Genomic DNA, 119,732 nt, shown 5'->3' on the forward strand with positions numbered 1-119,732 from the left:
CCACAGGAGCAGGCCTAGAAAGCACAGTCTCAGGCTGGCAGGAAGTGCTGTGGGGCCAGGTGCTGAGGAAGCCCAGAGGGAGAGCAGTAGAGATGGGGGAGGAGAGAGAGGGAGCAGCTGCAGGGAAGCAATGAGTACAGCATGCAAGTGTAAAGGGGGGGTCTGGTCCTGATGATGTGGCAAACTTTCCTGGCTTATACACGACACGGGTGGAATTGGTTAGTGAAAGGATCCAAGTCCTCACTCCCACTCCCTTACCCAGAGGCCTGCCTGACCTCGAGGACTCTCCTTCTAGTCTCCTGTGTGGCAGAGTCCTCGTAACCCCGACAAGGCTGGGCCCAGGATTCCTGGGAGGCTCGATCCCCAGTCTTGTCATGGTCACTTAGAACAGGGGTAGGGTGTACCCGCTCTTGACACTTCCCTGACCCACTCATCATTGCATGCGCTTCAAGCAAATACAATTTATTAACCAGCAATCAATTTAAACCATAAGGAAAGATGGGAAAGGTTAAAAGAAAACATGTCACCCCACTCTGTGGCACAGGGAGATCACCAACAGTGTCTCTGGAACGCAAGGGAAGTTCACAGTCTCTCCCTCATATGTCCAAGGCGTCCTTCCCAGGCCCTGGCTGTGCTGCAGGGATGCCACGGGCTGGACGCTTGCTCTGGCCGTGGTCACATGCCCTCAGGCTCTAGGTGGCAGGACCCTTCTTCCAAGCGTCAGCCCCCATGTTGGGGTTATGATCCCCCCACAAGTCCGGCCTGCAAGGCCTCTTGACTTGTGGCGTCTCCCTGCACTGGGCCTTCTACCCAGGGTCCCCCTTGCCCTTCCCAGCTGCTCACCACACCCACCTCCAGCCCCAGTGCCGCTGCTGCTCTGCCTCCATCTCCCTGGGCCATTCCTCCGGCCTCTCTGGCTCTGCTTGCTGCAGCTCGTCTCCCAGCATAGATCTGCTCCCTGGACTGCTTCTATGGCTCCTGCTGCTGCAGCTCGTCTCCCAGCACAGATCTGCTCCGGTTCTCTCTGGCTGGCGCAGCTCTGCTCCCCGGCTCCTGCTCTCTCCTTAGCTCGGCCCCACTCTGGCCCACGTAATTCCAGCTCATATGGAGGATGGGACCCCTTGGCCTGGTGACTCCCCCATTAGATTGCCTGCCCTGTCAGTCCAGCTAACTTGGAGCTTTGTCCTCTCCCCATTGCCCCTAGAACTGAAAGCCAAGGAAGCTGAACCCCACAGACTAGCCATGGAGAAGAAAGAAAGAAAGAGAGAAAAAAATGCTAATTGGATTGCTAGTAAAGCAGAACCAGAACCTTCCCACATCACTGATTCCCACCTTCCAAAAATCCACAAATGGGAACGATTGTGTCCTGCATGCAAAGTGACAGACGACATTACAGAATATTTCAGATTCCTGAGGACAAGAAAATTCCCACAAAGTTGCAAAGTTAACTAGTAAAGTTCTGAATACATTCAAGGAAGTGCCAATTCAGGATGGTTTAGATTGCTATAAACTCAAAGAAATGATTTTGAAATGATTTCAGATCTCCCCAGAAACATATTGGGTGAAATTTAGGAATCTTAAAAGAAATGCTGGTATGAATAATGGGGAATATGTAAACAAGATGAAAGATCTGATGGGAAAATGATGAGTGGAAGGGGAATTGCAAGCTTTGAAGAAATGTTTGAATTTGTTGCTCAGGAGCATTTCTTAAGCATATGTAAAGATGATGTGAAGCAGTGTCTATGGGACAAAAATGTGAAAACTGTGGATGAGGAGGTGTCTCTAGCTGATGCCTTTGAACAGACCCAGATATCTACTGAGTGTAAACCACAGAAAGGGAGTTTAAACCTGGTGGAAAGCAGGGTTCCCGTTTTACCCCTGGGAAAAAGGAGGGTGGCTGGGAGGCTGGGCACTCATCCCCAAAACCATTCCTCTAATCCCCATCCCAAACCTCCTGTGAAAACAAGAGCCAAAAAGGTGCTGTCACTGTAATTCCACTGATAACCTGAGGAATAAATGCCCTGTTCTGAGAGGAAGCAGGCAACAAATAGCCCATGTTAATTCTGCTGTCCTCAACACAGAAACCTTGCATGTGCCAGACACTTATTGTATTGGTTTTGTGGGATTACCATCTGCAGAACCAGACACGGAGCACATAAAGGTTGTCAAGATTAATGGCGAGGTTTGCCTATGATGGGAGGCTACAAGTGCAGAAATTTCTGTGGTTAAGCAGAGTGTAATTCAAGAAGGTAAGACTGCCAGGAGAAAGGGCAGAACTTTTATTAGTAGGAGGTTACAGGATTCTTGTGCCTTTGACGAAAATGCACATAGAAACTGTGAAACGAAACATAGAAACGAAAGCTCATGCTCAAATAAATTGGTTAGTCTCTAAGGTGCCACAAGTACTCCTTTTCTTTTTATAGAAACTGATGGTTTTAAAAACTATCCCCATTGACATGCTTATTGAAAATGATTTTTTTTAGTGTAGCTCAGACTGTTATGGTGCATAGTCGCAGCAAGAAGAAATATGATGCTGGGACCCCATAGGGAAAGAGTAAAGTTCCATGAACTGCTGAATGAATGGGAGAGAGTCTCTTTAACTGCTCTGCAGGAGGGGGAAGCAGCATTATTTCAGGTGTAGGGGAGGTTGAGACCAGTTCCTGCACTGCTGCTGAAGACTCCACCACGTCAGGAAGGGAAGGGGATAAAGTGCCTGTCAGTGAGAAAACTGTCCAGGCTGTTAGCTGTGAACCCTTTGCAGCTGAAGAGGGGTCATATCCTGCTGTAGAGAGCACAGAGAGGTATGGTCATAGAGGGGGGCCTAGAGAAGAAAACTGGGGAAATAATAGTGGAAGTACATGAAAGTCTCCTCACTGGTCATTTGGGAGAGGATGCCAAGGATAGAGTGGCTGATTCAGCATCTGTGCACCCAGGCACTCAGCCTGACTCAGGTTCAGAGAGGACTGACTGTGAAACTGACCTCCCAAAGGGGAGCAGTCACACAGCTCACTTCTCGGGGATAGAGAAAGGGGCAATGGAGGGTACCCCAATCCAGGTCCCAGTTTTTCAGGACACCGGTCCTGATATGCTTCTGGAAATAAACTGTCTCTCTTTAAGACAGGATGCAAATTCTACTGAAGAAATGCTTGTCTGTGAGAATGCAAATGACTCAGTTGGCAGAGGGGAGTAGGGCTTCCCCTGGGGTTGGTAAGACACAGAGAGCAGCTGAGTGAGAGCTCCTGGGAAAAGTTTTGTCAGACCAAACAGCAAACACTCTTAACCCAGACAGCTCATATCACAACCCTCTAGGAAAAGGGGGAAGGTCCCAGTGCTGGGAGTGAGGATCACATTGTAACACCAAGAGGGGAAATGGATTTTTTGCATGTGCATAACCCCAGGGTTGGGAGACAGCTCCACAAAAGGCCAGCCAGTATGCAGAATCCCCCTACATCCTTATCTCACCACACCATGGAGTACCAAAGCCCAAAATATATGATTGCATTGAGGACCCACACTGAAGGGGACACTGAAGGGAACACTGGAGGGAAATTAAAACCAGTAACTGAACACGTTCTAAGGTTCAGGAAGGAGTTGGAAGACACAATGTGGGTATTGAACAAACCAGACTGTCTAAATAGAAGATAAAGATACTTGGAAATGCCTACCTGTGATGAAGGATATGGTGTTACTATTAAATCTCATGATAAAAGGTTTGATACTAATGGTAAACCTTATGACAAAGAATTTGATATTGATGGTAAATTCTATAAAAAGGTGCAATATACACAATTTTTGGGAAAAGCTTTTGGGACATGCTAGGAGTGGTAAATAAGAGCACAGCCTTTGTTAGGAAGCTTTATGGTAATGCTGCTTCTCAGCTAATACCTGTAAATAGGCTTGAAGCTTGTCACAGCAGAGAAACCATAATAAACTTGGTCTGCTGAGAAAAAGGGGAAACTAAGGCACTCCACCTCATTGCATTGATGGCTAAATGCCAAGATACACTCTAGAAAACGTTAATATCTGTATTGAGCTAATACCAGTTGGAAAAGCAGAAGGGTTAACAATGCTGCACAGATACAAAGAGGTACTTTCTAGCAACCCAGAGAAGGCATACTGGCTACCTTTTGAGATCATCAGACTGATCCAGAAAGTGTTAAAAGGTACACAGAACTTTGCAAGAGCACATGTGGGAAACACTACCATGTTTAGCAACACTTGGGAGTTATATGGTCAAAACCTAAGACAGACGTTGGGCACACTGCCTCCGCATTAGACTGGCTAACACTCCTGTAGTAAGTAGGGAGGTGTGACACTCTGGGCCCAAAAGCAACACCCTGGCACCCCCGTATTTACCAGGGTGATATGATTATGATATGCTTTGTACAAAGTATGCCTTGGGAGGTTCATTTTGAACGTCTTAATCTGTTGAACATTAATATCCTGTTGGATTGTATGAAGTATTGTGAAATGAGTTACTAAAAACTGTTATGATGTTGGGAACACCCACATTACAGTTACAATAAAGAAGTAGCCATCTACAGCCAGAGAGCATTAATGGCTCATCAACCCACAATCCACTATCCCAGAGAATACTTGGAGAAGGCAAGCAGGCCATGGGGTGGACTACTACATGTCACAGTAAGGATCTTTCTAGCAAGCTGGAAGAAGGTATAAAGAGAGAGACAGTGACATCATCACTTAGCCTCTTGCCTCTACCCCATCTCAACATCTGGAGGAAGGCCTGGAAGACAGAGACTTTGAACTGGGGAGTTTGGTTCCAGGCTGGAAAAGGGGCCAGTCTGTGCACTGAGGAACTGTAACCTGCTCGCAACAGCTGTCAGGGTGAGAAAAGCTGTTTGAACCAACTCTTGCTTAGAATAAAAGTTTAGGATTTACAATGGGTGTTTCTATTTTTATTTCTTAAGATAAGTAACTTTGACCTTTATGCTTACCACTTATAATCACTTAAAATCTATCTTTCTATAGTTAATAAACTTATTTTAATGTTTTAGCCTTACCAGTGAATCTGTCTAAAGTGCTTGAGAAATCAGCCCAGGTCTGCATGTCCACTTTCCTTTGACAAAGTGGCAAACTAGGTAATGAACTTACACTGGCCAGGCTTCTGACCAGTGCAAAATGGGACTGTTCTGGGGTGCAAGGCTGGAGAGCTGGGGGGAATTGGCTGGAGCCTATTGATCATTCATGAGTGGCTGGGAGATCATCTGTGTTACACAGTTGGGTGTGTCCCTGCCTGTGGATGGCTGTGTAAGTGCAGTGCCTATCAGAGGCTTGGAGCTTAATATCAGCATCACAGTGTGAGAGGCAGCCCAGGCAGTGCAATCCACACTAAGGCAGTTGAATATTTTAACATCAAAACCAAAACATTGTTCATGGTTAAGCTACAACCCCAAAGCCAATTAAATCTTCCTCCTCAGATTTCACGATTGGCTAAATCCTTCTCCTTCCCCCTCCAACACAGATCAAAACCTTACAGGGGCTTTAATAAGCAGAAGTTTAACAGCTTGTCACTGAATAGTTTACAGCTAACAGTTTAGTTTCTTCAGACTTCACAGAATGGGGAGTACACATTCGAGCATTTCAGAGGGCAGAGTTTAAGGGATATTTAGATTTGGAGAACTATTCTATCTGGTGCGTTCCCTGTCTGGATTCCACTGGTGATCACTGGTGCACACACTGACACACTACTATGATAGGAAAGCCAGGACATCTACCAGTCAATAAAAATGAAAGAAAAAAACAGGACAAGGAATGCTAAAATGACAAGGGGTTGGAACTTGCCAGCTCTCGTAGTGTTCCGACTCACATAGAGTAGGAGCAGTAGCTGTAGTCAAGAAACAAAGTGATTGGGCAGCTGGCCAAGCACTCCCCACTGCTGGGTTTTCTCAAGTATAGAGAGATGGAAAAGGCTGCCAGAGCCTGTCATTGATTACATGACTTCCTTCCCTAGAGGGGATCAATCTTTCTTAGAGAGCTTGTTGACTGGAAAGGTAGAAGATTTCAGCCTTTCCTTGGTCTTTATGGTTGACAATTCCAGCTTACTCCACTTTAGGGTGTGTCCCCTGAGATCTCTGGGCAAATCAGGGTGAAGTATGCCTTGGACACCGACAACATGACCCAATGCAGTTGGAATGAGGCAAACTTTGGGTTAACATCATTTTGGAAAATTCTTCCCTAATCCAGCAGTTTTCTTAAAGTACCTGTTCATGAAAACCACATTCAGTGTAGATGTGTGAACCCCAAAGATAAAAACGAAAGAAAAAGCAAGGCCAGTTTTGAGGATGGCTCCATAGCCTGGCCTAAACGGTTCAATAGCTATGCTTTAATATCTAGTATTAGGATATAGATATTCAGGCCTGTCTGCAAAGGCCTGTACTTCAAGAATTTAGGTGTATTCTTATCACTTGGCTAGTTATAGAGGTATAAAAGAAAGAATCAAAATCACTGTCTGCTGGTGTAAGGTCCTTCTCTTACTGTGATAGTCTGAGGCCCTGTTCTTAGGCTAAGGCCTTTGGCTAAGCAACAGGCAGCCATAAACTGGGAAGCGACCGGTCACATCCTCACATTCCAAACTAGTCACATTGAAAGAAGGTGCTATTGGGCTGTTAGGAATACAATCCTGTCCTGATAGTGCCTATCACCTCCAGAGAAAGGAAAGTGCCTAGAAAATGTAAAAGGAAACTTAGTTTGATAGCATCCTGTCTGGCAAGAACTCACTTATCAATAGCTAGGATGTGAAATCCTCACTTCTGTATTGTTTTGTCATTATAGTTCCCACTTTGCTATTGTTTGTCTGTATAATCTCTGTCTGGTTCTGTGATTGTTCCTGTCTGCTGTATAATTAATTTTGCTGGGTGTAAACTATTTAAGGTGGTGGGATATAATGGTTACATAATCATGTTACAATATGTTAGGATTGGTTAGTTAAATTTCAGTAAAATGATTGGTTAAGGTATAGCTAAGCAGAACTTAAGTTTTACTATATAGTCTGCAGTCAATCAGGAAGTGAGGGGGTGGGTGTGTGGGTGGGGGTGGGGAAATGGGAACAGGGAATGGAGGTAAGGAAATTGGAATCATGTTTTGCTAAGGGCAGGAATGGGAACAGGGACACAGGTGTAAGGCTCTGTGGTGTCAGAGCTGGGAAGGAGGATACTAAGGAAGGAAACTGGAATCATGCTTGCTGGAAGTTCACCCCAATAAACATTGAATTGTTTGCACCTTTGGACTTCGGGTATTGTTGCTCTCTGTTCATGCGAGAAGGACCAGGGAAGTAAGTGGGTGAAAGAATAAGCCCCCTAACATCTAGCTTTTTCAAAAGGAAAGGAAAGGGGTCTGACTACCTATAAAAATAACTGGTTACAGACGTTTTTAACAAAAAGAACAAACCAAAAAACTAGTAATGGTCTCATGCTTTTTCCATCATCTTTCTTATAAATATATATTGACATCTCATCACAGAAGTTGTCTTTCCTTTGCTAACAAGAACTAGAGAAATTAGGTAACCCTAACAGTCTAACTGGGTAAAAGGTTACATAACTGTCTCCTTGAGTAGTTGTGCTCCTAACAGAAATTGACTTTAAAGCTTGTCAGAATAAATTCAGTTTGAAATAGAAATCATTAAAGTCTATACAGTTCTGTATTCTCATGCACATTATTACTCTCTCATATTCCATCACCACAACCTTTGGAGTATGGTTTTATTTCAAAATTCCTTAGTAAGAAGTGGTAAAATACCTCAAATAAGCTTTTAAGGATTAGCTACTGTTTGCTATATTAGTAATGAAAAGAGAAATATAATCAGAAATATATTGGAAAGATGAAAGTTATCACATAATTAGTCTCTTGTTCGTTAACAAATAATGAACCTCATGTTTAATTTCATTGTCACTGGTAACAATAACATAATCAAAGATTACAAAATCTTATAATATATGGTACTTTCCTTTAATTCCATTTAACACCCATTTCCACCAAATGAACCCTTCTGTAAACTTGTGGTTTACACCCATATAGGTGCCTTCCATTTCTGGAAGTTAATTTATCTGTGGCTTTTCTGACATAAGTGTTGGTGGAAAGGGTCTCACACTACGGGTGGGAAGGCTTGCAACATGAGTAAAACCATCTCTATTCTATTTTCACACTATTTATCTTTCAAAGTAGCTGGAGATGGAGACATGATGCAAAGGCATAAAACACAAGACCAAAACTAAGAGACTAAAGCATAGAATCAGGACTCAACATTCATGTATCTTGCAGTCTGAACCTGGAGCTTGACACAGTATATCCCTAATGGGTTACCACCACTTGCGCAGAAGGAAAGTCCTTATTGTCCAACAGTGCAGCCAGATTGGGATTCATGAGGAAGGAATGTCCTCAGAAAAAGAGTTGATCCTCCACTCTGCCTCGTGAAACTTTGGATTCAAATGGTAAAGGGCAATTTCAATCTAACCACTGCATCCTTTGGGACTCTAATCAATGCCACTGAACTAGGGAGTTGTGTTCTAAACACAGTTTTACTTTGACCATAGCTGTCAAGGTTCCTCCCCCACTCTGAACTCTAGGGTACAGATGTGGGGACCTGCACGAAAACCTCCTAAGCTTACTTTTACCAGCTTAGGTTAAAACTTCCCCAAGGTACAAGCTATTTTACCCTTGGACTTCCACTGCCACCACCAAACTTTATCTGGGTTCCTGGGAAAATGTAGTTTGGACACGTCTTTCCCCCCAAAATCCTCCCAACCCTTGCACCCCACTTCCTGGTGAAGATTTGGTAAAAATCCTCACCAATTTGCATAGGTGACCACAGACCCAGACCCTTGGATCTTAAGAACAATAAAAAAGAATTCAATTTCCTTACAAGAAGACTTTTAATAAAAGTAAAAAAAGAATCACCTCTGTAAAATCAGGATGGTGAATACCTTACAGGGTAATTAGAGTCAAAACATAGAGAATCCCTCTAGGCAAAACCTTAAGTTACAAAAAAGACACACAGACAGGAATATTCATTCTATTCAGCACAGTTATTTTCTCAGCCATTTAAAGAAATCGTAATCTAACACATAGCTAGCTAGATTACTTACTAAGTTCTAAGACTCCATTCCTGTTCTGTCCCCGGCAAAAGCATCATACAGACAGACACAGACCCTTTGTTTTTCTCCCTCCTCCCAGCTTTTGAAAGTCTCTTGTCTCCTCATTGGTCATTTTGGTCAGGTGCCAGCGAGGTTACCTTTAGCTTCTTAACCCTTTACAGGTGAGAGGATTTTTCCTCTGGCCAAGAGGGATTTTAAAGGGGTTTACCCTTCCCTTTATATTTATGACAATAGCTCACAACAGCTTTCATCTCTATGGTGAAAACCAACTACTGGGTGCCTGCTGTTTTTACCTGAGTTCTTGCCAAATCCTTGGTCTTGATGAGGGCAAATTTACATTTCTCTGGAGAAGAATCCTTTACCAAACCATCCAAAATCTCAGAAGTGCTAGTGAAGAATGACTTCCCCAAACATGCTCAGTTTATTTCTTTAATCTGATGGAACAAGTCTAAATTAGAAACTAAATAAAGGTCTGGATGAGAATCACTATACGGTACAAGACGTGGGGGGTTTATTCAAAAAGAGTAAACTTTCTGCAGCTGTCCCACATTAAACACTCATTTCATTTGATACACATTGGAAGCATTACAGAGGGTGAGTTCAACAACAACAACAAAACACTTCTATTTTCTCCACATTTGCATTGCTAGAGACAGCACTTCTCTCTGTTAGGATTAGCTAGGAGATATCTTCAGGAGTAACCACCTCTAGCGCCTGGGTAACAACTAGGGTTGCCAACCTTCCCAGATTGGCCGGGAGTCTCCCAGAATTGGCCTCAATCTCCCGGTGGCTATTACAAGCCATTTGTGAAATTTTAATAGGTCATTAAAAGTCCAGTGGGCAGTGCAGCAGGGCTAAGGCAGGCTCTCTGCCTGCCCTGGCTATGAGCGACTCCTGTAAGTGACCGGCAAGTCCCTCTGTCTCTTAGGCGCAGGGACGGCCAGGGATCTCTGCGCACTGCTCCCGTCCAGAGTGCTGACTCCACAGGTCCCATTGGCCCGGAACTACGGCCAATGGGAGTTGCAGGGGTGGTGCCTGCAGGCAGGGGCAGCACGCAGAGCCACTTGTCACCGTTCCTCAGTCATAACTGAGAATACCAAATTCAGGACAAACTCAGAAATAGGCCAGACACACCCCAAAACTGGTGGTTATTCTCCCATAAGATATACCAGACCAGCAACAAACGTAAACTTCTGTTTCACCACTCTGGCTAACAAGAAGTCAGAAAAGCAGTTTCCTTAGGTATTCCAGTCCTTGTACCACCACCAAAAACACTAAACTTAATGATGAGTAGTTATTTAAAACCAATTTAATCAACCAAAGGGTTCTTCTGATCTCAGAGGTCCAGCCACACACCCAGGTCAATACAGAACTCAGATCTTACCCAATAAACATGCTGTTGCCATTCCTTTAGTATCTAAAATCTAAAGGTTTATTTATAAAATGAAAGAAAGAGGTGAGAGTTAAAATTGGTTAAAAGAATGAAATACATACAGTAACTGCAAAGTTACTGGATCAGGCTTCTAGCAGTGATGGAATAAACTAATGGCTTGTTAAGTCTCTGGTTGCTGCCAAATCATTGGAAGGTCCTCAATCAATTGGTTAGAATGCTCCCATTAGTGTAAGTCCATATTCCAGTGGCGATGTTTCCAGGGCTTTTACAGCTTCTGCGAAGTGAAGGGAAACCCATTGTTCTAGTTTGTGGAAAATTACAGGTAACAAGATGGGGTTTGGAGTTACATGGGCAAGTCACATGTCAGTGCCTGCTTCGCTTAGTTATAGCGGAGGCCATTACCCATACTTTCTTTAGTTAGAACGTTCACAGGAAAATCCATCAGGCATGGATAGAAGTCTTCCAAGGTCCACTGTGAGTTCAGTGTTCTTTGATGGGCCATTCAACTTGAATAGTTCCTTCACAGTGTGCTGGCTAAATATCTTGTGGGTGTTACCACAGGAGCAAACGTGTAGTAATACAGGTACATAATTAATATTCGTAACTTCAGGTACCAAGACAATACATGCATAGAAATAGCATAAGCATATTCAGAAAATCATAACTTTTCCATTGACCCCTAACTTGACACACTTTGTACAAGATCTGTTGCAATTATATAACAGTACAATGATCTATATGATCATATTTTAATTATATAATGTCACAGCCTGGCTGCCCCTGAGCCTAGGAGCCGGACACGTCAGCCGCTTCTGGGAGCTACCTAAGGTAAGCACCGCCCAGCCGGAGCCCGCTCCCCACACCCCCTCCCGCCCCCAAACTCCCTTCCAGAGCCCTCTCCCCACACTCCAACTCCCCACCCCAGGCCTAAGCCCACTCCTGCACCCAAACTCCCTCCAAGAGCCCCCTCCCCCTGCCCCAGTGCTGAGTCCCCTCTCACACTCCGAACCCCTAGGCCCCAACTCCCAGGCCAGAGCCCACACCCTCTCCCCCTTCCCCAGCTCAGTGAGAGTGAGTGAGGGGTGGTGGACAGTGAGCGATGGAGGGAGGAGGATGGAGTGAGCGGGGGACGGGGACTCAGAGAAGGGGTGTGGCAGGAGCATGGCCTCGGGGAAGGGGCAGGGCAAGGATGCTTGGCTTTCTGCGATTAAATGTCAGCCTAGCCGTATTCAAGGTTATGTGAATATTTCTATTGGTGTAACTATATCAGGAGGTTGCACCAATGTAACTAGATTGATTTTTAGTTGCCAAGGTGCAGGCTGTCTCGTAGATAAGCCTTCGTCAGATGAACCTTGCAAGAGGATAGCTTAAAACCACTAAAAACCTTAGCAAAACCTTGATTTAAAATGTCAAGGAGAAGAGTCCTTGCAAGATTCATGTGAGCAATAATTTCCTCGATAGCATATCCCATAACTGTGAATATTCTCTCCAGTTGACTGAACTGCATTTGAACTTTCCCATTTCTTCACGGAGCGGAGAGGAAAAACAAAAAATAAGGAAAAAAATTACCATTGAAGCAAATGGGACTTTGAGACAATAAATCTGCCAGAGAAAACGAATATCCAGTTGTGTGACCAAACATCCTTTAAGAAAGAGAAAAATCTACCAGAGATATAAGACATTTTCTGTTTCCGACAGAATGAGATTCTAGAGCAGGTTTCATCTGATGACTCAAAATCAGGGCCACAGATTTTCCCACTGCATTGTCCTCTGATCCACTGAAACCTGCTTCACTCACTGCTGTCTCATTATTATTGAGTTGCATTATTTGCAAAAGTTTTAGCATCATGATAATGGTTTGTCTAGACTAGGAAATGTGGAGAACATTAGGACAGGTCAAGGGGAAATACACTGGCTAACCCACAATAGTATACTTGGGCCATGTCAGTATAGAAAACAGCTGTGATTTTACATCTGGGTAGCTCACTGGAGCTAGCTAACTACAAAAACATGCTAATGGAGAAAAGGCTCAGGTAGATTTGACCACAATCTGACTAACTGACGTCATTTGTATTTCACCAACCTGGGGCTGATGTGCATTCCTAATAAGAGGGACTCATAACTGCCATTACCCACAGAACAAAGATGATGATAGAAAGGGTCTTTGGGGATTCACCCAAAGAAGGGCAACCTGCAAAAAGCAAAACTGGACAACCCACCTGGGGGAGCAGAGGGACCACAATGAAGTAAATGGCACTAAGAGCCTAAATACCAAAAACATTAAAGAAAAAAAAACAACACATTTTATTGTTAGCCCTAGACAAGGTATTTATGGTGTTTATCTCCTTTGTGGCTTCACTGAAGATAAATAACGTGTGACTTCTGATAGAAGCTTTTTTCCCACTCTCAGAACATGTACAAGGTGTCAATCCTGTGTGGACCATTAATTATCTCCTGAGGTCTGAGTGGTAAATGAAAGTTTTCCCGCACTCACAACATTCACAGGGTCTCTGTCCTTTCTGGAATCTCTGATGATTAATAAGGGCTTATCGAACAGAAAAGTTTTTTCTATACTCACAGCATTCCTAGGGCCTCTCACAAGCATGGATTCTCTGATGTCTACTCAGGGTTGAGCTCTGAGAGAAGGTTTTCCCGCACTCACAGCATTGAAAGGGTCGCTCTTGGGTGTGGGTTCTCTGATGTCTGATAAGATGTGAGCGCCGAGTGAAGGCTTTCCTGCACTCACAGCATTCATAGGGCCTCTCTCCTGTGTGGATTCTTTGATGTACAATAAGCTGTGAGTGCCAAGGGAAGATTTTCCCACACTGGCAGCATTCATAGGGGCTAGTGCCTGTGTGGGTTCTCTGATGTCTGATAAGGTCTGAGCGCCGAGTGAAGGTTTTGCCACACTCACAGCATTCATAGGCTGTCTCTCTTGTGTGGATTTTCTGATGTAGAATAAGGTGTGAGCATCGAGGGAAGGTTTTACCATACTCAGGGCATATGCTTTTTCTCTCTCCCATAAGGATTCTCTGCTGGGCTGTGGTTTCCTTGAGGTCCTTGTGATTTTCCTCACAACTGATGGATTTACTCACTTTCTCCCCTAGTGGGGATACGTTTCGTTTAATTCCCTGTGATAATCCCCCACGCAGTTCCACGTGCTCATCATCTTCCAGCTGTGGATTCTGCTCCTTGTTCTCACTCACCATCCCATCACCTGCAAGAACAGAAAGAAACCTCAGAAGAAGAGATGGAAAAGGGGAGAGGAAACCAAAGGAAGTGCTGGAGAGATAGGGGAAAAATCAGGAAATTACTTCCCCCAAACTCGTTCCCAGAGGGAAAAGAGGAGGGGATCAACTGTTGTCTGAGATCCAATTCCAAAGCTCAGGATGAAGGCAGGTTAGGAATTGAACTATTGCCATGGGTCAGCCAGGATGGGTAGGAAGCCATGAGCGATATCTGCTCTGAGGATATGACACCTGCTCGGGGACAATCCCGAACTCAAAGAGCTCTCAAGGTCCTGGTAGGGAATCCCAGCTGTGTTCTTCAGGCCCAGATGGTATTTGAGTTGGTCTAATGATTCCTCACCTGTGCAGGTTTCTGTCAAGATCTCTTTTTCCTCTGAGCCCTGGAGATCTGAGACCCATAGCTCTTCCCCTGGTTCCAGCTGAGACATCACCTCAGGTCTGGAGACTGGAAACCCTGCTGAGATGAAAGAAAATAAGTGAGATCAGGTGAATTCATGGGACCTTAGTCACAAAGAATATGGCCTTTTTTTTTAAACCCCTGCTCATTTTAAAGCACTGAAAATCTCGAGCCAGCTCTCCAGGCGTTCAAAGGCACCAGACACTCTGCTTATAAGGGGATTTACTACTCACCTCTGCTGGTGCACACACAGCCAGACACTCCTCATCAAAGGGGCTCCTGAAACCTAGAGAAAGTAACTCCAAATTACAGAAAGCCAAGGGGAAGTCACCTTGGAACTGCTTCTTACTGACAGAGAGACCCCAAGGGAATGAGAAAGTCATAGGGAAACTGGGACTGGTGAGCATGGGCTTGTGGGGCTCAGCATAGTAACGAATGGGAAGGAGTGGAGAGATCACTGAATGAAGCATGTCAGGGGTGTTAGGGATCAGGAAAGCACATTCTGAGAAGTTAGGGAATATAGCGAGTCAGGTCAAATAGAAAGGAGCATGAAAATCTTATAATGTATGGGCAAGGTTATAGAATGACAGAATCATAGAAATGTGGGGCTAGAAGGGATTCCAAGAGGTCATTTAATCCAGCCCATGCACTGAGGCAGGAACAAAGAAACCTAGACCATCCTTGAGAGGTATTTGTTTAAGCTGTTCTTAAAAGCTTCCAAGATGTGGATTTCACAACTTCCTCTGGAATCTGATTCCAGAGCTTAATTACCCTTGTAGTCACAATTATCTTCCTAATATCTAACCTAAATCACCCTTGCTGCACATTAAGATACCAGCAGCAACGCAGAAGAAAGGGTGGCAAAGGGGCACTAAGTCTACTGTGAAAAGTGATATCGACAAAGTTTCTCCCCCACAACCCTATTATTGAACAGTAACTATTTAAAAGAATAACTTTTGGACTTACAACAATAATTCTATATAAATGTGTTTTAGTCTTTAATTAATTAAGACAATTAATTAATTTAAATTAATTTAAAACAATATGGTAATAAATTTAGCATTTAAAATAGTGTTAAATATAAAAAAATGTGTTTTAAATTTATAAGGGGGGAGGTCGCACTCAGAGGATTGCTGTCTGAAATTTTCCAATACAAAAAATTTGGAAACCACTGCTCTATGGGCATGCAGGGTATGGTTAGTGGTTTACATTTGAGATTATTTGAGCAAGCAGTTCCTGAGATTCATCCCCCAGAACTCCCCCTCTCAGGATCTTTTTACACAACCCTCTTGCTCTTACAACATTTTGCACACACCCAGGCGGAAACCGTGCTTCTAATGGTTCCCAGACTGATCTCATTTACTTGGCATTTATCTTAGCTAGTACAAGGTAACCTCCTGTAGGGCGTGGCTTACAACTGTTTTGGGAACCAAATACATGGACTTTTTGCCTAGTTCCAAGTAACTTACTGTGGAACTCTCTCCCCAGATATGTGAGATAATACTGACCTACATAACTGAACAACACCGTGATTATATCCAGTTACGTAGATTAGTTGCTCAGATTGGGGTGTGCTGTTGTTCACATTTCAGACTGGAGAGTTCAAACCACTCCTGTTTCCTTGGTAGCATATCCCATAACTAGGAGGATTCTCTCCAGTTGACTGAATTGCATTTGAACCTTCCCATTTCTTCACGGAGCAGTGGGGAAAAACAAAAAATAAGGGAAGAAATTACCATTGAGGCAAATGGGAATTTGTCTCAAAGTCCCCAATAAATCTGCCAGAGAAAACGAATATCCAGTTGTGTGACCAAACAGCCTTTAGGAAAGAGAAAAATCTACCAGAGATATAAAACATTTTTCCGTTTCAGATAGATTGAGATTCTAGAGCAGGTTTCATCTGATGACTCAGAATCAGGACCACAGATTTTCCCATTGCATTGTCCTCTGATCCACTGACACCTGCTTCACTCACTGCTGCCTCATTATTATTGAGTTGCATTATTTGCAAAAGTTTTAGCATCATGATAATGGTTTGTCTAGACTAGGAAATGTGGAATACATTAGGACAGGTCAAGGGAAAATATACTGGCTAATGCAGACTAATATACTTGGGCCATGCCAGTATAGCAAACATAGTGATTTTCCATCTGGATAGCTCACTGAAGCTAGCTCACTACAAAAACTAATGGAGACAAGGCCCAGGAGCTAATGGAGACAAGGCCCAGGTAGATTTTACCACAGTGAATCTAACTGACGTTACTTCTGTTTCCCCCACCTAGGGCTGACGTGCATTCCTAGTAACAGGGACTCATATGCCTCTGACTCAGAGCAAAGCAGTTGATAGAAAGGATCTTTGGGGATTCACCCCAAAGAAAGGCAAGCTACAAGAAGCAAAACTGGACCATTCACTTGGGGGAGCTGAGATAACAATGAAGTAAATGGCTCTAACAGCCTCAAGGGCCACATGTGCGAATTAGCAAAAATATTAAAGAACAAAACCTATTTTCTGTCAGCCCTAGCGAAGGTTTTTATGGTGTTCATCTCCCTTTGGCCTTCTCTGATGCTAAATAAGGTGTGACCTCTCATGGAAGCTTTTCCCACACTCAGAGTCTCTCTGGGGAGTCTATGCTGTCTCAATCATCTAATGTCTCCTAAGGTCTGAGTGGTAAATGAAAGTTTTCCCACACTCTGCCCTTTGTGGATTCTCTACTGATTAATAAAGGTTTCTCTATCAGACATGTTTTCTCTATACTCACAGAATTCACTCGGGTTCGCACCTGTGTGGATTCTCCGATGTCTAATGAGGTTTGGGCGTCGAGTAAAGGCTTTCCCGCATTCACAGCATTCATAGGGTCTCTCTCCTGTGTGGATTCTCTCATGCAAAATAAGATTTAAGCGCCGATGGAAGGTTTTCCCACATTCAGAGCATATGTTTTCTCTCTCTCCCTTGAAGAGTCTCTGCTGGGCAGTCGTTTCCTTGAGGTCCATGTGATTTTCCTCACAACTAATGGATTTACCCTCTTTCTCCCCTGAGTGGTTTCCCTGCTGCCTCTCTTCACAACTCTTGGACATGTTCCCTTTAGTTCCATGTGATAATCCCCTGCGCAGTCCCATGTGCTCAGCATCTTCCTTCTGTGGATTCTGCTCCATGTTTCCACTCACAATCCCATCACCTGCTAGGACCAAGAGGAACCTCAGAAGCAGGGACGGAAAGGGGGAGAGAAAGCCAAAGGAAGTGCTGGAGAAATGGGGGGAAAGATCAGGAAATGAATTCCCCCAAATTCTTCCCCAGAGGGGGTGGGGAGGGGAGGGGATCAACTCTTGTCTGAGATCCAAATCCAATGATCAGGATGAAGGTAGGTTAGGAATTGAGTTATTGGCAGATGTCAGCAATAGCTGCTCTGAGGACATGACACCTGCTAGGGGACAATCCAGAACTCAAAGAGCTCTCAAGGTCTTGGTAGGGAATCCCAGCTGTGTCCTCTAGGCACAGACAGTATTTGAGTTGGTCTAATGATTCCTCACCTGGGCAGGTTCCTCTCGGGATCTCTCTTTTCTCTGAGCCTTGGAGATCTGAGACCCACAGCTCTCCCCCTCCTTCCAGCATCACCTCAGGTCTGGAGACTGGAGATGAAAGAAAACAAGTGAGATCAGGTGAATTCATGGCCTTTTAAAAGCCCCTGCTCATTTTAAAGCACTGAAAATCTCGAGCCAGCTCTCCAGGTGTACAAAGATATCAGACACTCTGCTTATAAGGGGATTTACTACCCACCACTCTGCTGGCGCACACACAGCCAGACACTCCTCATCAATGGGGCTCCTAAAACCCAGAGAAGTAACTCAGAAGTATCACAGAAAGCCAAAGGGAAGTCACCTTGGAACTGCTTCTTACCAACAGAGACCGCCCCAAGGGAATGAGATGGTCATAGGGGAACTGGGACTGGTGAGCATGGGGTTGCGGGGCTTGGCATAGTAATAAATAGGGAGGAGTGGGGAGATCACTGAGTTCAGCAGGGCTCAGGATAGTAAAGAACAGGAAGGAGTGAGAAGATCACTGAGTGCAGCAGGGCTCAGCATAGTGAGGAATGGGAAGGAGTGGGGAGATCACTGAGTGCAGCATGTGTGGGAGGGGGAAGGATAGCTCAGTGGTTTGAGCACTGGCCTGCTAAACCCAGAATTGTGAGTTCAGTCCTTGAGGTGGGCCATTTAGGGATCTGGGGCAAAAATTGGGGATTGGTCCTGCTTTGATCAGGGTGGTGGACTAGATGACCTCCTGAGGTCCCTTCCTAACCTGATATTCTATGTCAGGGGTGTTAGGGATCAGGAAAACACATTTTGAGAAGTTAGGGAATATAGCGAGTCAGGTGTAATGGAAAGGAGCATGATAATCCCCCAGTGCATGGGGAAGGTTATAGAATGATAGAATCTCAGAAATGTGGGGCTGGAAGGGACTCCAAAAGGTCATTTAATCCAGCCCATTCACTGAGGCAGGAACAAAGAAACCTAGACCATCCCTGGGAGGTATTTGTCTAAGCAGTTCTTAAAAGTTTCCAATGGTGGGGATTCCAGAACCTGGAATCCTATTCAAGAGCTTTACTACCTTTGTAGTCCCCCTCCCCTCCCCAATATGTAACCTAAATCACCCTTACTGCACATTAAGATATAGTACGGTCTTTCAACCAGTTTTATACCCACTTCATAATAATTTTATCTAGACCAGATTTCCCTAGTTTCCCTATGAGAATGGCATGTGGGACTGTGTCAAAGGACATACTAAAATTAAGATCTAGCAAATCTGCTGCTTCCCTGTAATACCCTAGGCCAGTAACACTGTCAAAGAAGGAAAATAGGTTGGTTTGATATGATTTGTTCTTGAGAAATCCATGCTAACTATTGCCCATAATGCTATTATCCTCCAGGTGCTTACAAACTGATTGCTTCATAATATGGTCCAATATTTTTACAGCAGAATTAGGCTGAGTGATCTGTAATTCCTCTGGTCCACTTTGTTCCCCTTCTAAAAGACAGGTCCTGTATTTGTCCTTAACCAGTCCTCCAAGAGTTCTCAAAGATAATTGCTAATGGTGCTGAGACTGCCTCAGTTAGTTCCTGAAGTACTTAGGATGAGGTTGGGGAATTACATATTATAAGTCAGTAGCAACAGACTAATTCCTCTGGAAAAGAGAATATGAAAAGTAAGATTAACACCATGTGATCTCAGGAGCAACTGCCTCAACTATCCAAAGAGCCTGCAGGGAAGAGAGACTGTGGCTGCTGCAGGTAGTGAGGGGGGAGCGAGACCCTCAATTCCCACAGAAGTTTCATTACCAAGCTAGTACATCACCAGGTAAAGAGTCACCTTATGTCTGGCAGGAATGTAAGGAATCAGGAACAGTGGCTAGGGTGACAATTTGTAGGGAAGACGGGGGAGGTGTGTGTCATGGTGGTAGGGACTGAACATTGGAGAGAGAAGAATGAGAAACATAATATTTGAAAATTTGTAAAATAAAGTAAAAGTGGATTCTAATTAGAATGGAGAGCAGGCTCTACATGAACGGGGACTGGGCAGGGATTCTTTCAACAGGTTGGGATCCCCTGCAGCTCTAGATCCCCAAAACCACCCCTCCCTTTCCCCTACTAACCCCACCTTCCCCACTTACCAGGTGTCCCTTAGGCCACTCAGATGTTAAGCTGATACATTGCTCTGGTGTGTGTGGGGGTGAAAACTCCATACCCCTGAGTAACATAATTAAGCCGACCTAACCCCAGTGTAGACCGCACTACAGAAACGGAAGAATTCTTCTATCAACCTAGCTAGCACTTCCTGGGGAGGTGAATTAACTATGGCAATTAACTACGGCAATTAACTACGAGAATCCCTCCCCCTCGCTATCGTTAATGTCAACACTGAAGTGCTAATGTGGTGCAGCTGCAGTCCTGCGGCTGTGCTGCTATAGCGTTTGAAGAGTAGACAAGTCCTTAGTCCTATTTCTCCAAACCCCCCTACGTTGGAGTTGCTCTGTAATAATGATGAGTACTGGCAGGTGTCCTGGATACTGGGATATTTACTGTATGAATATTTTGTAGAGCTGTCAATTAATCGCAGTTAACTCACGCGATGAACTCAAAAAAATTAATCACGATTAATCGCACTGTTGAACAACAGAATACCAACTGAAATTTATTAAATATTTTTGGATGTTTTTCTACATTTTCAAATATATTGATTTCAATAACAACATAGAATACATAGTGTACAGTGCTCACTTTATATTATTTTTTATTACAAATATTTGCACTGCAAAATGATAAACAAAAGAAATAGTATTTTTTAGTTCACCTCATATAAGTACTGTAGTGCAATCTCTTTATCATGAAAGTGCAACTTACAAATGTAGGTTTTTTTCATCACATAACTGCACTCAAAAACAAATCAACATAAAACTTTAGAGCCTACAAGTCCACTCAGTCCTACTTCTTGTTCAGCCAATCACTAAGACAAATAAGTTTGTTTACATTTACAGGAGATAATACTGCCCACTTCTTAATTACAATGTCACCTCAAGGTGAGAACAGGCATTCACATGGCACTGTTGTAGCTGGCGTCGCAAGATATTTACATGCCAGATACACTAAAGATTCATATGTATCTTCATGCTTCGGCCATCGTTCCAGATGACATGCTTCCATGCTGATGACGCTCATTAAAAAATGTACGCATTAATTAAATTTGTGCCTGAACTCCTTGGGGGAGAATTGTATGTCTCCTGCTCTGTTTTACCCATGTTCTGCCATATATTTCATGTTATAGCAGTCTTGGATGACGACCCAGCACGTGTTGTTCATTTTAAGAACAATTCCACTGCAAATTTGACAAAAGATACAATTGTGAAATTACTAAAGATAGCTACAGCACTTCCCACAAGATTTAAGAATCTGAAGTGCCTTCCCAAATCTGAGAGGGACGAGGTGTGGAGCATGCTTTCAGAAGTCTTAAAAGAGCAACACTCTGATGCAAAAACTACAGAACCCAAACCACCAAAAAGGGAAATTCAACCTTCTGCTGGTGGCATCTTTCTCGGATGATGAAAATGAACATGCGTCGGTCCGCACAGCTTTGGATCGTTATCAAGCAGAACCCATCATCAAGTGGAATGCCCTTAGGGTCAGTCCTGGGGCCGGTTTTGTTCAATATCTTCATTAATGATCTGGAGGATGGCGTGGATTGCACCCTCAGCAAGTTTGCAGATGACACTAAACTGGGAAAAGTGGTAGATACGCTGGAGGGTAGGGATAGGATACAGAGGGACCTAGACAAATGAGAGAACTGGGCCAAAAGAAATCTGATGAGGTTCAACAAGGACAAGTGAAGAGTCCTGCACTCAGGACGGAAGAATCCCATGTACTGCTACACATTAGGGACCGAATGGCTAGGCAGCAGTTCTGCAGAAAAGGACCTAGGGGTTAGAGTGGACGAGAAGCTGGATATGAGTCAATAGTGTGCCGTTGTTGCCAAGAAGGCTAACGGCATTTTGGGCTGTATAAGTAGGGGCATTGCCAGAAGATTGAGGGACATGATTGTTCCCCTCTATTCGAAATTGGTGAGGCCTCATCTGGAGTACTGTGTCCAGTTTTGGACCCCACACTACAAGAAGGATGTGGAAAAATTGGAAAGTGTCCAGCGGAGGGCAACAAAAATGATTAGAGGACTGGAACACATGACTTATGAGGAGAGGCTGAGGGAACTGGGATTGTTTAATCTGCAGAAGAGAAGAATGAAGGGGGATTTGATAGCTGCTTTCAACTACCTGAAAGGGGGTTCCAAAGAGGATGGATCTAGATTGTTCCAGTGGTACCAGATGACAGAACAAGGAGTAATGGTCTCAAGTTGCAGTGGGGGAGGTTTAAGTTGGATATTAGGAAAAACTTTTTCACTAGGAGGGTGGTGAAGCACTGGAATGTGTTACCTAGGGAGATGGTGGAATCTCCTTCCTTAGAAGTTTTTAAGTTCAGGCTTTACAAAGCCCTGGCTGGGATGATTTAGTTGGGGATTGGTCCTGCTTTGAGCAGGGGGTTGCACTAGATGACCTCCTGAGGTCCCTTCCAACCCTGATATTGTATGATTCTAACATCAGCATGGATACATGTCCTCTGGAATGGTGGTTGAAGCATCAAGGGATATATGAATCTTTAGCACATCTGGCATGTAAATATCTTGCGACGCTGTCTACAAGAGTGCCATGCAAATGCCTATTCTCACTTTCAAGTGACATTGTAAACACGAAACAGGCAGCATGATCAGCATGATCAAATGTAAACAAAGTTGTTTGTCTGAACAGTTGGCTGAACAAGAAGTAGGACTGATTGGACTTACAGGCTCTAAACTTTTACATTGTTTTATTTTTGAATGCAGGTTTTTTTGGTATATAATTCTACATTCTTAAGTTCAACTTTCATGATAAAGAGATTGCACTACAGTGCTTGTATTAGGTGAACTGAAAAATATTATTTCTTCTGTGTTTTACAGTGCAAATATTTATAATGAAAAATAAATATAAAGTGAGCACTTTACACTTTGTATTCTGTGTTGTAACTGAAATCAATATATTTGAAAAAGTAGAAAAACATCCAAAAATATTTAAATAAATGGTATTCTATTATTTAACAGAGCAATATATCGTGCAATTGATCACGATTTATTTTTTAAATTGCTTGATTGCCCTAATATTTTGGTTTACTTTAAAAGGGGGGTAAGGAAAAGAAGCAGAAAGGGAAGAAGAATGGCTAAACATGAGTCACAACATGGTAAACCCTTAAGGATTATGAAGAGACTATGTCAGAATGATTAGCTTTGAATATTCTATGTCTTAGCTCCAACCTGGCTTAGACAAACAGGACCAGAAGATCAAACTGACTGGAGCAGTTAAAGGGGAGGGGCATGGCTGTTCAGGTGATTGTTTGGTGAGAGAGACCATCAACACGATTCCACAGGGGTGCCTGAAGAACTTAGACTTGCCTTGGTGGCCATTGGGGGATGGAAAGTATTTAGGTAAGACACAGGTGTGAAGACTTTGTTATTTTAAAATCCTTTTACTCTTTTCTTGTTGCTCTGCTGCAAAGTAAAACAGCCTTCTTCAAACTCAAGTGGTGTTTAGTGTCACTGCACACCACTCATCCCAGACTCCCAAAGGTGTCCACACTCAGCCTGACGTGCGGGGTAAGCAGAGCAGATATGCTGGGTATGGAAGCTAATGGCCCAGTCTGGGAGAGGGAGAAAAAATGGTTATTTACTTTCTCGTAACTGTTCTTCGAGATGTGTTGTTCACGTGCATTCCACATTAGGTGTGTGCGCGCCACGTGGATGAGCGTTGGAAAATTTTCCCTTAGCGGCTCTTGTCGGGCTGGCGGGGCCCCCGAGTGGAGCCACTGCACCGTGCATATATACCTCCACCAGCCTGACCCCCTCCAATTCCTTCTTGCCTGCGACTCCGACAGAGGGGTAGGAGGGTGGGTGCTGGAATGGATGTGAACAACACATCTTGAAGAACAGTTACAAGAAGTAAGTAACTGTTTTTTATTCTTCAAGTGCTAGTTCACGTCCAACCCACATTAGGTGAATCACAAGCTTACCTTTGGAGGACGGTAGGAGTCACGGAACAACTGCTTGGAAGACTGCTCTGCCAACCGCCGTGTCCTCTCTGGCCTGCTGATTAATGTGTAGTGGGCCGTGAAGGTGAGCACCGAGGACCAGGTGGCTGCTCTGCAGATCTCCTAGATCGGGACCTGTGCCAGGAAGACTGTGGAAGTCGCTTGCGCCCTGGTTGAGTGGGCCGTGACCGCCGGGGCTGGAACACCTGCGAGCTCATAGCACACCCGGATGCAGCTTGTAATCCAAGACTAAATCCACTGCGCCGACACTGGGAGGCCTTTCATCCTCTTGGCTACAGCCACAAACAGCTGCGTGGATTTGCGAAAGGGCTTGGTGCGCTCCAAATAGAACGCCAGCGCTCGACGCACATCCAGAGTGTGCAAGCCGCAGTAACTCGGGTCCATATGGGGTTTTGGAAAGAACACCAGCAGACAAATGTCCTGGCCCAGACGGAATTGGGACACCACCTTAGGGAGGAACTTGGGGTGCGGCCGGAGCTACACCTTGTCCTTGTGAAATACTGCATATGGTGGCTCAGAGGTGAGGGCCCTCAGTTCGGGCACCCTTCTGGCCGAGGTAATGGCAACCAGAAATGCCACCTTCCAGGAAAGGTGAAGGAGAGAACAGGAAGCAAGGAGCTCGAAAGGGGGTCCCATGAGCTTAGAGAGGACCAGGTTAAGGTTCCATGGAGGAACTGGTGGGAGGGAGTATGGGAACACCCTCTCCAACCCTTTAAGGAACCGTCCGTTGGGTGGGAAAACACTGAGCCCACCGAGAACCCCGGATGGAAGATGGAGATGGCCACCAGGTGCACTCTGAGTGAGGACGGGGCTAGCCCTTGCTGCTTGAGGTGCAGGAGATACTCCAGGATGGCCTGCACCGGGGCCTGGCACAGCTGCACCTATCGGGGTTCACAGCAACACGAGAACCTTTTCCACTTGGCCATATAGGCCGCCCTGGTAAAGGGTTTCCTACTGCCAAGCAGAATCTGCTGCACTGGAAGGGAACACTGGCTCTCCAGGGCGTTTAGCCACAGAGCCCCCATGCCGTCAGGTGCAGTGACTGTAGGTCGGGATGGAGAAGCCCCCCGCCGTCCTGTGTAATGAGGTCCCAGTGTAAGGGCAGGACTACCCGGGCCGTCATTGACAGCTCTAGGAGCGATGTGTACCAGTGCTGGCGGGCCCAGGCTGGGGCGATGAGGATCACCGCCGCCCTGTCCCTGCGCATCTTGAGTAGGACCTTGTGCACCAAGGGGAGCGGGGGGAAAGGCATACATCAAGCCCCCCCTCCACGGGATTGCAAACGCGTCCGCGAGCGAGCCCAAGAACGAGCAGAAATGCGGGCACTGGGTGTTGGCCCTGGTGGCAAACAGGTCTACCTGGGGAAACCCCCACCTGCTGAAGAGCGAAAGCACGACGTCCGCCCTGAGTGTCCACTCGTGCTTGCGGTACCACGTGCTGAGGGAGTCCACCAGCTCATTTCGTACCCCCAGGAGATAGGACGCCTCAAGGTGAATTGCATGGGCTATGCAAAGGTCCCAGAGGAGGAGAGCCTCGAGACAGAGTGGCGAGGAATGAGCCCCGCCCTGTTTGTTTATATAGAACATGGCAGTAGTGTTGTCTGTCAGAACTGTCACGCTGTGACCACTCAGAGTGGCATGAAAGGTCTGGCAGGTGAGACAAACTGCCCTGAGCTGCTTCACATTGATATGGAGCGACCGCTTTGCTCCGGACCACAACCCCTGCATCATGAGGTCCCCCAGGTGAGCCCCCCCCCCCCCCATCTGTGGCCTGTTGCGTCCGTCACCAGAGTCAGGTTCGGTTGTGGGGCGGCAAAGGGGATGCCTTTGGAAACCACAGGCTGGGACTGCCACCACCAAAGCAGGGAATCCAGCACATCCCTGGGGGCTGTCGCTACCAAGTCCAGGGGGTCCCTGCCTGGGCGGTACACCTGAGCGAGCCACGCCTGCAGAGTCCTGAACCTCAGTCTGGCATGCCTGACCAGGTGCGTGCATGCTGCCATGTGGCCCAGCAGCCGCAAGCAGCACCTGGCCGTTGTCGTTGGAAACTGGCGCAGGGAGGCCACCACTTGCTGGATAGCTTGGAATCAGGATACCGGAAGGCTTGCCCTGGCCTGCACTGCGTTCAAGACCACCCCTATGAATTCCACTCTCTGCGTGAGTACAAGCGTGGACTTGGGGACGTTGACCAGGAGTGCCAGCTCGCGGAACAATCTCAGGGCTACCTCCACATGGCCACGCACTTCTGCCTTGGATCGGCCTGCCAGGAGCCAGTCGTCGAGGTACAGGTACACCCGGATTCTCTGTCTCTAAAAGAAGGCCACCACCACTGCCATGCACTTCGTGAACACCCTCGGGGCCGCGGTTAGACCAAACAGCAGAACTGCAAACTGGTAATGTTCTCGGCCCACGGTGAAGCATAGGACCCGCCGATGTGCTGGGTGGTGGCAATATGAAAGTACGTGTCCTTCATGTCGAGGGCGGCGTACCAGTCCCCCAGATCCAGGGAAGGGATGATGGTGCCCAGAGAGACCATGCGGAACAGGGCCTTGACCAGGAATTTGTTGAGCCCGCTCAGGTCTAGGATGGGGCAAAGACTCCCTTTGGCTTTGGGAATGAAGAAGTACGGGGAGTAGAACCCCTTCCCCCTTAGGCTGTGTGGCACCGCCTCTACCGGCCCCACCGCTAGCAACGAGCGGACTTCCTTCTCTAGTGAGAGGGGTCCCTGAAGAGGGACAGGGAAGGGGGCTGGGAGGGGGGGAGGGAGGCGAACTGTAGTGAGTACCCGTTCTACACCGTGTGTAAGATCCAGCAGTCTGACGTAATGGTGGACCACGCACAGGAGAAACGGGTGGTTCGGGAAACAAAGGGACGGATCCAGTGACTGGTCTGGTACACTGTCCTCGAGTGCACCTTCAAAAGCCTGGCTTAGTGCCCGGCTGGGGTTTGTGCTGGTCTTGGTTCTGGCCTGGCACATTATTGTTATCCTTGTTATTGCACCGTCGCCTGTTATCCATGGCTCGCCTACGGTAAGGCTCATGCCTACGGCGAGGCTGGTACTGGCGTTGATGGGGAGGCTGCGGCTTAAAGGGCTTCCTCTGGGTAGCTAGGATGTGCATACCCAATGACTTGAGCGTAGCTTGTGAGTCCTTGAGGTTATGCAGCCTCGTGTCTGTCTGGTCCGAGAAGAGCCCGGACCCTTCCAAGGGGAGGTCCTGGAGTGTATTCTGGACCTTGGGTGGCAGGCCTGACTCCTGGAGCCACACCGAGCGCCTCATGACCACCCCTAACGCAACTGTTCCAGCCGCTGCGTCTGCCGAATCCAGGGAGGCCTGGAGAGAGGTCTTGGCTACTGCCTTGGCCTCGTCCACCAGGGCCGTGAACTCCTGTTATGAGCCTTGGGGAGGTTGTCCTTAAACTTCCCTACTGCCGCCCAGGAGTTGAAATTGTGCCTGTTGAGGATGGCCTGCTGGTTCGCAATCCTCAACTGAAGGCCCCCAGATGAGTACACCTTTCTGCCAAAAAGGTCCAGGCGTTTTGCCTCCTTGGCCTTTGGGGCCGGGGCCTGCTGTCCATGGCGCTCCCTTTCATTTACCGCTGAAACCACTAGGGAGCATGGTGGCAGAACAGGAACTCATAGCCCTTAGATGGGGCAAAGTATTTACACTCCACTCCTTTAGCTGTTGGAGCGCTGGAAGCCGGGGTCTGCCATATAGTCTTATAGTTGGATTGAATGGTCTTAATGAGCGGGAGCGCTATTCTGGTTGGACCTTCGGGGCTCAGAATGTCCACCATGGGGTCCTGCTGCTCAACCGCCTCCTCAGCCTGCAACCCCAAGTTTTGGGCGATCCTGCACAGCAATTCCTGGTGGGTTCTATGGTCTATCGGCGGAGGGCCGGGCACCTCTGTACCCGCCACCGCCCCATCAGGGGAAGATGAAGAGGTTAGCTGCTGCTCGACCTCCTCTGGTTGGTCCTCCTGTTCCCCATTTCCCATGGGAGGGGCCTCCGGCTCAGGATGGGTCAGGAGTCCATAGGACGGCACCAGGCTCGGTGCTGGTCTCTCCGGTCTATGCTGGGGGGATGGTGGAGGCCTGGATACTGTTGCCTCCAGCACCGTCTGGCATCAGTGTGGCAAGTGGGACCACTGCACCGAGTAACTTGCCCTGGACAGGGTCCCTTGGCGCTCCTGATAGGCCGAGGGGGTCCAGAAGGGTCAATGGCCTGGCGGCCCCCACTGGGGTTGCCAGTTCCCCTGAGGGTCCCTGCTGTCCGGGGCCCGGTGTGGGTAACTATACTCCAGGGCCGACAGTTTACGGTACTTAGCCAGTGCCGGGTCTCTTGATGGCTCCAGGGCACTACACGCCAAGGAAGCCTGAGCTGGCGTTGGGCGCTCCGGGCCCTGCAGCTGCAATGCGGCCCATCAACAGCTGCTTTAGGTGAAAGTTTCTCTCTTTCCTTGTCCTTGGCTTAAACACCTTGCAAATCCTACACCGTTCAGTTTGATGTCCGTCCCCCAGGCAACGTAGACACGAGTTGTGGGGGTCACTAACTGGCATAGGTTTGCGGCACGAGGGCAACAAAAATGATTAGGGGGGCTGGGGCACATGACTTACGAGGAGAGGCTGAGGGAACTGGGCTTATTTAATCTGCAGAAAAGGCGTGATGGGGGATTTGGTAGCACCCTTCAGCCACCTGAAGGGGGATTCCAAAGAGGATGGAGCGAGGCTGTTCTCAGTGATGGCAGATGACAGAACAAGAAGCAATGGTCTCAAGTTGCAGCGGGGAAGGTCTAGGTTGAATATTAAGAAACACTATTTCATTAGGAGGATGGTGAAGCACTGGAATGGGTTACCTAGGGAAGTGGTGGAATCTCCATCCTTAGAGGTTTTTAAGGCCCGGCTTGACAAAGCCTTGGCTGGGATGATTTAGTTGGTATTGGTCCTGCTTTGAGCAGGGGATTGGACTAGATGACCTCCTGAGGTCTCTTCCAACCCTAATATTCTATGATTCCATGTTATGCTTTGACTTGTAATCACTTACAATTTATCTTTGTAGTTAATAAATTTGTTTATTCTACCTGAAGCAGTGCATTTGGTTTGAAGCATGTCAGAGATTCCCCTTGGGATAACAAGCCTGGTAAATATCAATTTCTTTGTTAAATTGATGAACTCATATAAGCATGCAGCGTCCAGCAGACATAACTGGACACTGCAAGATGGATGTTCCTAGGGTTGTGTCTGGGACCGGAGATATTAGCTAATGTTATTCGGTTGCACAATCCAAGGAACAGCTTACATGCCAGAGGCTGTGCGTGAACAGCCCAGGAGTGGCGGTTGAGTGGGGGTTCTCACAGCAGAGCAGGGTAAGGGCTGACTCCCAGAGTCAAGAACTTGAGTGACCTAGCAGATCACCGGTCTGCATAACACCAGAGGGCAAGCTGCAAAAAGCAAAACTGGACCACTCACCTGGGGCAGCTGAGACCACAATGAATATTAAAGAACAAAACCTATTTATTATCAGCCCTAGAGAAGATTTTTATGGTGTTGATCTCCCTTTGGCCTTCTCTGATGCTAAATAAGGTGTGACCTCTCATGGAAGCTTTTCCCACACTCAGAGCGTCTATAGGGAGTCCATGCTGTTTGGATCATCTAATCCAGAGGTGGGCAAACTACAGCCCGCGGGACCGTCCTTGCCAGGCCCTTGAGCTCCTGGCTGGGGAGGCTAGCCCCCAGCCCCTCCTCTGCTGTCCCTCCTCCCCCGCAGCCTCAGCTCGCTCTGCGGACAGTGTGGCTGGCTCTGTCCGGGCAGTGGGGCTACAAGCTCCTGCTGCTGCTGAGTGGCATGGTAATGGGGTGGGGGCGGCATGGTTGGATAAAAGGTAGGGAGTCCTGGGGGGCAGTCAGAGGACAGGGATCGGGGGCAGTTGGATGGGGTGGAGGTTTGCGGGGGGAGCGGTCAGGGGATGGGGAACAGGGGGGACTGGATAGGGTGGGGAGTCCCGGGAGAGCCTATCAGGGGGCGGAGGTGTGGCTAGGGGTCGGCGGAGGGGAAGTCAAGGGACAGGGAGCAGGGGGGGTGGATAGCAGGTGGGGTCCTGATGGGTGCGGGTTGGAGCAGGAGGTCCTGTGAGCAGGCAGTCAAGGAGCAGGGGGGTTTGGATGGGGGCAGTCAGGGGAAAGGAAGTGGGAGGGGGTGAATAGGGGATGGGGATCAGGCTGTTTGGGGGCACAGCCTTCCCTACCTGGCCCTCCATACACTTTCGCACCCCGATGTGGCCCTCAGGCCAAAAAGTGTGCCCACCCCTGATCTAATGTCTCTTAAGGTCTGAGTGGTCAATGAAAGTTTTCCCACACTCACATTCATAGGGTCTCTGCCATTTGCAGATTCTCTAATGATTAATAAAGGCTTCTCTATGAAAAACGTTTTTTCTATACTCACAGCATTCACTGGGGCTCACGCCTGTGTGGATTCTCTGATGTCTGAAAAGGTCTGAGTGCCGAGTGAAGGTTTTCCCACACTCACAACACTCATAAGGTCTTGCGTCTGTGTGGGTTCTCTGATGGCTGATAAGGGTTGAGCGTCGAGCGAAGGCTTTCCCGCATTCACAGCATTCATAAGGTCTCTCTCCCGTGTGGATTCTCTCATGTATAATAAGGTGTGAGCGCCGAGGGAAGGTTTTCCCACATTCAGAGCATGTGTTTTTTCTCTCTCCCTTGAGGATTCTCTGCTGGGTGGCAGTTCCCTTGAGGTCGTTTTCCTCACAACTGATGGATTTGCCCACTTTCTCCCCCAGCTGGTTTCCCTGCTGCCTCTCCTCATGACTCCAGGACATGTTTCCTTTAGTTCTTCGAGATAATTCCCTGTGCAGTTCCACGTGCTCAGCATCTTCCTGCTCTGGATTCTCCTCCTTGTTCTCACTCACTGTCCCGTCGTCTCCTGGGACAGAGAAAGAAACCTCAGAGGCAGGGATGGAAACGGGAATAGGAAACCAAAGGAAGTGCTGGAAAGATGGGGGGGAATATCAGGAAATGAATTCCCCCAAACTCTCCCCAGAGGGGAGAGAGGAGGGAATGAACTCTCTTTCCACATCCCATCCCAACACTCAGGATGAAGGGAGGTTAGGAAGTGAGCTATTGCCATGTGTCAGTCAGGAGGGGTATGAAGGCATGAGCAATATCTGCCTTGACTATATGACACCTGCTGGGAGACAATACTGAACTCAGAGAGCTCAAAAGGTCTTGGTAGCTGTTTCCTTCAGGCACAAACAGTATTTCTTTGGTCTAATGATTCCTCACCTGTGAAGGCTCCTTTCAGGATCTCTCTTTCCTCTGAGCCCTGGAGATCTGAGACCCACAGTTCTTCCCCTGCTTCCAGCTGGGACATGACCTCAGGTTTGGAAATTGGAAACCCTGCTCAGATGACAGAAAACAAGTAATATGAGGTGAATTCATGGGATATTTGTCACAAAGAACATGGCTTTTCTTAATCCCTGCTCATTTTAAAACACTGAAATTCTGGCGCTAACTGTCCAGTGATCAAAGGTGCCAGACACTCTGCTTATAATGAGATTAACTCTCCACTGCTCTGATGCCGTGCACACAGTCAGACACTTGTCATCAAAGGGGCTCCTAAAATGCAGAGAAAGTAACTCCATATCACTGAAAGCCAAGGGGAAGTCACCTTGGAACTGCTTCTTACTGACAGAGAGACCCCAAGGGAATGAGACAGTCATAGGGGAACTGGGACTGGTGAGCATGAGCTTGCTGGGCTCAGCACAGTAAGGAATGGGAAAGAGTGCGGAGATCACTGAGTGCAGTGGGGCTCAGCACAGTAAGGAATGGGAAAGAGTGAGATGATCACTGAGTGCAGCATGTCAGGGATGTTAGGGATCAGGAAAGCACATTTTGAGAAGTTAGGGAATATAGCGAGTCAAGTGTAATGCAAAGGAACATGATAATCCCCCAGTGCATGAGGAAGGTTATAGAATGATAGAATCACAGAAACGTAGAGCTGGAAGGGACTCCTAGAGGTCATTTAATCCAGCCCATGCACTGAGGCAGGAACAAGGAAACCTAGATCATCCCTGAGAGGTATTTGTCTAAACTGTTGTTAAAAGCTTCCAATGATGGGGATTCCTCAATCTCCCTTGGAATCCTATTCCAGAGCTTAACTACTCTTGTAGTCACAATTATCTTCCTAATACCTAAGCTAAGTTGTCCTTGCAATACATTAAGATACAGTACAGTCTTTCAACCAATTTTGCACCCATTATTATAATAATTTCATCTAGACCCCATTTCCCTAGTTTCCTTATGAGAATGGCATGTGGGTCTGTGCCAAAGGAGGTAGTAAAATTAAGATAAGGCAAATCTGCTGCTTCCCTGTAATACCTTAGGCCAATAACATTATCAAAAAAGGAAATTAGGTTGGTTTGGCATAATTTATTCTTGACAAATCCATGCTGTAATCATAATGCTATAATCCTCCAGGTGCTGACAAACTGATAGTTTAAAAATATGTTCCAGTATCTTTCCAGATCTCAATGATAGACTGACTGATCTATAATTTCTCTTGTCCTCTTTGCTCCCCTTTTCAAAGACAGGTACTATGTTTGCCCTTCACCAGTCCTCTGGGATCTCACCTGTTCTCCATGAATCCTCAAAAATAATTGTTAATGGTGCTGAGATTGCCTCAGTTAGTTCCTGAAGTACCTAGGATGAGGTTGGGGAATTAGATATTATAAGTCAGTAGCAACAGACTAATTCCTCTGGAAAAGAGAATATGAAAAGTAAGAATAAGACCGTGTGATCTCAGGAGGGATTGCCTCAAAGATCTAAGGAGCTTGCAGGGAAGAGAGACTGTGGCTACTGCAGCTAGGAAGGGGGGAGCGAGACCTTCCAAGTCCCCAGAAGTTTGATTTCCAGCCTATGACATCATCAAGAAAATGTGCATTTATAGCAGGGAAGGAGCCACCTTGTGACTGGGAGGAATGTGACCAATCAGGAATGGTGGCTGGGGTCACAGTGTGTAGGGAATAGGTGTGTGTGTGGGGGGGCAGGTAAGCACTGATCAGTGGAGAGAGAAGAATGAGAATCATAATATTTGAGATGATGTAAAACACAGTGAAAGTGGACTCTGATTAGAATGAAGTGCAGGATCTACAGCAGGGGTGGCCTGAGAAGGAGCCAGAATTTACCAATGTACATTTCCAAAGAGCCACAGTAATATGTCAGCAGCCCCTCATCAGCACCTCTCCCCGCACTGCTCCCGGAGCCTCCCACCCACTGGCAGTGCCGCTGATCAGCACCTCCCCCTCCCTCCCAACACCTCCCTACCAGCTGTTTCTTGGCATGCAGGAGGCTCAGGGGGTGGGGGGTGGGGGGGAGGGAGTGAGAGTACAGCAGGCTCAGGGGAGGGGGCAGGAAGGGGTGGAGTGGGGGCAGGGCCTGTGGCAGAGCCAGGGTTTGAGCCGTGAGCGCCCCCGGCACATTGGAAAGTTGGTGCCTGTAGCTCCAGACCCGGAGTCGGTGCCTAGACAAAGAGCCGCATATTAATGTCTGAAGAGCCACGTGTGGCTCCGGAGCCACAGATTGGCCACCCCTGCTCTACAGCAATGGGGAACTGGGCAGGGGTTCTCCTCTAACAGGCTGGGATCCCCTGCAGCTCTCAATTGCCCGAACCATCCCTCCCTTCCCCCCACTAACCCCACTCACCAGATGTCCCTTAGGCCACTCAAATGTTAAGTCGACCCATCACTTGAGGGGTGAAAAATCCACACCACTGAGTGATATAATTAAGCCAACCTAACCCCCAGTGCAGACTGTGCGAGGTCAATGGAAGAATTATTATGTCAACCTAGCTAGCACCTCTTGGGGAAGTGAATAAACTACGGAGATGGGAGAATCTGTCCCATCGCTCTACTGAATGTTTCTGCTGACGTGCTGCTGTGGCAGAGCTCCAGCACTGCTGCTGTGCAGCTCTAGCCCCTAGTCCCATTTCTCCAACCCCCCGTGGTGGAGTGGGAGATGCTGTGTAATTATGATGAATATTGTGTGTTGGCCTGGACACTGAGTTATTTACTGTTTGACTATTCTGGTTTACTTTAATAGGGGGCTGCAAGGAAAAGAAGTAGAGGGAAGAAGTATGGACTGGATGGATGCACTACAAGGTGGGTAGAAAGTTGGCTAGATTGTCGGGCTCAACGGGGAGTGATCAATGGCTCCATGTCTAGTTGGCAGCCGGTATCTAGCGGAGTGCCCAAGGGTCGGTCCTGGGGCCGGTTTTGTTCAATATCTTCATTAATGATCTGGAGGATGGTGTGGATTGCACCCTCAGCAAGTTTGCAGACGACACTAAACTGGGAGGAGAGGTAGATACGCTGGAGGGCAGGGATAGGATACAGAGGGACCTAGACAAATTAGAGGATTGGGCCAAAAGAAATCTGATGAGCTTCAACAAGGACAAGTGCAGAGTTCTGCACTTAGGACAGAAGAATCCAATGCACCGCTACAGACTAGGGACCGAATGGCTCGGCAGCAGTTTCTGCAGAGAAGGACCTAGGGGTGACAGTGGATGAGAAGCTGGATATGAGTCAACAGTGTGCCCTTGTTGCCAAGGACAATGGCATTTTGGGGTGTATAAGTAGGGGCATTGCCAGCAGATGGAGGGACGTGATCGTTCCCCTCTATTCGACATTGGTGAGGCCTTATCTGGAGTACTGTGTCCAGTTTTGGGCCCCACACTACAAGAAGGATGTGGAGAAATTGGAGAGTGTCCAGCGAAGGGCAACAAAAATGATTAGGGGTCTGGAACACATGACTTATGAGGAGAGGCTGAAGGAACTGGGATTGTTTAGTCTACGGAAGAGAAGAATGAGGGGGGATTGGATAGCTGCTTTTAACTACCTGAAAGGTGGATCCAAAGAGGATGGATCTAGACTATTCTCAGTGATAGCAGATGATAGGACAAGGAGTAATGGTCTCAAGTTGCAGTGGGGGAGATTTAGGTTGGATATTAGGAAAAACTTTTTCCCTAGGAGGGTGGTGAAACACTGGAATGCGTTACCTAGGGAGGTGGTGGAATCCCCTTCCTTAGAAGTTTTTAAGGTCAGGCTTGACAAAGCCCTGGCTGGGATGATTTAGTTGGGGATTGGTCCTGCTCTGGGCAGGGGGTTGGACTAGATGGCCTCCAGAGGTCCCTTCCAACTCTGTTATTCTATGATTCTATGAAGAAGAATGGCTCAAGATGAGCCACAACTTGGTAAACCCTTAAAGACTGTTAAGAGACAATATCAGAATGATTAGCTTTGAATATTCTGCCACCTAGCTCCAGCCAATTTACAGACCTGGCTTAGGCTAACAGGACCAGAAGATCAAATGGACTGGGTCTCTGGGGGGCATGGCTCCTCAGGTGATTGTTAGGGTAGAGACAGAAAGAAAAGAACCCTGCTGGGGTGTTTGAAGAACTTAGACTTGCCTTGCTGACCACTGGGGGATGGGAAGTCTTTATGTGGGACACAGAGGTGAAGACTATTTGTTATTTTAAAATCCTTTTGATCTTTTTCTTTTACCCTGCTGCAAAATAAAACAGCCTTCTTCAAACTAAAGTGGTGTTTGTCACTGCACACCACTGATCCCAGGCTCCCAAAGGTGTCTGCACTCAGCCTGACATGCTGGGGAAGCACAGTTGACATGCTGGGTATGGTAGCCCAGAGCCCAGTCTAGGAGAGGGAGAATTGCAGAAATCCGCTCCAGAAAAACCTTGAGGCTGAAACCTTGGGAGGAGCAGGAGGCACTCAGAGAAACTGGGAAGGCGACAGAGATATAGCTATCCCTGCCGCTCCCCAGGACATCCACTCCCTGCTCTCAGCGCTCCCTGCTTTGTGGTACTGCAGGCACCAGCTCCCCATCATCATCATCATCTCATCCCCCCCACTGCTCTCTGCTCTCCCTTCTCCCAAAGACCCCTGAATAGAAACCTCACCCTGTCTTTCACCAGTGGAAGAGCCCAGCTGTCACACTCTCCACGCGTTTGGGAAGCGATTATGGCAGAGCACCAGCTCTGACACTGTTACAGTTAAGCACGATGTTCTGTTTAAAAGTTGAGTATTCTAACTGCTCTGAAATGCACGTGTGCTCGGATTGTCTTGGCATTTGCTACTCTCTGAGCATGCAGGGTTTGATTAGTGGTTTAAATTTGGGGTTATTTGAGCAAGCAATTCCTTAGGACCCGCCCCCCCCCCCCCAGAATCCACCTAAAAAGAACCTTTTTACAAAATCCCCTTGTTCCTACAACATTTTGCACACACACAGGCTGAAACTATGCTTCTAATTGTCCCGCAACTGATCTCATTTCCTTGGCATTTATCTCACCTAGTACATGGTAATCTGCTGTAGGGCCTGGGTTACAATAGTTTGGAGAACCAAATACATGGACATTTTGCCTAGTTCCAAGTCACTTACTGTGGCACTCTTTCCCGAATTATCTGAGATAATATTGACCTAAATAACTTAACGTTGTGATTATATTAAGCTACTTAAGTTAGTTGCACAGTTTGGGGTGTGCTGTTGTTCACTATTTCAGACGGAAGATTTCAAACCACTACCATTACTTTGGTAGCATATCTCATAATTGGGAGTATTTGTTCCAGCTGACCGAGCTGCATTTGAACTTTCCTCATGTCATCATGGGGGGGTGAGAGGAAACCATAAATAAAGGAAGAAATGACTGTTGAAGTAAATGGTCATTTGTCTCAAAATCCTCAATAAATCTGAACTACATTCTGCCAAAGAAAACTAATATCCAGTTGTGTGACCAAACAGCCTTTAGGAAAGAGAGAAAAATCTACATCTCAGAGAGGTATAAGACATTTTCCGTTTCAGATACAATGAGATTCTAGGGCAGGTTACATCTGATGACTCAGAATTAGGACCACAGATTTTACCAGTGCATTTGTCCTCTGATCCACTGAAACCTGCTTCACTCACCACTGTCTCATTATTATTGAGTTGGATGATTTCCAAAAGTTTTAGCATCACAATAATGGTTTCTCTAGACTAGGGAACATGGAGTAGATTAGAACAAGGGAAAATGTGTTAGCTAACCCATACTACTATATTTGGGCCAGGTCAGTATAGAAAACATAGTTGTGATTTTGTATGTGGATAGCTCACACGAGCTAGCTAATGACAAAAAATGTTAATGGACACAAGGCGCAAGTATATTCACCACAGTGTAGGTAACTGAGATAATTTGTGTTTCACCCACATGGAGCTGATGCGCAATCCTAGGCAGGAGGACTCATACCCCGATGATTCAGAGAAGAAAGCACAAGTCCATGGGGCCAGATGTGCTGCATCTGAGAGTGCAAAAGGAGTTGGGGGATGTGACTGCAGAGCCATTGGCCATTATCTTTGAAAACTCATGGCAATCGGGGGAAGTCCCGGATGACTGGAAAAAGGCTAATGTAGTGCCCATCTTTAAAAAAAGGAAGGAGAAGGATTCTGGGAACTACAGGTCAGTCAGCCTCACCTCAGTCCCTGGAAAAATCATGGAGCAGGTCCTCAAGGAATCAATTCTGAAGCACTTAGAGGAGAGGAAAGTAATCAGGAACAGTCAGCATGGATTCACCAAGGGCAAGTCATGCCTGACTAACCTAATTGCCTTCTACGATGAGATAACTGGCTCTGTGGACGTGTTATTCCTTGACTTTAGCAAAGCTTTTGACACGGTCTCCCACAGTATTCTTGCCAGCAAGTTAAAGAAGTATGGGTTGGATGAATGGACTATAAGGTGGATAGAAAGCTGGCTAGATTGTCGGGCACAATGGGTAGTGATCAATGGTTCCATGTCTAGATGGCAGCCGGTATCAAGTGGAGTGCCCCAAGGGTCAGTTTTGTTCTATACTTTAATTAATGATCTGAAGGATGGCGTGTATTGCACCCTCAGCAAATTTGCAGATGACACTAAACTTGGAGGAGTGGTAGATATGCTGGAGGGTAGACATAGGATACAGAGTGACCTAGACAAATTAGAGGATTGGGCCAAAAGAAGGTTGATGAGGTTCAACAAGGACAAGTGCAGAGTCCTTCACTTGACAGAAGAATCCCACGCACTGCTACAGACTAGGGACTGAGTGGCTAGGCAGCAGTTCTGCAGAAAAGGACCTAGGGTTACCATGGACGAGAAGCTGGATATAAGTCAACTGTGTGCCCTTGTTGCCAAGAAGGCCAATAGCATTTTGGGATGTATTAGTAGGAGCACTGCCAGCAGATGGCGGGAAGTGATCATTCCCCTCTATTTGGCACTGATGAGGCCTCATCTGGAGTACTGTGTCCAGTTTTGGGCCCCACACTACAAGAAGGATGTGGAAAAATTGGAAAGAGTCCAGCGGAGGGTAACAAAAATGATTCGGGGGCTGGAGCACGATTTATGAGGAGAGGCTGAGGGAACTGGGATTATTTAGTCTGCGGAAGAGAAGAATGAGGGGGGATTTGATAGCTGCTTTCAACTACCTGAAAGGGGGTTCCAAAGAGGATGGATCTAGACTGTTCTCAATGGTAGCAGATGACAGAACAAGGACTAATGATCTCAAGTTACAGTGGGGGAGGTTTAGGTTGGATATTAGGAAAAAAATTTTCACTGGGAGGGTGGTGAAGCACTGGAATGGGTTACCTAGGGAGGTGGTGGAATCTCCTTCCTTTGAGGTTTTCAAGGTCAGGCTTGACAAAGCCCTGGCTGGGATGATTTAGTTGGGGATTGGTCCTGCTTTGAGCAGGGGGTTGGACTAGATGACCTCCTGAGGTCCCTTCCAACCCTGATATTCTATGATTCTATGATAGGAAGGATATTTGGAGATTCACCCCAAAGAAGGGAAAGCCACAAAACGGGACCACTCACCTGGGGGAGCTGAGACCACAATGAAGGAAATCATACGAACAGCCTTACAGGCCACATGTGGAAAGTAACAAAATATCAAAGGAAAAAACTATTTTTGTCAGCCCTAGACCAGGATTTTATGCTGTTTATCTCCCTTGTGGATTCCCTGATGATAAATAAGGTGTGACCTCTGACATAAGCTTTTCCCAAAATCAGAGCATCTAGGGTGTCTATCTTGGGTGGATCTTCTAATCTCTCCTAATATCTGAGCAATAAATGAAGCTTTTCCCACACTCACAACATTCATACGGTCGTGTCTCTCCTTTTTTGGATTCTCTGATGCTTAATAAGGGCTCAGAAAAGTTTTTTCTATACTCACAGCATTCATAAGGGCTCGCACCTTTGTGGGTTCTGTGATGTCTGATAAGGTGTGAGCGCCGAGGGAAGGTTTTTCTGCACTTGCAGCATTCATAGGGTCTCTCTCCTGAGTGAGTTCTCTGATGTCTGACAAGGTCTGATCTCTGAATATAGGTTTTCCTGCACTTGCAGCATTCATAGGGCCGCTTTCCTGTGTGGATTCTCTGATGTACATTAAGGTGTGAGCGCCGAGTGAAGGTTTTCCCGCACTCACAGCACTCATAGGGTCTCTCTCCTGTGTGGACTCTCTGATGTACAATAAGCTGGGAGTGCCAAGAGAAGGTTTTCCTGCACTCTCCGCACTCATAGGGTCGCTCTCCTGTGTGGACTCTCTGATGTCTAATAAGGTGTGAGAGCCAAGAGAAGGTTTTCCCACACTCAGGGCACATGTTTTGTCTTTCTCCCTTGAGGATTCTCTGCTGGGCTGTGGTTTGCTTGAGGTCCTTGAGATTTTCCTCACAACTGATGGATTTACCCACTTTCTCCCCTGATTTGTTTCCCTGCTGCCTCTCTTCACGACTCCTGGACATGTTCCCTTGAGTTCCTTCTGGTAAGCCCCTGTGGAGTTCCATGTGCTCAGCATCTTCCTGCTGTGGATTCTGCTCCTTGTTCTCACTCACCATCCCATCGTCTCCTGAGACAGAGAGAGAAACCTCAGAAGCTGGGATGGAAAAGGGGAGAGGAAACAAAAGTAAATGCTAGAGAGATGGGGGGAAAGATCAGGAAATCAATTCCCAGAAACTCTTCCCAAAAGGGGATCAACTCAGTCTCCACATCCCATCCCAATACTCAGGATGAAAGGAGGTTAGGAACTCAGCTATTGTTACGTGTCAGCCAAGATGGGTAGGAAGCCATGAGCGATAGCTGTTCTGAGGATATGACATTGCTGGGAGACAATCCTGAACTCAAAGCACTCTCAAATCTTTGTAGCGATTCTTTGTAGGGAATCCCATATGTTTCCTTCAGCCACAGGCAGTATTTGAGTTGGACTAATGATTCCTCACCTGGGCAGGTTCCTCTCAGGATCTCTCTTTCCTCTGAGTCCTGGAGATCTGAGACCCACAGCTCTTCCCCTAGTTCCAGCTGGGACATCACTTCAGGTTTGGAAACTGGGAACCCTGCTCAGATGACAGAAAACAAGTTACATGAGGTGAATTCATGGGACATTTGTCACAAAGAACATGGACTTTTTTTAATCCCAGCTCATTTTATATTCTGGAGCTAGCTCTCCTGGTGCTCAGAGGTGCAGACACTCTGCTTAGAACTCTCCATTGCTCTGCTGGTGCACACACAGCAAGACACTCCCCATCAGAGAGGCTCCTAAAGCCCAGGGAAAGTAACTCCATATCACAGAAAGCCAACTGAAAGTCACCTTCTTACTGCTTCTTATCGACAGAGAGCCAATCGTAATGAGACAGTCATATGGGAACTGGGACTGGGGAGCATGGGCTTGCGGGGCTCAGCATAGTAAGGAATAGGAAGGAATGGGGAGATCACTGAATGGAGTACATCAGGGGTGCTAGATACCAGGAAAGTACATTTTTATAAGTTCAGAAATATAGCAGGTCAAGTGTAGTGGAAAGGAGCATGAAAATCCTCCAGTGCATGGTGAAAGTTTTAGAATGATAGAACCACAGAAAAGTGGGGCTGGAAGGGACTTGGAGAGGTCATTTAATCCAGCCCATCCATTGAGGCAGGAACAAGCAAACCTGGGCCATCCCTGATAGACGTTTGTCTAAGCTGTTCTTAAAAACAACCAATTATTGGGATTCCACAATCCTATTCAAGAGCTTAACTACCCTTGTAGTCACATTCCCCCCCCCACCCCCCCGGTATTTAACCTAAATCGCCCTTGCTGCAGATTAAAATTGAGTATGGTCTTTCAACCAGTTTTGTACCCACTTCATAATGATTTTATCTAGACCAGATTTTCCTAGTTTCCCTATGAGAATGGCATGTGGGACTGTGTCAAAGGACATACTAAAATTAAGATCTAGCAAATCTGCTGCTTCCATGTAATACCCCAGGCCAAGATCGCTGTTAAAGAAGGAAATTACGATTGATTTGGCATGATTTGTTCTTGACAAATCTGTACTGACTATTGCCCAAAATGCTATTATCTTCCAGGTGCTGACAAACTGATTGTTTCATAATATGTTCCATATCTTTCCAGCTGTCGAAGTTAGACCTGATCTATAATCTCTCAGGTCCTCTTTGCTCCCCTTTTTAAAGACAGGTACTGTATTTGTCCTTAACCAGTCCTATGGGAGCTCACCTGTCCTCTATGAGTTCTCAAAGATAATTGCTAATGATTTTCAGATTGCCCCAACTAGTTCCTGAAGTACCTAGGTTGAGGTTGGGGAATTAGATATTATAACTCAGTAGCAACAAACTAATTCCTCTGGAAAAGGAAACTATGAAAAGAATAAGATCATGTGATCTCAGGAGGGACTGACTCAAATACCCAAGGAGCCTGCAGAGAAGAGAGACTGTGGCTGCTGCAGGAAGTGAGGGGGGGAAGTCCTCAGAAGTTTCATTACCAGCTTATGACATTACCAAGAAAATGCATATTTATGCCAGGGAAGGAGTCACCTTGTGACTGGGAGGAATGTAAGGAATCGGAAATGGTGTTTGGGGTCACAGTTTATAGGAAAGAGGTGTGTGGAGGGGGGGAGGGGTAGGCACTGAACAGTGGAGAGCAAAGAATGAGAATCATAATATTTGACAATATGTAAAACAAAGTGAAAGTGGACTCTGATTAGAATGGAGTGCAGGCTCTACAGCAATAGGGACTGTGCAGGGATTCTCTCATAATATGCTGAGATCCCTGGCAGCTCTAGATCCCCCAAATCACCCCTTTGCCCCCACTAACCCTACCCTCCTCACTTACCAGGTGTCCCTTAGGCCATTCTAATGTTAAACTGACCCATCATTCTGGCAGGTGGTGAAAAATCCACACCCCTGAGTGACATAATTAAACCGACCTAACCCCAGCACAGATTGCACTAGGTCAATGGAAGAATTCTTCCATCATCCTAGTTAGCTCCTCTTGGATAGGTGGATTCATTACGGTGATAGGATAATCCCTCTGATCATTCTCGTTAATTTCTACACTGAAGTACTACTGCAGTACAGCCGCAGCACTGCTGCTGTAGCATTTGATGAGTATTGTGACAGGGTCGGGCCAGATGGCTATAGGAGAGTAAAAGAAGGCAGATATATTAGCCCCAGGCTAAGTAGGTCCCTTTTCCCTGGGTAAGGTAACAGGGAAGGTTCCAGAACAATCAGGAACCTTCTCGAAACAATTAAGACAGGATGATTAGAACACCTGCAGCCAATCAAGAAGCTGCTAGAATCAATTAAGGCAGGCTAATCAGGGCACCTGGGTTTTAAAAAGGAGCTCACTTAATTTTTTGGTGTGTGTGAGGAGCTGGGAGCAAGAGGCATGAGGAGCTGAGAGTGAGAACGTGGACTGTTGGAGGACTGAGGTGTACAAGCATTATCAGACACCAGGAAAAAGGTCCTATGGTGAGGATAAAGAAGGTGTTGGGAGGAGGCCATGGGGAAGTAGCTCAGGGAGTTGTAGCTGTCGCACAGCTGTTCCAGGAGGCACTCTAGACAGCTGCAGTCCACAGGGCCCCGAGCTGGAACCTGGAGTAGAGGGCGGGCCCGTGTTCCCCCCAAATCCTCCCATCTCCTGGTCAGACACAGGAGGAGTCGACTTGGACTGTGGGTTCTGAAAAATGGCCAAGCTGAGGGCTGCCGTGAAGCTCCAAGGCGAACAAATCCGTCAATAAGTGCAAGACCCACCAAGGTAGAGCAGGAACTTTGTCACAACTGGTGTGGGAAGTGGGATCTGGTGTCCACAGCGTGGCAGAAGAAGGAGGGTGTTGGGCCAAAAAAAAAAGAAAAAAGGGCAAGGGTCTATTTTTATTTTTTTTTTCACCACAGTGGAGGAGGTAGTGCGGGCACTGATACAAGCCACGGCTGCCCAGCAGGAGGCTACTCCTGTCCAGGCAGCCACCCAACAGGAGGCACTGCGGCTGCAGCAAGAGACTAATCGCCTGCTGATGGACCAGGCTGCTCAAGACCGGACTATGTTGCGGGAACTGGTAAACCAAGTAAAGGCCCTTACAAAACTGAACTGCGGCCATGATGGGATGCAGATCATGTGGGCCAGCAATTGGCTGCAGAAAATGAGGCGGGAGGATGATGTAGAGGCATACCTCCTGGCCTTTGAGAGGACAGCCCTGCAGGAGGCTTGGCCCCGAGAACAGTGGTCTGGCATCCTCGCTCCATTCCTGTGTGGGGAGGCCCAGAAGGCCTACTATGATTTGCCTGAAGAGGATGCAGCAGACTACCGCCAGCTGAAAGCAGAGATCCTGGCCAGATCTGGGGTTAACGACTGCAGTGCGGGCCCAGCAATATCATGAGTGGAGGTACCAGGAAAACAAAACCCCGCGATCCCAATTATATGACCTTGTCCATCTCACACGAAAGCAGTTACGAACTGAGTCCCGGAGTCCAGAGGAGATACTAGAAGTTCTTGTCATCGACCAGTACATAAGAGGACTACCGCCAGACCTTCGCGCCTGGGTAAGCCAGAACGAACCCTCCCCCTACGACGAGGTTGTCGTGCTGGTAGAAGGGCGAAGGACGGCGAGGGAGCTGACCCGACCAGTTAAGGAAGAAGCATCCCGGGTTACGCTAGCAGCACCAAACCCTAGCGCTCGGGTGACTGGGCCACCAGGAGAACCCACGTGGAAAAAGAGAGGGGCTGAAGGCCACCAGTAGCCACAAAGAGTTGGAGCACTGAGGGGGAAGAGGATCGTGATGTTAGACTACCCAAACCAAGAGACCGGGGAATGCCTAGGGCTCCATACAGACGTTACGCCTGCAAGGAGTGGGGACACATAGCTGCACAGTGTCCCAATGCCGAGGAGCCTATGCAGTGTAACCTGGGGGACTGGGCAGACCCATGCTCCCTAATCCGCCTTGTGGGGGTCTCACTAACACCACGTATGTACACTAGACCAGTGAAGCTAAATGGGGTAGAGACCACAGCACTGATTGATTCGGGGAATGCTATCACACTTGTCTCGGGGAAGCTCGTGAAGCATAGTCAGCTGCTGTGGGCTAAGCGTATGGGGATAACATGCATCCATGGGACAATTGGTTATTACCCCACCATCCCAGTAAAAAATCGAGATTCAGGGGAACACTACTGAGGTAGCAGCAGGTGTAGTCCCTAAACTCCCATACCCAGTGCTCATAGGGAGGGACTTCCCAGGGTTTGGAGACTTACTCCCGGTAGGGGAACTGGAGAAAGGGGGAAGCCCTGAAAGTAGTGAGGCATCCACAGTAGACTGTCAGCCCCCAACCTTCTCTGAAATATCCCCAGATTTGTTCTCCACTCCCAGAAAGCGTAGAAAGACGAAAAGGGAAAGAAGGGCAGCTAAGGCCTTGGGAACCCGAATACTGGCCCAAAGCCAGAGGGTCGCTCTCGTAGGTAGGCGGACCCGAACAGCTGAAAAGGAGGCCACCCTGGAGGGAGAAGCACCCGAGTCTGACCCACACCCTAAAGCCTCTGAACCAGTAGAGGCAAGAGAGACTGGCCCCCTAGATCTCGGGCAGATTAGCCCCGGGAGAGGAAATTTTGGACGGGACCAGGCTGAAGGCCCAAGGTACGACAACATTAGGAAGGAGGTGACCGAAATAGATGGGGTCCCTGTGGAAGGGAAAACCCAGGGACTGGGACCCTACTTCATAATGAAGAAGAATCTCTTATACCGGGTTGCACCAGTACAGGGCAGCAGGTACAGCAGATCCTAGTACCTCAGAAACACCAGAATGCTGTATTAAGTCTGGCGCATAGTCATCTTTTTGGGGGGCATTTGGGGGTAGAAAAGACACTGGCACGGGTCCTGCGACGATTCTTCTGGCCCGGAGTACATGAAGAAGTGCAGAGGTACTGTGCGTCCTGCCCAGAGTGTCAGCTGCACAGTCCCTGTCCCCACTTGAGGGCACCATTAGTACCCCTTCCCATCATAGAGATCCCCTTCGAGCGAATAGCCATGGATCTAGTGGGACCCCTGGAGAAGACAGCCCGGGGCCACCAATATATACTTGTCGTTCTGGATTATGCTACTTGCTACCCTGCGGAACATGGCCTCTAAAACGATAGATAAAGAGTTGGTGGGGATCTTTGCCTGAGTGGGGCTACCAAAGGAGATATTAACAGACCAAGGTACCTCATTTATGTTGAAGCTAACGAAGGACCTCTGTACGCTGCTCCATATACATACCCTGAGAACTTCAGTCTATCATCCGTAGACTGATGGGCTGGTAGAAAGGTTTAACCAAACCCTCAAGGCAATGATAAGGAAAGTGGTAAGTAGAGACGGGAAGGATTGGGACACCCTACTACCCTACCTTGTGTTTGCAATCCAGGAGGTACCTCAGGCCTCAACTGGGTTTTCCCCCTTTGAATTATTATACGGACGCCACCCCCGTGTGTAGCCAGACAGCCAGGCCCCCCCACGCCAGACCAGCATTGCTGGAAACACAGGAGGAAGCCGGAACAGGGCACTTAACATATATTCCAGCACAGCCTTTGAAGCTGTGAAAGCACAGGTGTGCTGCTACAATGTGCCTCTGGGAGCAGATACGACGATTAAGCTCACAGCAGGCAGAGGCCCTGTGACAGACATGGCTCTTAGCCCCTACTAAATAGCGTGATGCACACACACCAACATCCTAGGTGGGAAAATATTTACCCTGATAAAAGAAATGTCCAGTAGTCGAAACTTATTGTTTCTCTCCTTTGCAAGTGTAAACTACACTTGCGAAAGCTGGCGTCGCCCAGACAGACCAGCCTCAATTTGGCATAAGAAAGGAGAAAGAGAATAAAGGAGTACAGAGGTATAAGTAGGGGACCTACAGCACCATGATTTTTGAGTGCTTTTCACTATCTATCTGCTGGTCAGATAAGTGACAGCCTCCCAAGGCTTCTGCAGCTAAGAGGGTCCCTACGCCTTGTCCCTTATTCGTCTTTCCGCGGAATTGAGTGACCGATCCTGGCTTGGCACCGCTGGAATTGAGAGATGCAAGGAGGGTAAGAAGCACCCACACCTGATCTCCTACCTTTAGTGTACACATATTTTGAAATAGAGCTCTATACTTTGCTTTCTTTCTTTGGGATTGTGGCTTCAGTTTTGTAACTTGTTTGTGTGTGTAACATCTCTACATTTAAATAAGTAGGCACTAGCAATTTTGTAACCACATGATTAGAATCGAGCTTAATAAATTTTGGTAACCATTTATGCATAAGCCTGACTTGTTTTCTCTGGTTTACTGTAAAGCAGCCAACACAATTAAAGAACCTCAGCCGTTTTGGCTCTAAAGCCTGGCCATTAGGTGAGAGTACTAAGAGCCTAGCGTTGAGTTGTGCCGCCTCCAGGGGGCAAACTCTTGGGGCACCTGTCAGTCAATCCTGGCTGCCCACTGCGAAGGAGCTCTGAGCTCTAGCAGTTAAAGTCACGGGTGTGGAGAGGCTCTTAGTGCTGCCATTGGGGCACCTGTCAGTCAGTATTGACTGCCCGCTGCGAAGGAGCTCTGAGCTCTAGCAGTTAAAGTCACGGGTGGTTAGGACCTTGGGGCATCCGTCAGCCTAGGCCGGGCTGCCCGCCGCGAAGGGACAGTGCGTCCTCGCGGTTAAAGTCACGGATGGTATAAACGGGCATAGCTGGCACCTCACCAAACATCCTTGGCCGTCGGCTAACAGAAATTGGCGTCACGAACAGGATTGTGATATAGGCTGCACTACAGTAACACAATGAAACCAGTCATGATAAACACCACAGAATTCCCTGAGCTAGAGAAAAGTTTGACCCAAGAGGGATGGGGAAATCCTCTGTGGAGCAAAGAACTGCTGGAGAAATATTGGGGAAAACCAGCAGAGATCTGGCAGCATTTCTGTAACTGGAGAACTGCCTGCAAGATGAAGAAAGGGAAAGGAAAAGGTGCTTGTATATGGCTGCTTACTAACATTTGGCAAGCTGCCTGTAAGGATTATCATAGTCTGGCAATAGAATTTAATAGGCTACAACAGGAAAGGGACACACTGCGCCAGGAATGCCAGAATTTAGATACCAGAGTAAGAACACTGAATAGGGATATGGAACATCTTCAGAAAAGATTACTTCCCTTAATTGAGAAAGAAGGGATAGAACGAAGGGAAAAGCTGGAGACTAAAACACGCAGAATCAACCGGGCTAAAGTTGAGACTGCTCTCTGGCTAGACCCTGAGGAATGGGATGGAGACATTTGGGATTCAGCAGATGAGTCCCCCTCCTCTGAGGAGGAAGGTCCTCTGTAAAAATTAAGACCAGCTGTCACACATCACAAATCAGAAGAACATGAGGAAAATTTGAGTGGGGCAGAGCTGGATGAAGAAGGGGATGACAATTATCCATCCACCTCTTCAAAAACAAAGAAGGGAGGTAAAAAGGGAAAAGGGAGTAAAGCTTCAACACACTTTACCAAAATTACCACCCGCCAATATACTCCCATGGAGTTAAAAACAATCCAGGGAGATTTTGCTAAAAAGCCTGAGGAAGGTATAATAGAGTGGCTGGTCCGCCTCTGGGACACTGGGGGTGGATATATACGCCTGACAGCCCAAGAAACTGAGCGCCTTAACTTAGGTGCAGGAATATTCCTGGAACACTCAGAGGGGAACACCCCTAAAACACTTTGGTCTCTGGCTTGTCGATGGGCAAGAGGAATTTACCCAGCAGACCGAGATGAACCCACAGTAATGCACTGGACCAACATAGATGAGGTAAAAACAGCTCTATTAACTGTGGCTGTCATTAGCATGCTTGGCCAAAACCCTCAAGAGTTAGCCTATGAAAGCCCATGGGAGGGTCAGGTAGATGTAGATGATCTCAGACCCCTGCTTAAGGGAGTTCCGAGTAACCACAGGGCTATGGCACTGTCCCTTAGATCAGAAGCTGCAGCACATAACAGTACCTTTCGGGCACTGCTAAACCTTCTGGTGTCATACTTTAGAGAATTCGGAGACATCAGAGCACTGACAGGCAAAGCTAAGATGCGTTCCCTTCAGGGAAACAAGGGGGCACCATCTAAAGGACATAAAAACAAGCGAGAGCCAACCCAGGAGGAAAAGGAGCTTAGAGCCAAGTTGTGGAGACAATGTCTGGCTTTAGGTTATCCCAGAGATGTGATAAATGGACTGCCCACAGAGCGGCTAAAATTATTCACCACCTTTAAAAGAGCTGACTGGGAGACAACTCATGCTACTCCCAGTGCACCTCTGCAGCTCTCTCCTCTTTCCCCACCTGCAGACACCCGGTATACTCCATTGCTGCAGCAACTGCAAGAGTTACCAGAGCAGGGAAACTAGCTTGCGGGGGTCAATCTCCTCTCCTAATAAACCAGCTTAAATCCAAAGAGGAGAAAACAACAGCAAAAGACCCCCGGATACATGTAACTGTAAATGACAAACACATTATTCCTTTCTTAATGGACACAGGGGCTCAAAGGTCCATGATTAAGCAAGAAAGTTTTCAGGGCTCGCCACCTACTGGCGGAAAGCAGGTACTTGTTACAGGGGTAAATGGCAGTACCATAACTTACCCATTAGTTAAGATAAAACTGGATATCCCCTTGCAACCCCACCATCAGCCCCGAAAATATGAGGTGATTTTGGGCAATGCCAACATACTGGGCATGGACGTTTTAAGAGGAAAGAAGGGAAGGATTAATGGGGAAAGATGGGCTTTTGGAGTCAGTTCTGTTCCTAATGCCACCCACCTGGAAGAGGAAAGCCCTCCCCACTATTCTGTAAACTTACTTAGCAGCGCGCCTGCCCTCCCGCCCTCAACAGTAACAAACATAAAGCAGTATAATGCCCCAGCTGAGGCCATAAGCCCTGTTACTGACCTGATCAAAGATTTGGAACAGCGAGGAATTTTAATTCGTACCCACTCTCGCTTTAATTCTCCTGTGTGGCCCATCAAGAAACCAAATGGCAAATGGAGACTTACTATAGACTATAGGAAGCTAAACAGTAACACTGGACCATTAACTGCAGCAGTCCCTAGCATAACAGGTATTGTAAACACCATACAAACCTGGGATAAACCCTGGCTAGCAGTATTAGATGTAAAGGACATGTTCTTCATGGTCCCTTTGCAACCAGCTGACCAGGAAAGATTTGCTTTTCCTTGGAAAGGTGTACAATACACTTTTACCCGAATGCCACAAGGGTTTAAACACTCACCCACTATTTGCCATGGGGCACTGGCAAAGGTCCTAGATGACCTTATACTGTCACCCAATGTACAAACTGTGCAATACATTGATGACATCTTAATAGGTGGGAAAACCCCAGAAGAGGTACAGGAGGCTATGAATCAAATCAAAGGAGCACTAGAAGCCCTTAATTTAGAGTTACCAGCTGAGAAATGCCAAGGTCCCTCCCAAGAGATAAAATTCTTAGGTACTGTATGGATGGGAGGTAGGAGGTCTGTGCCTAATGACACTGTGCAAGAGCTAAATCAGGCACCCTCCCCTGAAAGTAAAGATCAATTGAGACAGATTTTGGGAACCCTGGGGTTTTGGAGAAAACATGTACCTGGCTTTGCCATTATCGCCAGACCATTGTACAATTTGTTAAAGAAAAGTGCTGCCTGGGAATGGGCTCCTGCCCATGAGGAAGCTCTCAGGCAACTGATAGGGGAGATACACACCTATCAGGCTCTGGGTCCCATACATCCTGAAGCCCCACTCCATTTGTACCTAACTGTGGGAGCCACTGGAATGTCTTATGCTCTCTGGCAAGAAAGTGACACTGCTCCCAGACGACCAATTCAGTTTGGTTCCAAGTCATGGCAAGGGTCACAGACTAACTACACGCCTTATGAGAAGGTGCTTCTGGCAGCTTATACAGCCTTGAGAGAAACTGAGGAATTAACTCAGGATAAGGACATCACAATTCACACTCCTCTTCCAATCATTAAACCTATATTGGAAGGGAAAGAGTTACCACCTGGTGTAGCACAAAAGATGACTATCCAAAGATGGGCACTTTACATACACCACAGGGTAGGGAGTGCAGACACTGCACAAAACCCCACTATGATTCAGGAATCCCTATGGAAAGTAGGAATGCCTGATGAATACCGCCTGCCTCCACAGCAGTCTCCCATTAAGGATGCTGCCCCATTTGATCCTTCTAAGCCTGAGGGAGTATGGTTCACTGATGGCAGTGCCAGGCTGGTCAAAGGAAAATGGAAGGGAAAAGCTGCAGCAGTGCCTGCAGACCCCTCTGCAGCACCCCTAACTGCTGAAATTGATGGGTCAGCACAACTTGCAGAATTGGCTGCAATTAAACTGGCCTGTGAAGCAGGAGCCACCGCAGTATATACGGACTCCTATGCAGTATGGGCAGGTGCCACTCAGTGGATCACTAACTGGAAAAATAACCACTGGGAAATAGGAGGTAAACCAGTCTGGGGACTGGAATACTGGAAGTGGTTATATCAGCATGGCCTGCAACAACCCCTGTCTATAGGACATGTCTCAGCTCATCAGAGGAATAATACCCCAGCTGCACAGTTAAACGATTTAGCCGATGCAGCTGCCCAGCTCTTTACCACACAAGTAGAATGGGAACGCTTATATTCATGGTTACATGATAATTTAGGACACACAGGAAGTGATGAGTTAGTGCAGCAAGCACATATCAGGGGGTGGCCTATCACCCACAGACAGGCTAGAGACCTGGTGCAAGCCTACACTATTTGTGCTGAGACTAGAAAACATATAGCAGAAGGACAAAGGTTTGCCAGGCTAAGAGATGGAAAAACACTATGGGCAACCTGGCAGGTCGACTATGTCGGACCACTGCCCACTACAAGGCAGAGGTGGAAATACATCTTGACTGGGGTAGAAATTGTTTCAGGGATTGGTTTTGCATATCCAACCCGATTGGCAACAGGGTTGTCCACAGTTATGGGACTAAACCGCTTAACAGCAATTGTCCCAATGCCTCAAGAAATCCAATCAGATAATGGTTCGCATTTTAAGAATAAACTTGTAAGGGAATGGACCCTTAACCATGGAGTCCAATGGACCTTCCACCTTCCATATCGACCTCAATCTAATGGCATGGTCGAGCGCTGGAATGGGTTGCTAAAGAATCACTTGAAGCCTACTGATGGCACATGGGGAGACAGACTGGACGAAGTGGTGCAGAGATTAAACAACAGACAGACTCCTACAGGAAGTCCAATCAGCAGGGGATTCTTCCCTACAGGGAAAGCTATCTCCCCTGCCAGAACACCACTGCACAGTTCCAAGTATGCTCCCGGAGATACTGTTGTGATTAAACACCCAGCCCTGGGAACCTTTACCTGCGTTTTGCACGCCTATAAAGAGAAAGGTGTATGGAGTGCCTTAAATGCTGATAAAAGGCTAATAACCATTACAGAGGCTTGGATCGCATCCAAGACTGGCTGACCATGTGATTTATTGCAGGAATGGTCCCATGGTTCCGAGCAACCTGCCAGCTAACCTGTCAGCAAAATGGACCATGCAGCCGACCTGTTTGATCACTAGAGACTACTATGGACTGTTGATATATTTGCCATTACTTATAATAGCAGGTGTAATTTTTGCTTTTGGTTTTAAAATAAGTTTTTTAGCTAGAACACGACCCACCAGAGATATGTTCCTGCAAGCCCTCATGATCCTTCTGTTGGCTCCAGTCACCTTGGCAATACCAGAACATCCTCTTCGGGGAGCAATCCAAACCATCGCCTCAGCTGCTGGTGCTACAAATTGCTGGATGTGCACCTTGCTAGATTCAACCAATGGACTGGGAATTGAATTGGTACCACTACATGCAGTGGCTGAGAATGGACAAACCTCATGAATGCAATGGTTAGCTCAACACTTGGGATTCTCCCTCTCCCCGTTTTTACATTCGGTTGTGAATACTGTTTTAACCATTTTAATTATTGTAATTGTTTTTTGTGTAACTTTACGTATTATGAAGCGTTTGATTCAAACTGCTCTTTCCTCCACACAAATCAGATACCTAGAGCTAAAAAGGGATCCTACCCAATTCCGCGAACCCTCATCCTCTAATTTGGTTGTTGGGTATTTCTAGATTTCCCCAAGGAGGGCAAGAGGTGCTGGCATCACCGCCACCTTGCAATCTGGGATGTAGTGTGGTGCATCAGGGGGTGGAATGTAGCCAGACAGCCAGCCCCCCGCTCTCAGACCAGCATTGCTGGAAACACAGGAGGAAGCAGGAACAGGGCACTTAACATATATTCCAGCACAGCCTTTGAAGCTGTGAAAGCACAGGTGTGCTGCTACAATGTGCCTCTGGGAACAGATACAACGATTAAGCTCACAGCAGGCAGAGGCCCTGTGACAGACATGGCTCTTAGCCCCTACTAAATAGCGTGATGCACACACACCAACATCCTAGGTGGGAAAATATTTACCCTGATAAAAGAAATGTCCAGTAGTCGAAACTTATTGTTTCTCTCCTTTGCAAGTGTAAACTACTCTTGCGAAAGCTGGCATCGCCCAGACAGACCAGCCTCAATTTGGCATAAGAAAGGAGAAAGAGAATAAAGGAGTACAGAGGTATAAGTAGGGGACCTACAGCACCATGATTTTTGAGTGCTTTTCACTATCTATCTGCTGGTCAGATAAGTGACAGCCTCCCAAGGCTTCTGCAGCTAAGAGGGTCCCTACGCCTTGTCCCTTATTCGTCTTTCCGCGGAATTGAGTGACCAATCCTGGCTTGGCACCGCTGGAATCGAGAGATGCAAGGAGGGTAAGAAGCACCCACACCTGATCTCCTACCTTTAGTGTACACATATTTTGAAATAGAGCTCTATACTTTGTTTTCTTTCTTTGGGATTGTGGCTTCAGTTTTGTAACTTGTTTGTGTGTGTAACATCTCTACATTTAAATAAGTAGGCACTAGCAATTTTGTAACCACATGATTAGAATCGAGCTTAATAAATTTTGGTAACCATTTATGCATAAGCCTGACTTGTTTTCTCTGGTTTACTGTAAAGCAGCCAACACAATTAAAGAACCTCAGCCGTTTTGGCTCTAAAGCCTGGCCATTAGGTGAGAGTACTAAGAGCCTAGCGTTGAGTTGTGCCGCCTCCACGGGGCAAACTCTTGGGGCACCTGTCAGTCAATCCTGGCTGCCCGCTGCAAAGGAGCTCTGAGCTCTAGCAGTTAAAGTCACGGGTGGTTAGGACCTTGGGGCATCCGTCAGCCTAGCCCGGGCTGCCCGCCGCGAAGGGACAGTGCGTCCTAGCGGTTAAAGTCACGGATAGTATAAACGGGCATAGCTGGCACCTCACCAAACATCCTTGGCCGTCGGCTAACACCGTGGCATACTAGATATTGCAAAAGAAATCTGGGAAGAGAAACCCAATGAGGGGAGAAATATAATTGACCATGTGTTGCAGATGCGAGAACGGTAGCCCGGGTCACCCCTATTGTACGGGAACATTTGGAAAAGGCGCAGGAGGCCCAGTGAACCCATTTCAATTGCCAGGCAAAAGTCCGATAATTCCAACCAGGGGATTGGATGATGGTTTTGGTACCCACAGCAGAAAGCAAGCTTTTGGCCCAATGGCAGGGGCCCTATGAGGTGGTTGAACCTGTGGGGGAAGTAACCTACAAGGTGCGGCAGCCGGAATGCCAGAAACAAGAACAAATTTATCACATTAACCTCTTAAAGCCTTGGCACCAACGAGAGGCGTGTGTAGTGGCCCAAGAGACCCCGATCCAGGGAAATAATATGCAGGAGCAGATCAGGATATCCACTGATCTGACACCAAACCAGAAGACGGAGGTAACTGAGATGGTCAACCGATACCAGGACGTGTTTTCAACCAAACCAGGCCGGACCACCAAAGCATATCACCACATTATCACAGACCCTGGGGCAAAGGTAACTTTAAGGCCCTATCAGGTCCCAGCAGCAAAAAGGGAGGAGATCAAGGCAGACGTAAAAAGGATGTTGGAGCTGGGAGTCATCGAAGAGTCCCACAGACAGTGGTCAAGCCCAATTGTGTTGGTGCCCAAACCCAATGGCACCACTAGGTTTTGTAATGACTGTCGCCGGCTGAATGAGATATCCAAATTCGATGCATACCCCATACCCCGTATCAATAAGTTAGTTGACCGCCTGGGCAATGCCTGATTTTTGACCACCCTTGATTTAACAAAGGGATACTGGCAGATTCCCCTTGCCAAAGGTGCGAAAGAAAAGACGGCATTCTCTACACCAGAGGGTCTGTTTCAATATACTGTTCTTCCTTTTGGACTGCATGGGGCACCTGCCACCTTCCACCATCTTATGGACAAGCTCCTACGGCCCCATACCAGTTATGCAGCTGCATACCTGGATGATGTGATTATTCACACCCCCGACTGGGAAACCCACTTAGAATCATAGAATATCAGGGTTGGAAGGGACCTTAGGAGGTCACCTAGTCCAACCCCCTGCTCAAAGCAGGACCAATCCCCAATTAAATCATCCCAGCCAGGGCTTTGTCAAGCCTGACCTTAAAAACTTCTAAGGAAGGAGATTCTACCATCTCCCTAGGTAACGCATTCCAGTGTTTCACCACCCTCCTAGTGAAGAAGTTTTTCCTAATATACAACCTAAACCTCCCCCACTGCAACTTGAGACCATTACTCCTTCTCCTGTCCTCTTCTACCACTGAGAATAGTCTAGAACCATCCTCTCTGGAACCACCTCTCAGGTAGTTGAAAGCAGCTATCAAATCCCCCCTCATTCTTCTCTTCTGCAGACTAAACAATCCCAGTTCCCTCAGCCTCTCCTCAGAAGTCATGTGTTCCAGACCCCAAACATTTTTGTTGCCCTTCGCTGGACTCTCTCCAATTTATCCACATCCTTCTTGCCCAAAACTGGACACAGTACTCTAGATGAGGCCTCACCAATGTTGAATAGAGGGGGACGATCACGTCCCTCGATCTGCTCGCTATACCCCTACTTATACATCCCAAAATGACATTGGCCTTCTTGGCAACAAGGGCACACTGCTGACTCACATCCAGCTTCTCGTCCACTGTCACCCCTAGGTCCATTTCCGCAGAACTGCTGCCTAGCCATTCGGTCCCTAGTCTGTAGCTGTGCATTGGGTTCTTCCGTCCTAAGTGCAGGACCCTGCACTTATCCTTATTGAACCTCATCAGATTTCTTTTGGCCCAATCCTCCAATTTGTCTCGGTCTCTCTGTATCCTATCTCTGCCCTCCAGTGTATCTACCACTCCTCCCAGTTTAGTATCATCCGCAAATTTGCTGAGAGTGTAATCCACACCATCCTCCAGATCATTTATGAAGATACTGAACAAAACCGGCCCCAGGACCAACCCCTGGGGCACTCCACTTGACACCGGCTGCCAACTAGACATGGAGCCATTGATCACTACCCGTTGAGCCCGACAATCTAGCCAACTTTCTACCCACCTTAGGAACGGTGGAAGCAGTTCTGGACACGCTAAGACAAGCTGGCCTCACAGCCAACACAGCCAAGTGTGCTATAGGGCTAGCCAAGGCTAAATACCTTGGCTACATTGTAGGAAGGGGCATGGTCAAGCCCCAACTAAACAAACTAGAGACTATCCAAAATTGGCCCCGCCTGAATCAGAAAAAGCAAATCCGGGCATTCCTGGGTGTGGTGGGGTACTACCGATGATTTATTCCCCATTTTGCTACCAGAGCGAGTCCCCTGACAGACCTGATAAAAGCCCGGGGTCCAGACGTGAAGTGGACAGATGCCACAGAGAAAGCATTCATGGATCTACGGACAGCCCTCTGCAATAACCCTGTGCTTACAGCCCCAGACTTCAACAAAGAATTCATTTTACAAACAGATGCATCTGAAGTAGGATTGGGAGCTGTCCTATCGCAGATGGTTGGAGATAAAGAACACCCAGTCCTCTACCTTAGCAGGAAACTCCTCCCGAGAGAGCAGAAGTATGCTGTGGTTGAAAGAGAGCGCCTAGCTGTGAAATGGGCCATGGAAACCTTATGTTATTACCTTCTGGGACAACAATTTACCCATGTGACCGACCATGCACCCCTCCAGTGGATGCAGCTAAATAAAGAGAAGAACGCAAGGGTGACCAGATGTTTCCTGTTCCTACAACCTTTCCAATTCACCATACCGCACTGGGCTGGAAGCCACCATGGCAATGCAGATGGCTTGTGACAAGTACACTGCCTGACGTCCCAAGTTGCCCAACCCCATAGTGTTGAGCAGAGGGGGGGATATGTGACAGGGTCGGGCCAGATGGCTATAGGAGAGTAATAGAAGGCAGATATATTAGCCCCAGGCTAAGTAGGTCCCTTTTCCCTGGGTAAGATAACAGGGAAGGTTCAGAACAATCAGGAACCTTCTCGAGACAATTAAGACAGGATGATTAGAACACCTGCAGCCAATCAAGAAGCTGCTAGAATCAATTAAGGCAGGCTAATCAGAGCACCTGGGTTTTAAAAAGGAGCTCACTTCAGACTGTGGTGTGCATGTGAGGAGCAGGGAGCAAGAGGCACGAGGAGCTCAGAGTGAGAACGTGGACTGTTGGAGGACTGAGGTGTACAAGCATTATCAGACACCAGGAAAAAGGTCCTATGGTGAGGATAAAGAAGGTGTTGGGAGGAGGCCATGGGGAAGTAGCTCAGGGAGTTGTAGCTGTCACACAGCTGTTCCAGGAGGCACTCTAGACAGGTGCATTCCACAGGGCCCTGAGCTGGAACCTGGAGTAGAGGGCGGGCCCGGGTTCCCCCCAAATCCTCCCAACTCCTGGTCAGACACAGGAGGAGTCGACCTGGACTGTGGGTTCAGAAAAACGGCTAAGCTGAGGGCTGCCGTGAAGCTCCAAGGCGAGCAAATCCGCCAATAAGCACAAGACCAAGGTAGAGGAACTTTGTCACCGTATATATACCTTTAGTCCTGTTTCTCCAAACCCCTGCGGTGGAGTCGAGCTGCTTTGGAATAATGAATGTTGTACGATGATTATAGCAGAGCACCAGCTCTTCCACAATTATGGTGAGCCCTACTTTCTGTTTAAAAGTTGACTCTTCGAACCACTCTGAAATGCAAAAGCGCTCTTATATTATCCTGACATTTGCTACTCTTTGTCGGCATGCAGGGTGTGGTTCTTAGTTTAAATTTGGTGTTATTTCAGCAAGGAGTTACTGAGATTCCCCCGACTCCCTCCAAAAAAGAACCATTTTAGAAAATTCCCACCCTCTCATAACATTTTGCACACACTTAGGATGAACGTGAGGTTCTAATTGTCCCCGAAGGATCTCAGTCACTTGGCATTTATCTCAGCTAGTACAGAGCACCCAATACCTCTCTGAGGAAGCAGTATTGAAAAAGTGAAGTGTAAAATCGGGAATTTCAGATCAGCAGGAGCCAAACTGATAAATCAAAGAGACTGAAATGCACATGTGTAGGAAGATTAAGGCTCTGTTAACAGCAGAAGGTTTCTTGCAAACAGCTGTCACAGTATTTGCTCGTCTCTAGCGGACATGCTGGGGCCATTGCTGAACCTGAGCTACATTTGAATTTGAGCCCTACCATTGACAGCTTTCAGATAATCTGTGTTGAGCTTTATTCTTGCATTTTATAGGGGTCCCCTTTGGAAGATTTGCCCTGATGCCAAAATTTCTGGAAGGAAAAATATTTTAAAATACTCAAATCCAAATGCAGATTTTCATTTTAGTTTTGCCAGCATAGCTGTGTCAGTTAGCTACGTGATAAATCTGTATGTGAAGAGATTTATAAATCTGGGACTTTTCAGCTTGGAAAAGAGATGGCTAAGGTGAGATATAATTGAGGTCTATAAAATCATGACTGGTGTAGAGACAGTAGATCAGGAAGTGTTGTTTACTACTTCGCATAAAACAAGAACTAGAGGTCACCAAATGAAATTAATAGGTTAAAAACAAATAAAAGGAAGCATTTCTTCTTACAACACACAGTCAACCTGTGGAACTCCTTCCCACAGGATGTTGTGAAGGCCAAGACCATAACAGGTTCAAAAAAGAACTAGATAAATTAATGGGGGATAGGTCCATCAATGGATATTAGACAGGATGGGCAGGAATGGTGTCCCTGGCCTCTGTTTGCCGGAAGCTGGGAATGAGCAACGGGATGGATCACATGATGATCTGTTCTGTTCATTCCATCTGGGGAACTTGTCACTGTCAGAAGACAGGATACTGGGCTAGATGGACCCTTGGTCTGACCCAGTAAGGGCATTCTGATGTTCTTAGGTAAACTGAGAATGTATAGAAAGGACATCAGAACATATTTTTCTGAGAGAATATTCTTGGCAACGAGGTTTCCTTTGTCCAAAACTCTATATAGTGATACTGATATGGGAATTTAGCTGGGGGAATGAAAACTGTGCATCCCTTCCAGGTGAAGGAGAGACACAGATCCAGCTCTTAGTCTCACAACAAAGGGTGGCAATGTATCATAGAATCATAGAATATCAGGGTTGGAAGGGACCTCAGGAGGTCATCTAGTCCAACCCCCTGCTCAAAGCAGGACCAATCCCCAATTTTTGCCCCAGATCCCTAAATGGCCCCCTCAAGGATTGAACTCACAACCCTGGGTTTAGCAGGCCAATGCTCAAACCACTGAGCTATCCCTCCCCCCCAATCTATTAGGGCTCATTATTAAGCAGAACCCCTCATCAGCTTGGAAGCATGTCCTCTGCAATGGTGCCAAAGCATGAAGGGGCATACCAATGTTTAGCATATCTGGCACACAAATACCTTGCAACGCCAGCTACAGAAGTGCCACATGAACGCCTGTTCGCACTTTCAGGTGACACTGTAAGTAAGAAGCCGGCAGCATTATCTCCTGTAAAGGGGTGGTAACATTTTGCAAGTCTGAGCTGGTTTGTGTGAGGTAGGCTCAGTGTTTGAGTGGCCAGGCGTAGGTAACTTCTGTTCTTTATGCTAGACCTAAACCCAAGTTTTGCCTTAGCAAAGAAAAGACCTTAGACTTTGTGTTATCCTGCTCCTGTGCTCTGTTCCCAAAGCGTTCTCTAGCGGGGAGGGGGAGTGCTAGTATGTGTGTCACTGGCATGTTGGGGTGTTGCTGAAACAGGGAAGAGTTGAAGTTCCACTGTGGAGTGATGTGAACCTCAGCTCTTCATTTCCCCTTCTAATAACGGAGGGGACAGAAATCCTTACCCAGCAAAGTCACATTCTCACAGTTCTCCTGCATGACATCCCAGTATAGGTCTCTCTGAGCGGGGTCCAGCTGAGCCCACTCTTCCCTGGTGAAATACACAGCCACCTCCTCAAAGGTCACTGGCTCCTGTAAGAGCAAGAGTCCAACACTCAGTACTTACTGCCCACTGACAGCCCCACGATTCACAGGGGCGCAGGGTCCATCAGATGGAAGCTCTGAGATGCACACAGTCAGCAGAGTCCAATCCTCCCCCTGCTCAGAGCAGCCAGTATGCATCAGGGTAAAGGGAGAAAGAGAGCCCTTGTCCCTCCCCTCTCTCTGCTGCGGGAGGATACTGTCTTTCCTCATAGGCTGATATAGGACACGGAGCCCCCAGCAGTGTCCAGGGACAGCTCCCTGCGGGGAATCCAAAGTAACCCTCCTCATTGCCATCAGCTGAAGTGAGAGGATGGGGCATCTCCCCTAAGCCCCTTCATACCTCTCTGCAGCCTCTGGTCAGTAGGTTCAGGCTGCAGCAGTGGCAGGCTGGTAATTTCTCCAGCCCTGTCTGAGGGGGTGTTTCCTGTCCCAGAAATTGGGCAGCTTCCTCTCCCAACCCCCATGGGTCTGTTCCTAGAACCTAAGCCCCAATTTAAACAAATTCCAGCAGGTTTGTCACACCCTGTCCCCATGCTTTTCTCCAGCCTGTGGATTTCGTGCCCCCTCCCACCTCCAGACTAAACTTCCCAGAAGCTATGGGTTTACTGCCCCTGTCAGTGCAGAGGGAACCCATCAGCAACTCCCTGATAATCCCTACCTGAGCCAGCTCCACGGCAACCATTTTCCTTCCCCGTCCCCTAGGAGGCTGGGCCCATCCGGAGTGAAATGTGGATGTTGTTCTGCAGCCCATCAGGGTGAGAAGGGGGACTGAAGAGATTTCATAACCAGCTTTAGTGAATTTCACAGCACATTCCCCCAGGCTCTTTCCCTGCAGAGAAATGTTCTCGGCTCTCCTATGGCAAAACACTCAGTCACTTTATTGCAGCGCAGACCCGACCCTTCCCACCAGGGCTAAACCCATTGAGATCCTTTAGCACCCTATCTGCTGCTTATTAATTTCATCGGGTGACTCCTGGTTCTTGCGTTATGTGAAGGGGTTAATAACACTTCCTTATGCACTTTCTCCACACCATTCATGACTTTATAGTCCTGATAGGGGCGCTTTTCCATACCCCTAATCATTTTTGTTGTCCTTCTCTGCACCTTTTCCAATTCTAATATATCTTTTTTGACATGGGCTGACCAGAACAGCATACAGTATTTAAGGTGTGGCATATCATGTATTTATATAGTGGCATTATGATATTTTCTGGCTTACTACTTATCACTTCCTGAACAGTTCCTAATGTTCTGTTATGTATTTTGACTGCCACTGCACACTGAGTGGATGTTTTCAGAGAACTATCCACAATGAATTCAAGATTTCTTTCTTGAGTGGTAATAGCTAATTTAGACACCATACTTTTGTATCTATAGTTGGGATTATGTTTTTCAACGTGCATTACTTTGCATTTATCAATATTAAATTTCCTCTGGTACTTTGCTGCCCAGTCACCCAATTTTGTAGTGCCCTTTGTAACTCTTCAGTTTGCTTTAGACTTAACTATCTGGAGTAATTTTGCATCACCTTCAAATTTTGCCACCGCATTTCCCCATGTTTCTACTTCATTTATGAATACATTGAACAACAATGGCCCTAGTATAGATCCCTGGGGGACCCCACGATTTACCTCCCTCCAATGTGAAAACAGACCATTTATTCCTACCCTGTGTTTCCTGTCTTTTAATCAGTTACTGATCCATGAGAGGACCTTCTCTCCTATCCCATGACTGCTTACTTTTCTCAAGAGCCTTTGGTGAAGGACCTTGTCAAAGGATGTCTGAAAAGCCCTGGCTGGGATGATTTAATTGGGGATTGGTCCTGCTTTTGAGCAGGGGGTTGGACTAGATGACCTCCTGAGGTCCCTTCCAACCCTAATATTCTATGATTCTATGAAATTCCAAGTACACTATAGCCACTGGATCACCCTTGTCCACACATCTGTTGACCCCCTCAGGGAATGCTAATAGATTGGTGAGGTATGATTTCCCTTTCCAAAAGACATGTTGACTCCTCCCCAACAAATCATGCTCACCTTTGTGTCTGATAATTCTATTATTTACTATAGTTTCAAAAATGTGCCTGGTATTAAAGTTAGGCTTACTGGTCACTAATTACCAGGATTGCCTCTGCAGATTTTTAAAAAAAAATAGTTTTCATTAGCTGCCCCTAGTTATCTGGTACAGAGGCCGAGTTCAGTAGTTCTGAACTTTTCATATCCGAGCCCCTCCAGTATTATTAGGTCAATACCATCCAGTCCTGGTGACTTATTAATGTTTAAATTACCAATTTGTTCCAAAACCTCCTCTATCAGCACTTCAATCTGGGACTTTTCCTCAGATTTGCCAGTTAAAAAGAATGGCTCAGGTGTAGGAAAGTCCCTCACATCCTCTGCAGTGAAGACTGATGCAAATGATTCATTCAGCTATGCTGCAATAGCCTTGGCTTCCTTGTGTGCTTGTTTAGCACCTCAATCATCCAGCAGGCCCACTGATTGTCTGGCAGGCTTCCTACTTCTGCTGTGCTTCAAAAAATTGGTGTTCGTTTCAATGACTTTTGCTAGTTGCTCTAATTCTTTTTTTGGCCTGCCCAATTATACTTTTACACTTGATTTGCCGAGTTTATGCTCTTTTCTATTTTCCTCAGTAGGGTTTGACTTCCAATTTTTCAAGGATGCCATTTTTGCTTTTAACTGCCTTAGCCATGGTGGTATTTTTTTATCCTCCTACTGTTTTTTCCCCCTTTTGGGATACACATGTATTTTGATCCTCTATTATGGAGTTTTTTAAAAGTTTCCATGCAGCTTGCAGGTATTTCACTTTTGTGAGTGTTCCTTTTAATTTCTATGTAACCAGCTCTCTCAATTTGGTATAGCTCCCCTTTCTGAAGTTAAATGCTACTGTAGTGGGCTTCTTTGGTATCTGCCCCCTCACAAGGACGTTACATTTAATTACATTATGGTCTCAATTACCAAGTGGTTCAGCTGCATTCACCTCTTGGACCAGATACTGTGTGCCATTTAGGACTAAATCAAGACTTGCCTCTCCCCTTGTGGGTTTCAGGACTAGCTGATCCAGCCATTAATGGTTTCTAAAAACTTTATCTCTGCATCCCGTCCTGAGGGGACATTTACCTAGTAAATATGGGGATAGTTGAACTCCCCAATTATGGAGTTCTCTATTTTTATAGCCTCTCTAATCTCCCTGAGCGTTTCATAATCACCATCACCATCCTGGTTAGATGGTCAATGGCATATTCCTACTGCTATATTCAAATTATTCAAGTGTGGAATAATCAGTAGAGATTCTATGGCACAGTTTGATTCATTCAATTTTATTTTTTTTTTTACTATATTTGACTCTACGCTTTCTTTCACATATAGTGCCAACTACCCATTGTTGACCTGAGAGCTGATAACCCTCTCGCCCCTGTATTAAACCAGCCTTGGGTGAAACTCAGGGAGTTTACCATTAAAATTGAAAAAAAGAATGTTCTGCTGCTGATAAAGCACCCCCACCTCAGGAATGGATATAAACTGGCCACTAGGAAATTTAGATTAGAAATTAGACGAAGGTTTCTAACCATCAGAGGAGTGAAGTTTTGGAATAGCCTTCCGAGGGAAGTAGTGGGGGCAAAAGATCTATCTTGCTTTAAGATTAAACTCGATAAGTTTATGGAGGAGATGGTATGATGGGATAACATGGTTTTGGTAATTAAATATTCATGGTAAATAGGCCCAATGGCCTGTGATGGGTTTTTAGATGGGGTAAGATCCAAGTTACCCGGGAAAGAATTTTCTGTAGTATCTGGCTGATGAATCTTGCCCATATGCTCAGGGTTTAGCTGATCGCCATATTTGGGGTCGGGAAGGAATTTTCCTCCAGGGCAGATTGGAAGGCCCTGGAGGTTTTTCGCCTTCCTCTGTAGCATGGGGCACGGGTCACTTGCTGGAGGATTCTCTGCTCCTTGAGGTCTTCAAACTACAATTTGAGGACTTCAATAGCATAGATATAGGTGTGAGGTCTTTTTTAGGAGTGGTGGGTGAAATTCTGTGGCCTGCATTGTGCAGGAGGTCAGACTAGATGATCATAATGGTCCCTTCTGACCTAAATATCTATGAATCTATGAATGTCCCTAACGAGAGTTACAACCACCAGGTTGTAAAGTAGAGACGCCCAGGTGCTGTGAAATTAGGAAGGATACAGAAAGAGGCTCAACAAATGTTAAGATAAGCTCTGACCATCATTTTTATGCTGACTATCTGCACAAATAGAGAAGGTCACAACTAAGTTACAATTCGGGCGTGAAAGATACAATGTAAAAAAACGTGGTCAGGACTGAGAACAGTGTGTAATTGGTTAAAATCTCTTATTCAGGAGTGTAGGATAATGTGATATGTTTAGTAAATTTGAAGGCAGTAGCTAGTTTTACTGTAATGTAATTGAAAAATGTTCCTTAGGAATCAACCTCGGACTGCAGTACAACAAGCTGCAAAACATCGTACCCACTACACGACTGTGCCGTGTATGGGCACTGGGAATCCCCAGATGAGTGGAGCCTGACTGGCCACTGGCTGAAATTTGTCTGTATAGTGGGAGTGGTGAGCATTAGAGATTTTCTTGGTATTTGTGTTGTGTGTGTGTTTGTAACAAATAGACATTTAGAGCACAGCTTTGTAAGACACTTTCACTAGGAAAAGGTTCTGTAGACCTGTAGAGCCCTGAGGGAAAGGGCAGGCACTTAAATTGACCAGGTTTCTTCCTGAGCCCCGTGGGTAAGAATAGGTGTCTTACACCCCGAGCCCTCAGTAGGGTAGAGGTTGGGTGCCCTAGATTGTGGGGGTAAAACCACAAGCACAACCTATTCTGTCATTCCTATATATTTTGTATTGTGATATTACCATGTCCCATTGATTATCATCATCCCAAGTTCAGTAATGCCTATTATATCAATATCCTCATTTAAAACCAGGCATTTAAGTATACTCATTTGAGAATTTAGCTTTTCTGCATCTGTATACAAGAACTTATAAATATTGTCAATATTTAGTTGTCTGCCTTCATCTGATATAATTAAATAGGACTCTTTCATTTGACAGTTTCTCTTCAGCTACTACCTGTACTTTATGAACTTCTATCCTCTCCTCTTTACTAGGAAATAGAGAATCCCTGTTAAGAGATCCTCCCCTAAAGGATGGCTCTGTCCAAACCATTTGTTTCTTCTCACCTATTGCCATTCCCCCAGCCCTTAGTTTAATATCCCCTTTATGAACTTTCATAGAATCATAGAATCATAGAATATCAGGGTTGGAAGGGACCCCAGAAGGTCATCTAGTCCAACCCCCTGCTCAAAGCAGGACCAATTCCCAGTTAAATCATCCCAGCCAGGGCTTTGTCAAGCCTGACCTTAAAAACCTCTAAGGAAGGAGATTCTACCACCTCCCTAGGTAACGCATTCCAGTGTTTCACCACCCTCTTAGTGAAAAAGTTTTTCCTAATATCCAATCTAAACCTCCCCCACTGCAACTTGAGACCATTACTCCTCGTTCTGTCATCTGCTACCATTGAGAACAGTCTAGAGCCATCCTCTTTGGAACCCCCTTTCAGGTAGTTGAAAGCAGCTATCAAATCCCCCCTCATTCTTCTCTTCTGCAGGCTAAACAATCCCAGCTCCCTCAGCCTCTCCTCATAACTCATGTGTTCCAGTCCCCTAATCATTTTTGTTCCCCTTCGCTGGACTCTCTCCAATTTATCCACATCCTTCTTGAAGTGTGGGGCCCAAAACTGGACACAGTACTCCAGATGAGGCCTCACCAATGTCGAATAGAGGGGAACGATCACGTCCCTCGATCTGCTCGCTATGCCCCTACTTATACATCCCAAAATGCCATTGGCCTTCTTGGCAACAAGGGCACACTGCTGACTCATATCCAGCTTCTCGTCCACTGTCACCCCTAGGTCCTTTTCTGCAGAACTGCTGCCTAGCCATTCGGTCCCTAGTCTGTAGCTGTGCATTGGGTTCTTCCGTCCTAAGTGCAGGACCCTGCACTTATCCTTATTGAACCTCATCAGATTCCTTTTGGCCCAATCCTCCAATTTGTCTAGGTCCTTCTGTATCCTATCCCTCCCCTCCAGCGTATCTACCACTCCTCCCAGTTTAGTATCATCCGCAAATTTGCTGAGAGTGCAATCCACACCATCCTCCAGATCATTTATGAAGATATTGAATAAAACCGGCCCCAGGACCGACCCCTGGGGCACTCCACTTGATACCGGCTGCCAACTAGACATGGAGCCATTGATCACTACCCGTTGAGCCCGACAATTTAGCCAGCTTTCTACCCACCTTATAGTGCATTCATCCAGCCCATACTTCCTTAACTTGCTGACAAGAATACTATGGGAGACCGTGTCAAAAGCTTTGCTAAAGTCAAGAAACAATACATCCACTGCTTTCCCTTCATCCACAGAACCAGTAATCTCATCATAAAAGGCGATTAGATTAGTCAGGCATGACCTTCCCTTGGTGAATCCATGCTGGCTGTTCCTGATCACTTTCCTCTCATGCAAGTGCTTCAGGATTGATTCTTTGAGGACCTGCTCCATGATTTTTCCAGGGACTGAGGTGAGGCTGACTGGCCTGTAGTTCCCAGGATCTTCCTTCTTCCCTTTTTTAAAGATTGGCACTACATTAGCCTTTTTCCAGTCATCCGGGACTTCCCCGGTTCGCCACGAGTTTTCAAAGATAATGGCCAGTGGCTCTGCAATCACAGCCGCCAATTCCTTCAGCACTCTCGGATGCAACTCGTCCGGCCCCATGGACTTGTGCACGTCCAGCTTTTCTAAATAGTCCCTAACCGCCTCTATCTCCACAGAGGGCTGGCCATCTCTTCCGCATTTTGTGATGCCCAGCGCAGCAGTCTGGGAGCTGACCTTGTTAGTGAAAACAGAGGCAAAAAAAGCATTGAGTACATTAGCTTTTTCCACATCCTCTGTCACTAGGTTGCCTCCCTCATTCAGTAAGGGGCCCACACATTCCTTGGCTTTCTTCTTGTTGCCAACATACCTGAAGAAACCCTTCTTGTTACTCTTGACATCTCTGGCTAGCTGCAGCTCCAGGTGCGATTTGGCCCTCCTGATAACATTCCTACATGCCCGAGCAATATTTTTATACTCTTCCCTGGTCATATGTCCAACCTTCCACTTCTTGTAAGCTTCTTTTTTATGTTTAAGATCCGCTAGGATTTCACCATTAAGCCAAGTTGGTCGCCTGCCATATTTACTATTCTTTCGACTCATCGGGATGGTTTGTCCCTGTAACCTCAACAGGGATTCCTTGAAATACAGCCAGCTCTCCTGGACTCCTTTCCCCTTCAAGTTAGTCCCCCAGGGAATCCTGGCCATCCGTTCCCTGAGGGAGTCGAAGTCTGCTTTCCTGAAGTCCAGGGTCCGTATCCTGCTGCTTACCTTTGTTCCCTGCGTCAGGATCCTGAACTCAACCAACTCATGGTCACTGCCTCCCAGATTCCCATCCACTTTTGCTTCCCCCACTAATTCTACCCGGTTTGTGAGCAGCAGGTCAAGGAAAGCACCCCCCCTAGTTGGCTCCTCTAGCACTTGCGCCAGGAAATTGTCCCCTACACTTTCCAAAAACTTCCTGGATTGTCTATGCACCGCTGTATTGCTCTCCCAGCAGATATCAGGAAAATTAAAGTCACCCATGAGAATCAGGGCATGCGATCTAGTAGCTTCAGTGAGCTGCCGGAAGAAAGCCTCATCCACCTCATCCCCCTGGTCCGGTGGTCTATAGCAGACTCCCACCACTACATCACTCTTGTTGCACACGCTTCTAAACTTAATCCAGAGACACTCAGGTTTTTCTGCAGTTTCGTACCGGAGCTCTGAGCAGTCATACTGCTCCCTTACATACAGTGCTACTCCCCCACCTTTTCTGCCCTGCCTGTCCTTCCTGAACAGTTTATAACCATCCATGACAGTACTCCAGTCATATGAGTTATCCCACCAAGTCTCTGTTATTCCGATCACGTCATAGTTCCTTGACATCACCAGGACCTCCAGTTCTCCCTGCTTGTTTCCAAGGCTTTGTGCATTTGTATATAAGCACTTGAGATAACCTGTTGATCGCCCCTCATTGCCAGTATGAGGCAGGAGCCCTCCCCTCACAGACATTCCTGCCTGTGCTTCCTCCCGGTATCCCGCTTTCCCACTTACCTCAGGGCTTTGGTCTCCTTCCCCCGGTGAACCTAGTTTAAAGCCCTCCTCACTAGGTTAGCCAGCCTGCTGGCAAAGATGCTCTTCCCTCTCTTCGTAATTTTTAATTTTACGTGTCAGAAGTCTGGTTCCATTTTCATCTAGGTGGAGCCCATCCTTCCTGTACAGGCTCCTCCTTTCCCAAGACCCGGACCATGATCTTGGAGATCGCCCCCACCTCTAGCAACGAGCGGACTTCGTTCTCTAGGAGATGTTCATGAGAGGGGTCCCTGAAGAGGGATGGGGAAGGGGGGGAGGGAGGTGAACTGCAGTGAGTATCCATTCCGCACCGTGCGCAAGACCCAACAGTCTGACGTAATGGGATAAACGGGATAAACGGGACAGGCGGTTTGGGAAACAAAGGGACGGATCCAGTGACTGGTCTGATACACTGTCCTCGAGTGCACCTTCAAAAGCCTGGCTTAGTGCCCGGCTGGGGCTTGTGTTGTCCTTGGTTCTAGCCTGGCGCATTATTATTGTTATTGTTCTTGCGCTGTCGCCTGATATCCCTGCCTCGCCTATGGTAAGGCTCATGCCTATGGCGAGGCTGGTACTGGCGTTGATGGGGAGGCTGCGGCTTAAAGGGCTTCCTCTGGGCAGCCAGGGTGTGCATACCCAGCGACTTTAGCATAGCTCGTGAGTCCTTGAGGTTATGTAGCCTCGTGTCTGTCGGGTCCGAGAAGAGACCGGACCCTTCCAAGGGGAGGTCCTGGAGTGTATTCTGGACCTTGGGTGGCAGGCCTGACTCCTGGAGCCACACCGAGCGCCTCATGACCACCCCAACGCGATTGTTCTAGCCGCTGCGTCTGCCGAATCCAGGGAGGCCTGAAGAGAGGTCTCTCAGTCTTAATGGTGTCCTCCTGCTCAACCGCCGCCTCGGCCTGCAACCCCAAGTTTTGGGCGACCCTGTGCAGCAATTCCTGGTGGGCTCTATGGTCTATCGGCGAAGGCCGGACACCTCTGTACCTGCCACCGCCTCATCAGGGGAAGACGAAGAGGTTAGCTGCTGCTTAACCCCCTCTGGTTGGTCTTCCTGCTCCCCATCTCCCGTGGGAGGGGCCTCCAGCTCAAGCCGGGGCGGGAGTCCATAGGACGGCACCGGGCTCGGTGCCTGTCTCTCCAATCTATGCTGGGGGGATGCTGGAGGCCTGGATACGGTTGCCTCCGGCACCATCTGGCATCGGTGCGGGGACTGGGACAGCTGCACCGAGTAACTTGCCCTGGACGGGGCCCCTTGGCACTCCTGATAGGCCCAGGGGGTCCAAAAGGGCCAATGGCCTGGCGGCCCCCACTGGAGTTGCCAGCTCCCTGCTGTCCGGGGCCTGGTGCTGGTAGCTATAGTGGCCGGAGTCAGTGCCAGACTGCAGCAACGCTGATTGCAAAGACCATAGCGGTGTCAACGATCTGCACCGGGGGGAGAACGAGCGGCTCTTGGATAAGCAGAAGCAGTACTGGTATCCCCAGGGCCGGGACTGGGATCTGGACCAGTGACGGCGTTCCCTGGACCAGGACCGTCTGCGGGAGTCCTCTGGCGAGGGCCGTCTCAACTCCTCCCATTGCTGGTCTCTGGATCGTGCCGGAGAGCGGTGTGCCCTTTTCTGGGTGCTTCTTCGCATCGACCCACTGCCGGTGCCGCAACCTCCTTCTGGGCCGCTGGCAAGTGTGAGTCCACAGAGTCAGAGCTCAACCGGGACCAACTCTAGGAGCAGTGCCGGGAGGGTGTCCTTGAGCGGCACACCATTGCCGTCGTACCCCTTGACAGCACCCCAGGAACGGGTGCTGCAGGGTTCTCCCCATACGGGAAGGGGCTCGCCGCCGACAGCTCAATGAGGTCCTTTGCAGCCTCAAAGGTGCCAGGCGTAGAGGGCTGCTGATCCGTTATGCCCTCAAGCCCATCGTCTGCACTGAGCTCACTTAGGTCTGGGCTCGGTGGGGCTTGTGCTGCCGGGACCGCCAGCGTCAGCGCCGGTACCGCGGCCTTCCCACTCTTATCGGTGCTCGGGGCCTTGGGAGGCACCGGCCTCCTGTGCGGGGAACGACCGTGCCTTCCTTTAGGCTGCGCTGGGGGCCGCACAGGGGAGGACGAGCGGTGCCAGGGCCTAGCCTGGCACTCCGGGGCCGACAGTTTACGGTGTTTAGCCGGTGCCGGGTCTCTCTACGGCTCCACGGCACTAAGCACCGAGGAAGCCTGAGCCGGCGTCGGGTGCTCTGGGCCCGGTGGCTGCAATGCAGCGCATCAACAGGCAAAAGTCTCTTTCTTGTCCTTGGCTTAAATGCCTTGCAAATCCTACACCGTTCAGTTTCATGTCCATCCCCCAGGCAACGCAGACACAAGTTGTGGGGGTCACTAACTGGCATAGGTTTGCAGCATGTGGCGCAAGTCTTGAAGTCATGGGCTGCCGCATGCCCCGCGACCTGGGGCAGGTGCTGGAGACCTCCAAGCACCAAATGACTTAAGTGTCCATAATCTGTATGTAAACGAACTAATAACAGCTACTCTAAAGGCTATGGAGCTGCTCCTCTACGAGAGAGAGAGAGAGAGAGAGAGAAGGAACTGGAGGGGATCGGGCCGGCGGGGGTATATATGCATGGCACAGCGGCACCACTCGGGAGCCCCGCCGGCCTGACGGGAGCTGCTAAGGGAAAAAGTTTCCGATGCTCGTGCACGCGGTGTGCGCACACCTAATGTGGAATGGATGTGAACAAGCACTCGAAGAAGAATGGCAGAAATCCACTCCAGGAGACGGAAAGGCATGAGGCTGACACATTGCAGGGGAAGGGGAAAGAGATAACTAGCCCTTTCACTCACCAGGACACCCAGCCCCCTTCCTCCCACTGCTCTCAGCCCTCCCTCCTTTATGGTAGTGCAGGGTCACCAGATCCCCATCATCTCATCCACTCCACTGCTCCCTGCTCTCCCTTCTCCCAAGGACTCCTGACAGGAATCTCACCCTGTCTCTATCAGTGGATGGGCCCAGCTGACTGTCACACCCTCCATGGATGTGGGAAGTGACTACAGCAGAGTGCCAGCTCTGACACAGTTACAGCTCAGCACTACCTTCTGTTTTGTAAACTGACAAATCTAACTGCTCTGAAATCCACGTGTGCTCAGGTTATTTTGGCATTTGCTACTCTCCTTGGTAGCGCTTCTGAAACTGGAGGTGAAAACCCCTCAAGGGGTCATGGGGTTATTTTTTGGGGCCACGAGCACATGCATGAAACAGAGAGCAACTGCTATAATATATATAATTTAAATCTTGGGTTTTAAAAAATTACACACACCTTTCCATTGCAATGTGTATTTACTTCCAAAAGAATTGTAAGTATGTAATACAGAGTTATTGTTCTGAAACAAAATATGTTTGTATTATCACCACTTTAAGGAAATTGGACTCTGCGGATCATAGTATTGTGTGCAGGTTTGTTGCCTTGAGACTGAAAAGGTGGGTCTGAGACAACATTAGAGGGATTGAGCATTCAGCAGCTGAAGACCTGCATTAAACCGCAGACCAATCAGAACACAGAGTTGGGCAAAAAAAAAAAAGGAAATAATAATTTAACACTCAGACACACAGACAAGGGTGGTGCTGCGGGGGGCTAGTGGGAGCTATAGCCACCCCAAAATTTGCCTGAACTCCCCGCTCGTAGCCACCCCTTTCAGCACAAAGGTCAAACAATACTCAGAAATAAGGATGCCTCATATGGCATTGCCACCCTTACTTATGCAGTTGTGTGCTCCTACTGGCAGCAAAGTTGCCTTCATAGCTGGGTGACCAGCTGGCAGCCGCTGCTCTCTGGCCCCCCAGCTCAGAAGGCAACGCCTGCTGCCAGCAGAGGCCCAGAAGTAAGGGTGGCAATGGGGCACTAAGTATACTGTGAAAAGTGATATGGACAAAGTTTCTTCCCCCCCCCCCTCCACACCCCATTATTTAACAGTAACTATTTAAAAAAATACCTTTTGGACTTACAACATTATTTCTATACAAATGTGTTTTAGTCTTAATTTATAAACAATGAGAACAGATATTAATTTAAAACAATATGGTAATAAATTTAGCATTTAAAATAGCATTCAACATAAGAAAATGTGTTTTTAATTTATAAGGAGGGAGGTCACACTCAGAGGCTTGCTGTCTGAAAGGGGTTGCCAATACAAAAAGTTTGAGAACCACTGCTCTATGGGCATGCAGGGTATGGTTAGTGGCTTACATTTGAGATTATTTAAGCAAGAAGTTTCCGACATTCCTCCCCCAGAGATCCCCCCAAAAAGAACATTTTTATACAACTCCCTTGCTCTTACAACATTTTACACACACCTAGGCGGAAACCGTGCTTCTAATGGTTCCCGGACTAATCTCATTTCCTTGGCATTTATCTCAGCTAGTACAAGGAAACCTCCTATAGGGCCAAGGTTACAACTGTTATGGGAACCAAATACACAGGTATTTTGCCTAGTTCCAAGACACTTACTGTGGAACTCTCTCCCCAGATATTTGAGATAATACTGACCTACATAACTGAATAACACTGTGATTATACCCAGTTCCATAGGTTAGTTGCACAGATTGGGGTGTGCTGTTGTTCACCATTTCAGACTGGACATTTCAAACCCCTCCTGGTTCCTTGGTAGCATAACCCATAACTAGGAGAATTCTCTCCAGTTGACTGAGCTGCATTTGAACATTCCCCATGTCATCATGGAGGGGTGACGAGAAACCATAAATAAAAGAAGAAATGACTATTGAAGCAAACCGTCATTTGTCTCAAAGTCCTCAATAAATCTGAACTACATTCTGTCAAAGCAAACTAATATTCAATTATGTGACCAAACAACCTTTAGGAAAGAGAGAAAAATCTACATCTCAGAGAGATAGAAGACATTTTCTGTTTCAGATAGAATGAGATTCTAGAGCAAGTTACATCTGAGGACTCAGAATCAGGACCACAGATTCTCCCATTGCATTGTCCTCTAATCCACTGAAATCTGCTTCACTCACTGCTATCTGATTATTATTGAGTTGTGTTATTTGCAAATGTTTTACCATCATGATAATATTTTCTCTAGACTAGGGAATGCGGAGTAGATTGGGACATGTCAAGGGAAAATATATGAGCTAACCCAGAGTAGTATACTGGAGGCACGTCAGTATAGAGAATATAGCTGTGCTTCTATATCTGGATAGCTCAATGGAGCTAGCTAACTATAAAAACATGCTAACGGAGACCAGGCCCCAGTAGATTTTACCACAGTAAAGCTAACTGATGTAATTTCTGTTTTCCCCACCTGGGGCTGACGTGCTGTGACGTTCGGTACCTCGTGGGAACACCCTACACCCCCATGTTCATCCTTATAAAATGATTGTGTGGTATCCAATGCAAAATTTGTCATGTTGGGTGTTTTGTGAAGGCTCATGATGCACTGAGCATTGCTGTTACAGTGATGTTATAGTAATTGTTGTTGCAGTAATGTATACAGTTATGAGGCTGAAAATGCATCCTCATGGCTTAAAATAAGACCAGGCAAAAACACTCTAAGAGCAAAGGGGCAGTTCACACCTCATCAATGCATGTATGGGACAAACCCAGCACAGCCTCACAGGAATAAAGGACGCTGGCCTATGCAGTAACAAAAGGATCTGTTGGACTCTCGAGTGAGTCACCCCCTTTCCTTTGGTCAGTTTGGGACTGCGATGAGGTAATGCTCATCTGACTCTGAAGGGGGGGAAGGGGCAAAGCCAAGAGGGAAGAAAGAACATGGTAAGAGGGAGAGACGTTTGCCATGCTCTCTCTCTCTTCCACGTACATCTACAGACACCACACCAAGAGACTTAAGCGCTGATCAAAGGGGACAGCCTGGCTGAAGAGCAACCAGCCAGCCTGTGGTGAGACGCATCGAAGTTTGTAAGGGCACTGGAAGTGTTACAATCAGCTTAGAATGTGTTTTGCTTTTATTTCATTTGACCAAATCTGACCTGGTCACGAAATACGAGGAGGATACAAGACGGGAAGCCTCCTGATTCATACTGAGAAAGTAGTGCGGAAATAGATGAAGGGAATTTGGATGCAGGCCTCTGAAATGAGCAGGAGTCAGGCTAACTCTAGCTTTAATAACGCGAGATTTGTAGAAGCGGGGATAGTGAGAAGCGAGTGGAAAATAACTGTGAAAGAGGCTGCTGTGACCTTGTATTAGATAAGAATAGAATGCAGACTATAAGAGAAATGGTAAGAAAAATAAGATATCATGAAGGAATATGTATAAACAATATGCAGTTGTTGCTTATTATTGTCTGTAATAATGGTATAAATACTTGCTCAAATTGTTTATCTGGGAGAGACCTGCCTAGGTGGGGGAAACCCTGTGTCCTAGTGCACTCTCTCCCTCTGTGCAATTGCTTGAGATAATAAACTGTATCTGACTTGCTGCACCCAACCGGAGAGTGAGAACTGTGTTCTTCTCCGACAGTAGGGCAATCAGCTAGTTATTTTAGGTGCATGTACATGAACGCAAGAAGCCTGGGAAACAAACAGGAAAAATTGGAAGTCCTGGCACAATCAAGGAACTATGACATGACTGGAATAACAGAAACTTGGTGGGGCAGTTCACATGACTGGAGCACTGTTATGGATGGGTATAAACTGTTTAGGAAGGACAGGTACAGGAGGAAAGGTGGAGGAGTTGCATTGTATGTAAGAGAGTGGTATGATTGCTCAAAGCTCCAGTTTGAAACTGCAGAAAAGCCTGTTGAGAGTCTTTGGGTTAAGTTTAGAGGCAAGAGCAACAAGGGTGATGCCGTGGTGGGCATGTGCTATAGACCACCAGATCAGAAGGATGAGGTAGACAAGGCTTTCTTTGGACAACTAACTGAAGTTTCCAGATCACAAGCCCTGATTCTAATGGGGGACTTCAATCACCCTGACATCTGCTGGGAGAGCAATACAGCAATCCAGGAAGTTTTTGGAGAGTGTTGGGGAGAACTTTCTGGTACAAGTGCTGGATGAAGTGACTAGGGGCCGTGCTCCTCTTGACCTGCTACTTACAAACAGGGAAGAATTGGTAGGGAAAATAGAAGTGGGTGGCAACCTAAGCAGCAGTGACCATGAGATGGTTGAGTTCAGGATCCTGACAAAAGGAAGAAAGGAGAGTAGCAAAATACGGACCCTGGACCTCAGAAAAGCAGACTTTGACTCCCTTAGGGAGCTGATGGGCTGGATCCCCCGGGAAGCTAATATGAGGGGGCAAGGAGTCCAGGAGAGCTGGCGGTATTTTAATGTTCTCTGAGCTTGTGACGTTGCAGGGAGGGGAGAGTGTTGACCTGGGAATGTGGGGATGGGATACCTGAGAGCCTGTAACCTGAGCCAGGAGGGGGTTGGGCCCAGGTGACATGGGAAACTGGACAAAGGCTGGAGGAGGAGCTGGGGGGAGGCTGGGTGGGACGCTGGAGGGTTTTTCTTTCAGTTTGGCGTGGGCTAGGGAAGAGGGGAGAGCCCCAGAGTGGGGGGTCTAAGCTCTCTACCCCCCACAAGGAGCCCTGACTAAGGAGTCCTGTTCATGCCTACAAGCTCGGGGCTGGATTGTGTTCCTTGTCATCTCTAATAAACCTGCTGTTCTACTGGCTGGCTGAGAGTCACGGTGAACGTGAATCGCAGGAAACAAGGGTACAGGACCCTGACTCCCCCACGCTTCATAACAGAGCTCATGCAGTCCTCCCGCACTGAAAGAGCTCAGCAAAATGCATGGAGGCAAGCAATGTCAGAGTTCAGAAAAGCACAAAATGAACACGAGGACAGGAGGGACGCACAAGATGAGAGGTGGTGGGATGCAATGCTGAGGCTACTAGAGGATCAAACTGATATGCTCCTGCATATGGTTGAGCTGCAGGAAAGGCAGCAGGAGCACAGACCGTCGCTGCAGCCCCTGTGTAACCACCTGCCCTCCTCCCCAAGTTCCATAGCCTCCTCACCCAGATGCCCAAGAACACGGGGGGGAAGGGGGTGAGACGGGGCACGCTCCAGGCAAACAAATCTACTTCTATAAATTCAACCTAATTCCGTAGTGTAGTCATACCCTTAGTGCAAGGCTAATAGGGTGGCAACATTGTAAAAGTCTGAGATGGACTGTGTGCAGTAGGCTCAGTGTTTGAGTGAAGGCTAGGGGTAGATAGCCAGTGATGAGCTGCCAAAAGCTGATGAACCGGTTCCTTCAGTCGCTCCGGGTCTTCGGCAGCAGATCCTTCAGTGCCGCTGAAGACCGGAGCGAGTTAGGGACCCGCCGCTGAAGTACCGCCAAAGACCCAGAGCACCACTGGGTGAGCAAAAATTAAAAAGGGGAGCCTCCTCAGATGACAGCTCAGGCGGCCCGGACAGGATGTGGCCTGCGGGCCGGAGTTTGCCCACCCCTTTAACGACCGGTTCTAAACCGGCTTCAAAATTTAACAACCAGTTCACACGAATCGGTGCGAACCAGCTCCAGCTCACCACTGTAGATAGCTTCTGTTCCCTGCACTGGACCTAACCCCAAGTTTTGCGTTAGCAAAGAGAAGGTGTTAAACTTTGTGCTATACCACACTTGTGCTCTGTTCCCAAAGTATTCTGTAGCCACCAGGGTAATGTTTGTCATTGGCCAGTTGGGGTGTTGCTGAAACAGGGCACAGTTGAGTTGCATTGTGAGATGTCATGAACCTTAACTCCTCATTTCCCCTTCTAATACCTGGGGGAACAGTAATCCTTACCCAGCGAGGTCACAGTCTCATAGTTCTCCAGTATTACATCTCTGTAGAGGATTTTCTGACCCAGGTCCAGAAGAGCCCATTCTTCCTTGGTGAAATACACAGCCACCTCCTCAAAGGTCACCAGCCCCTGAAAAAGCAAGAGCCTCCTGACAACCCCATTGTTCAGAGGGGAGGAGGGCCAATCACATAGAAGATCTGGGAGACAGGCTGTCAGCATAGTCCTGCCCCCATCCCATCAGAGCAGCTAGGAGGCATCAGGGTGAGGGGAGAAAGACAGAGCCCTGCACCCCTCCCAGCAGAGAGAGGGGGCAGGGGTCTTCACATTCATCACTCACCTATTAGCCAGAGGCTGATACAGGAGATGGAGCCCCCAGCAGGAACAAGGGACATCTCTCTGGTGAGAATCAGAACACTCTCCCCATGGCCAGCAGGCAGGATGGGGTATCTTCCCTGGGCCTTACTGGTGGGTTCCCCTTTAAATCTCACAGGGGCCTCTGGCTAATAGGTTCAGGCTCCAGTACTGGAGTCTAGTTAAAGTTTTCTCAGCCCACTCCAGGCTGTTTGCTTCCTGTTTGTCAAATCAGGAAATTCCCACCCACAGACTCCATGCATTTGTTGCTGGGATCTAGGTCTCACAGTAAACAAACCCCAACAGGTTTGTCATCACACTGCCCCCCTTCATTTCTCCACCCTGAGTATTTCCTAACCCCTCCCACCTTCAAACTAACCCCCCCAGAAATGCCAACCTCCTCTGTATTTACTGCCCTCCTCCCTCCAACAGCAACCCACCAGCAACTCCCTGATAATCCCTACCTCAACTGGCTCCACTGCAGCCATTTCCCTTTCCTGGTCCCTGGAAGGATGGAAAAACCTGGCAGAAAACATGGATATTGCGCTGCAGCCTGTTAGGGCAAAAAGGACAATTGGGGACACGTCAGAACAGGAAATAATTTCACAGCACAACTCCCCGCAGGCTCTTTCTCTGCACACTGATGTTCTAGACTGTCCTGCGTGTAACAGAAAAATTCAAAACTAGGGCTGTCAGTTAATCACAGTTAACTTTTGCAATTTGTTTCAGTTAACTGCGATTAATCAGAGTTTTAATCGCACTGTTAAACAATACCAATTTAAATTTATTGGAAATATTTTTGGATGTTTTTCTACATTTTCAAATATATTGATTTCTATTACAACACAGAATACAAAGTGTACAGTGCTCACTTTATATTATTTTTTCTTACAAATATTTGTACTGTAGAAAAGATAAAATACTGTAATGTGATCGCTTTATCGTGAAAGTGCAACTTACAAATGTAGATTTTCTGTTGTTACATAAATGCACTCAAAAACACAACAGTGTAAAAATTTAGCGCTACAAGTCCACTCAGTCCTACTTCTTGTTCAGCCAATCGCTAAGACAAACAAGTTTGTTTACATTTACCGGCGATAATGCTGCCCGCTTCTTACATACAATGTCACCTGAAAGTGAGAACAGGCATTCACATGGCCCTTTTGTAGCCAGCACTGCAAAATATTTATGTGCCAGCTATGCTAATATCCATATTCCCCTTCATGCTTCAGCCATCATTCCAGAGGACATGTCTCCATGATGACGATGATCGTTAAAAAATAATGCGTTAATGAAATTTGAGACTGAAGATCTTGAGGGAGACCATTATGTCTCCTGCTCCATGGTTTTATCTGCATTCTGCCATATATTTCATTTTATAGCAGTCTCGGATGATGACCCAGCATATGTTGCTCATTTTAAGAACACTTATACTACGGAGTTGATAAAATGCAAAGAAGGTACTAATGTGAGATTTCTAAAGATAGCTACAGCACTTGACCAAGGTGTAAGAATCTGAAGTGCCGTCCGAAATCTGAGAAGGCCGAGGTGTGGAACATATGGTCAGAAGTTCTAAAGGAGCAACACTGATGCAGACGCTACAGAACCTGAACTGCTAGACAAGAAAATCAACCTTCTGATGGCAGCATACAACTCAGATGATGGAAATGAACATACATCAGTCCGCACTGCTTTGGATTGTTATGGAGCAGTACCCATCATCAGCATGGAAGCATGTCCCTGACTGGCCTGGCCTCTGAATGCCAGAAACTGGAAGCCCCCCCCCCCCCGCCCTTTTGGGAAGATGTGTCTCAGGGCTTTGCAAGCTGCTGCACCCATTAAAACCCATCCCAGTTGGGAAATGACTCAGGGCAACAATTTCCTATATAAACAAAGAAAGTTTGCTGCACATCAAATGGGTGGGAAAATATCCCAAATCTGAGATTTTAAATTGAACTAGAGAGAAAAGGGGAGAAATCAACACGGATTTTACATCCATTGGTGACAATCAGAAACAGAAATCAGAGAAAAAGGGGGTAAAACCTGAAAAGGAAAACAGAGAAAGGGTCAACAATTCCTCCGTCAGCACCGCCCCTTCATGGCTGAATTGCCGCCCTCACACCTGAAAGGAAACGTCCTTTCTTTGACTCCTGTCCCTGGGCGCTGGGCGGCTGGGGTGCAGGGGGAGCAGGAAGTGCCCCAGGAAGCTGATTTGAGGCTAGCACAGGGCACCCCAGGAGCGAAGCCAAACCAGCCCCTAGGCTCAGCGATGGGGGAGGGGAGGGGGACCAGGCGTCTGTCCCGATTTTTAGTTTTGTCCCTTGGACGCCGTTTGTCCCGGTATTGCCGCACTGGCCGCTCCGGCGGCTTTTTTCTTTTGCGTCCCGATATTTGGTCCGTCTCACCGGGTAACCCGAGGGGAGGCGAGGCGAGGCGAGGGGAGCACGTTACAAACTGGTGCCAGGGGAGGCAGGTCACGGGGAGGGGGAAGAAGCAGCCCGGGCCAGGTCCATGTGTGGGCAAGGGGAGGGTCGGACCGGGGGGGCAGGACGCGGGCGGGGCAGGTGGGACCCCGGGACTGAGGCTCCCCCCGCCCAGCGAGCAGCCCCTGCCCCCGCCCCCGGGCTCCCCACAGCGCAGACTGCCCGGGACCAGGCTCCAGTTCGCCTTAGAAAGCGGAAGGAACCCGGGAGGCTTCGGGGGGGCGGGTCTGAGAGGCGCCGGCTGCGGGAGAGGCGCGGAGCCAGGCCCTTACCTGAGCTAGAGAAGGCGGAAGCGCCCCCCAGGGCAGCCTGGGAGATGTAGTTCCTGAGTCTCTTGGGAGCGGAAGTGACGTTGGGCGGGGGAATGACGAGCAGGGCTGAGAGTTCGTGAGGGCCGTTGGAGCCTCTCCCAGGCCCGGGGAAGAGTTTTGTATCGCTTGAGAGCTTGTCTCCCCCGCCCACAGACGCTGGTCTCGTGAAAGATGGGCTCCGGGCATGCGCAAATGCGGGGGAGTCCCGCATGCGCAGATGGCGGGGGGGAGGGAAGAGTCCCGCATGCGCAGATGGCGGGGAAGGGAGAATCCTACAACCGCCGAGGAAGAAGTCACAGAACTCATTTCTCAGAGCACCTGGGGCTCCCCCAGGAATCCCCCCTCAGTCTTTAGGCTCAGGCAGCCCCGCCTGGGGGCTGGGAGGCAGGAGTCTGGGACAACAAAGGAAGGACTAAGGGTACGTCAACAGGACAAAGTTATTTCAAAATTATTCTATTTGAATTTTCGGAAGCTATTTTATACATTCGGTCTCCTGTGTCCCCACTGAAGCATGTGAATTTGGCGGATTGCGTCCACAGGCTAGCATTGAATGTCAGAGCGGTGCACCGTGGGTAGCTATCCCACAGTTCCCGCAGACCCCGCCGCCCACTGGAATTCTGGATTAAGCTCCCAGTGCATGATGGGCCAAAAACATTCTCACGGGTGTTTCTGGGTGTGTGTCATCACAAAGCTGTGGCAGACAATTGTTTCATGCCTTTTTGGCGTGCAGACACCATACTGCTTTCAGCAGATGGTGCACCGCTGCTCTGCTACTATGAATCCACCTCTCATTTCCTCTCATCTTCCTATGTAATCTCTAGTATCTACTCGTTCTCTTCCTCATCGAACGCTTCCGCTGCCAACTCTGCTCGGCCATCGTGAAGCGAGCAGCACAGCTTCCGCCGCCAACTCTGCTCTCCCGCTATCGTGGTGCTTCCAAGCTTCTCTATGTTGTCTGTCCTGGGCTCCCACCTCCGTGAAAGCCACAGAAGACAACCATTTTCAGCCTTTGTTTGGCTACCGTGAACCAAACAGCACAGCTTCCGCTGCCACTCTGCTCTCCTACATTTCGTGCCCTTTTTCCAGGATTACCCGTGCAGGTGCCATAGTCGTGGAGCCCGATCCGATCTCCGCTGCAGTTTTGACCATTGTAAATACCTCATGCATTATCCAGCAGTATGTGCAGTACCTACAAAACCGGGCGAGGAAGCGACGACAGCGCGATTACTATACTGATGAGGACATGGACACAGACGGCACAGCATGTGGCGACTGGGAGATCATGGGCCAGGTTCATGCCGTGGAACGCTGATTCTGGGCCCAGGAAACAAGCACAGACTGTTGGGACTGCATAGTGTTGCACGTATGGGATGATTTCCAGTGGCTGAGAAATGCGTAGGACCACTTTCATGGAACTTTGTGACTTGCTGTCCCCTGCCCTGAAGTGCAAATACACCAAAATGAGATCAGCCCTCACAGTTGAGAAGTGAGTGGCCATAGCTCTGTGGAAGCTTGCAACGCCTGGCAGCTCCTGGTCAGTCGGGAGTCAGTTTGGAGTGGGGAAATCTACTGTGCTGCAAGTAACCAACGCAATCATTGACCAGCTGCTATCAAGGGTAGTGACTTTGGGAAATGTGCAGACCACTGTGGATGGCTTTAATGAGCTGGGGTTCCCTAACTGTGGCGGGGCAATAGACAGAACGCATATCCCTATTTTGGGACTGGACCACCTTGGCAGCCAGTACATAAACCGCAAGGGGTACTTTTCCATGGTGCTGCAAGCACTGGTGGATCACAAGGGACGTTTCACCAACATCAATGTGGGATGGCCGGGAAAGGTGCATGATGCTCGTATCTTCAGAAACTCTGGTCTGTTTGAACAGCTGCAGGAAGGAACTTACTTCCCAGACCAGAAAATTATTGTTGGGGATGTTGAAATGCCTATAGTTATCCTCTGGGACCCAGCCTACCCCTTAATGCCAAGGCTCATGAAGCTCTACACAGGTATCCTGGACAGTAGTAAGGAGCAGTTCAACTATATTTTAAAGAATCCTTATTGAGGTTACAGGGACAAACCATCCTGATGTGTAGAAAGGATAGTAAATATGGCAGGCGACCAGCTTGGCTTAACATTGAAATCCTTGCTGCTCTTAAATACAAAAAAGAAGCTTACAAGAAGTGGAAGATTGGACAAATGACCAGGGATGAGTATAAAAATATTGCTCGGGTTTGCAGGAGTGAAATCAGGAAGGCCAAATCACACCTGGAGTTGCAGCTAGCAAGAGATGTTAAGAACAACAAGAAGGGTTTCTTCAGGTATGTTAGGAACAAGAAGAAAGTCAAGGAAAGTGTGGGCGCCTTACTGAATGAGGGAGGCAATCTAGTGACAGAGGATGTGGAAAAAGCTAATGTACTCAATACTTTTTTTGCCTCTGTCTTCGTGAACAAGGTCAGCTCCCAGACTACTGCAGAGAGCAGCACAGCATGGGGAAGAGGTGACAAGCCCCCCGTGGAGAAAGAAGTGGTTCTGGACTATTTAGAAAAGCTGGACGACCACAAGTCCATGGGGTCGGATGTGTTGCATCAGAGAGTGCTAAAGGAGTTGGTGGATGTGATTGCAGAGCCATTGGCCACTATCTTTGAAAACTCATGGCCATCAGGGGAAGTCCCAGATGACTGGAAAAAGGCTAATGTAGTGCCCATCTTTTAAAAAGGGAAGAAGGAGGATCCTGGGAACTACAGGCCAGTCAGCCTCACCTCAGTCCCTGGAAAAATCATGGAGCAGGTCCTCAAAGAATCAATCCTGAAGCACTTAGAGGGGAGGAAAGTGTTCAGGAACAGTCAGCATGGATTCACCAAGGGCAAGTCATACCTGACTAATCTAATTGCCTTCTATGACAAGTTAACTGGCTCTGTGGATGAAGGGAAAGCAGTGGACGTGTTGTTCCTTGACTTTAGCAAAGCTTTTGACACGGTCTCCCACAGTATTCTTGTCAGCAAGTTAAAGAAGTATGGGCTGGATGAATGGACTATAAGGTGGATAGAAAGCTGGCTAGATTGTGAGGCTCAACGGGTAGTGATCAATGGCTCCATGTCTAGTTGGCAGCCAGTATCAAGTGGAGTGGCCCACGGGTCGGTCCTGGGGCCGGTTTTGTTCAGTATCTTCATAAATGATCTGGAGGAGGGTGTGGATTGCACTCTCAGCAAGTTAGCAGATGACACTAAACTGGTGGAGTGGTAGATACGCTGGAGGGTAGGGATAGGATACAGAGGCACCTAGACAAATTGGAGGATTGGGCCAAAAGAAATCTGATGAGGTTCAACAAGGACAAGTGCAGAATCCTGCACTTAGGATGGAAGAATCCCATGCACTGCTACAGACTAGGGACCGAATGGCTCGGCAGCAGTTCTGCAGAAAAGGACCTAGGGGTTACAGTGGATGAGAAGCTGGATATGAGTCAACAGTGTGCTGTTGTTTCCAAGAAGGCCAATGGCATTTTGGGGTGTATAAGTAGGGGCATTGCCAGCAGATCGAGGGACGTGATCATTCCCCTCTATTCGACATTGGTGAGGCCTCATCTGGAGTACTGTGTCCAGTTTTGGGCCCCACACTACAAGAAGGATGTGGAAAAATTGGAAAGAGTCCAGTGGAGGTCAACAAAAATGATTAGGGGACTGGAACACATGTCTTATGAGGAGAGGCTGAGGGAACTGGGGATGTTTAGTCTTCAGAAGAGAAGAATGAGGGGGATTTGATGGCTGCTTTCAACTACCTGAAAGGGGGTTCCAAAGAGGATGGCTCTAGACTGTTCTCAGTGGTAGCAGATGACAGAACAAGGAGTAATGGTCTCAAGCTGCAGTGGGGGAGGTTTAGGTTGGATATTAGGAAAAACTTTTTCACTAGGAGGGTGGTGAAACACTGGAATGCGTTACCTAGGGAGGTGGTGGAATCTCCTTCCCTAGAAGTTTTTAAGGTCAGGCTTGACAAAGCCCTTGCTGGGATGATTTAGTCAGGGATCAGTCCTGCTTTGAGTAGGGGGTTGGACTAGATGACCTCCTGAGGTCCCTTCCAACCCTAATATTCTATGATTCTATAGTCTGAGCAAGTGCAGAATGGTGGTAGAATGTTTGATTGGATGTTTGAAAGCGTGCTGGCGCAGTTTACTGACTCGGTTAGATCTCAGCACAACCAGTATTCCAGTTGTAACTGCTGCTTGATGTGTGCTCCACAATATCTGTGAGAGTAAGGGGGAGACGTTTATGGCAGGGTTGGGAGGCTGAGGCAACTCGCCTGGCAGACAGTTTTGCACAGCCAGACAACAGGGCGATTAGAAGAGTGCAGCAGGGCACGCTGCACATCAGAGAAGCTTTGAAAGCCAGTTTCATGACTGGCCAGGGTACAGTGTGAGAGTTGTGTTTGTTTCTCTTAAAGTTACCCACCCCTATATATAGGAAAGGAAATAAAGTCACAATCATTTAAAAATCATTCTTTATTATTTGTTGCACAAAACATTGAGAGAAATGAGATGGGGGAGGGGGGCATTAGGTTGGGGGGTGGAGGAGGAGGAGGAGGAAGAGGGAAGGACAAGTCCAGAAATCAAATCAAAATTTAGGATACGCCAGCTTTCTGCTGTTTGTGCAATCCTGTGGGGTTGACTGTGTGGGTCCCCGTAGCCTCCCGCCCCGTGTTCTTGGGCGTCTGGGTGAGGAGGCTATGGAACTTGGGGAGGAGGGAGGGTGGTTATTCAGGGGCTGCAGCAGCAGTCTGTGGTCTTGCTGCCTTTCCTGCATTAGATCCACCATACAGCAGAGCATGTCAGTTTGCTCCCCCATGAGCTTGACCATGGCATCCTGCCTGCTCTCATCGCGCACGTCCCTCCTCTCTTCATATTCATGTAACGCTTTACGTGACTCCACAGTTGTTTGCCTCCACGCATTCAACTGGGCCCTATCAGTGCGGGAGGTCTGCATGAGCTCGGCAGACATGTCGTCCCAAGTTCGTTTTTTCTGCCTTCTGATCTGGACCAGCCTCTGGGATGGAGTAGATAGAGGCCGCATTGAAACATTTTCACCTGCTGCAGGAGGAGAAAAAGGGAGGGTAGTAGTTTAAAAGATACATTTTAGAGAACAAAGGGGACACTGTTTCTCAGTGAAACAGGCAATTCATAGTACACAGCACATGTTCTTTCCATACAAGGTCGCATATTGCCTCTTATACTGAAGTGCCTGCCACTTTGGTGTGAGTAAGCCATCACATGCAGCCGGGCAAAAGAATTCAGCTTGCAGGCAGCCATGGTAAGCCCTAGGGGCATGCGAGGTTCTGCTTCTTCCGCATTCATTTCAATGCTTTCAAACTGCTGGGCCCCCTTTCCCATAGCAAGAAATTACTGGTGGGTTTGCCATATAAAGGGAGGGCCTGCGGGCTCTCTGGGATGTTTGCTTCACACAACACCCGCCCACACAGACACACACTGCGTGGCGCCGATGAGGCTCTGAGCAGGGATGAGCACTTTAAACTAAACGGAACAGCCCAGCGTGGCTTTCCCCCACCCCGTACCACGTGGCTCCGATCAAGCTTTCACTCACCAGAAGTGCCTTCTCCAAGGTCATGGTCCGGGAGCATGCCTTGGGAGTGGGGAAGGCTATTGGCTCCAGCGTTAAGAATAGTTTCTGGCTGGGGGGGAAACGGATTCCCCACTTGCCGCCTGTGCACAGTCCTCCTCCTCCTCTTCATCCTCCAAAAACTCATCCTCCTCGCTCCGTGCTCCTCCCCCCTTGCAGGTGTCCACGGACAGTGATGGAGTAGTGGTGTCATCACCCCACATAACTGCATGCAGCTCACAGTAGAAGCGGCATGTATGGGGCTGTGACCCAGAGCGCCCGTTCGCCTCCCTGGCTTTTTGGTACGCTTGCCTGAGCACCTTGATTTGTATATGACACTGCTCTGTGTCCCTGGAGTAGCCTCTTTCTGTCATGGCCCTGGAGACTTTAGCATACGTATTTGTGTTTCTTTTTGTGGAGTTTAGTTCTGCCATAACAGATTCGTCTCCCCAACATGCGATGAGATCCAATACCTCGCGTTCGGACCATGCTGGAGCTTGTTTGTGAATCCGGAACTGCGTGGTCTCTTGAGATGGTGGGCTCTGCATGGTCACCTGTGATGGAGGACTGTGCTGATGGTCACTTGTGCTGATGGTGACCAAACAGGAAATTCAAAAGTTCCTGTGGCTTTTACTGCCTACCTGACTAGTGCATCAGAGTTGAGAGTGTTGTCCACAGTGGTCACAAGGGAGCATTCTGGGATAGCTCCCGGAGGCCAATAACGTTGAATTTCATCCACGGTACCTGTAACCCAGAACTGTGATCTCAATTTTAGTGCTACTCCACTTGCCTAGGTGGAGTACAGAAATCGGAGTAAAGAGCCCTTTAAACCGAAAAAACTGGTTTGGTCATGTGGACAGAATCAGTTTTATTTTGAAGTAACTCGGCTAATTCTGAAATAACCGCCTACTGTAGACCAGGCCTTAGTGTGATCAGGTCCTGGGTGAGTGCCACGCTGCTGCCTCCGTTGTGATGTGGGGGCCCAGGCTGAGCAGAAGAGGTCTATGCTGGGAGAGACCTTCATTAACCCCCCCTGTGCCCAGCCTGGGGGACCTTCTCCAGTTCGAGCTAACCTGGGGTACAGTCCCGGGCTCTGCCCGCCTCCGCTGTGGAGCTGGAGCCTCCAGGTAATGGAGAGAGACCTGGGGGAAGGTGCTGAGGATGGGCAGGGAACTAACTATGCACCAGTGTCAATGAGAACATGGGATCTCGCAGCTGCTGGGATCTGCTCCCTGGGGTGACAACCAATGCCCCGCCTGGCCCTGCCAGGTTCTGTCTGCCTTGGGGCACAACTGGGAGATTCAGGGATGGAGGGAACCAGCCCCCACTGGATTTTCTGTGTGTGGCTGGGCAGGAGGGTGGAGGGAGACCTGGGAAAAGGGGCAGATGGAAAAATTTCTGTACAGCCAGGAAATTGCAGGGAGAGGAGAAGAGCAGGTGACCCCTGAGGAGTGGGGAGAGAAAGGGGGGGAATGAGATCCCCTCTGATTTACCGCTGCCCTCTCCCATGGTGATACCATTCTCTCCAGTCCTTCCCCGTTTCTCTCTAGATAACAAAGATCAAAATCAATGGTGATCCCCCCACCTTCTTTCAAATTCCTGAGAAGTTCTTTGTTCTCCTCCACTGATTGTACCCCATTTTCTCTCCACTTCTCTAATGTCCAGTTCAAATCTCAGATTTGTGGTGTTCCCTGCATTTTTACCTACAGTGAATTGTACTTATTTAGATGGGAAATCGTTCCCCTGAGTGACTTCTGAAATGGGAAGAGGGTTAATGGGCAGAGTCTGGGAGAGCACTGAGACGCAGATTCCTCTGGGCTGGGCTGGGGTGGCCACTCTCTGTTGGCAACAGGGCATGGAAAGGCACAGAAAGGGAAGGGAGGAGCAAGCATTCCCCATGGAGACTGCCCAGTCCCAGGTTTCTCAGTCCCAGCCCCCTCCTGCGATGGATGTGTGACTCCCATGCTGCAACTGGGGAAACTGAGGCCCGGGGGCAGTCAGAGCCACAGGGCTCCATTGGAGCCACCACGCCCTGCAGAGCCTTGGCTTTCACAGGCTGCAGAAGCTCCAGGCCTCGGTGGTTCGGCCTGAGGTTGCCTGGGGCTACTGTGAGCCTGCGCCCATTGCTGGGAGAGGGGGAACTTACCCATGTGTGACCAACGCAATGGCGCTGCCTAGGGCTGCTGAGAGCCTGCGCCCACAGCTGGGGTGGGGGAGAGATGCAGCAAATGCATCAATGTATGAGCCCAGCTCCCCTGGAGGGGCCGAAGCTCCAGGGCTACACAATCCCCTCAGTGGGCTGGAACAGCTCTCACCACTAGAGGTTAGTGTGATAAGAGCTGCTGTGAGTCCCAGCCCCCTACCCCACCTCCAGTACTGCCCCCATCTCTATTACAGGGTTGCTGGAGTGGGGGCACCGGCGGGGCAGGGAGTGAAGCTGGCTGGACCAACCTGGCTGGATGGGGCAGGGAGGGGCCCCTGCACTCCACCCAGGTGCTGTGTTTTATTGAGAGCGAGACCAGAGGGGAACCTGGCCAGGCCAGATACCCACTGTCAGGGGACATTCTTTATAGACCCAGGCATCCTGGCTCTCAGGCCTGCCCCTGCCCTCACCGCTCGAACCACCAGACCCACTCCCCTCCCAGAGCCAGGGACATAAACCAGGAGTCCTGATTCCCAACACCCCTCCTCCCACACTGCTTTAATCACCACACCCCACTTCCCTCCTGGACCCAAGGAAAGAACCTAGGAGTCCTGGCTCCCAGTCCCACCCCTGTAACTCAGTAGACCTCCCCCTCCCCTCCCAGAGCCTGGGACAGGCTCCCAGCCTGCTCTATCAGTGGGACCCCTGCCCCTTTGTGCAGTTCGGGATGCTGGCTGGGACAGTGTGAGAAAAGTGCTCAATGTCAGCCCCTGGGGGCCTAGTTTTGCCAACGGGAGGTGGGGGAGTGGCTGCGGGGTATGGCCAGACTCCCCTCCCCATCCCACCCCCGTGCAGCAGGGTTTGTATGTGCAGGCCCCATCCCTCGGCAGTGGGAGTGTCATGACAGCCAGCCCCAAAGCCCTGAGCCCCAGGCAAAGCAGGGCTCTGCCTGGTACCCCATTTGTCAAATAGGAGTCACAGCTCTAACTCACGTGGGGAGCGAGTCAGCTGCAGGCCCCAGCCCTGGCAGGGGAGTGGGGTCTATGGTTAGAGCAGATGGGCTGGGATCCAGGACTCCTGGGTTCTGTCCCCAGCTCTGGGTGTGGGGATCCAGAAGGTTAGAACAGTGGGGCTGGGAGACAGGACTAATCCCTATCTACCATGTCATCTTGGCTGCCTCTCTAGGCCTCATTTTCTACTCCTTCCCTTTATCTGTTCACACTGTGAGCTCTTTAGGCAGGACCTGTCTCTTGCTGTGTCTGGGCAGCGCCTGGCACAACAGGACCCCCTGATCTCAGCCGGGCAGGGCCTGACTCTTGCTGCGTGTTGGGGCAGTGCCCAACTCAAACAGAGTCAATTAGGACAGTTGCCTTGGCATATGCAGGTTCCAGGTCGATCCCCAGGAAACCGCCCCAACAAAGCCCTGCAGCACCCTGCAAATCAAACAATTCCCCTGGGCACGGCCAAGACACCACTGGCCAAAGAGCCAACGGGACCGCACTCTCATTGCCAAGCCTGCTAATTCCCCTCAGCCCAATCATGGCCTGGCCAGTTAAAACATCCTCTCACCAGAGGGTGCTTAAAATGGCCAGAGAACCGAGTGTGGGGGCTCTAGCATCCTCCGGGTGCAGTAGCTTTCGTCCAACAGGCCCAGACCTTCCCAGGCATTTCAGTGCCTCACTGCCACTGATTTCCAGGAATGACGGTGGATCAATATTAATAGACCTTGCCAAAAATGACCTTGAGCGGATCACTGCAGACTACGTGGCTCTGGAAAGAAGGATAAAGGAGTTTGAGGCGCAAGTGGTCTTCTCGTCCATCCTCCTCGTGGAAGGAAAAGGCCTGGGTAGAGACCGTCGAATCGTGGAAGTCAACGAATGGCTACGTAGGTGGTGTTGGAGTGAAGGCTTTGGATTCTTTGACCATGGGATGGTGTTCCAAGAAGGAGGAGTGCTAGGCAGAGACGGGCTCCACCTAACGAAGAGAGGGAAGAGCACCTTCGCAAGCAGGCTGCCTAACCTAGTGAGGAGGGCTTTAAACTAGGTTCACCGGGGGAAGGAGATGTGACAAAGCTCTGTCCCTGCCTCTGTGGGTCCCATGTTTCCTGGCAGATTTCACTAGCCTCAGAGGCTTACTGTGACCCTGCACGTAACACTTCTCTCTCTAGAGACAAGGGTCACAGTCTACTGAACCATTTTCATCATAAGCCAGCGAGGGAGGTGAGGAGAAGTTATCCTTCCTTGCACAGTCTCTGTTGTCTCCCAGTCTCAGTGATTAATCAGGGGGTAAAGGTGGAGGCAGGGAGCTCGGGCCCACCCTCTACTCTGGGCTCCAGCCCAGGGACCCTAATAGTATCAGCTATGGTAGCTGACCTTTTAGAAACATGACATGTACAATTCCCTGGGCTAATTTCCCTATAGCAGCCCTCAATTCCTCAAGCTCCACTTCATCCTTACCTCAGGGCCTCCTTCCTTGTGCCTGATATGGTGTGTACTGCTCAGCCTCTCCAACAGCACAACTTCCTCCCACAGCTCCTGGCACGCACACCCACCTGACTAACTGGGAGGCTTTTAACTAGTTTCAGCCAGCCCCTGATTGGCTTCAGGTGTCCCAATCAACCTAGCCTTCTCCCTGCCTTCTGGAAAGTTCTTAATTGGCCCCAGGTGTCTTAATTGACCTGCAGCAGCTGCCATTTCACTTATCCTGGTACCAGGGATTTGTTTAGCCTGGAGTTAATATATCTATCTTCCACTACTTTTCTATAGCCGTCTGGCCTTCCCCCGTACCAGAGACCAAAGCCCTGAGGTAAGTGGGGAAGTGGGATACTGGGAGGAACCACAAACAGGAGGGTGTGAGAAAGGAGGGCTCCTGCCTCATACTGAGAAAGAGGGGCGATCAGTGAGTTATCTCAAGTGCCTATACACAAATGCAAGAAGCCTGGGAAACAAGCAGGGAGAACTGGTAGTCCTGGCACAGTCAAGGAATTATGATGTGATTGGAATAACAGAGACTTGGTGAGATAACTCACATGACTGGAGTACTGTCATGGATGGGTATAAACTGTTCAGGAAGGACAGGCAGGGCAGAAAAGGTGGGGGAGTTGCATTGTATGTAAGGGAACAGTATGACTGCTCAGAGCTCAAGTATGAAACTGCAGCAAAACCTGAGAGTCTCTGGATTAAGTTTAGAAGTGTGAGCAACAAGGGTGATGTCGTGGTGGGAGTCTGCTATAGACCACTGGACCAGGGGGATGAGGTGGACGAGGCTTTCTTCCGGCAACTCACGGAAGTTACTAGATTGCAGGTTCTCATGGGAGGCTTCAATCACCCTGATATCTGCTGGGAGAGCAATACAGCGGGGCACAGACAATCCAGGAAGTTTTTGGAAAGTGTAGGGGACAATTTCCTGGTGCAAGTGCTGGAGGAACCAACTAGGGGCAGAGCTCTTCTTGACCTGCTGCTCACAAACGGGGAAGAATTAGTAGGGGAAGCAAAAGTGGATGGGAACCTGGGAGGCAGTGACCATGAGATGGTTGAGTTCAGGATCCTGACACAGGGAAGAAAGGAGAGCAGCAGAATACGGACCCTGGACTTCAGAAAAGCAGACTTTGACTCCCTCAGGGAACTGATGGGCAGAATCCCCTGGGAGAATAACATGAGGGGGAAAGGAGTCCAGGAGAGCTGGCTGTATTTTAAAGAATCCTTATTGCGGTTACAGGGACAAACCATCAGCATCTGTAGAAAGAATAGTAAATATGGCAGGCTACCAGCTTGGCTTAACAGTGAAATCTTTGCTAATCTTAAACACAAAAAAGAAGCTTACAAGAAGTGTAAGATTAGACAAATGACCAGGGAAGAGTATAAAAATATTGCTTGGGGATGCAGGAGTGAAATCAGGAAAGCCAAATCACACCTGGAGTGTTAAGAGTAACAAGAAGGGTTTCTTCAGGTATGTTAGCAACAAGAAGAAAGCCAAGGAAAGTGTGGGCCCCTTACTGAATGAGGCAGGCAACTTAGTGACAGAGGATGTGGGAAAAGCTAATGTATTCAATGCTTTTTTTGCCTCTGTCTTCACGAACAAGGTCAGCTCCCAGACTGCTGCACTTGGCAGCACAGCATGAGGAGGAGGAGACCAGCCGTCTGTGGAGAAAGAAGTGGTTCGGGACTATTTAGAAAAGCTGGACGACCACAAGTCCATGGAGCCGTACACTGTAACCCCTAGGTTCTTTTCTGCAGAACTGTTGCCTAGCAATTCAGTCCCTAGTCTGTAGCGGTGCATGGGATTCTTCCATCCTAAGTGAAGAACTCTGCACTTGTCCTTGTTGAACCTCATCAGTTTTCTTTTGGCCGAATCCTCCAATTTGTCTAGGGCCCTCTGTATCCTATCCCTACTCTCCAGCGTATCTACCTTTCCTCCCAGTTTAGTGTCAATTGCAAACTTGCTGAGGGTATGTCTACACTACGAAATTCGGTCGAATTTATAGAACTCGAGTTTTTAGAAATCGTTTTTAAATAGTCAATTGTATGTGTCCCCACACAAAATGCTCTAAGTGCATTAACTCGGCAGAGTGCTTCCACAGTACCAAGGCTAGCGTCGACTTCCGGAGTGTTGCACTGTGGATAGCTATCCCACAGTTCCCGCAGTCTCCGCTGCTCATTGGAATTCTGGGTTGAAATCCTAATGCCTGATGGGGCAAAAAACATTGTCGCGGGTGGTTCTGGATACAAGTCATCAGGCCCTCCTTCTCTCCCTCCCTCTGTGAAAGCAACGGCAGAGAATCATTTCGTGCCTTTTTTCCTGAGTTACCTGTGCAGACGCCATACCACGGCAAGCATGGAGCCCGCTCAGATCACTTTGGCAATTAGGAGCACATTAAACACCACATGCATTATACAGCAGTATATGCAGCACCAGAACCTGGCAAAGCGATACCGGGCAAGTAGGCGACGTCAGCGCGGTGACGAGAGTGATGAGGACATGGACACAGACTTCTCTCAAAGCATGGGCCCTGGCAATGTAGACATCATGGTGCTAATGGGGCAGGTTCATGCCATGGAATGCCGATTCTGGGCCCGGGAAACAAGCACAGACTGGTGGGACCGCATAGTGTTGCAGGTCTGGGACGATTCCCAGTGGCTGCGAAACTTTCGCATGCATAAGGGCACTTTCGTGGAACTTTGTGACTTGCTTTCCCCTGCCCTGAAGCGCATGAATACCAAGATGAGAGCAGCCCTCACAGTTGAAAAGCAAGTGGCTATAGCCCTGTGGAAGCATGCAACACCAGACAGCTACCGGTCAGTTGGAATCAGTTTGGAGTGGGCAAATCTACTGTGAGGGCTGCTGTGATGCAAGTAGCCAACGCAATCAAAGATCTGCTGATATCAAGGGTAGTGACCCTGGGAAATGTGCAGGTCATAGTGGATGGCTTTGCTGCAATGGGATTCCTTAACTGTGGTGGGGCCATAGACGGAACCCATATCCCTATCTTGGCACCGGACCACCAGGCCGGCGAGTAAATAAACTGCAAGGGGTACTTTTCAATAGTGCTGCAAGCACTGGTGGATCACAAGGGACGTTTCACCAACATCAACGTGGGATGGCCGGGAAAGGTACATGACGGTCGCATCTTCAGGAACTCTGGTCTGTTTCAAAAGCTGCAGGAAGGGACTTTATTCCCAGACCAGAAAATAACCGTTGGGGATGTTGAAATGCCTATAGCTATCCTTGGGGCCTAGCCTACCCCTTAATGCCATGGCTCATGAAGCCGTACACAGGCAGCCTGGACAGTAGTCAGGAGCTGTTCAACTACAGGCTGAGCAAGTGCAGAATGGTGGTAGAATGTGCATTTGGATGTTTAAAGGCGCGCTGGTGCAGTTTACTGACTTGCTTAGACCTCAGCAAAGCCAATATTCCCACTGTTATTACTGCTTGCTGTGTGCTCCACAATATCTGTGAGAGTAAGGGGGGGGCGTTTATGGTGGGGTGGGAGGTTGAGGCAAATTGCCTGGCCACTGGTTATGCGCAGCCTGACACCAGGGTGGTTAGAAGAGCACAGGAGGGTGCGGTACGCATCAGAGAAGCTTTGAAGACCAGTTTCATGACTGGGCAGGCTACGGTGTGAAAGTTCTGTTTGTTTCTCCTTGATGAAACCCCCTGCCTCTTGGTTCACTCTACTTCCCTGTAAGCTAAGCACCCTCCCCTCCTCTCTTCGATCACCACTTGCAGAGGCAATAAAGTCATTGTTGCTTCACATTCATGCATTCTTTATTAATTCATCACACAAATAAGGGGTCTTTCATGCGGGTCCCCAAATCTGTACCCCAAAGTTCAGAGTGGAAAGAAAACCCTAACACACCTAACTGGTGTGGATGGGACTCTGCTGATTGTGAACCTCCCATAGCTTCCATTTGATTGGCCCTGCGCCCCTGTGAATCGTGGGGCTGTCAGTGGGCAGTAAGTACTGAGTGTTGGACTCTTGCTCTTGCAGGAGCCAGTGGCCTTTGAGGAGGTGGCTGTGTATTTCACCAGGGAAGAGTGGGCTCTCCTGGATGGCATGCAGGAGAACTATGAGAATGTGACCTCGCTGGGTAAGGATTTCTGTCCCCTCCGTTATTAGAAGGGGAAATGAAGAGCTGAGGTTCACATCACCCCACAGTGCAACCTCAACTCTGCCCTCTTTCAGCAACATCCCAACATGCCAGTGACACACATACTAGCACTCCCCCTCCCCTGCTAGAGAACGCTTTGGGAACAGAGCACAGGAGCAGGATAACACAAAGTCTAAGGTCTTCTCTTTGCTAAGGCAAAACTTGGGTTTAGGTCTAGCATAAAGAACAGAAGTTGCCTACGCCTGGCCACCACTCAAACACTGAGCGTACTGCACACAAACCAGCTCAGACTTGCAAAATGTTGCCACCCCTTTATCCCTCTCCCTCAAGGATTACTTCTGAGTCATTGCCTTCACTTACCCCCTCACTGAACCCTGTAAACAACTGATGTATGCCACCAGAGTGCTGACAATCACCATGGCAAGAACACACCCTTGTGCATTGTTACTGACACAACCTGCAACACAGCACTGAAATGAGGCATACACGGTTCTTCAAGGTTCACATGCACCTCTCTTCATACCACAATCATAGCTCTGCCAAGCTGCTCCAACTAATCCCTCCACCATTCAGTTACAGCTACACCTGACACAGTGCACACAGCTGGGGGGCATGCAGATAAATGCTGGCATTCCAATCTGTGGAACACAACACAAACAATGACATGTTCTCTTAGTCCTTTCTCATAGATATTATTGATTAAAAGGCCAGGAGGAACTATTAGGACATGTAATCAGACCTCCTGTACAACAAGCCATAAAATTTCATCTAATTACTGCTCTACAGAGCTGAATACCTTGTGTTGGACTAAATCAGCTCCCAGAAAGGCATCCAGCCTTGACATGAAGGTTTCAGGAGATGGAAAATCCTCCACTTCCCTTGATAGTTTGTTTACCTTTGCACCACCCTGACTGAATTGTTCCCAGTGGTGACTGCCAGCTCTGGGATTAGAGGGGCAAAGTTAAGATTGTGTTGTAGAGGTGTGTGGTGGGATTCAGCTCTTCATTTCCTGGTTTTCAGAGGTTGGTTTAGCCACTGTCCAGGTGGTGAAAGGCATGAGGCAGCTGTTGCATGTCTGAGTTAATGACTCAAGATTATTGAAATAACAGGTTCAATTTTATAATCTTACATTAAATAATTCCATCAGAGATTTGTACACCACTATACAGAAAGCAATAGATACTAGGGCTGTCAATCACAGTTAACTCAAGCAATTAACTCAAAACAAATTAACTGGATTAAAAAAATTAGTCATGATTAATCCAGTTTTAATCACATTGTTAATAATAGAATAGCAATTTAAATTTATTATAAATATTTTTGGATGTTTTTCTACATTTTCAAATATATTTATTTCAGTTACAACACAGAATACAAAGTGTCCAGTGCACTTTATATTATTATTTTTTATTACAAATATTTGTGCTGTAAAAAAGATAAACAAAATAAATAGTATTTTTCAATTCATCTCATATAAGTACTGTGGTGCGATTTCTTTATCGGGAAAGTGCAGTTAGCAAATGTAGGGTTTTTTTGTTACATAACTGTTTTGTTTTTGAGTGCAATGTAAAACTTTAGAGCCGACAAGCCCACTCAGTCCTACTTCTTGTTCAGCCAATCACTAAGACAAACAAGTTTTTTACATTTATGGGACATAATGCTGCCCGCTTCTTATTTACAGTGTCACCTGAAAATCAGAACAGGTGTTTACATGGCACTTTTGTAGCTGGCGGCGTTGCAAGGTATTTGTGTGCTAGATATACTAAACATTTGTATGCCCCTTCATGCTTCGGCCACCATTCCAGAGGACATGATTCCATGCTGATGAGGGGTTCGGCTCAGTAATGAGCCCTAATAGATACATTACCACCCTTTGTTGTCAGACTAAAAGCTGAATCTATCTCTCTCTCCTGTATATGGAAGGGATGGACAGTTTTCATTCCCCCACCTAAATTCCATATCAGTATAATTATGTAGAGTTTTGGATGCATAGTAGATACAATTATTGAACAGGTTCACTTATTGGTCAAGGGCGGGTGTTCTGAGCCTTTGAATTCAGATGTACTCTTTGTTGAAGATAAAGGTTGTAAAGAATAGTTAATCAATATATGCATGAAATATACAGAAAGAAAGAACTAAAGCATTAATATTTACTAACAGGTACTAACCCAGCACCGGGCAACCTTAACTAGTAATTGATGTGGTTTGTGAACATTTCATTATCTTGATTTTTTTAATGGACTTTTTTTCCACAATAACTGTGCATACGCTAGAGATTTTGCTGGCGTAGCTATTTGTTAGTTGTCTTGTCGTCTTTCGTATGGTGCCATTGCGTTGCTGATAGGGAGTCATTTCTGGACATGATCACCAATTTGGTATTATTCATTGTGTTTATAAACGTAGCAGGGGAGACGGTGAGTAGGGTGTCATCTCCTACCCCATTTCAGGTTTCAGAGTAGCAGTCGTGTTAGTCTGTATTCACAAAAAAAAAAAGGAGGACTTGTGGCACCTTAGAGACTAACACATTTATTTGAGCATTTCAAATTTATTAGTGAAGCGATTTGTCGCATAGCTAACTGACAACGCTTGCAAAACTAAAGTAAAATCTGCATTTGGATTTGAGTATGTTAAAATATTTTTTTCCCAGAAATTCATCTGCTGAAAGTCATTTCTCTATCCATATATGTGTATCATTAATGCATATGAAGTTCTAGAATTGTGTTGTATGATTGTCACTAAAGCATGCTGTAAACTGGGGAATCAGACAAATACTAGCTCCCCAGAGGCGACAGCAAGGAAATTAACCAACACCCAGGCGGGGTGTGAAACAACCCATCAACAACCATTGTCCAGCAGGGGAGATACAATGCAATGACTCACCTGCGTGAGGCCACACCAGGGGAATTGCTCATCCTTGCTTGGAGAGACTCAGCAATGCCCCCAGACATGCCTGTACTTTTGTTCCCCAAGCACATGGACTGAGGGTATAAAACAGAAAGAGTGGATACATACTGGGCCCTTCTCCTGCCCCCACCTATGCTGCAAGCAACCAAGACCCTGAGAAGAAGACAAGACTCCAACACAGGAGATAATATACAGGTTTGTTCCTTAAAGCAGGGCCAAAGGACTGCAATATCCAGTGGGGTGAGAAAAACTGCTTAATCTAGTTGTTGCCCAGTCTAATAGGGTTGAGAGTTTAGACTGCGTGGTTACGTTTTATTTCTTTTGGTAACTAACTCTCACTTTTTGCCTATCACTTAATATCACTTAAAATCTATCTTTGTCATTAATAATTTTGTTTGTTTGTTCTGCCTGAAGGAGTGCGTTTGGTTTGAAGCGTGTCAGAGACTCCCCTTTGGATAACAAGCCTGGTGCACATCAATTTTTTTGTTAAATTGACAAACTCATATAAGCTTACAGCATCCAGCAGGCATAACTGGACACTGCAAGACGGAGGGTCCTAGGGTTGTGTCTGGGACCAGAGATATTGGCTAGTGTCATTTGGTTGAACAATCCAAGAAGCTTACATGCCAGAGGCTGTGCATGAACAGCCCAGGAGCAGGGGTTCTCACAGCAGAGCAGGGTAAGGCTGGCTCCTAGAGTGAAGGATTGGAGTGACCGAGCAGATCACCGGTCCCGATAACACCAGAGGGGAATGTCACAGTGGCGCAGCGAGCAGAGTGTATGTACGGCTTGTTACTCCAAGTGGAGTTCACACTTTAAGCACTGATATTTGTGATTTTAAGTGAGTCTTAAGTGCAGTGGCTAAGAACAGTCAGGAGGAGGTCACAGTTTTGTTATTTTCTGGTTGTTTATTTCGGGTGAGGGAAATAAGCACAGGAAAGCAAAGAAATGACTATCAGTGAGGCAACTACAAAACTAGAGCTGGCCAGACTGGAAGCTGCAGAGATAAATGTGGCAGGCAGAAATGAGGCTAAAAGAAGCAGCTGTGGCCAGGGAAACTATGGAGGCAGAGGCAGGCAGGGAGGAGGCTGCACACAGAAGGGCAATGGAAGAAAACAGAGAAAGAGAGAGAGAGAGAGAGCGAAAACACCAGCTGGACCTGCTAGAAAAGCAGAACCAGAATCCCCTAACCCCAGCAACTCCCATCACTCCAAAAATCCACAAATGGGAACACTTATGTCCTGCGTACAGTGAGGAGGATGATATTGCTGAATATCTGACTACCTTTGAAAGGTTGTGTGTAATACATGAAATCCCTGAAAAGAGAGTTCCTACCCTGATTGCAAAATTAACGGGTAAAACTCAAAATGTATTCAATGGAATGCCTATTGAAGATGCTTTAGACTATTGTAAATTTAAAGATACTGTTTTGCAAAGTTTTCAGATTACCCCTGAAACATATAGAGTTAAATTTAGGTTTCAGAGCCCTGGTCTACACTAGGACTTTAGGTCGAATTTAGCAGCGTTAAATCGATTTAAACCTGCACCCGTCCACACAATGAAGCCCTTTATTTCGACTTAAAGGGCTCTTAAAATCGATTTCCTTACTCCACCCCTGACAAGTGGATTAGCGCTTAAATCGACGTTGCCGGCTCGAATTTGGGGTACTGTGGACACAATTCGATGGTATTGGCCTCCGGGAGCTATCCCAGAGTGCTCCATTCTGACCGCTCTGGACAGCACTCTCAACTCAGATGCACTGGCCAGGTAGACAGGAAAAGAACCGCGAACTTTTGAATCTCATTTCCTGTTTGGCCAGCGTGGCAAGCTGCAGGTGACCATGCAGAGCTCATCAGCACAGGTGACCATGATGGAGTCCCAGAATCGCAAAAGAGCTCCAGCATGGACCAAACGGGAGGTACGGGATCTGATTGCTGTTTGGGGAGAGGAATCCGTGCTATCAGAACTCCGTTCCAGTTTTCGAAATGCCAAAACCTTTGTGAAAATCTCCCAGGGCATGAAGGACAGAGGCCATAACAGGGACCCGAAGCAGTGCCGCGTGAAACTGAAGGAGCTGAGGCAAGCCTACCAGAAAACCAGAGAGGCGAACAGCCGCTCCGAGTCAGAGCCCCAAACATGCTGCTTCTATGATGAGCTGCATGCCATTTTAGGGGGTTCAGCCACCACTACCCCAGCCGTGTTGTTTGACTCCTTCAATGGAGATGGAGGCAATACGGAAGCAGGTTTTGGGGACGAAGAAGATGATGATGAGGAGAAGGTTGTAGATAGCTCACAGCAAGTAAGCAGAGAAACCGGTTTTCCCGACAGCCAGGAACTGTTTCTCACCCTAGATCTGGAGCCAGTACCCCCCGAACCCACCCAAGGCTGCCTCCTGGACCCAGCAGGCGGAGAAGGGACCTCTGGTGAGTGTACCTTTTAAAATACTATACATGGTTTAAAAGCAAGCATGTGAAAGGATTACTTTGCCCTGGCATTTGCGGTTCTCCTAGATGTAGTCCTAAAGCCTTTGCAAAAGGTTTCTGGGGAGGGCAGCCTTATTGCGTCCTTCATGGTAGGACACTTTACCACTCCAGGCCAGTAACACGTACTCGGGAATCATTGTAGAACAAAGCATTGCAGTGTACGTTTGCTGGCATTCAAACAACATCCGTTCTTTATCTCTCTGTGTTATCCTCAGGAGAGTGAGATATAATTCATGGTCACCTGGTTGAAATAGAGTGCTTTTCTTCAGGGGACACTCAGAGGAGCCCATTCCTGCTGGGCTGTTTGCCTGTGGCTAAACAGAAATGTTCCCCGCTGTTAGCCACAGGGAGGGGGGAAGGTTGAGGGGGTAGTCACGCGGTGGGAGGAGGCAAAATGCGACCTTGTAACGAAAGCACATGTGCTATGTATGTAATGTTAACAGCAAGGTTTACCCTGAAAGAGTGTAGCCACTGTTTTATAAAATGTGTCTTTTTAAATACCGCTGTCCCTTTTTTTTTCTCCACCAGCTGCATGTGTTTCAATTATCACAGGATCTTCTCCTTCCCAGAGGCTAGTGAAGCTTAGAAAGAAAAAAAAACGCACTCGCGATGAAATGTTCTCCGAGCTCATGCTGTCCTCCCACACTGACAGAGCACAGACGAATGTGTGGAGGCAAATAATGTCAGAGTGCAGGAAAGCACAAAATGACCGGGAGGAGAGGTGGCGGGCTGAAGAGAGTAAGTGGCGGGCTGAAGACAGGGCTGAAGCTCAAATGTGGCGGCAGCGTGATGAGAGGAGGCAGGATTCAATGCTGAGGCTGCTGCAGGACCAAACCAGTATGCTCCAGTGTATGGTTGAGCTGCAGCAAAGGCAGCTGGAGCACAGACTGCCACTGCTGCCCCTCTGTAACCAACCGCCCTCCTCCCCAAGTTCCATAGCCTCCACACCCAGACGCCCAAGAACGCGGTGGGGGGGCCTCTGGCCAACCAGCCACTCCACCGCAGAGGATTGCCCAAAAAAAAGAAGGCTGTCATTCAATAAATTTTAAAGTTGTAAACTTTTAAAGTGCTGTGCTTAAAGTGCTGTGTGGCATTTTCCTTCCCTCCTCCACCACCCCTCCTGGGCTACCTTGGTAGTCATCCCCCTATTTGTGTGATGAATGAATAAAGAATGCATGAATGTGAAGCATCAATGACTTTATTGCCTCTGCAAGCGGTGATTGAAGGGAGGAGGGGCGGGTGGTTAGCTTACAGGGAAGTAAGAGTGAACCAAGGGGCGGGGGGTTTCATCAAGGAGAAACAAACAGAACTTTCACACCGTAGCCTGGCCAGTCATGAAACTGGTTTTCAAAGCTTCTCTGATGCGTACCACGCCCTCCTGTGCTCTTCTAACCGCCCTGGTGTCTGGCTGCGCGTAACCAGCAGCCAGGCGATTTGCCTCAACCTCCCACCCCGCCATAAACGTCTCCCCCTTACTCTCACAGATATTGTGGAGCACACAGCAAGCAGTAATAACAGTGGGAATATTGGTTTCGCTGAGGTCTAAGCGAGTCAGTAAACTGCGCCAGCATGCCTTTAAACATCCAAATGCACATTCTACCACCATTCTGCACTTGCTCAGCCTGTAGCTGAACAGCTCCTGACTACTGTCCAGGCTGCCTGTGTACGGCTTCATGAGCCATGGGATTAAGGGGTAGGCTGGGTCCCCAAGGATACATATAGGCATTTCAACATCCCCAACAGTTATTTTCTGGTCTGGGAAGAAAGTCCCTTCCTGCAGCTTTTGAAACAGACCAGAGTTCCTGAAGATGCAAGCATCATGCACCTTTCCCGGCCACCCCACGTTGATGTTGGTGAAACGTCCCTTGTGATCCACCAGAGCTTGCAGCACTATTGAAAAGTACCCCTTGCGGTTTACGTACTCGGCGGCTTGGTGCTCCGGTGCCAAGATAGGGATATGGGTTCCGTCTATAGCCCCACCACAGTTAGGGATTCCCATTGCAGCAAAGCCATCCACTTTGACCTGCACATTTCCCAGGGTCACTACCCTTGATATCAGCAGATCTTTGATTGCGTGGGCTACTTGCATCACAGCAGCCCCCACAGTAGATTTGCCCACTCCAAATTGATTCCCAACTGACCGGTAGCTGTCTGGCGTTGCAAGCTTTCACAGGGCTATCGCCACTCACTTCTCAACTGTGAGGGCTGCTCTCATCTTGGTATTCATGCGCCTCAGGGCAGGGGAAAGCAAGTCACAAAGTTCCATGAAAGTGCCCCTACGCATGCGAAAGTTTCGCAGCCACTGGGAATCGTCCCAGACCTGCAACACTATGCGGTCCCACCATTGTGTGCTTGTTTCCCGAGCCCAGAATCGGCGTTCCACAGCATGAACCTGCCCCGTTAGCACCATGATGCATGCATTGTCAGGGCCCATGCTTTCAGAGAAATCTATGTCCATGTCCTGATCACTCACAGGACCGCGCTGACGTCGCCTCCTCGCCCGGTATCACGTTGCCATGTTCTGGTGCTGCATATACTGCTGGATAATGCGTGTGGTGGTTAATGTGCTCCTAATTGCCAAAGTGAGCTGAGCGGGCTCCATGCTTGCCTTGGTATGGCGTCCGCACAGAAAAAAGGCGCGGAACGATTGTCTGCCGTTGCTCTGACGGAGGGAGGGGCGACTGACGACACGGCTTACAGGGTTGGCTTCAGGGAGCTAAAATCAACAAAGGGTGTGCTTGTACATCAAGGAGTATTTCAGGCAGGACTGCACGGAGGGTTCCAATAAGAAATGGTGCACCTAAGTTATCGTTGTTATTGGAACAAGGAGGTTAGCCTGGCCTCTGATTGATACATGGCTCGATTCCCAGTGGCTGCGAAACTTTCATCCATTGAACCGTCTTATGGTGAGCGGGCAGGCGATATGGACTGCTAGCAGTCGTACTGTACCATCTTCTGCCAGGCAGGCAAGAGATGAGGATTGCTAGCAGTCGTATTGTACCATCTTATGCCAGGCAGGCAAGAGATGAAGATGGCTAGCAGTCGTACTGTACCATCATCTACCTCGCTGCACCTTCTCTGTGAGTGACTGCAGTGTGATCTAGACAGGGGAGGAGGCAAATGAGTACAAAACAAATCTGGTCTATTTCTTGTTCTGACCCACTCCATCTATCTTTTACATCTTTGGCTGGCAGCAGACGGTGCAGAAGGACTGCATGCCATCCACATCTCATGGCTGCTCGGCAGTAGATGGTACAGTACGACTGCTAGCAGTCCGTATCGCCTGCCCGCTCACCATAAGACGGTTCAATAGGACTGACTGCAGGACTAAAGAGAATGACCTGCTCAAGTCACTCCAAATTTAGTCCCTGCGCCCATGTCTGCCCAGGCGCTCCTGATCGACCTCACAGAGGCGACCAGGAGCACCTCAGACATGACGATGATGGCTACCAGTTGTACTGTACCGTCTGCTGCCACAAGGCAAGGGGTTGCTGCTACTGTGTAGCAATGCCGTACCGCGTCTGCCAGCACCCAGGAGACATAGGGTGACGGTTACCTGAGCGGGCTCCATGCTTGCCGTGGTATGGCGTCTGCACAGGTAACTCAGGAAAAAAGGCGCGAAATGATTGTCTGCCCTTGCTTTCACGGGGGGAGGGAGGGAACGGGGGCCTGACGATATGTACCCAGAACCACCCGCGACAATGTTTTAGCCCCATCAGGCATTGGGATCTCAACCCAGAATTCCAATGGGCAGTGGAGACTGCGGGAACTGTGGGATAGCTACCCACAGTGCAACGCTCCGGAAGTCGACGCTTGCCTCGGTACTGTGGAAGCGCTCCGCCGAGTTAATGCACTTAATGCACTTAGAGCATTTTCTGTGGGGACACACACACTCAAATATATAAAACCGATTTCAAAAAAACCGACTTCTATAAATTCGACCTAATTTCGTAGTGTAGACATACCCAGAGTAGCAGCCGTGTTAGTCTGTGTTCGCAAAAAGAAAAGGAGTACTAGTGGCACCTTAGAGACTAACAAATTTATTTGAGCATAAGCTTTCGTGAGCTACAGCTCACTTCATCGGATGCATTCAGAATATACATGCATGGGAATGTACATGTTCTGTATGTATATAAATCTCCCCACTGTATTTTCCACAGTATGCATCCGATGAAGTGAGCTGTAGCTCACGAAACCTTATGCTCAAATAAATTTGTTAGTCTCTAAGGTGCCACAAGTACTCCTTTTCTTTTAGTTAAATTTAGGAATCTTAAGAAGGATATTGCTATGAGTAATGGGAAATATGTAGACAAAATGAAAGATTTGTTGGGAAAATGGGTGAGAGGTAAAGTGGCAAGTTTTGAGGGAATGTCGGATCTTGTTGCTCAAAAGCATTTCCTAAGCATATGTGAGGCTGATGTGAAGCAGTGTCTATGGGACAAAGAAGTAAAGTCTGTGGATGCGATGTCTTTTTTAGCTGATGCCTTTGAACACAATCAGGTGTCTATTGAGGGCAGGCCACAGAAAGAGGGGTTTACAACTGGTGGGAAGGGAGGATCCCATTTTGCCCCTGGGAAGAGAGAAGGGGGCTGGGAGCCTAAACATTCTCTTACCCAAAAATATTCCTCTAACCCTCATCCCAAATCTCCTGTAAAAGCAGAAGAGCCCAAAAGGTGCTATCTGTGTAATTCCACTGATCACTAGAGGAATAAATGCCCTGTGCGAGGAGGAAGCAGGCAACCAATAGCTCATGTTAGTTCTGCTGCCCTCAACACAAAAACCCCCAAAGCAATTGAAACTGATCATGTTGGTTTTGTGAGATTAGCCTCTGCAGAACCAGACATGATGCATGTTAAGGTTGTCGAAATTACTGGCCGGGAATACTTGGGGCAGAGGGATACAGGGGCCCAGATCTCTTTGGTTAAGCAGAGTGTGGTCTCAAAGGCCAGTATGTTGCCTGGCCAAATGGCAAAGATTGTGTGGGAGGGCAAAAGCAGATTCCTCGTGCCACTAGCTAAAATCCATGTGGTGTGGGAACGTTTGGAAAGTGTTTTGACTATGGGGTTAATAGAACACCTCCTAGTCGACCTGCTTCTTGGTAATGCTCCTTTCCATTACACCTGACTCATTATATTTCCTAACTTCTCAAAATGTGCTTTCCTGATATCTAGCACCCCAGACAGACTGCGCTCAGTGATATCCCCACTCCTCCCTATTCATTACTATGCTGAACCCTGCAAGCCCATGCTCACCAGTCCCAGTTCCCCTATGACTGTCTTATTATTATTGGGTCTGTCGGTAAGAAGCAGTCCCAAGGTGACTTTTCCTTGGCTTTCAGTGATACGGAGTTACTTTCTGTGGGTTTTATGAGTCTCTTTAATAAGGAGTGTTTGTCTGCGTGTGCACCAGCAGAGCGGTGGAGAGTATTAAGCAGAGTGTCTGGCACCTTTGAGCACCGGGAGAGCTAGCTCCAGAATATAAAATGAGCCAGGTTTTTTTAAAAAAAAGTCCATGTTCTTTATGATAAATGTGCCATGAATTCACCTGATCTCATTTGTTTTCCTTCATCTGAGCAGGGCTTCCAGTTTCCAAAGCTGAGGTGATGTCCCAACTGGAACCGGGGGAAGAGGTGTGGGTCTCAGATCTCCAGGGCCCTGAGGGAAGAGAGAGCCTGAGAGGAACCTGCACAGGTGAGGAATCATTAGACCAACTCAAATACTGTCTTTGCCTGAAAGACACAGCTGGGATTCCCTACCAAGAACTTGAGAGCTCTTTGAGTTCTCTACTGGCCCCCAGCAGGTGTCATATCCACAGAGCAGATATCGCTCATGGCCTCCTACCCATTGTGACTGACTCATAACAATTAGGGCTGTTAAGCAATTACAAAAATTAATTGTGATTAATCATGTGATTAAAGAATAATAGAATACCATTTATTTAAATATGTTTGGATATTTTCAACATTTTCAAATATATTGATTTCAATTACCACACAATACAAAGTGTACAGTGCTCACTTTATATTATTATTTCTGATTACAAATATTTGCATAGTAAAAAACAAAAATAGTATTGTTCAATTCACCTAATGCAAATAATATAGTGCAATCTCTTTATCATGAAAGTTGAACTTACAAATGTAGAATTATGTAGAAAAACTAACTGCACTCAAAAATAAAATGATGTAAAACTTCAGAGCCTAAAAGTCTACTCAGTCCTACTTCTTGTTCAGCCAATCACTAAGCCAAATACATTTGTTTACATTTATGGGACATAATGCTGCCCACTTCTTATTTACAATGTTGCCTGAAAGTGAGAACAGGCATTTTCATAGCACTTTTGTAGCTGCATTGCAAGGTATTTACATGCTAGATATGCTAAACATTTGTATGCCCCTTCATGCTTCAGCCACCATTCCAGAGGACATGCTTCCATGCTGACAACACTTATTTTAAAAAAAAAAGTGTTAATTAAATTTGTGACTGAACTCCTTGGGGGAGAATTGTATGCCTCCTGCTCTATTTTACCCACATTCTGCCAGGTGTTTCGAGTTATAGCAGTCTTGGATGATAACCCAACACATGTTGTTTGTTTTAAAACACTTTCACTGCAGATTTGTCAAATGCTAAGAACATACCAATGTGAGATTTCTAAAGATAGCTACAGCACTTGACCCAGGGTTTAAGAATCTGAAGTGCCTTCCAAAAGCTGAGAGGAACGAGGTGTGGTGCATGCTTTCAGAAGTCTTAAAAGAGCAACACTGCGATGTGGAAACAACAGAACCGAACCACCAAAAAAGAAAATCAACCTTCTGCTGGTGGCATCTGACGCAGACGATGAAAATGAACATGTATCGGTCTGCACTGCTTTGGATCATTATCGAGCAGAACCCGTCATTGGCATGGATGCATGTCCTCTGGAATGGTGGTTGAAGCATGAAGGGACATAAGAATCTTTAGCTTGTCTGGCATGTAAATATCTTGCAATGCCAGCTACTACAACAGTGCAATGCAAACACCTGTTCTCACTTTCAGGTGACGTAAATAAGAAGCAGGCAGCATTATGTCCCATAAATGTAAACAAACTTGTTGTCTTAGCAATTGGCTGAACAAGAAGTTGGACTGAGTGAACTTTTAGGCTCTAAAGTTTTACGTTGTTGGGGTGGTTTTTTTTTGTTTTTTACTGCAGTTATGTAACAAAAAAACTGCATTTGTAAGTTTCTTGATGAAGAGATTGCACTACAGTACTTGTATGAGGCGAATTGAAAAATACTTCATAATTTTTACAGTGCAAATATTTGTAATAAAAATAATATAAAGTGAGCACTGTATACTTTGTATTCTGTGTTGTAATTGAAATCAATATATTTGAAAATGTAGAAAAACATCCAAAAATATTTAATACATTTCAATTGGTATTCTATTGTTTAACTGTGCAATTAAAAGTGCAATTAATCACGATTAATATTTTTATCACGATTAATTTTTTGAGTTAATTGCGTGAGTTCACTGCAATTAATCAACAGCCCTAGTAACAATAACTGAATTCCTAACGTCCCTTCATCCTGAGCATTGGGATGGGATATGGAGACTGAGTTGATCCTCTCCTCTCTCCCCTTTAGGGAATAGTTTTGGGGAATTGATTTCCTGGTCTTCCCCCCATCTCTCTAGCACTTACTTTGGTTTCCTCTCCCCTTTTCCATCCCAGCTTCTGAGGTTTCTCTCTCTGGCTCAGGAGACGATGGGATGGTGAGTGAGAACAAGGAGCAGAATCCACAGCAGGAAGATGCTGAGCACGTGGAACTGCAAGGGCGATTACCAGAAGGAACTCAAGGGAACATGTCCAGGAGTCGTGAAGAGAGGCAGCAGGGAAACAAATCGGGGAGAAAGTGGGTAAATCCATCAGCTGTGAGGAAAATCTCAAGGACCTCAAGGAAACCACAGCCCAGCAGAGAATCCTCAAGGGAGAGAGAGACAAAACATGTGCCCTGAGTGTGGGAAAACCTTCCCTTGGCTCTCACATCTTATTAGACATCAGAGAACCCACAAAGGTGTGAGTCCCTGTGAATGCTAAAACAACGAGGCGTACTTGTGGCATCTTAGAGACTAACACATTTATTTGGGCATAAGCTTTCGTGGGCTAAAACCCACTTCATCAGATGCATGGAGTGGAAAATACACTAGGAAGATATATATACAGAGTACATGAAAAGATGGGAGTTGCCTTACCAGTTCTAACGAGACAATTGAATTTAAAGTGGGCTATTATCAGCAGGAGGAAAAATCACTTTTGTAGTGGTAATTAGGGTGGCACATTTCAAACAGTTGACAAGAAGGTGTGAGTAACAGTAGGGGGAAAAATTAACACGGGGAAATAGTTTCTAGTTTGTGTAATGACCCATCCACTCCCAGCCTTTATTCAGACCTAATTTGATCGTGTCCAGTTTGCAAATTAATTCCAGTTCTGCAGTTTCTCATTGGAGTCTGTTTTTGAAGTTTTTTTGTTGAAGAATTGCCACTGTTAAGTCTGTAATGAAGCATCCAGGGAGGTTGAAGTGTTCTTCGACTGGTTTTTGAATGTTTTAATTCTTGACATTTGATTTGTGTCCCTTTATTCTTTTGCGTAGAGACTCTAAGATACAACCGCATTTGCTCCAATCCCTCAGACAGAGACAAATACTTACACAATCTCTATCAAGTGTTCTTAAAACTACAACACCCACCTGCTGAAGTGAAGAAACCGATTGACAGAACCAGAAAAGTACCCAAAAGAAGTCACCTACTACAGGACAGGCCCAACAAAGAAAGTAACAGACTACCACTAGCCGTCACCTACAGCCCCCAACTAAAACCTCTCCAGTGCATCATCGAGGATCTGCAACCTATCCTGAAGGATGGTCCCTCACTCTCACAGACCTTGGGAGACAGGCCCCCAACCTGAAGCAAATACTCACCAGCAATGACACACCACACAACAAAACCACTAATCATAGAATCATAGAATCATAGAATATCAGGGTTGGAAGGGACCCCAGAAGGTCATCTAGTCCAACCCCCTGCTCAAAGCAGGACCAATTCCCAGTTAAATCATCCCAGCCAGGGCTTTGTCAAGCCTGACCTTAAAAACCTCTAAGGAAGGAGATTCTACCACCTCCCTAGGTAACGCATTCCAGTGTTTCACCACCCTCTTAGGGAAAAAGTTTTTCCTAATATCCAATCTAAACCTCCCCCACTGCAACTTGAGACCATTACTCCTCGTTCTGTCATCTGCTACCATTGAGAACAGTCTAGAGCCATCCTCTTTGGAACCCCCTTTCAGGTAGTTGAAAGCAGCTATCAAATCCCCCCTCATTCTTCTCTTCTGCAGGCTAAACAATCCCAGCTCCCTCAGCCTCTCCTCATAACTCATGTGTTCCAGTCCCCTAATCATTTTTGTTGCCCTTCGCTGGACTCTCTCCAATTTATCCACATCCTTCTTGAAGTGTGGGGCCCAAAACTGGACACAGTACTCCAGATGAGGCCTCACCAATGTCGAATAGAGGGGAACGATCACGTCCCTCGATCTGCTCGCTATGCCCCTACTTATACATCCCAAAATGCCATTGGCCTTCTTGGCAACAAGGGCACACTGCTGACTCATATCCAGCTTCTCGTCCACTGTCACCCCTAGGTCCTTTTCCGCAGAACTGCTGCCTAGCCATTCGGTCCCTAGTCTGTAGCTGTGCATTGGGTTCTTCCGTCCTAAGTGCAGGACCCTGCACTTATCCTTATTGAACCTCATCAGATTCCTTTTGGCCCAATCTTCCAATTGGTCTAGGTCCTTCTGTATCCTATCCCTCCCCTCCAGCGTATCTACCACTCCTCCCAGTTTAGTATCATCCGCAAATTTGCTGAGAGTGCAATCCACACCATCCTCCAGATCATTTATGAAGATATTGAATAAAACCGGCCCCAGGACCGACCCTTGGGGCACTCCACTTGATACCGGCTGCCAACTAGACATGGAGCCATTGATCACTACCCGTTGAGCCCGACAATCTAGCCAGCTTTCTACCCACCTTATAGTGCATTCATCCAGCCCATACTTCATTAACTTGCTGACAAGAATACTATGGGAGACCGTGTCAAAAGCTTTGCTAAAGTCAAGAAACAATACATCCACTGCTTTCCCTTCATCCACAGAACCAGTAAAAGGCGATTAGATTAGTCAGGCATGACCTTCCCTTGATGAATCCATGCTGGCTGTTCCTGATCACTTTCCTCTCATGCAAGTGCTTCAGGATTGATTCTTTGAGGACCTGCTCCATGATTTTTCCAGGGACTGAGGTGAGGCTGACTGGCCTGTAGTTCCCAGGATCTTCCTTCTTCCCTTTTTTAAAGATTGGCACTACATTAGCCTTTTTCCAGTCATCCGGGACTATCCAGTAATCCAGGAACCTATCCTTGCAACATACCCCATTGCCAACTCTGTCCACATATCTATTCAAGGGACACCATCATAGGATCTAATCACATTAGCCACACCATCAGGGGCTTGTTCACCTGCACATCTACCAATGTGCTATATGCCATCATGTGCCAGCAATGACCTCTGCCATGTACATTGGCCAAACCGGACAGTCCCTATGCAAAAGAATAAATGGACACAAATCAGATGAGATCAGTCGGGCGGAGAATTAGAAGCATAGTTTCAGCCTAGGTGTGTGCAAAATGTTGTAAGAACAAGGGGATTTTGTAAAAAGGTTCCTTTTAGGGAGCTACTGGGGTGGGGGTGGGGGGTCCTGAGGAATTGTTTGTTCAAGTAACCATAAATTTAAACCACTAACCTTACCCTGCATGCTCAGAGAGTAGCAAATGCCAAGACAATCCGAGCACACGTGCATTTCAGAGCAGTTAGAATACTCAACTTTTAAACAGAACATCGTGCTTAACTGTAACAGTGTCAGAGCTGGCGCTCTGCCATAATCGCTTCCCAAACGCGTGGAGAGTGTGACAGCTGGGCTCTTCCACTGGTGAAAGACAGGGTGAGGTTTCTATTCAGGGGTCTTTGGGAGAAGGGAGAGCAGAGAGCAGTGGGGGGGATGAGATGATGGGGAGCTGGTGCCTGCAGTACCACAAAGCAGGGAGCGCTGAGAGCAGGGAGTGGATGTCCTGGGGAGCGGCAGGGATAGCTATATCTCTGTCGCCTTCCCAGTTTCTCTGAGTGCCTCCTGCTCCTCCCAAGGTTTCAGCCTCATGCCTTTTCTGGAGCAGATTTCTGTAATTCTCCCTCTCCTAGACTGGGCTCTGGGCTACCATACCTAGCATGTCAACTGTGCTTCCCCAGCATGTCAGGCTGAGTGCAGACACCTTTGGGAGCCTGGGATCAGTGGTGTGCAGTGACAAACACCACTTTAGTTTGAAGAAGGCTGTTTTATTTTGCAGCAGGGTAAAAGAAAAAGAGCAAAAGGATTTTAAAATAACAAATAGTCTTCACCCCTGTGTCCCACATAAAGACTTCCCAGGAAGGACTGTGGTACAAGAGACTTAAAATGCACCCAGATGAAAGTGCTGGGGTCTTCCACGTGGTCCAGAGGGATTGTGGGATCTTCTCTGGGTGTATCTAACTACACAGGTGTTGCACCTCTTGTGTTCCGTGCCCTAGAGGGGCAGGACAAAAGCTGTCATCCGCTGCGGGGACCCCAGAGCGCCAAGACGCCGACCCCGGAGCTCTGAGCTGCAGCGGGGGCCCTGGAGCTCTGAGCCATTGCTACAGGGGATGGGCGCTGGAGCTGTTAGCGTTGTGTCCCCCCCCCACCCCCTCGCCTTTATTTTTAGCAAAAGCCACGAACAGGTCATGGGCTTCTTTGAATTTCTGTCTGTTGCCCATGACCTGTCCGTGGCTTTTACTAGACATCACCGTGACGACATCTTAACCTTACTGCTCACGCTGAGTGCGCTTTTCCAGCCAGTTGTGCATCCACCTTAGAGCAGGTTTGTCCAGGCTGTATTTCCCTAGTTTCCTTATAAGGAGGATGCCTTACAAAAGTTGAGCTATGTACTGCTTCCTCTATCCACAAGGCTTGTTATGCTTCACTGCCATCCGGGGCGGGGGGAAGGATTAAGTTTGCTCTCAGGGCAGAGATATAAGGGTGGCTTGTGTGTGTGTGTTGCCTCACTGACTGGGTGGCATAAATAGAGTTGTTAAAGAACTGGCTGAAATCGACCCAGATCAACCAACACAAGCTCCAGTGACTCATGAATCGACACTCAACAGTGGGAAACTCTGGCCAGCAGGGTGGTGAACTCAGCATCACTCTGCCTGGAGAACAAAAGACAGATGTGTCCAGCATAGGGTGACCAGATGTCCCGACTTTATAGGGACAGTCCCGATATTTGGGGCTTTTTCTTATATAGGTTCCTATTACCCCCTACCCTCTGTCCCAATTTTTCACACTTGCTATCTGGTCACCCTAGTCCAGCAGAGTATAAATGTAGGTCCTGGAAGAAGCTTGGGGCTCTCTCCTGGGCTGAAGGAAGGAAGTCAGAGGAAGACGGAGCCAGAGCCTGAGAATGGAGTTCACTACAGCTTGGCTTGTGCACTGTGGCTTGATCAGAGTGGACTATGCTTTAACCTTCTTTTCTTTTATGCTAAGGACTTCCAGTGTTGCATTCCAATTGACTAATAAATCCTCCTCTGTTCTGAAAATGCGGCCTGGGGGTGTCACTGCAAATACTTGCTGAGGGGCGCTAGGGGTTCTCACAACAAATTTTTTGGTGGCTGTGCTCACAATTTTTCCTAAAATACTTAACTTTAGAAAAAAACATGCACATATCCACGTCCAAATCATTGTCATTTATTTATGTAGGGCTTTTTTACAGGCTGAATAACCAAAATAATGTATAATTATCTCTATTCTTTACTGGAGCTAAACAGAGTAGAAACACAAATAAGGTGCTTTCCACATTCTTGTCTTTTCTGTTGTTATTTCTTGTGCTTTTTTGGTTGAATTTTTTTTGACCTGCTAGTTCGTTAGTCTGCTGTGAAAAGTGATACTTGTATATTAATGTCACTTTTCATAGCCTCCAGCTAACTACTAAGTCTGACAGGAAAAGTGATATTAACAAACATACAAATATCTCTTTTCACAGCAGATTTACTCAGCCTTGGCAATTCTGGGGACAAATTAAGCCCTGGATGGGGAGGTGGGCAAGGAGGCAGTGGGGGTCAGGAGCGAGGGGAGGTGAGGGTGGTGAGCCTGGGGGCCAGAGCCCAGGGGCTGGAGCCGGCTGCCTGTCACCCCAAGACTGAAGCCTGACCCCACTGCCTCTGGGAAGGTGGGGAACTCACTGGCTGCCTGCTCCTCCAGCATTTGTCTCTCCAGAGGGGGGCAGGGCCCAACTCCTGCTGGGAGCATTTGGGGAGGGGCCATTGCTTTCCCCCCACATCACCATGCAAGGAGGCTGTGGCCGCAAGAAAAGCCCTTGGTGGCTGCATTTGAGAAACACTCCGCTAGTCCCTGAAGAGTGGACGACGAAGAGGAGGAAATCAAGTCATTATTTCTGCAGGAAGCAGAAATCTGGAGCAGCTTTATTCAGTGGAGCATTGCTTATGTGCCTGACCAGTTAGCACTGACAGGTGGGATGGGGTGGTGGTGTAGAACTGTGGCTGGCAGGGTTAAAGACAATAAACAGTTTAAGTATATTAGGAACAAAAGCAATCTTAGCAATGGTCTGGATGGAGACAGCAAATGTGTTAATGATGTGGAAAAGGCAGCCGTGTTCAATAAATATTTCTGTTCTGTAGCTCTGTGACAGTTAGTATCATTCTTCCTCTGCAGGACTGTAGTGTATGGTTAATACTCACTCTTTTCTCGGTAACTCTGTATTTATCTATGTAGATTTCCAGAAAACATTCCACTGTTCTAAGCCAAGGGCACAGGGAGCCTTTCAGAGACATTACAAGTACAAACCCTATCATTTAGATCAGTCCCTAGCTATGTACTAGGCTCATCCATGACCTAGTCATGCATCATTCGCCTGCAGACGCAGGTAACTGCCTCCTTGCTCAGAGTAAAAATCCCCTTGTGGTTTGTCAGTCTCAGCAGCACCACCTACTGGCGAGTCCATTACAATGCATAACACTTATATGCATTCCCATGACGTTGGCCCTGTTTCTGAAAGCATCCCCCCAGGATGGACTCTGTAGACTGGCATGTAAATACATCTGCACAGAGAATTCAGCCACAAAGCTTTATTCCCCATTCTGCTTGCCAAGTGAGATAACCCGGCCCCAACACATATAGATCGTTTAGGAGTTTAATATAAACAACTAGGGATTGAGATTATTTCTCTAGATTTCATAATGAATCTCTCTCTCCAGAGGCTGGAGTCCTCTGTCCATCCATGGCGGAGATACGGTGACGGAGCAGGGAGTATTAACCTGGTAATGTTACATGGGGGTTTTACGAGTTTACTGTCTGCATTAATACTAGATGGTGGTGGGATATAAGGGTGTGACGTCACTTGCGGGATGATACTTGACTGCCGGCCGGCATGTAACCTGAACCCAGGAGGGGCTTGGGGCCAGGTTGACACCTTCTGGCTGGGAAACTGGACAAAGGCTGGAGGAGGGGACGGAGTTTGTGGCTGCATAGGACTGCTGGAGGGAGTTTCAGTTTGGAGCTGGCTGGGGAAATGGACGGAAACCCAGAACTGGGGTCTGGGCTCCCTACCCCCAAGTTGGACCTGACTGAGGGGTCCTGTTTTCTGAACCTATAAGCTCTGCTTTAAGCTATGTTCCTGTCATCTAATAAACCTTCTCTTTTACTGGCTGGCTGAGAGTCATGGTGAATCGCAGGAAGTGGGGGGTGCAGGGCCCTGACTCCCCCACACTCTGTGACAACTGGTGGCAGTGGTGGGATGTACTGCGTCCTGTGGATAGTGCTTCCTGCAGTGAGTGACTGGGGAACCCTAAAACAAAGGGGGATTAATGAGAACCAGGCGTGCTGAAGGCTCAGAGAGGAGCAGTTTCAGGAGGCGAAGGAGCTATGCTTAACCCCTGAGAATGTGTGACCAGTGAGGAGGACTTTGCAGTAACTGGGTCCCTGGGGACTGCGGTGAGCGGTTCCAGGGGCAGAGGAGTCTGCGGCTTGACCCTGGGAGAGAAGTGGTAACCTGGAGAAGGGCTGGCATAGTAGGGGTTCTTCCTGGAAACTGTGGAGAACTGAGAGCACCCATGCCTGCAAGTCCTCAACAACTTGGGAACAGCAGAAAAATGTATAACCATCTCCTTAAGAGGGACCTTGTAGACCTGTGCAGAGAGAGAGAGAGAGAGAGAGGGCTGCACATTGGAAAGCTCATCAAAGCACAGTTGATTGCTCAGCTGGAGGAGGAGGATCACTCAGAGGAGCTGATCCCTACCCAGGAGGGAAGCAGTCCGGCACATGCAGCACCAGTGCCACTGCCTGTCCAGGCTGGGAGTGGTCAGACTGCTGCCGAGGGCACTCCGAGGCCCTGCCTACTTATGGGTAGGGGAGGGGCTGGAAGGAGCCCAGTGAACTCCAGGGGCACTGTGACCCCTGCAGCCAGAAGAGGATCCTCACAGCCAAGCTTCCCATTGCTGGAGCTGGGGTAGCTGGAATGGGAGAGGGAGATAAAACTGAAAAAGCTAGAGCTGGAGGATTGGGAAAAAGAGCGGCAGCATGAACTGGAGCTGGCCAGGCTGAGGAGCAGAGAGCCCCCTGCTGCGGTGAGTGACGGGGGACCCAGGACTGCATGGAGCTTTGATAAGCACATCCTGTCCCAGTTTGAGGAAGGGAAGGACATAGATGAATTCCTGATGACCTTTGAGAATGCCTGCAAGCTGCACAGTGTTGACCCCGCAGACAGGCTCCAGTTTCTCACCCTCTTACTGGACCCCAAAGCCATGGGGATGTACAGTTGAATGGAAGGGGTGGAGGCAGGGGACTATGAACTGTTCAAAAAGGCCCTGCTATGAAAGTTTGAGATGACTCCTGAGGCATACCGGAAAAAGTTCCGGAGTCAGCGTAAAACCCCTGAGGACACATATCTGGAACTGATCCTCTGAATGGAGGGATATGTCCACAAGTGAGCAGATGGGGCCCAGACTAAGGAAGACATGGTTAAAATGATTGTACTAGAGCACTTGTATGAATATTGCCCATCCGACCTGAGGATATGGTTGGTGGACAAAAAGCCAGAGGACCTGCAGAGCGCAGGGCGGCTGGCCAACGAGTTTGTGGACAGCCAGTCAGGGGGTGGAACGGAGGAGTCCCAAAAAAATAAGCCCACCATGATGTTCAGGATCCTGACACAAGGAAGAAAGGAGAGCAGCAGAATAAGGACCCTGGACTTCAGAAAAGCAGACTTTGACTCCCTCAGAGAACTGATGGGCAAGATCCCCTGGGAGAATAACATGAGTCCAAGAGAGCTGGCTGTATTTTAAATAATCCTTATTGAGATTACAGGGACAAACCATCCCCATGTGTAGAAAGAATAGTAAATATGGCAGGCGACCAGCTTGGCTTAACAGTGAAATCCTTGCTAATCTTAAACACAAAAAAGACGCTTACAAGAAGTGGAAGATTGGACAAATGACCAGGGAAGAGTATAAAAATATTGCTCAGGCTTGCAGGAGTGAAATCAGGAAGGCCAAATCACACTTGGAGTTGCAGCAAGCAAGAGATGTTAAGAGTAACAAGAAGGGTTTCTTCAGATATGTTAGTAACAAGAAAGTCAAGGAAAGTGTGGGCCCCTTACTGAACGAGGGAGGCAACCTAGCGACAGAGGATGTGGAAAAGGCTAATGTACTGAATACTTTTTTTGCCTCTGTCGTCACGAACAAGGTCAGCTCCCAGACTACTGCAGAGGGCAGCACAGCATGGAGAGGAGGTGACCAGCCCTCTGTGGAGAAAGAAGTGGTTCGGGACTGTCAAGGTTCCTTCCCCACTCTGAACTCTAGGGTACAGACCCGCACGAAAAAACCCCTAAGCTTATTTTTACCAGCTTAGGTTAAAACTTCCCCAAGGTACAAACTATTTTACCTTTTGCCCCTGGACTTTATTGCTGCCACCACCAAGCGTCTAACAAATATATAACCGGGAAAGAGCCCACTTGGAAAAGTCTTTCACCCAAAAATCCTCCCAAACCCTACACCCCCTTACCTGAGGTAGGCTTCATAAAAATCCTCACCAATTTGCATAGGTGAACAAAGACCCAAACCCTTGGATCTTAAGAACAATGAAAAAGCAATCAGGTTCTTAAAAGAAGAATTTTAATTGAAGAAAAAGTAAAAGAATTACCTCTGTAAAATCAGGATGGTAAATACCTTACAGGGTAATCAGATTCAAAACATAGAGAATCCCTCTAGGCAAAAGCTTAAGTTACAAAAAGACACAAAACCAGGAATATACATTCCATTCCGCACAACTTATTTTATCAGCCATTTAAACAAAACAGAATCTAACGCATATCTAACTAGATTGCTTATTAGCCCTTTACAGGAGTTCTGACCTGCATTCCTGCTCTTGTCCCGGCAAAAGCAACACACAGACAGAGAGAACCCTTTGTTCCCCTCCCCCACCCCTGCTCCAACTTTGAAAGTATCTTGTCTCCTCATTGGTCATTTTGGTCAGGTGCCAGCGAGGTTATCTTTAGCTTCTTAGCCCTTTACAGGTGAAAGGGTTTTTTCCTCTGGCCAGGAGGGATTTTAAGGTGGTTAACCTTCCCTTTATATATATGACAGCAACTATTTAGAAAAGCTGGATGAGCACAAGTCCATACGGCCAGATACGCTGCATCTGAGAGTGCAAAAGGAGTTGGCGGATGTGATTGCAGAGCCATTGGCCATTATCTTTGAAAACTCATGGCGATCGGGGGAAGTCCCGGACGACTGGAAAAAGGCTAATGTAGTGCCCATCTTTAAAAAAGGGAAAAAGGAGGATCCTGGGAACTACAAGCCAGTTAGCCTCACCTCAGTCCCTGGAAAAATCATGGAGCAGGTCCTCAAAGAATCAGTCCTGAAGCACTTGCATGAGAGGAAAGTGATCAGGAACAGCCAGCATGGATTCACCAAGGGCAAGTCATGCCTGACTAATCTAATTGCCTTCTATGATGAGATAACTGGCTCTGTGGATGAGGGGAAAGCAGTGGACATGTTGTTCCTTGACTTTAGCAAAGCTTTTCACGTGGTCTCCCACAGTATTCTTGCCAGCAAGTTAAAGAAATATGGGCTGGATGAATGGACTATAAGGTGGATAGAAAGTTGGCTAGATTGTCGGGCTCAAGGGTAGTGATCAATGGCTCCATGTCTAGTTGGCAGCTGGTATCAAGTGGAGTGCCCCAAGGGTCGGTCCTCAGGCCAGTTTTGTTCAATATCTTCATTAATGATATGGAGGATGGTGTGGATTGCACCCTCAGCAAGTTTGCAGATGACACTAAACTCAGAGGTGAGGTAGATACTCTGGAGGCTAGGGATAGGATACAGAGGGACCTAGACCAATTGGAAGATTGGGCCAAAAGGAATCTGATGAGGCTCAACAAGGACAAGTGCAGAGTCCTGCACTTAGGACGGAAGAACCCAATGCACTGCTACAGACTAGGGACCGAATGGCTAGGCAGCAGTTCTGCGGAAAAGGACCTAGGGGTGACAGTGGACGAGAAGCTGGATATGAGTCAGCGGTGTGCCCTTGTTGCCAAGAAGGCCAATGGCATTTTGGGATGTATAAGTAGGGGCATAGCGAGCAGATCGAGGGACGTGATCGTTCCCCTCTATTCGACATTGGTGAGGCCTCATCTGGAGTACTGTGTCCAGTTTTGGGCCCCACACTTCAAGAAGGATGTGGATAAATTGGAGAGAGTCCAGCGAAGGGCAACAAAAATGATTAGGGGACTGGAACACATGAGTTATGAGGAGAGGCTGAGGGAGCTGGGATTGTTTAGCCTGCAGAAGAGAAGAATGAGGGGGGATTTGATAGCTGCTTTCAACTACTGAGAGGTGGTTTCAGAGAGGATGGATCTAGACTGTTCTCAGCGGTACCAGATGCTAGAACGAGGAGTAATGGTCTCAAGTTGCAGTGGGGGAGGTTTAGATTGGATATTAGGAAAAACTTTTTCACTAAGAGGGTGGTGAAACACTGGAATGCGTTACCTAGGGAGGTGGTAGAATCTCCTTCCTTAGAGGTTTTTAAGGTCAGGCTTGACAAAGCCCTGGCTGGGATGATTTAATTGGGGATGGGTCCTGCTTTTGAGCAGGGGGTTGGACTAGATGACCCTCTGGGGTCCCTTCCTACCCTGATATTCTATGATTCTATGGTACTCGGGAGTGGGGGCGGGGACGGCGGGGGTGCTCGGAGGGGGGCAGTGGGGGCGCGGGGGGGGGGGTACTGGGGAGGGCGCTGGGGGCGGGGCCTCGAGGGGGGTGCAGGGCCGGTGCTGCCCTATGGGGGACGGGGGCGGAGCTGTTTCCCTGCGCGGCCCCACCCCGGACTCTGGCGGGTCGCTGAGGCGCGGGGCGGCCCCGGCGCGGGTAGGTGAGTGCGGGGTGGCGCTGGGAACGCGCTGCCGGGCCGGGCCCTGGGAGCTGCGGGCGGCCGCTGTCGCCCCTGGTAGCCCCAGCGGCGCGCTCCGACCCCCCGGGCTGCAGCTCAGCGTCGGCGAGAGCCCGGGCCAGCCCCCCGCTCCGGGCGGGCCAGCCCCCCGGGGCGATGGGGGCACGGAGCCCGGCTCCCCCCCCTCCGGGCGGGCCAGCCCCCCGGGGCGATGGGGGGCACGGAGCCCGGCTCCCCCCCCCCTCCGGGCGGGCCAGCCCCCCGGGGCGATGGGGGGCACGGAGCCCGGCTCCCCCCCCTCCGGGCGGGCCAGCCCCCCGGGGCGATGGGGGGCACGGAGCCCGGCTCCCCCCCCCCTCCGGGCGGGCCAGCCCCCCGGGGCGATGGGGGGCACGGAGCCCGGCTCCCCCCCCCCGTCCGGGCGGGCCAGCCCCCCGGGGCGATGGGGGGCACGGAGCCCGGCTCCCCCCCCCCCCGTCCGGGCGGGCCAGCCCCCCGGGGCGATGGGGGGCACGGAGCCCGGCTCCCCCCCCCCCGTCCGGGCGGGCCAGCCCCCCGGGGCGATGGGGGGCACGGAGCCCGGCTCCCCCCCCGTCCGGGGGGGCCAGCCCCCCGGGGCGATGGGGGGCACGGAGCCCGGCTCCCCCCCCGTCCGGGCGGGCCAGCCCCCCTGGGCGATGGGGGGCACGGAGCCCGGCTCCCCCCCCCGTCCGGGCGGGCCAGCCCCCCGGGGCGA

General features: G+C 48.0%; 1 protein-coding gene and 1 long non-coding RNA gene across 19 annotated transcripts; one reads left to right on the forward strand and one right to left on the reverse strand.

Annotated features, from left to right (window-relative positions):
* Positions 1–12,783: 12,783 nt before the first annotated feature.
* LOC140899366 (uncharacterized) lies at positions 12,784–79,735 on the reverse strand. 18 transcript variants are annotated; one of them, XM_073314785.1, is made up of 14 exons: positions 79,670–79,735; positions 77,379–77,467; positions 76,566–76,692; positions 60,224–60,333; positions 59,427–59,553; positions 57,158–57,304; positions 40,120–40,233; positions 39,078–39,776; positions 31,117–31,230; positions 30,260–30,757; positions 17,677–17,775; positions 16,908–17,327; positions 14,092–14,208; positions 12,784–13,720 (listed from the first exon to the last, which is right to left on the reverse strand). In XM_073314785.1, exons 2-14 carry the CDS (start codon positions 77,448–77,450, stop codon positions 13,089–13,091), a joined length of 3,276 nt encoding a protein of 1,091 aa, XP_073170886.1. In that variant the 5' UTR covers positions 77,451–77,467; positions 79,670–79,735; the 3' UTR covers positions 12,784–13,088. The 18 variants fall into 18 exon arrangements, with proteins under 18 accessions (XP_073170886.1, XP_073170890.1, XP_073170888.1 ...); XM_073314789.1 differs by lacking the exon at positions 79,670–79,735 and adding an exon at positions 79,320–79,658; XM_073314787.1 differs by lacking the exon at positions 79,670–79,735 and adding an exon at positions 79,037–79,195.
* Positions 79,736–79,762: 27 nt separating this feature from the next.
* On the forward strand, positions 79,763–84,191 carry LOC140899369 (uncharacterized). Its single transcript, XR_012155301.1, has 2 exons — positions 79,763–80,126; positions 80,530–84,191. It is a non-coding gene; the product is annotated as an uncharacterized LOC140899369 (long non-coding RNA).
* Positions 84,192–119,732: the final 35,541 nt, after the last annotated feature.

This window comes from Lepidochelys kempii, chromosome 16 (genome assembly GCF_965140285.1).
Source record: "Lepidochelys kempii isolate rLepKem1 chromosome 16, rLepKem1.hap1, whole genome shotgun sequence".
NCBI classification, from domain to species: Eukaryota; Metazoa; Chordata; order Testudines; family Cheloniidae; genus Lepidochelys; species Lepidochelys kempii.

Excerpts from the sequence above, each read along its gene's own strand:
- LOC140899366 (XM_073314782.1), bottom strand. The coding sequence starts at position 76,782 with ATGCTGACAGCCTGTCTCCCAGATCTTCTATGTGATTGGCCCTCCTCC. Across the intron at positions 40,234-57,157 it reads TTGGAGAAACAGGACTAAAG|GGTTCCCAGTTTCCAAACCT; the intron begins GTATATATACGG and ends TCATCTGAGCAG. Across the intron at positions 17,776-30,259 it reads CGTGAGCCCCAGTGAATGCT|TCTCCAGACCTGAGGTGATG; the intron begins GTGAGTATAGAA and ends TTTCATCTCCAG.